Raw genomic sequence first — 121,896 nt, 5'->3', positions numbered from 1 at the left:
CGCCAGGAGGCGACATTCTCACACTTTGTCACGCATAAAAATCTGATTTATTGGTAGTCAGCATGGCAAATACTGGCTGCCATGTGCAAGACTGCAATGAGTTCAAAGTAATGTTAGGGCCTCGTCTGCTCTTTTTGATGAAGCCATCCCTTACACAAGTGAGATTTTTATTTTGCAAACAATGGAGTATGAATCTGCTGGTTTTGGTTTGGATAAGGCCTTAACCACGTAAACCTAGCCGCTGTACCTCAAAAACTTTATCACATGACCACAAAAAAGCAACTATATTACATTTTACATTCAACTTGTAATAAAAATTTACCTTAACATGAATTTTAAAAGTACAACTTTATTCTTGATATATTATGCTTTATACTGGAAAGATGCCTTTATTTTCTCAGGATATTGAACAATACCATGTTCCCCAGCATTTTAAGTAATTTACTCATTTTTTTTGCAGACTCCCAGGGGTCAGTTTTAAAACTTCTCTACTATTATATGGTATATATTTTATGTGTCAGTCCTGTGTTCAACATTTGACAGTGGGCCTGCACAAGCCCACTACCGCACCCTTCCTCTTCTTCTTCTGCTCATTATGCTCACTCTACTCCTCCGCCCCTTCATGTACTTTCTCCTTGTGATGATAGTGGAGAATACCAATGCAATGAGAATAACACCTGTGAGCATAAGGCAGCAGCTGAAGACAGTCAGTGCCTTATTCTTGGAGACCCATGCGCATAAGGAACACACTGGGCGGACCTCACTGGAGCGGCATGCGTGCGTAGTGGCGTCTTTGGGGAAACCGCTCTGAGTGATGATTTGTCTGTAGAAGTCAATGGAGGCCTTTGCTTTGGATTGGCGGTGGGTTGAGCTAAAAAGACCATACTGAGGTATATTATCATCCTGCAGCTTCCACACGTAAAAACCCTGCAGATTGACTCCATCCAACTGGCGCGCTAAAGAAACATGAAGAGAAACATATATTAATTTATCATCATTTTCCTCCTGCATCTAGTTTGTCTTTATGTAAAGCTACTATGATTTGCTGGTGCAATGTAGGCGGACAAATGGCTATAAAGGGCAAGGAATGAAAACTATCTAATTCATCTCGGCATTGTTTCTCTGCCCTCCTACTTTTTATCATCTTTATTGTTCCTTGGGAGTTTATAGGAGGCGGCAATATAGCCATAAAATCTATATTGCTTGTCGAGCTTTGCCTGGGCGGTGTCAACATCATTCTAATCCATGCTGAAAAGTACATTACACAGGAGTGAGAATGAACATTACTCCTTGCAACAGAAAACATTTCGTAAAGCAATCGTTCCAAAACTTGTTATCTCCACTAAGCGCCGCCATACTTAGTTCTCCACCATTAGGACAGTTTGGTATCAAATATGCTTTTTTCTTTTAAAATAATTACTAGTACTAATAATTACCTCCAAAGATCCCCATATAGTAAGGTGTATCTGTGGTGCTCAGAGGGAAAATTACCTATGGTTTATCAAGAAAAACTTAATCTAAAAGTGTTTTAAATACTCAAGCTATTATAACCTCGCTTAATACAACAGGTGAAACCAAAAACACTTTTACATGCAATTTTTCTTGATAAACCATGCATATTTTTCCTTCTTAGACTCGCTAGTACAGTTAAAATCATATTTTGTGGCAAGGCAAAAAAAGAGAAAGCTGTTCAAGTATACAGTACATATTTCTGCAAGACACCAAAGTCCAAGGCGCTACAAGGTTCAAAGATTTATTTCAACCTGCCTGCTGGGTGGGAGGCATAGTCCTAATGCCTGTGAAAATATTACTGAAAGTATGCTAGCTAAATTCTCAATACTTTGACTTGAAAAGTGTCAATACGTAGTCTCTGGAAAACTGAGAGACTGACTCATATTCCCCAGAATCTGATGAACGTGAGAAAATGCTACAGTTTGAATGGGCAACATTGGAAGGAAAACTCTTGTTCTGTCAATGATGCTGTGTCTCTTGCCTGCCCCTGCTGGCAAGGATGATTCTGCTCATGCTGTCTTTCCAAGAAATAACCATACAAACTTGCTTTAATTCAACTAGCAAAACCACAGGTACACTTTAACTCAACATTATGGTCTGTTTTACAGTAATGTTTACCTGAGAGTGGCAAATAACTCAAGGCAAGCATGTTTTGGTCTTATTTTTGAGTCAGAGCTTCTGAAGAAAGTTCTACTCATAGTTAATTTTGCGAATTTTACCAAAGGATCACTTGTAATAATGTATGTTGGAGGGGTATAAGTTCTTTTTTTCAGTTTTCTATGGCAGTTGATCACCCATCATAAAGGGGGTTTGTGTGAAAAACAAAATCTGACCTTTAAGAGCTTCCTGCAGGTAACTTTTTAGATAGTGTTGCCTCATTTTATCCTGAACCGGAGCCTGGTCATCAATGCCACTCGCTGTGATAATGATAGGTCGTGCCCGTCCATATCGTTCAGTCACCCAGCTCAGGATCTTTCGCAGCCCCCAAGGAACAAGAGCTTGGCCCAGACTGGAGGAGGGCCAGGTGGGATCGGAGAGGATGAGACACTCATGACTTCCAGGTTGGTTTTGCTGTGCATTATTTGGAAAGGGTGACACCAGGCGGGTGGTGAAATGATTCAGTGCGATGAAACTTAATGCACCTTTGAGCTCCTCCTTTTCAGTTTTGCTAAATGTTGGAAGAGGGGATCCCTCTTTGCCCAGAAGTCGGGCTCGCTCCTTCAGGTAAGCCTTCATTTGTGGTGGGTAGTCTCCTCTACCAGTCTTCTCCTCATCTCCGGTCATCAGCAATGGGTCCAGGAAGCGAGCGAGTTCAAAAAGAAGGAATCTCTCTACCGCTGCTGCATGTGACTCGAGGTGGAAGGGGTTCGCAGGTTCAGCCCAGTCAGCGTGTAGCGCCAGTGATACCATAGCTCCCCGCTGATGAGAGAAGTTCCTCTCATGGAGCCGCCAGGCTTTCGCGTGAGCCAAAAGGAGGTTATGGGCAGCCCGGTGCTGCTGATTCGCATCGGAATAAATATCTGTCAGTCTATTAGGTTCATTCACCGTGATCCAGTAACGGACCCAAGGGCCGAGCTCCTGGTAGCAAAGTGATGCATATTCCTGGAAGGCCTCCACTGTGCTGTAGTTGAGCCACCCCCCAGCGGCGTGCAGAGCGCCGGGCAAGCCCAGATGTGGAGCTTTGTGCGTCGGGTAATAGAGGATTACAAGAGCCTCCAGATCCAGTTTCTTTAGCTCAGTGAGGATGCAGCGGTAGTACCTTTCAAACATATGTTACAATACAGAGCAAGGTTAGTTTATCTTTTGCATGAAAGCAAGTTATAAACTAGTCTGTTTTTTTTAAAAAATAAACAAATAAAAAGAGAGAGATATGCAACTTTTTGATACATTTTTTGCATGAATTATAAACATTACAGCTGCACTCAATTTGACCTCTGGTTTTGAAACTCACATGTTCAACATTTAGTTAGGTAGTTAATTAGTGAACTCAACCTGAACCAAAGATGGAAAATAGTCTCCAATCGACTCAAAACATCTCAGTCATAGCTGTCAAAGTGGGCTAGTTCCAGAACTGGCTGTTCTCTGGCATTGTATCCCAAACAAAAGACAAAGACTGGTACACATATTTCTGGGTTGTGCTATTGTTGTCACAGGTACAATATGGTCCAGAATAGAGAGGTGCCTATGTAGTGGCCATGTTGGCAGGGGCGACTTTCTCATCAATGTAAATGCCATGTCAGCAGAGGCAAAAAGTCATGGAAAGCGTTGACATTAGCTTAGTATTTTTATAGCAGTTTTAAACGAAGCATATCATATCTACCTATTCATATCAATTTAATTCCGGTTGTGATGGAGGTGAAAAAAGGAAGTACACTAACATAAGCAACCAGCTGCATGCTAGTCCCCCATCCCAAGCGCCAATGAGGTACAGTATGTACATTTGAAAATAATATAAATAATAATATATAAATAAAATAACACTAAAAGAGAATTTGTGATCCAATTGTATTTATTTTTTCTGTATTTTTACCTCAGTGCTTCGAAATTCACACTCGACCGGTCCCCATGTGGTAAAATCATAGACCAGTTCAGAGCAAAGCGGTAGTGAGTTGCCCCAGTAGATGCAAACAGGTAAAGATGACTACGGATGGCCAGATAGTCTGTGCACTGGGAACGATTAGTATGAAGCTTTACTCCTGGGATCACACGCAATGATCCATCACCTGTCCAGTTCCAACTGTACACATTAGGATCTGTGAATTGGGGGGAGAAGGGGTAAAAGCGGGCCTAACAAGGGAAAAGAGAGAGAAAAGATGAAGATGGATAAATGAAAGAAGCTGCATTTGTTTCAATTCATTCTTTCTGAATGCACTTACCTGCAAGGTGGAGTCTGCAATGCCCCAGTGAAAATCACAGGGAAAACGACCGCTAACCTCCCTGGTGGGCGCCGCTTGGGGGAACCCATTTTCGGAAATAACCCGCTTGTAGTATTGAGCGCTGGTTTTGGGCGTTCTGGTTCGATTAGGGTGAGTGAAGTCAATGTAGAAAAGGCCCCGGCGGACTGAATAGTTGTAGTTCCATTCAAAGCCGTCAACTAGCGACCACGCAGTGTAGCCCAGCAACCGAACCCCATCCAAACGAATAGCTGGAAGGCAAAGCATGGTACTCTTAAGATGAAGTTACATGTGTGTAAAAAGTGCAGTTGTTGAAAAAGGTGAGATTGCTGAAATCAGAACTGGCCCTACTCATGCGATGTCCTCAAACCAGATTTTGAGTTGCGCTCTCGTATCTTTGGTATACAGAATATACATTTAGTGGAAGTCAAATTCCATCGATTTTGTCGTTTTCTCCAATTCCATGATGTGTTGCCCAATTAAAAAAATAATGAAGTACCACATTTTTTTAAACAACTTTAATTTGATTTACATGTTGTCTGTTATGTATGTATAATAAACAATTATATACACAAAATATATGTGTGGCAGTGCTAAATTAGCGACTATCGTCATTATTATAAATTTGTCATTGTCATTTAAATACTGTATGTATAAATATATGACTATGTATAGAATGTATTTTAACATTGTTTTTAAAAGAATTAACGTCCTTAGATAGCTGAAATATCTAATACCTGCAAGACAATGATTCACCATTAAAAACAGGGCTAACTTTAGGTAAAAGGCTTTGTTGCTGTGCTACCATTTTAAGCAATATTCATTAGTCATTATATTTAAATGTGTTTTAGCTTTTTATTTTAAGAGTTAAAACTAGTTTTAAGGTAATTATTTTAAAGTTGTGGGTTTTTTTGTACCCTTCACCTATATTGCCTAAAGGGTGATCCAGCCGTGGTTGAACTTGAGACATGCATGACTTTCCTTGAAGGAACACTCAAGAACTCCTACTCTGACTACTACTTAAAATAATAATAACGATAATGATAATTTTTTGCACAGCTTTTTGATATGCAAAGATACACAAGAAATAACTAAAATAGCAACATTGTTCGTAACATCTTGATGAATGGAGAGGATTCAGTTTAAATGTTTACCTTGCAATACATGGTTGATAAACCTCTTCATCAAGTAAATGGCCACTGTGTCCACTTTTCCCACGCTTGCTTCAGAGAACCATCCACCCTCCACCACCAGAACTTGCAAGTCCCCATACTCCAACTTTATCCAGCCCAGGATGCGCCTCAGATCTGGAGACACAGCCTGGCCAAAGTGGGGCAGGTTGCGGCCCAAGCGGAAGTTGTTTGGTCCGAAGGACAGGGCAAAGAAGTCGGCCGTGTTCCGCACCCACAGCTTCTCCTCATTAGAGAATACAGGCAGGAGGATACCGTGCTTGATTTTCAATGACGATGGGTAATCTCCATCACCTAAAATTGGTTTGGCGAACCAGCCAAGAACCGCTTCCATTGACTGCTGGCACAGATCGACACCGGTGGTTGTGGACTGGCCTGTTTGGGATTCAACCCAGTGGGAGCCCAAAACAATAGAAAGCTTACCCTTCTGAGTAGGGCGGTAGTGGGTATTATAGGTGTGCCAGGCTTTGGCGTGTGCCTAGTAATCACAGAAAAAACACAACATGATTTTACCTACATAATCATTCTCAGTTAAATTGCAACGTTGTGAGAAATCATTGCAAATTTTGGAAATGTCCTTTCTTTTATAATGTTCATCCTGTCTTATATGTGAGTCTGTAGTACAGGTTTGTGTGGAAAGCTTATCGCCACAAAATAGCAAAAAAAGTAAGCCACAATACATCAAGGGACGATTGAATATTCAGATTTATTACATATCAATATATTCCAGAGAGAATCTAGTTGTTGTTTTTTCAATGCATCTATGTGCAGGTAGTTTGTAACGATTAGAGAGGTGGGGGGATGGGGGGCTGCATCCCCATGAGCTAGGATCGCCTCTGGCAGAGACCTGAGTAACAGATGGGGTTGTCATACACTCGACCTAACAGGTACACGATAATGATCTGTTTCTCATATAAGTGTCAACACACACCAGCTGTATAGCGTGCAAAACGGCGAAAACATGAGCAATTATTATTGAGGCATATCTCCAAGACTTCCTGTCACACACTGTACAGACATGGTGGACTTTAGACCTCCATGTCTTGTAAAACGTCCTGTTTATTGACAAGAAAATACCAAAAAGATTTGAATAAATATCAACATATTGGTGCTTTTACTGACAAAGAGAAGATGAAAAGAAGTCGTTTGCATCCAAGCACACACGATGACAGACTTACCTTGATCAAATTGTGAGCCACAACGAGAGAGGCAGCGAGACCACCTGTTTCCCCAGGGGCATGCACCCCCGTGCCATACCCTTGTACAGCTACCAGGTATGGGTTATGCATTGTAAGCCAGTATCTAACACGGTCACCAAATGTTTGGAAGCAAAAGGAAGCGTAGTCCTCAAACAATCCAATCAGTGTGTCATTTTTCCACCCTCCATACACATCCTGCAGGACAAGCGGCAGGTCCCAGTGATGGATGGTAACAATGGGCTCTATTTGCTTTTCCACGAGCCTGTTTATGAGGCGGTTGTAGTGCTGCACTGCAGGCTCACTGGGAGGACCTGTGGCATTCCCATCAGGGAATAGTCTGGGCCATGAGAGGGAAAATGAGTAGGAATTCACCCCCAGATATTCAAGCGCCTGTACATCTTCTTCCCAGCGAAGATAGCTATCGCTGGTCACATTGTCCGTCTTAGATTGGGTGAAATGGTCCCAGATGGATGCACCCTTTCCATCCTGGTCCCAGGATCCTTCAGTCTGGAAGGCGGACGTTCCAGACCCCCAGAGGAATCCTGAAGGGAAAGTATCATGAAGAAAGGATTGTTCGAGACTGATAGCGACCGGCTTGGGTTCCTGCCACATCTTTCTGCCATCACCAATGAAGCCGGCCACTTGGTGACAACTGCTCAGCAGCCACAAGGAAAGTAAGAGGCACTGAAAGATGGGATGCAGTGGATAGTTAAGCATGCTGAAGGTTTCTGTTTCTTGTTTCAGAAATCCACATGAAGGCCTAAGTAGTCTCAATAAGAAATAATGCTCTTTTGGGGAGAAGTCGATCCATGTTGTTGTTGGATGAAGGAGAAATGACCACAGCCCAGGAGAGGAATATGTGAAGCGGCGTGATCCTTGCAAACCTGGCAAAACTTCCCTATCTTCCCTCTCAGTGCTTTTGTGCGGCCACTCTGCCCCGCCCTCCCCACCTCATGTTCACACATACAAAGGTTGACTGATAATCAGCCACCTAGCTTGTGTCACCGCGAGGGCTTAACAGCTCACCTAAAAGTGTATCGCCACATCAGGCCGCTCAAAAAATATTAAGGGCAGTTCAGCACTTTGACGTACACTGTTCTCTAGCTATATCGCGGTTCCGTTATTGAGGCTATTCATTTATGACCGTAACTTTTTTCTATTGCAGATTTATAGTGCAATTCGTCTTGCATAATTTCTTCCTTCAGACTACCAGACCAGTAAAAAATATATTTTATTTATTAAAAAAAATCAATGGATTTTTATTTCTATTGTAGCTTTACCTTGCTGTTTTCTTGATATTGTTCCTCATTCTTAGCTAGACGAGGCAAAATCAATTGTATATTTTTTTTGACAAATGATACAAAAAAGGAAAAAAAAAAACAACTAAAAAACGTCAACCTATTTCATGTATTACGTTTACTGCATGTATTTTTTGGAGCATAACCCCGACAATAAAGAAGAGACCACTGTACATCCCTAAAATACAAGTCGTACTTTGAGATACTAGCTTAATTGCTTATGCTCGTAACACAAATATCAATTCACCTTTTCCCTTTGATATAACTGGATATGTCATTAGCAGCGGGATCTACGCTCACTTCAAAAATTGCAATTTATTAATACGTTCATTAATTTGTTGTGGGAGGTTGTAGCAGATTAATGCCATTTTTATTCATTTCCACTGAGAAAGATTATTTGGAACACAAGTCAAGTGATTTAAGAGAGCGGTCCCAGAACGATAACGTTTGTTTCTCAGGGTGTTACTATATGCTATAAAGTGGACTGTTGCATTCTGAACTTTCTTAACTAAACTTTACTGTTATTATGTTAGTGCTATTCGCGGGTCACCAGAAAGTCTTGAGTTAAATCGCAAATATGAGCATCAATCAATTCACACTGTATGTGATGCCTTCAGGGACATTTATTAAGGAAGGCAAGGAGCGTAAATAGGATTTTTACAGCAACTTGATGACAAACTATACTTCATCTGACATCTTATGGCCAGAAGGCACTGAAAAACGCTCGCAGTGTTCTTCCCAGATTCAATAAAAGCATGACGGGTGAGAACAAGGTTAACAGCTCATATAACTTTATTTAATTCTGCTCTATTTTTTCAGTCAGTAACCCAGACTCACATTGCTGGAAAGTGCATGTGTGTTTCAATGTCCGCCTATCTATATTCGTCGCTGTCTTTAATTAAGCCTTCAGGTCAGTGCAGCTTTCTCATTAAGGCAGTGTGTGTAGGTGTGTAGAGCAAACAGTGTCGTTGCTTGGGAAACACTGGGACCGTGCTGTGAGTTGGACAGCTGCCACTATTAGTTCATAAATAGAGCAACAAAGTTAAAATATACACACGCACTTATTACACAGCATTATTTATACATACATACACAATATTTTAATATTGTAAGTACATATGTAGGTATTAAGTATTATATGTATGATACAGAAATGTGTAGGCATTAAATTCATTATTTGCATCCAGATAAGCGTAATACTACTCTTCAGCAGTGTCAGGAAAGCATTAACTTAAAATACGAATGTGTTTTTGGTTGTAGTTGGCTTTGCAATTGTGTTCAACCGCACTGCATCATATGATGCCTTTCCCCCTACCCCACCCCCCTCCAGTCACTACAGCTCTATTGGACGACCTTTCGAACGGCTGCTGCCATCTTTTGCCAAAGAGTGGTATTAATCATGAAGATGACCCATCCATTTGTTTTTAACTTTTTTTAAAACTAACATTGAAATATTTTGATTATGTTTTATGGGGCAATCCAATACTTAAAATGCTATCAGTGTGGGAAATTTTAAGTATTGCCTCTTTTTTTAAGTCAAGATAGACACAGTCGAGTAGAATGAAACCCCATCCATTCTGCTTTTTCAGGACATTATTGATGAAACTGGAAAATATTTAATTCTCTCATTGATGCACTGAAGACATTATCTGCGACACTTAACTCTCCAAGAATAATCTGAAATCCTCTTCCACAGTCAAGTAGTACAAGAAAAAGTAACATGTAAACCAAGTTTACCAAGTTACCTCACTAGTTGTCAGTGGTTCAATCATCCTACCGTTCGTCTTTGTAATACCATACTTTTGAGTATATTTAATTAGGTAGAATGTCTTAAGAGCACAAATGGTAGCTAACCTCAATATTTCCTTGTGTCATGGCCACTTGTTCCCAGATTTTTTGTTCCAATGTCATAAACTTTTAACACGTTGTAAACCAGCTCATCAAATGGGCAGTTTGAACTCAAAGGTTGCCAGTCGCAAGATCTCAGGCAGCAAAAGATAAAACAAACAACAGTGCTACAAAACAAGAACCAAACTTTCATTTATTTAATTAGTCACCCTAACCCCCACCACACATAGGTTGATCATCACATAACTTTCCTCTCGAGCAAAGCAACTGAATTTGGCTAACGGAAAGGCACAAGACAAGTCTGGCGGGCCATTCGAGGTTGACTGCTGTGCAACTGTAATGAGTCTGTTAAAAACGTGCCTTGGTGAAAAGAATGGTTGCATACGTTAAGAAAAATATCCATGTTGAGACATTTTTTAAGCGTAAACTAACATCCATTACATAATTTCCACCAAAATGTAATAGCAGTGCTGGTAAAGTGTGTGTCTCATTCAACAATTCATTTCAATATTGTGTGCATGAAGGGGAGGGGGCATTTTCTGGCATACAGGTTGATGTGCTATAGCTTGCGTGTACATTCAAGTCATTCACCAACAAAACTTTTCATTCTATACAAGAGATTAATCAATTTCTAATATTGTAAAGGGAAGAGAGGTCTGGGAGGGGAGGTGGACATGCAGTCTTGAATCAAATGATGTAAGTTTCATTTGAGATGGCTCGACTTAGTCATTGGAAAAGAAAGAGAAAGAGACAACCAGTGCAGTGCGGAGGTAGCTGGGATGCGCAGGGGCATAAGGTCAATGTTACTTTAGAAGGGCAGAGTGATTAAGAAAAAATAAATAAAAATTGGGAATATTTGGAGGGGCTGAAGCAGAACTTTATACAGACTGGTAACCAGTACGACTCTTCCTTCGGCCAATCAGGTAAGAGAGAAGGACAAGCACGATTAGGAAGCTGAGGGCAACACCCACCGCAATGGGCACCAAAAAGCTCAAATCAGAGTCCAGGAAGCACTCCTCGGCTGAGTGGCACACAAAGAAACACAGGCACACACAAACACACAAGAAAGTAAGGTTAGTGCTGTCGGTTAAAGTTCTGGGAGGGCGTGGAGGAAAGCAGAAATGTTAAGAGTCCTCAAAAATTGTTAGAAGTTGAACATATCTGGGCTTGGATGATCAGATTTCCACAAAGAGAATCAAAAATGTCATCATTCAAAAGCAAGAGAATTAAAATGACATTTCCTTCTACACACACTAATATTTGAGAACTCAAAGAGAACTCATTTGATTTTTTCGGGGGAAAAAAAAATCATTGTGAAAAATGCCATATTGCCTCCAAGCTTATTGTGAAGTGGGAATATGACATTTCAACACGAGTGAAGTACTTAATCAGAAGAAACTGCAAAATTGTTGGAAACCAAGACAGTTTAAGACCCCAAACTCACTCAACGTTCTAATTTTGTTTTCACTGCAACTTAAAGTAAAAAAAATGAAAACTACATTAGCCCCCCACAAAAGTACTAAATATATTTGCTCACAATAACAACCATGTTAATAACCTAAGCAGTTTTGCAGGTTTCAAGAATACTGTAGTAGTTGGGACATCATTTTTAAAGCTAGATTTTTTTTCAGTGCATTTGGCCATAATATGTGGCCAACAGTTAAAAATATATATATACAAGCAATTTTAAGGTATGCATGGAATTCAAAGGCCAAGTCAATCCCTCAAATGATCAGTCATGCTCACACTGTGCATACAACCCTAAGCATTTGTCATTTTGGTATGACGCAAACATACTTAAAATGTGATGGCAGATGTTTATCACGATTCCAACCAGACATTAAAAATTAGGTCAAGATGCTAAAATAAGTCAAACTAAAAATCCTTGTGTCCAACCTTAATGAGTAGTGTTTCCCATAAGTGGTACAATTCCCCAAAACTCAAATGGTCCATCAAAAGCCAAGAAAGAAATGCACAGGCGAAGAGGAAAGGCTAACGTCACGCAGCGACGCCGACTCTAGAAAGACTCGTAACCACTGGCCATGTTTCGCTTTCTTCCGATGAAGTAGGCCAGCAGAACAATTAGAATGAGAACAAGCAGGGCAACCCCGACAGCTACGGGAACAAGGAAGCTCTCCGAGCCCGTCTGGCAATCCTCCGCTAGACGAGAGTGAAAAAGAGAAGAGGTCAACATCTACATGGAATAAAGTACGGATTAAAAAGTGGAGAACGGGTTAGTGTAAAAGGAAGGTTCTGGAAGTCAAAGAAAACATTTACTCAGGAGCCAGGGCAGCAGCACACTTTTATTTATAATAAATCTCTAGAATACTAAAATGATCAAGTTTGACACTGTATAATCCAGTTTGTGAAAGTAAAACAAAGCAAGGATGTCACACACACACACAAAAATTCCCTTTTGTTTAACATGCAAGACGCCGGGCGAGAAATAATAAATCTGTCGTAGGCTTTGTCATGGAAGCCAATACTTGTACTGAGCAAGGCACTATTCTCTAGCAGTTGATGGAGAGCAAAGCTGAAAAATGTAACAATGCTGCAATGTTTAAGCATTTGCACAAATTCTTCTGGAAAGCAAAGTCCAGGAGCAAATTTGAAAATGCTAACAAAATAATAATTGCTGCCCCAGTTGCAATACACAAAGGCATATTCGGGCCATGCCAAAAGATGATTACGATGCAACTAGCCTTTCGGGGGAGTCTTTGAACCTAAAATTATTCATGATATGACAAATGTTCTTCAATAAAAACACTTCTGCTGAATTCCGTGAATGTTACAACTTTTCTCGCAGCATCGTCTCTTACCTTTGACATGGCCCTAATACTCCTTTATATCAACAAGTGTCACACTAGCTTGTTATCGTCGCAGAAAAGGGGGACCACACACACACACTTTAATGTTCTCCTTAGGCTCTGACATGGCTGCAGCGCATGTCCATAAAAATGTCATCTCGCATGGATTCGAGGAGGAGGAGTTGCTGAACGCCTCCCACACTTACATGGCCAAACCCCAAAGTCAAGTAGGAAGTGATGCAAGTGACAATTCAGAACAAGTGGCAGATCGGGAAAACAGACTACTGCCACTTAAGGTGTTCTGTGAATCTGTACCTTCGATAACAATTTGTCATGGGCACATGTTAAACATTAATTTGGGAGCGCCTGCAGCCTTCAGAGCCTGGATCACAAAACATAAATCATGTGACACAATTTCCAAAGACAAAGTGCATTTAGATGAAAACCTCAAATGGAACAATTTCATCCCTTTTCAGAACCTAGTGTCTCAAACAATTGTTGAAGAAAAGACTACTGATTGATTATTCTGACTTGTGCAAAGTGTTACAGACCCTTTGAGCAGAAAACGTTGTGACATGTCTCCGCTTGGGACCGATGAGTGATTGAGTTGGTTGTGCTCGACATGTCACAATGCCTTCTGAGGGGGAATAAAAAAAAAAAAAAAAAAAAAAAAAAAAAAAGTATCTAATGTTTCTCCTGCTCTGCAGGGGCAAACATTGGTTTAAGCTTCCTTTACACGCGTTCCTAAGTGGTGCACACCTTCACACTTTGGTGAATGATTTAGCTCAGCTACCTTCGTTTTTGTCACTTGGGTGAAGGATTGCATCAGGGTCCTGAGAAATTTTCAATTCATTAAATCTATAGCAGGGGTGGGGAAACCTTTTTTGCCTTTTTTTTTCTTATTTAGAAAGTCACTACACTTCGAACATCTGTGGGTTTAATTTTTGGGAGTTTTTTTCCATAAAAAAAAAAAAAAGCAACAACTCCTTTCACGGTTTGTTTGTAGAATTGCATGGCAGGTCATATAGGTTTCCTACTCCTGGAATATTGGGATGAAAATGACAAAATCAAAGTAAATCAAAGTGAAATTACATAATGTGCAAGAGATGGAATCAATGGAGTGTCGGCAGAGCAAATGCAAAATCGAAACGGTGTAGTTGAAGATGGTCATTTTGTTCAAATTGGCACAGTTAAAAATATTTCATGTGTAATGGCTCCATTGAAAATGAACATAACATGAATGTTCTTTTATAGTATTCTAAATTGGGTTAGTGAGATATTTCTCTAGTATGCTCTCTGGCGTGTTTACATTTGTTTGGAGCCAAACAAAGATGGATTTTGCATTTGCTCCTTCAAAAAAAAAAAAAAAAAAGACAAAAGAAAACCCCAAACAAATGGTAAAACTGAAACGCACACACAAACACAGGGAGCAGACAAGTTTGGTCCTTGAAGAAAATATAACTACCACATTATTGTCCCTGCAAACTTTCAGAAATGTTCCGAGTGCACGTTTTAAATTCACATTTCTGATTTTAACACAAAAGATTTGAATTGTCAAGAGTCGATCAAATTCATCGCAAATAAATCCAAGGACCAGACTTGGGTTGTCCCCTGTCATATTTCGCGACTGATTTTCAAAGGGTCTGATATCCAACATAGGACTTTCTTCGACCGATCACGTATGCAATCACTACAATGAGAATCAAGCCGGCCAGAGCAGCGCCAACAATGATTGGAATTAAGATGCTGGTGTCGTCCAACGCACACTCATGGGCTGCAGACGAAAAGAGAGTCAGTCAACAACAAATTTTTGCCCTGTTTGCACTCAACTCATATTATCCGCTTCCTATAAATGTTTTCCCAAGAAGTAACAGGGATTTCTAAACTTGTTTTGTTTTCGTTTGTTTAAAAGAATCATGGCAGTATTACTGGGGGGAATCAGATATTTTCTGATTCCGACCTGAAGCTAACCAGATTGGATGCTTCCTGAAAAAACTATACATTCCTTCCTCCCAAAAAGCAGAATCTTTGTTTTAAATCATGAAGAAGAACAGTGCTGTATTAAAATAAAAACATGATAAAGAGAATGTAAAGAGTTAACTTAAAGTTTAAAGACCTTTTTACCTGTACTAGCTCAGTAGGCGAGTTTTGCATGACAACATTAGGGTTGGGCAGTATTACATGGATATGTATCTAAAAACTATAAATTTCAACATATTGGAAAAAACTGCTTTGTTGTGTTTTACAGTGAAAGCGATAGTATCAAGGTAAGTAAGTGAAAGAGGTTACCTGTACTGAAGACACCCTTCTCCACAGCAAAAGGCTGTACTTGAAGGTTGAAGGTGAAGAGGTTGAGCTGGGTTGTGATGGTGTAGTTTTGCTCCTTGTTGCACATGTACGAGGTGCCTACCGCCGCCTCCCACAGACTTAAGTTGCTATTACCTTCAGCGAAGATCACACCTTGAAACAACCACACAAACCGACATTAGCCTGTTTCTGCTTGGAGAATGGGCTCAGTATGTTTGGGGAAAACAAAACTACTTTGGTTACCAGAACTCAGTTTCGTGGTGACATTCACAGCCTGAAGGCGGAATTTTTTGGTGTCCTATTGGGAAACATGAGAATTCGGCTCAAAAACAAGAAACAACATGCGTCAGCAGGATGAATAATCACCTTGGAATTGCTACATGACAAAACTTATAAACAAACCCTAAAGATATGCAATTTACTGTTGCAAATGCACAACATTTGGAGGGGAACCCTTCAAAAAATGCCTCCTACAAAACAACTATTAACCACCAAGCGCCAATCAAGCGTGAACAAATCAGATGAGCAAAGTCTCTTGACCAACTCTTGTATTGGTAATGCAGGTGTAGGTGGAGCTCATGTTGCGACCCCAGAGATTAGACACAGTATCATAAGAATAGTCAAGGACTCACCTTGATGAAAGTGAGTGCGATGGTCATGCCGTTGGACACCAAAACCAGCTCACTTGTGTTGACTCCACACAATCCAGAAACTTTGGTCACGTTAGGGTCCAAGTTGATCTCCTGATACTTCTAAAAGAAGAACAATAACAAAACTCAAAGTAGTGGCATTCCATTTGCAAAGTTCAGTATTTGACGGGATCACACATACCCCATCTTGCTCTACACCAATCCGCAGGGCAAAGTTCGCCAACAGACAAGCAGTGCTGTTCTCATCCTTTTTGATGACAAACTTCCCAGTGGTGGGTGTGGGCAGGGTGGGCGCAGGGGTGGTTGGAGTGGGCGTGCTGGCGGTTGTATTTGTCACTGGAATCACTGTGGTGGGAGAGACAGTGGGGGTGGTTGGCAGGTCGGCGGAACAGCTGGTCACTGTAAAGAGAGGGAGGCTGTCAGAAGGAGAATGTCATTCGACACCAGGCTGAGACCACCCTTACGGTTTTCGCTCTGAGTGCCATTGCTGATGAACGCCTGGATGAGCACGTTCCAAAGGGTTTGGTTAACAGAGTCGGACTTGATGGTCTCTTCACTCTTGCAAGAGTAGCAGGTGTCCATGCTGATGTCAGTGATGTGAGTGCTCATGTTCACAGAGACAGTCTCTGAAGGTGGGAAAAAGGACGTTACATCATTGAAGCCTCATGAAATCGTGAGCCTTCTATCCAGTTGGTTACAGAAAGGTTCGTCATTGAAGCTTCCTATTGACACACACGTTTGCTGTTTAAAACTAGGGCTGTAAAAAGTCAAATTAAAGCAATTCTTCATTTTGAAAATTGACTGGAAGTCAATCATGAAACCCAAGTTTTACAAGTGTGAGAATTCTAGTTCGGTGATTTCTTGGAAAAATATAAAATTACCTCATTGTACAAGCTCTCATTCCATCCCTACTGTTTGTGATGCTGAGATTAGAATAGATAACAGTTTGTAAACATTGCAGGAAAAATTACACTATACATCACAGCTGTACACATTTTGTTAAGAGAAGTCCTCAGCTGCAGCAAAAAAAGAAAAAAGCCAACCTCCTTTTGTTTACACTTGCACATTAAATACTTAATTTTGTTGCAATCTGCTCATTAAAAAGATTTTTAAAATTGGGAAATTTATATTAGACATTTATACTACAAATTTTGCAAAAAAAAATCTCTGCTATTTTAACATTGGTGAGTTCACTTGACACATTACCAGATGTTTTTATTTTTTTATTTTCCTCTTAGTGTGTCGTTTGCACTCACCACAGAGCCTTGCCTATCATTAACAAGCCTGCACGACGTGTTGCTAATTTGCCAACACCCTACTGCTGAAGGTTTCTCATACGAATCTTTGTGTATAGTCTTGGAGCCATTACCATTAAATGCGGATTTTGGGAAGATGGTAGCGTCACTGAGGTTGTAGGTAAATGTGATTGAATCCGCTTGATATGTTTTCCCGTTGCCGGTGAAGTTCATGCTCCAGGAGTGTCCCGCTCCGAAGTTGAGCTTCAGAGTAGAGCTTGTGCTGTCGCAATCACTTCCGTCAGACGTGACCTCAGAGGGAAGTTCAAATTCGGCCAGCTCATTCTGAGGAATGAAGAAGCATTGAGAATTAAGATGGGTAAACTTGTACCAAAAATCAGGTAGAATGAGTATCCTCCAACCCAAAATGCCTGAGGTCTACATTGTCAAAAATAGTATCTTGTAGTGTGACGGCGTGCTATTTTTCCTCCTCGAGCAGATCACTCATAAACATTGAACCTGTTCAATGTTTACAGTCACAAATCTCTCTATATATATGCCGTTAACACAGAATTCGGTGAATTACAACGTAAAAAAGGAAGAAGAGCCAAATTGGGAGCAACATGAAGCTGCCGCTGTTGTTGAACAAATTGAGGATCAACTACTTTGCGTTAACTGTCAAGAAAGTTTGATTCACAAGTGAGTCATCACCAATAAAAAGAATAATGAGACAAATTTGCAACAACACTATATCTATTGAGTAAATGAAGAAAGCCTAGCTTGTTTTATTCATTCTACTATTGCGACTTGTCACAATTTTCTTCTCTCTCATTTTCAAGCAGTTTATGGCACCATGCTGCCTCTCAAAGGTCAGTCTTGGATGTTGGTGCCATGGAAGACATCTGGTTTGAGCGAGGAGATGTGTCATGTCAGTGTCAGGTAACAGATTTTAATTTTATTTTGGAGGTTCAACTGTGAAAGCAATCCTATTGTTATTTGAGCTGCAGGCCAACAATTCACCAGTGCATGTGACAGGATGTGCACCAGCAAAACACAAAAGAGAATTGCTGACTAGTACAAATCTTGGGAGCAGCACACCTTATTTTTAGAGTTGCTATGTAACGAGTAGAAAATTGCATATTCATTTAAGATGACAAACTTACCTTGTTGTCTGACGTCATGTACGACACAGAGAAGTTGACCATGACATTGGCATAAAGACATAACTTGTCATCTTTGTCTCTGACATTCACCTCAGCCTCATCTGATTGATGGATCACTGAAAAGACAAATACACACATCACTTTCATTTTTATTGGTGAATTTGCAGCCTCAGTAGTTTAAAACACATCCACACCCACACGAAAACACTTTAAGCCCATGTCCCAGCAACAATAACCTAGTATGCGCAGCCTAGGCTTCAACCACACAGTTGGGCATCAGATGTCATCGAAGAATAATAATATAATTAATGATTTGGCATCAAGTCAGGTTATAGGAAAGCAACATGGACACATTTAGACACTTCACACTCATATGTAAAGTCAGCAAATGGATGCACCACGGTAGTAGAAAGTGTGTCAAGATCAGACGGAAAAGTTGGTGCAGTTCATGGTCTTCTAAGACGGGGTTACCATGTTAAAAGAGCAAAAACAAAACAAAATAAAAAACAAGCCATGAACAGTCAACCCAAACCGTGTGGTGAATCAGCAGCACTCCTGGTGCAAGTCATTGTTGTATATCTGTTAGTAAATTAGTTTTCAGGAGTCACAAAAGTAAAAAAAAAAAAAAAAAAAAATCGCGTCAAAGTTGTTATTCTGCTTGACGTTTTTCATAAAAAGCTTTTCTTTGCTCATTGGTCAGAAACTGGTGTTTTAAGTTTTGACCAAACCATGCTGTACTATTGATTACCTAAGAATAGAAAAGGTCAAGAAGCAAATTATTCTGGTGAAAGACAATCAGGTGAAAGAAGAGTACTCTGATTTGGTGTTTGTGTCACCAATGGAGAATAATCTGCAGGTTTTGCGATGTCACTCCAAGGAGCTGGCAATATGGGGATCTGGTGAACAATACACTCTTATTTGTCATCGTGAGTATTCTGCGGAAAATTTTAAGCTAAAAAACATAAAGGCTAATCGTGGAGAGATTCGGCTTCAACTAGCGAGCCCGAAATAAGCCTATCTTTTTTTTCTGCGTTCGCTTCACCGTTGACGTTTGAAACAACGAGCGCGAACATTTGGAAATCGTTTCGGAGTAAACCGCATCTTTCTGAGAGTCGTTATTGCCAAAATGATTGGAACTTTCTAGTCGGCGCTGCACGAGGTCGCCCCGTTGCAAACGCTCAAACCAGGCTAAGTGCTAACAAGCAAGTGCGGTGTATTGTTTTATTATACCTATAACTAAAAAAAAGAACTGATGACAAGTTTGCATTGTGCCCTCCTAAAGGAACTAACCTAACAACAGAGGACAGACGAGCAGTGGTTTAATAATTAACCCAATTTAAGCTTTCAAAACTAGCGTTAGCCATCCATGGCGCTAATGTGACGCTACAGAAGTCACACGAGCAAAGCTACGTTTCACAATCGCCGTCAAATTATAGTTTGGTTATAAACTAGTGTTGTCTTGTAGGTTAAAAACATACACACACATACACGTTAATACGTCAAAGCGTGTAATTTAAACTTGACGCGTCGTCTGCGATACTCGGGTTGCAACGTTGTTGACGTAGACGGCAATTAGCATTGCGCTAACTACACCAGCTGCGTTGATGTTACATTCGTCACAGATGACCACGGCTTCGGGTTTACCCCCGACAACGTATCAAAAATATGTGTATGACTTAAAAAAAACAACAACTCCACGCATTCTGGCTCATCACAATTTCACTACAGCACCAGGCCGACGCTCCTTCCAGGGGTGAATATAATCATGTTAGGAAATGCACATCAAATTAATTTAACTTACCACATCCAAATCCGAAGAGAATCGCAAACGCAACGTATCGAAACATGGTGCCCTGTTGTTTGGCGTTGAAAAACAGAAAAAAAAACTAACAGGAGTCGAGCAGTCGACTGTACTCGACTGATGAGCTGCTGATATGAGGAAATGTGCGTCACATATGTCACATGACGGGCTCCCGGGTCACAGGAACAGGGGGTGTGGTCTTCCCTCACCCAATCCTCATAACGTGTTTTTAATTGCGCCTTGGACATAATTGAAAGCAAGGATGGGAACGAATAAACTGACGTGGAAATCTAAAAACAAAATCTCAAAAGGACTGTAAAGTCTTCCCAAACACAAAATATTTTTGTCACTGGAATCAATGCAGACTAACGATACAGTTAATGAAAATTACCCACCCCCAATGCGATTTCTTTCAATTTTAAGCAAGGCAATTAACATATTTGTACAAAGAAGTGTTTATTCTTTCGTGTTGTACGCCAATGCACGCTCCTCACTTCCCGCAAGCCCCAAAGAACTAGTGTGTTGGGTGGCATGGGGGGGAGGGTGTGCATCAAAGGAGGATAATGATGTGCTTTTGGCATTTAAATCAAAAACAAATAAAAACAGTTGACTGACTGCATGTTAAAATGTCATTGAACAGATAAGGATTGTACAAAAAAATAGTTTTGATGGAGGAGCAGCTTCAAAAAACAATAATGAATTGCTCCTGTTGCCATTCCCAGTTTTGACAAACTGAACTTGCCACATACCTAGTACTGTAGTTCAGTAGTCTCATATTTGACAAGGGCTAAGTAAACGAGGACATTTTTAATGTTTGGAGTCTTTTTGAAGTTGTGTCGGCATTTACAATGGGCTGAGCAGAAAACAAAACTGGACAAAATATCTTGGTAACAAAGCGCATGTTGTTTCAAAGTGTGGATGTAGAATCATAAGTTTGAAAATAAATACTTTCAATCGTTTGAAAAAACAAAAAAACAGCTAACGTGTGTGTATGTGTGCATCTTTTGTCCAATGAGCTCAGAGGCACTGAGCAGTATGGACAAAACTCTTTCTTTCAATGGAGGCGCAGTCCACAGAATCTTGAGACCCCCAGACAAACATCCTGCGGCGCAGCATCCATTCAGCTTGTCGGTGACGGGGTTGACGGTGACAATGTTAACATCCACTGGGGCCAAAAAGGTTCATTGCGGCAGATCACTCATGACCATCTGTACCTCTTCATCTCCCTCAGTTCGCTTTTGTTGTTCTCTAAGCCACATAGTTGTACTGGTTAGGATTCTCTTTGTCACGCTCCATATAATCTCTGTCAATGAGAGACTCTATCCTCTTCTTTAGGTCAGCAGGCTGTGCGGTAAAGCAGAGAGGAGAAACATTTGAGCCTCACTGTCAATGTACTCCAAATGTGTTTGACACAAACATATATACAATTGCACATAACAATTCAATACAAATGCTAAAAATATATGAAATAGATGCGTATTACTTTTAAAATAACAAGATTTATATATATTATATATGTATAGATACATCCAAAAAGTGTCCTGTAAAGCTGAATGAGCCTGAACTAAACTAAAACACAGTATAAAGGTTGGTTGACTGATAAGGACAACAAAACCTGGAATGTTGGGCATTGACAAACAGAAAGCGACTGATAACTAAACAATCAGTCAATTGTTTTGTACACATGAATCACAAAAGCAATGCGGTTTGCTTTGGAGGATTCTTCCCAATATCAAAAATGGCCCAATCACCTTGACAGGGAACTTGAGCTGGTTGTACACCTCGGACATGAGAAGGTTATGGCTCAGAGTTTTTCTCATCTTCATGATGCGCACGATGGCGGCGTCAATCTGATACTGTCGATCCTGGAAGACCCTCTCTGTGGTGCTGGCCTGCTCCTCCACCTGCAGCGACACAAAAACATCCAAGTTCACCGCCGACGTCACCTGTGCATACTATGAGCGTGAGAATGAAAAGCTGTACCGTCTCTTTCATCTGGATCTGGTTTATTTTGATGCGGAAAAGTCTGTGTTTGAATTCGTCATTGCAGGAGAACTTATCACCGTCCTCTACATCTTTGCTTTTAGGGATTTTGGTGAGGACACGCGCCTTGCCACATGCCAATGACTGCAGAGTGCGACGCAGCTCACTGTCCTCTGTAAACATGGCCAGTGATCGATCAGCCAAGCTCAATGAGGGAGAAGTAGCAGTAGGCGTACCTATTCCTGTGGCCAGTTTAATGTCCTCCAGGGTGAACTCCTCCCCTTCGTTGAACATCAGCAGCACTAGTGTTTGGAAAAGTGACACCTGCAGCTCCTTCTTGCCCTTGTGTGAGAAACAGAAATACAAATATAGTTAATAAAGAGGAAGTTTATCAGAGAAGCGGCAAGTTTGGTATACAGTCCTCCATTTAGTGCAGCAGTAAGTCGCAATCACTAAATTTATTTATCCACAAAAAAAGTCTCAGCCTTTTGTTCAAAGTCCAAACATTGCAGCATTGCAGAAAACAACTCTCAACTCACCTCTTTAAATTCCGCTTTTAAGACACAGTGGCCGAGTGTTGACTGCCATTGCAGCTTCCTGCCGCTGTGTTTGCCCAGGTAGAAGGTCTTGAAGATTTCCTGGAGGCGCACCATCTGGGTGCAGGTAACAGCAGTGTTTCAGTGCAACACATTTAGTACATGTCAGGTTATAAAAGGGCTGTTATTTAAATATTTGCTCACTTCGGGAGGCAGATGCACTTCCATGGGGATGTAAGTGGGCCAGTAGCCCATTGTGAGGATATTCACAGTCAGTTCGATGTTACCGGGAATGTTTTGGCACTGCATATACTGAAAGACAAATGACATGACAGGAGATTAATATGCTTTGGTAAGGCATTCAGTCTTCTTGACCGTTCTCACTCAAAGTCCGCTGGCATAAAATCAGGGATCATCCCTGATCCTAATGAAGACAAAAGCTACAGAAAATGGGAGGATGGCTGACTAGTATCCATATTTTACTGTAATTATATGATATCATGAAAAACATGAGGCCACTTTTCCTTGTCCCCTTTCTTTGCAATGGCGTCTTGTAGCTAATTAGCAGTCCCCCCAGACACGCACACAAACTGCCATTTATGTGCCTTCTCACCTGTTTGAACTGCACCATAATGTCTTTAGAAAGCTCCATATCTTTGAACATCCCCTCCAGTTTGCTGGTGAATGCTGCTCCACATTCTTGGATGAAAATATACAGTCAAACTCCATACAGCACTCCCCTCTAAATTGTTTAATTCACATCTTTTGTTGCTTTTTACCATGTTTTAATTTGGACAACATTGACTTCTCAGCATCCACAGAAGCACTTTTTCCAACCAGTAACCTCTTCGCCAGATCTTTCTTGTAAAAGGCCTCAAAAACATCTTTTCCTAAAAGAAAGCACATGTGATTATGTAATAAGAACGGACCACAGAGGGAAAATGCAACCACAGTTACAGAGTTAATTATTACCATAAATGAATCGAAATATAATCATGATCTTGTCCAGCATCTTCTCCAATTCTTCATCTGTTGCCTCTTTGTTTCCAGCTCGCAGTTTAGAATCCACATGTTTGGCTGGAAATTAAACAGGATTTAGAAGGAAGAGGTGGACGTTCGAGACTTAAACAGTGCGGAAAATCTCACCTATGAGCTCTGCGGGCTTATTTGGCCGCTTGTTGATGAATGTTTCGAAAGCCTCCTTCATGGCATTAACAAACTTCTCGTTCTTCATAAAGCACACGTCAATGATGTGGTCCACCTTGTCTTTGAAATCCAGCAACTCTTGCACCATTGTTTTGTCTTTTTCAGGGTTAATCACAATTGTGCTTCCGAAAGCCTGCAGGATGGATTTGGAGTATATTGTGAAAATCCAACAAAGAACAGAGGGTCCCATCATGTTTATGAAATACAACCACACATGTACCTTAATGTACTCTATCCAGTGTTGCAGGAGAACCTGAACGCCACCTCGCACTCGACTAAAGAGTTGATAGAGGAGAGACAGATCCTGAATCCTATTTTCGTCCAGAAGGTGTGTCAGCCCTGGAACAAACACCCACGTTCAACCAAAAAAAGGGCTCCATTCAGTCTTGAGTCTTGTGATGGAAAATATCGCAATAACAGGGAACAGTAGGACTGGGAAATCAATTGCCCAGTCTTATACGTATAGGGACGTTCACCATATCTAACTAGAACAGTCCTCAAATACTGGAACAAGGCCCCGATGCCCACGAGGCAATTCCAGAGCACTTTTTTTTTCTTTTCTGTTTTAGACAAACATGTAACAAACATGTAATTAACAGTTGTTAAAAGTTGATTTGTTGCTTTTTTTCTTTTGTTAATGTTAAAAAAGACACTTTTGTGAAAGGTTTCCTCCTTCCTATGGGGGGCCGGCGCAAAAAATAATTGAGAAGCACTGAACTTGAATCTGGCGGTGTCTGACAAAGCATGAATATCTATGCAGTGTGTATTTCAGTGCTTTTTAATTTTTTTTTCTGGCACATTTCTGAACATAGTGAGGTATAAAGATTTGTTTTTGAGACCTCCTTTATGCAAAACATTATGGCCTTGCTCCATGATGCAATTGTAACTTGTCGAACCTGATTTTAGAATTACGCATTTGTTGTCAAAATGTTTGTTGACAGTATTCTCTATATTGGACCAAGTAATAGTTTCATCCATCCATTAACCGTTGCTGCTTATCTTTACAAGGGTCGTTGGCTTGCTGGCGCCTATCCCAGCGGACTTCAGGCAGTGGGAGTGGGACACCCTGAGCTAGTTGCCAGCCAATCACAGGGCACACAGGGACAAACAACCATTCACGTACTCAATCATAATTAAGAGTGTCCGATACACCTGCCATGCATGTTTTTGGAATATGGGAGGAAGCCAGAGCCACCCCATTAATACTTTCAGATTTTAGATATTAGATATTTTAGATTTGAGATATTGCTTACCTTTTTGCAGAGTTGCGGTGAGATGCTCACCCAGCAATTGCTTCTCCACTGTGGCAATAAGAGGTTTTCTACAATAGAAAAGAACATTGTTATTTGTTTAGTTTATGCGAATGAACAATCAAAAGTGAAGTGAAACACCCACTGTGTGCTCTGGTCTAGATATGTAATGACTCTGTCCGCTTCCTCTTCCAAGCGTTTGTTGACATGGTGCAAATACTCGGGTACCTGCAAGCATAAAATGGCCAGTACAGTAAAGTACATTTACTGCACAAAAGCTCTTGATAAAGCTTGGAAGCATATTTGGTGACGCAAGTCACAACGAACACGACAAAAGCCTGCTGCATTTATGCAATTTGTTTCAACCAACTCAAAAAGAAAACGAATGATGATGATCGCGACGCGGTTAAATCTAAAAAAAAATGACGTTACTGAATAAACAGCAATTAGAACTTTTAGTAAAAGTGTCTTTGCGATGTACAAGAGTAATTTTCTGTGGTAAAACTCAAAACTTCAAGTGATGTACTTCAATGAGTAAATCCTTTATTTTGTTGTATTTTCGACTTATATCAACTGTAGTATACTCACAAAATGTATTACTATTCAAAAACTTTTCCAAAACCAAGGAATACTCCCCAACAGAGGTACCATGACCCCATTTGTACTGGGATATATCCTTGCAACTAAAAGAGAAAATAAAGTCTCGTCTGATGTTTGTCCAGTTGTTTTTCATACTGATAAAAATACAGTCAAAGAGCTGACCTCTCGCTCCTGCATCAGCCTCTGGCCCTCTGCAGCGTACAGGCGATTTGTCTCCTCCAAAAAGCGCTGCTCAAAGGAGTCTTGATAAATCTGTGGAGGTCAAAGAACTTTACACTGTCCTACATCAATAGGACACTGATAGAAACTGTCAAAAGAGGATGTGAACCATTGGTACTAAAATACTGGATAAGTTGCATCACCTGCAGATCTGAGAGCATGCTCAGCAGGCTCCTCAAAAGACTGCGGTCTATCGCCTCGCCATTGCGCTCCCTCTCAATGAGCAGGAGAATGCCGTCAATGGTTTTACTCTGGACCTTCTGGTCGCTGATAATGTAGAACCTAAAGAGCTCCAGGCCCATGTCCCTGCGCAAGATGAACAAGTTTGTGAGAAGGAATTTCATTGAAAGTTTTTAGCAAAAAATAAAATAAAAAACCTGGATCACTCACCAAATGGATGGCAGCATAGAGTTTTGTAAGACATAGGTGCGGTCCAAAAATAAAAATATACCTCTGATCATGATCTGTGGAGCAAAAAGAAGTTCTGATTGAAGCACATCTGCTTTTTTTTTTTTAATTTGACAATTTCACTTCAATTCTTCAAGTCTTCAATTAACTTGACAGGTATGTTTTTGGTAAGTGTGAAGAAAGCCATAGTACCCAAAGAAAACCCAGAAGCATCCAGAGACCATGCAAACTTCACATACAGGGGAGCTTAATGGCAAGTAAAAAACATGTATTTGAATGCATTAAAATGTACCATTTGTCTGCAGTGATCCTGCCAGCACTTGTCTATTTTCTTCAGAAAGAGCACACTGTCCAGGGCACCCGTGAGAATGGCGTTAAGGCAAACATCCAGTTACTATTATATAAATAATGCACTCATTGAATGGTCCAGCAGTGTGGAAAAAAAATAAAAAAGGATATTCTCTGAACTGATCGATCTGGGCCTTGATGTGATCTTCACACACTGCCCTGAGCTGTTTGTAAAGCTTGGCAGAGATCTTGTGCGAGCACAGGTTCTCAACAGCCTACAGAAGGGGACAAGGACATTATGAGATCATGGCTTAGGAAGAAGAGGAAAAAGCGATTGGTGGTAAAGCAGAAAGTACTACCTGGTACAGCTCCTCCAGGTTGTACTTGATTGACGTGCTATTCTGAATGGCCTCCACTGCCTCCTTGAGCTTCTGCCATGTCTCCTGTGTGTAGTTCTCTGGCAATTTTGGCTTTTCTGGGTGCAGAACCAGACATGTTTGTTTGTATACATATGGCTATTCACTTGCAAATGCTGGCACTGATAAAGGAGCACTGTATGTACTGTACATCTCAATGTATTAAAACAGTAATACAGTGCACATTCACCGAAAGCTAGTTATCTGACCAAATTCTTAAAATACTCATTTTGACAAATGCGTGCATTTTAAAGAAATGAAAAAAGGGAAGCTTATTAGATTTTATATCATCAGAATTTTTGGGGTTGATCACAATCGCGATTTTCAAACTAACCAATAAATAATCACAAGATGGGACAATATGTCTGTTTAACATCATGTTAAAACTAATTTAAATATAGGTCAGGTTTTAATTTTTTTGACAGAGTTGGTATATTTAGGGTTAAAGAAGTTGTTTATTTACAGCTTATACAGTTCCTACATCTATACTGTTGCCATGCACAACTAAAAAAAAAAAAAAAAACAACAACTCAATGACCTCTAGAAAGCATTTGAGAATTGGCTGAACAATGTGAAAGTTCAGTCATCTAAAACAAAACCATCTTGAGAAATACTGGCTGAAACAACTTACTGTAATCAATTTACTGTATTAGATTTTTTTGAACAGCAACAAGTACAGAAGGAACAGATGCTACAGCACGAATTCCTATAACTATGAAGTGAGCAGTTACACTAGTGCAAATATATAGTGTAATGTTGCCCCTTAAAATATTTAGAGAATATGTAATTTGCGGTAACGATCAATGAGATCATTGATCACTAGGTGAATTATGACTGAAAAGATTCAATGACACCAGTGATCGTCAGGCAAATTATTATATCACAATTGATCATATATCATTAATATATCATCCTCAATATTTTAAGTGCATTGCCACCACCTTGTGGTATGAATATACAATTTTACATTCCATTCAAGAAGGCTTAGGGCTTGGTCGCTTTTTTATGTGAAAAGTGGGGGTTCCATATACACGTTTTCCTTTTCTATGTTTGGAAGTACAAAACAGAAGGCATATTAGCTACGAGTTAAGCCTGAAGCACAATGAAAAGCCAGCCCTAGGGCTTTGGGAATTGTTTCGCCCAAATACTTCAGTTGTAACGTTTGGGGTGCTGAAAGCTGAAATGGCGAGTATTGAGACATTATTATGATGGTTTACCTTTAAAATTCTTGATGACTAGCTTCTTGGCAGCGCCGGGCTTGGTGTTGGAGAAGGTCCCGGAGCCCGCCGCGCTCTTGGTCAGCCCGTTGGCATGGTGGCCCCCCACGCCTGCGGCCAAGAGCACGGCTTTGCTTTTGTTGTTGGAGCACGAAGCAGCGGCAGCCTCCTCGGCCATTTTCACATCCAGCCCAATGAAGTCCACCGAGTCCTCGAAGCGCAACTTCTTCTGGATGTGCACCGGCGACGAGGAGGCGGACGAGGAGGAAGTGAGGGTCTTGGGAGGCGAAGGGGAGATGGTGTCGCTGGTTTCTTCCCTCTCGGAGCCGTTTATTTTCCTCTTCTTCGAAGATAAAATGCTGCCGCTATCGTTTTTGACATCAGTAGCCGTTGTTCTTGCCTCCTGGGTTGGCGGTGGTGGGGGGTTAGGGGAAGATAAACCTGTTGGAAACATGAAAGAACGGGGAATACTAATTCTTAGCAGCCAGTCTTCAGATCGGAAACTTCCCAAAGCTAGCGAGGAGAACGAGCTCAACGTTGGCGGCTGTTTCGTGAGCTCCACGCCAAGCCGCCCTCAGCTTGCTTCCTTTATCCCGCGGAAGAGAAAGATAGGATAGTGTAAATAGTCAAAAGTATAAGCTCCACTTGAAGCTAGCCTGTTCTCTTTCTTGTTATTACTGCTGGCATCCAAAAGAAAGATGGTGGCCTATTGCTTCCTCTTCTCGCCCCGCTTGTCTTTAACCGCGTTGTCGAGTCGTCCGGGTAACAACACCTGACAAAAGGAGCTCGTCAAAAATTACACTTACTAAAAGGTTAAAGTTAACATACGAGTTGGTTCGCATGGAAGAGGTCACCGGTAAACACGAGAAAAACCGCTCAGGTAAACTACTGGGTGACCTCACCGGAAGTACTTTGTACAAAAGTACTTTTTGCAGCAACGTGTTTTTTTATGTTGGTTATTTTGGCCACAAGATGGCGCCAAACATTACGTGCAGAGGTTTCTCAGTTTTACTATGGAGTTCCTTTTCTGCGATGGCGACTTGCATTATATCTATTTCATGCGAATGGGAACTGGATGGATGGCGACTTGCATATACCTAATTCATGCAAATGGAAACTGGATGGATGGATGGATGGATGGATGGATGGATGGATGGATGGATGGATGGATGGATGGATGGATGGATGGATCAATCCATCGATACTGTATATAGAGACATTCTGCATCCATATAAAACATACCAAAACAAAGGCACACATGACATTATGCATCTATATAAAAATGAATATGGCCACAACATGAAAAGTCGACTTTTTGGGAGCTTTTATCCATGTTCCAATGTTGATTTTTCACCCAAAACACGCCCAAAGTGTTATTATTCCTTCAATGATACACAAGTGTAGAGCAACGTTTCATTTATTAGCGACAATGATTTAATGTAGAAAATGCTGAGGTGACCAAAAATGTGCATTTGAGAGTACACAGCTAGACAATCAAAGTCACTAGTAAATAATTCAGCCGCAGGCAGAACTATTATTATAAATACTGGCCTCCCACGGGGACTGATTTGATAGGAGTAATGTATGTTATGTTACTTAGAGTGTTGTATTGATACCGTTTTACAGTTTAATACCAGTAAAACCAGAGTGAACGTAAGGTGTTACTGCATCATTAGGTAAATTGTCACGCCAGACGTCACAGTCGATTTTGCAACTGATAAAACTAAGGACGAAGTCGTTGTCTAGCGATTTGTCTTAGGATAATAATAATAATAATAATAATAATAATAATAATAATAATAATAATAATAATAATAATAATAATAATAATCAATAAAAGTTTCCAAGTGCATACGCGGCAGAAACTTTGCATACAAACAATGGGGACATTCTGTAACCCAGAGAAGAGACGCCCCACATAATTGCAGTTTAACACCCATAGATGCATTGATTTGGTAACTAAAGCGAGCTCAGTCTCTCCGAGCACAGCACTCAGAGTAGAGCAGACCCGGGCTTCCACCTGTTAATTACCGAACACAGACTGTGCACGAAACCAATATGGGATCCGTGTTAGAATGTTCGCCCTGGTGCCACTGAATTTCAGAACGGCACATTTCAACATCATTCCGAGTTTCCAAATGGTCGTGGTGAAGCAGTGCGCGTTCGTAGAGCATTTCCGAACTCACCCTTGAATCAATGAAAGCTGTCGTAAAAATAACGTAAGTCGTCGCACTGCTTTACCGCCGTCGCAAAATCAGCGTGAAAGTGCTGAAAGTTGACGAGGTTTTTGTTGCACTGTGTTGTTGCCTACTCGCGTTTTGAATATCACATTTACCGCCGTGACTGCAAAATAAGGGAACGAGACACCCAGGAAAAGCGAGCAACTCCGAACAACGAAGATGTTTAAAAAGTAAGTTGATACCGTGGCTAACGCTAACTGACCTAGCTAATGCTTGGACAGGTGTGTTGAATGTTGTTCGAACGTAGTCGTTCCATGTCTAGTATGTTTCGCACACCTAAGTTAAATTCTAATGTAAGCGTAAAAATTACGTGTTGATGAAGCTGAAAGGGGCTTGCAAGATAAACGATACAGTTTGCTGTTATCCACGAGTGCTGTATTCGTGTCTTGTGCTATTTTGAAACCAAAACTCTTCTTGTGATCCTTTGTTTTAGATTTGACGAGAAGGAGAATGTATCAAACTGTATACAGTTAAAAACATCTGTCATCAAAGGTATAAAGAGTCAGCTACTGGATCAGTTTCCTGACATCGAGTCATGGCTAAATCACATCATGCCAAAAAAGGACCCGGTGAAAATAGTGCGATGGTACGATTTATATCATTATCGTGCGATTTCTGACGCACGATTTCTGACAACCCCTCTCGCTTGTTATTCACCCTTTCAGTCACGAACACATTGAAATCTTGACCGTAAACGGAGAGTTGCTCTTCTTCAGGCAACGAGAAGGACCTTTTTATCCTACCCTCAGACTGTTGCATAAATGTAAGACTATACTCCATTATACTTGTACATTTATTATTTTGTTGTTGATTGAGTTTGGATGCATGTGTCGAAAAAAAATCACCAAGGCTGGGAATATGTTTCAGTCACGTTATTGGTTACATGGTACATGGTACATATGGTTATATGGTTACAATAGCATAAAACTTAATCCAGAAAGTACACGTTACAAACGAATTTCATCCGCAATAAACAAAACATTTATCTCCAGCTCAGAAAAAGATAGCATAAATATAATCAGTTTTCTGTATGAACAAAAAAATGGTGCAAGACCTTTAGTGTAATTTGAAAATTGCTGAAGCTGTGGTGCCAAGCTGCATTTTGCACAAGTAGTGATTTTGCAAACTTAACCTGAGGTGTGTGCAGACAAGACACAAATAATTTGCCGACACCACAATTGGCAAAGGGCACAGAGAAATCAGAGAAATGACTTTTTTTTTTTTTTTTTTTTTTTTATAAAGATACCTTATTTCTCTGAAAGGTCAATTCTCAGGGGTAAAACATGCTGGTAAATGTAAAATTGGTATCAGGAGTAGTCGAATAACTGCCAGAAGGGAAAGAAAAACATAAATCTAATGTCAAAGTCCCTAACTGAGAAAAACACGATTGTTTTGCCTAAATAGAATTATTGTGAAGGAAATACGCTCCCATTTTAGATGTAATAAATGAATTTCTGTTCATCTTTCTTTTCTCCTGTTAGATCCATTCATTCTTCCTCATCAGCAAGTAGACAAAGGTGCCATCAAATATGTCCTAAGTGGCGCCAACATCATGTGTCCTGGACTGACGTCACCAGGCGCTAAACTCTACCCGGCTGAATCGGACACAGTAGTTGTATCCTTATTTATTGTGTTGAAATTAGCCACTTTTCAGCACCTTACATGCTGCATCAATACTTTGCCATAAATATTCTTATGTAGTGACCGGGGCACTTACAGTACTTACCCAACTGCACCTTGTCTCTTATTTGATGAGGGCGTGTAAATTTGTACAAATATTGTTGCAAACTTATCATTCTAATTCCATGAAATACTTCAATATTTGTAAATATCGAATCAGAATATTATTCATTGAGCCTTTATATAAATGGAGACTTGGACTAAGTTGTTAGAAGCAAGCTGATTTTTCTATCCTCAGCATATCAATGTTTACTTCAGTAAAATGCCCCCCATCATGGGTCTCTGGTTTGCATTGTCAGTATTTCGCATTATTTTAATTCAATGTTTTAAAAATTGTATTTTTTCCAACTGTTCGCCTTTTGCAATGTTGAATTTAAATCCTGTTTTCAGACCTTTAAAAAATTTGCTAATAGGCCTTCCTCCTACAAAAAGACCAAGCATTAAAAAATGTACTTCAAAAAGCACATGAAGTGATGTATTGCAGCATGTTGTCCTTAACAAAAATTTGTAGGCCATTATGGCAGAAGGCAAACAACACGCACTGTGTGTCGGCGTCATGAAATTGTCTGCAGAGAGCATGTAAGGTTCAAAGTGCATTTATCAGGTGTATGTCTGACGATGATCGTTATTTTGTTTTTGTTTTTTTACAGAGAAAAAGTCAACAAGGGCATCGGCATTGAAAATGTTCACTATCTGAACGATGGACTGTGGCACATGAAGACATATAAGTAATTAAAAAAATAAATAAATAAAACCCCACAAAACCCAACCTTCCTGCCAAAACATAGACATAGTGCTCGAGTGCATCTGTTTACACCGACTTAAAGCTTTGTACCAATTTACAATTGTGCACCAAATAAAACTATCTCCCTTTGAGCGCTTGGCTCTTTCTTCACACTGCACCTGGTATTAAACAGGATGTTTGCTCAATGACTGAGGTATGATCCAACCCTGCCTAGATACGCAATAGGCTGTCAAATGTAGTTTTGAATAAACATGTGCACGTTTTGAAAACCCTGCAAAATAGATTTGAGAGATTTGTTTCTACGTACATAGTGCATTTGAAAACAACAGCTGAAAACATGCCAGGACAGAGTTTATAGGACTGAATCGTTTTGTTACATCCAGCGTGTTTCATATAGTGAGCTCTGACACAGCATGAAAAAGGCCCACAACGATGTGGCGGAACATTGCTCAGCCCTTGGAGGCTTTAGCTATATTTTCACAGGTCGAACATTCTGTTTGCAAAATAAATGATACAGAACATTTGGTAAGATAGCTGAGCAGTGTAAATTGAGCAGACATGCTTATATCACTTGTGAGAACAGCTGGATTTCTCAAAATGATTTTTTTTTGCTAATTCCTCAAGATTGTTTTTGTTAAATTCACATACATCATTTGGATTTGAGAGATAGCTTCAGCTATTTAAGCATCCGTAATCATGAACACCCTAATAGAGATTCCAAAGTAGTTGGAAGATTGCAAATGGATAGTCTGAATCATAGGCAGGACTTGAAACCCATTTTCACATTATTTATTTCACCCAAATCACATTTTTTGTCAGTGTCAAGTGCAGATTGTGTCACCCAAATTCAGTCTAATCACATTTTTTCCAGAAACTTCAAATTAAAACACTTTTTTTTTTTTTTTACCCCAAATTGCATTGCAGGTTGTATTGAATGTCTCTGGTTGATCAATCCTTACTGAATCATATCTTTCAGCATACCCCTTCTTTTACATTGTAAATCTGGAGCTTTCAAAAATGGCGCAAAATGTGACATGAAACTTGATGTATCTATGTAATGTATCTTCAGATCACACAAAGACAAGATCTCTTATCAAAACGAGCTGTCAAACAAGACTGAAACTTCCAGGTAGTCCGTCCCATGAACGAGCTATCAAACAAGACTGAAACTTCCAGGTAGTCCGTCCCATGAACACAGTTCCCAGGTTTGCCTTCAAATGGTCCGTGACGATCTTCTGTTTTGAATTGATGCCACAGGTGTGCAAAGAGCAAAATGTACAATACACGGAATTTCCAAATCCACTCAGATGCAGCCAGGGGGGTCCTAGTCATTGTCCGACCCTTCGGGTGGGTCAAACATGAGCAAATCACGGAAATCGTGGCCGTACGGACGAAGCCGGTAGACGCCATACATCATCACCTGCATCTGGTTTGGCGTCATGCCATTGAATGTGACAGCCAAGTCAGAACAGCAGCCCTCCACCACGTTTTTGGGGTTATTTTTCATGCTGTCCTTTATTAGCGTTTCCGCGCTCTTATCATTGAACAGGTCCTTGCCGCTTGCGTCCTCGCCATTCTCGGCAAACACGCCCATGTATTTGAGGCATATGCCTAGCTGCTTGCCTTCGCTCAGCTTCCACAAGCGGTTAATCTTAATGGGACACTTGTTCTTGTCGTCCAGCACGCGCACAAACCTTTTCAGCGCCTCGTAGCTAAGGACGATTCCACTCTCGTAAGCGACGTACTCCAGCTCCCCGGACTTAAGGGCGTTGCCCATATAGAAGGGCTCATTGGGGTCTTTGGTGAGCAGCAGGTACTTGAGGTTCTCAATGATGGCAAAGGTCATGGGCTGCGCCACAAAAAACCAGCGCAGGTCCCCAGCGTTCTCGTAGGCGTGCTTTAGAGCTTTACACAACCTCGCCCATTCGTCTCTTTCCTGCAAGTCGATCGCTTCAAGGGCCTTGGATTCCTCCGAGGTGTAAAACGCGGCCTTGTCGCAGTGTTTGCTCCAGGTGCCCACAGCAGCAGCCCAATAGACCAGAATCTTCGGCTGGACTATAATGACGCAATAAACGCGGACTTGATCTTTCAACCCTTGCATCTCGGACTCAGAGAGTTGCTTCAAGTTATCGTTGGTCTGCGCTTGGACGTGATGATGGTGGTGACGTTCCTTTGAGTCAGACTCAGCATTTGGGCTGAACGTACCGAGGAGTGAAAGCAACAGGTAGCAGACACATCCCACAGCCACACCCTTGACAAAAGAGCCTCCTTCGGACCACATGTTGAGAAGGCTGCGGAAAAGCAACAATAATTGTTTAATACGTACAAGATGGACATACGCCCATTACTTTAAGTTGGTCAGAGATAAAGACAAGAAGAATATATCAGTTAGGTGCACATTGTGCGTGGCACCTAAAGAGTTGTCCACACATTTTAAGCGAGACCATAGTAATGTGAAGTTAGCCATAAGAAAACATGCGGTGGATTGCCAGGGGGGATAAAACAAAGTTCTCTCTCTCTGGGATGCCACTTCCACTTTAAGAGATTAGGAGATTTGTGGCGGTGTGTGTGGTACGTTTAAGATATGCTGGCGCTTTCCACAGAGGATTCACCAGCATTTGGAAACCTTGTCAGCAACATCCCTGTCGCATCTAGCAAAAATGACAGGTTAGCGCAAATTTTCACTGTACAATTGCTAATAGCCTAAATATAATAACGATGCTTTAGCCCCCACCAAACCATCTATTTTTGAAATGTCTGTACCTAACCAAGTCGATTAACATTTAAATTGGGAAACGACGAACAGTTTTTTTTCCTAAAGCATACACAATGCACTGTGAAGCCAAGTAAAGGGATTAAAATACATAAAATAATTCTATGTCTTGTCATGTCTTTAAAGGTTTATAATACAAAACAGATCAAATACTGTTTTTATGCTTAAGCCAAACTCCCATAGGATGTGTGACGAGCGTAATGAGCTACATTTAGAATGGCAAATTCATATAACCAGTTATTTTGTGAGAATAATATTAAAGTAATGTAATATTAGTATATTACAATTCAAATACAGTAATGTTGTAATGTAACTAATAATAATGCATTAGTTTTGAAGTAACTTGCCCAACACTGCTAGTCACTAACGGAATATTATAAATAATAGCCATAAAATAAATGTTTGCGAAATGATGTTCACGGATTGAACGTTAAAATGGGAAAATGAAGATCCGAAGTTTCCCTCGTATATGTTTAACGCCAGTGTGTAAGTGGATTTGTCGCGTAGTCCTCTTAAGCGTGGACACATTAGTCATAAAGCGGCTATATATATTGAAAGGAGGAGTTGCTACAAGACCACTGGGACGCCAAACAAACGCAAATATCAAAGGACACTTTCACTTGAGTCGTATAAGGAGGAAAAAAAGTTCTGAAACTTACAAACACCAAGTAGTCGCACGAAGGAGGCTAGTAGTTAGCAGACTGTCACCGTAAACTTGCGATGCATCGAGCGGATGGCGACTCGGTTTTTGCTGGCGCTGCTCCGGCTGACCTAATATCTACATTCGCCTTTCCAGTTTGGCGAGAATAGCAACAACGTCCAGGAATGTTGCGACCACTTCTCGATTTGAACCCGAAACGTGACAGTTCACATTTTATTTACTTCCGCCTCGGGTTCCTGGTTTACCTCGCTGTTAATGACGTCATGGGACGTAAAGCGTTTGCAAGAAATTGAGACAAAAATTGACTTTTGGGTTTTTTTGCATCATTAGTTTTGGTTTTTGATTCTAGTAACCAAGAACAGAATTTGATATACAAAGGTTTTAATCATGTGATTTTCATTTTTGTTTTCATTTTGTATCGATTCTGTCAGCGGCCATCTTGTGTTGCCACCCACTCTGTGGCTAACTCAAGCCGAGACTGACTTGAATTTAAATTTAATTAGGTTACGCGGTTTGAAAAGCTATGTTTTGTAAATTCATATTCTATTTTGTTTTGTTAGTACCGAATACTTCAAGGTTCATACGTGCATTTACAGAACAATTATATTTGGTTTGCTTGTTTCAAAGCGGGTCTGCTTTATATGAGTCCGTGCCCTCCCCATGCTTGGTCTTCTTTGGGCACTCCGGTCTCATACCTCCCTCATTCAAAAAACATGTGTGGTAGGTGTATTGCACACTCCTGTATTGCACACTCCAAATTGACCTTAGGTGTGATTCTGAGAGTGAAAAAAATCGTTTTTACCATGTGAAGTGTTCCAGCACTTTGAGTTGTTTTTTTTTCAGTTTTAGACTAACCTGTAACCTGTATAAATGCTGTGAAAATGTGTTGTTGAAAGTTGATTTATATAGCTCTTTCCTTTAGTCAATGTTAAAAGGCTACAGATTTAGGTATACTTGTGTGTGGGGGGTGTTTTTTACAGCTCACAGTATGACATCTACTGCTCACAGTAGGTCAGCCTACAATGGGCTGTAACATGTCAACAAAAGCCAACTTTTTTAAAAAAGTTAAATCGGCAATGTGACAAATATAATTTATATGCACATATTACATTGTGGAAATAATAAAATATACTAATAAAATATACTAAAATAGGCCCTTGAAGTGTCAAATACTAATGCACTGAATAAACTGTTGATATACACCAAATCATTGAAGCAGACACACAATTATTAAAAAAATAAAAATAAAAAAACTTCAAGGAACAGAAGTTCCTCTGCAGAACTAAACTGTCTGCTTCCAAAAATGACACAGACAACTCCACTGACCAAATCTCTCACTGTGCCATGCTGTGCAACCACACATTAGCTCGATGCAAGTCTGTCAGTTCTGTCACTTGGAATGTAAGCGTTTACATCCCCCATAGTAACCAATTCCAGATGGACACTTGCAAAATAAACAAATGACAGAAATAGATATAAAAGTGGGAGGAGCTCAGAATAGAAATGACAACCTATAACACCTAACGTAACTGTTGGGACTCCATCTGTTTGCAGGGTGGCAACTGGAAAAACAAACCTCGACAAATGAATGAAATACTCAGCATGTTTTGGCAAGTCCATACCACTCACAGTGCTTGGAAGACAGTGGTTTTCAACATTTATTTTTCTAGCCAAGTTCCTCCAACCAAAACAAAGCATTTCTGGATAGTAAAGAAAAATGATTCAAAACAAAGTTCTGTACCATCTTCTTAAACATGCAAACTACATTTTAAGAGGTATCTTCAAATGTATTTTATTCATCAAATCCAGAAGATAAATCGTGTAACATTATCTGTTTTATTTCTGGTTTGTCTGCAGGAAAAATGCATTATCAGATTTGCAGAGCCCTTCAGAAGCCCTATTAAAAATCTTACGTACACCTTTGTAGTGCATACACATACCCCCATTTGAGAACCGCTGCTCTAAGACAGTTTTCTCAAATTTGATTCCAAGAACCACCTCAAAAAATTCTAAGCTCATGAGTAACCCACAGGCCTTTATTACAAATCGCATTTATATTACATATATACACGGGCCAATAGCCGTAATGCTAATATATTGTTATTTTGAAAGTCACGATTATTTGAACCCCCCCACCATAGTCTGACTTAACGGGCAATTGCAGCATGTAGCGGGCGATTGTATTGTAACTCATCCGTGAGTCCTCTTCGGCTGCAGCAGCCGATCACATTGTCCACTTTCTGGTTTGTCGGCTTCAGCACCACTGTAAGTTAGCTTCTGCAGCTAACAAGAGAGCGAGAGAGCGGATATGAAATAAGAGAATGGAATCATTTTAAAATCACACGCACTAAGGTGTTAAAGAAAGAGACCACTTCACAAGCCTGCTACCACTACACTACATTCATGTATAGTTCTTCTTCTTCGGGTAGCCTTAGCTGGAATATGGTGGACAAACATGTCAACCTCCAATGCGACAATTCAACCTGTGTAATAAATTACACATTGATTACGAGACCTACAATTTTATTTAAGAATGTAATGTGATGTGCTAGAACTTTTTTTTTATATTAATACAATTTATAGTTGGATCTTAAAATGAATGATTTTTGTTTCATTTTACCACTAAACTGCAGCTTTTATGATTACAAAATTGCATTTTTTAAAATCGTGATTATATTGCAAATGCAATTAATCGTTCAGCTCTAGTATTAAATTGGTAGCCTTTCATATTAATCAGTACTAAACAAGCAGCTCTCAGTTTATGATCTAATGCAAGAGCTGTATTGAATGGATGAAAAAAAAAAAGATTGACATTGTCAGAGGTGTTAATATGTTTATCATTGCAGTCGTGTTTACAAAATTAATTTTAGATGTATAAAATGTAATATCCTTTTAAATGAATGGGACGTTGTTGTTATTGTAGTTGTTGTCACATACCATACCTCCACTTTTTGCCAATTTCAAGTGTGATATGATGCTAAAACTAAATATCAAATGACTCAAAATTCAAAGTCTGGTTGGACCTTGCAACCCCCCGTATACACCCACATTAATTCTGTTTCATGCCATTCTACAGAGCATCACTATGCTGCTAAAACAATGCAGGATTTTATCTGAATGAGACAAATTCCCCACACACAAGTAAAAAAAAAACAAAAACAAAACACTGAGGGCAACTTTTGTCGGTTTGATTCTCTTTTGGCCAATATGCACACCATGCACAGAATCAAACATTGACCACATCACATTTGTGAGATAAAAGTTTGCACGTGTGAGTGATGGCTACAGAGAGTCAGTGACACATTAATAGAATTAAGACAGATTCTTTGAACATGCCGTGTTTACACCAGTTCAAATGCCAGTGTGCCTGTGAATCACTGTGACACAAGCAGGCGAGTGAGTGTGCATCATTAAAGGAGGGCCGGCTGGTGTGGAGTGTGTAGATACATGCATCTACATGGCACGGCACATACGGTGAACTCACACACTTCCGCCTCCTCTCCGGAGTCTGGTGGGCTTACCCCAAGCCAAGAATATTGGAAAAGAAATGTCACATTCACGCTTCCAAAGATGTTCCACAACCCCTAGGGTGACGACTTGCCTCAGTCTGTACAGTGCGATGCACAGTATGCATCTTCCAATCATCAAAGGCAAGAAACTTAGCTATTGTAAGCATCTTGCGAGAAGCAATTTCAGCTTGGTAAATGTAATTGCTTCGGAACAAATGGCATGTGTCACTAACCTTGACCCATGTGGTGGATGAAGAATCCATTTATGAGTAACCATCCAGTCCTGCCATGTAAACCCACATTCAGACTGCAGTGTTTGAAGAATCACATCCTTACAAGCCACACGCCCTTCGAGAGCGACATAATATGCAACATTAGTAGATTTACTGAAAATTCTGATTCCCTGATTGCGTTTCCACATCCACTCAAATCCCAAATAATGTACACAATACCTTTGGTGACTATTGTTGTTTTCAGACGTTAAATGACGTTAAGGTTTTTCACATTATTTTAAATCATTTCAAAATCTGACTGTCCAAGATTATATAACAAGCAAGTGCTAATTTATTTCTCACATGGATTTTATGCCAATTGGTGATGTTTTGATTGTCTACTGTGATTCATTTTGGCATTTACTCTTGCGGCCTGTTAGAAGAGTTCCCACTCCTCTCTGACAATAAGTTAAAATCCATCTCATGTTTCTGGAACACTCAAATGCAAACCCTGCAGTGAAATCCCGTTCTGGAAACGAGTAATAGTAAAAAGTCTTCAGAAAACTAAATAGTAATTTTCCCCACGACGTTTGCCACCGCAGTGATGCCGTATTGTTGTGTAAGATAAGGAAGAAGCCAAACCTTGTCTGCTGCTCCCTTTCTTGGCTCTTCCTCCGGCAAGTGCCAGCCCTCCTCCTCCCACCCAGGAGGCTGACGTATGACAGCGTCCACCACTCTGCCTACGCTGCCTGGTGGGCGATCAAGCCGCCGCCAAGTATAAACAAGCTTGCGGGGACTCCCGAGTTTCACTTCACTCTCGTGAAGGCACAGCGACTGAGTCCCCGGAGCCGAACGTCAGCAGAGATAGCAGCAAGCAGGCACATCCTCGCCGCGCAGGCTAACTCGCTTTCGGTTTTACTCGCCATGGAGACTCGCCGGAACCTGAGAAACTTCAGAACAGCTCACAACTTCAAGAGTGAGTTGCCGTGTTGTATTGTGATTCTGTGGGTTTGATTGGTTTCCAGCGTGGAAATTCTTGATCATTATAAAGCCTTGATGTACAATATTTTGGTGTATTTACTTGGGTGGGAATTTTAAAAGTTGGAAACGTTGCATCAACATTAACCGGAATACAACAGGAATTGAAAAAAGTCTGACGTTTGATAGCGCAATGTATGCAGTTCGGAAAAATACAATTTTGCATAGTTCTGCCTCCTACTGCATGCATAAACAATATCTTGCACTAAAAATTTTGCACTACATGATATTCTGCACTACATTAGTAGCACCATTGTCTCTGTTTGTTGTTTATTGCTATTTATTTATTGCTCGATTGTGGAATTTAGTCTGCTGCTATAAAAAGTGAAAAGAATATGAATTTCATTATGTGGTACAACTATACACATGACCGTAAAACTTGAATATAAACAGCACGATTTCATAAATATATATAAAATAATATATACTCAATCAAGGGGAAGATTAGCAATGTTACATATTAATGCAATACAGAGAAGAAGAAAAAATTATGGATAGGGTGGAGTTGCATTTTTTTACATTTTGAGCAATGAGCTAGGTGTGAGGCTATGATATTTCAAATTCAGCTCAGCAATAACTTTGTTTATTAAAAGAATTGATTTTTAAATAACATTTAAACTTAATAAAGTTCTACTGACCAATAAATCTGCTAAAATATCCTGCACGTGTCATCTTGTGACATATCAAAAAATACTGTTCTGTGTATATATTTGGGCTTTTTTTTCTTCAAAATTCCCCGTCTTAACCATTCATGGAAATAAAAGTATTTTTTTTTTATGTATTTATCATACATATTTGTTCTTAAGTTTGTTTTGTGGTCACATGGCATGTTTGCACACACATTGAGCTCCAATACAAGATCTGATCAAAACAATGCACAAAGCAAGTAAGGACATTTATAAGTGACCCAAAACTTTTGATCACTAGTCCATGGTATCGCTTGCATTCTGTGGTGCAGGTTTATCTAATGTTATTGCCAGTGAGTTTATTCGTTTTTTTTTTTTTTAGTTTTCTTCAAATTTGTCTTTCATATATCCTTTGCATGCTTATGCAATCATGATACAGAGCTTAATTTGCCATGCGGTAAGTAAGACTAACCAAGATTTCGAAATGGTGTCTTATTCCATTTGAAATCCCAGTCTCGTGTTCTCCAGAAGGTTCAGCGTAGATAACGGTTCAACTTGTTGAGAGGTCAAGGGGTGAGCCACTGGAAAATCTTGCGTACAACGGATGAATGGGATGTTCATCATCATTTAATGAGTCTACTTTTGCCACCGATGGCTTTTTTGTGTATCGTCATCTGAGCTGTGCCAAGAAATGGGAGTAATTGATGGAGGCGTGAAATTGATCTAGGTCCAGTTACTGCTTTTACGTTTGTCCCCTGCTTAGCAAAAGGAAAGGTTCTTTTTCCACGACATACATAGTGTAAAACCTGTCAATTCCTTAACACGAATCTTTCTTTTTATTCATTTCCATATACATGCATGATTTACAAAATACTTTTTGTTGGTAGTTTACATCTTACATGTAGTTATGTAACAATCGTTGTAACCAGGGCATCCTATGTGATGTGATCCTGTTGATATGAACGGCTGAATGATTTCAGCCATATTTAATTATGCACAAGGCTCAGGCAACAACTTTCAAATGAGAGTGCACGGAAAAAAGACTCAGTTGCTACAAAAGGATGCATAGAAAACAGTGGGAAGGAGGCCAAGTTTTTTCCCTCTCTTTATCCTAATCTTATTTTTTAAATAATCACTGAATCCTGCAGCTACCGTCTTGTGTGTTAATCTTATTTTTTTCCATTTGTGTCTTAGGCGGACTGTCTCTATGGTTGATCCTGTGGTTGTTGGTGGTGAAGCCCAGCAGTGTGGGTGCATGCCCCAGGCTTTGTGTGTGTTACCCGACGCCCATGACAGTCAGTTGCCAGTCCCAGAACCTCACCGTCGTTCCAAGCGGTGTGCCCTACGACTCACAACGTGTGTTCCTGCAAAATAATCGCATCACAGAGCTCCGTGCAGATTCTTTTGGCTTTGAGACACAGGTACTAGGTTGTTACTGGTAGTTTTCATTGTATGGGTTGAGGTGTTTAAATTTTCTCGCCTCTTCATCCGACATAGGTGCTTTGGCTCTACGGCAATAACATCACATGGGTTGAGGCGGGGGCCTTCAGTAATCTCAGGGTGCTGGAGGAGTTGGACCTAGGCGACAACCCTACGCTCAGGCGCCTAGAAGGTGGAGCCTTCAGGGGATTGGAGAAATTGCAGAGTCTGCACATGCACCGCTGCAAACTTGCCATGCTACCCCATGATCTCTTCCACAAGTTGTACAGTCTGCAGTTTCTCTACTTGCAGGTGAAGATTGCATTAATACCCTTTGTATGCAATGAATGTCTCAATCTTGTTCACTTTTAGAGGAGATTTTTGTCCCAAAAGTGAATGAATTAAAAGCAAACAAGGATATTTTCTCATAAACACTATGACCCTTTCAAACAGATACCGTAACAGCAGTTGAAGTACTAAACAATTGCTAAGCAGCCGTTACTACCCTTGGCCATGCAACACCTTAGCAATAAAACTCTTTCTTGTGACACTATTTCACATAGAGTACAATAGATGCTAATTGTTTGCCTGTTCTCTTACGGAGTTTCCTCCTGTAAAAATTATGATTTTATTGTTTTTTTTTTCTTTTGAAATAAAAAGATGAATTGATTAAAAATAGAAATTAAATGATAATAATATGAATATGATATGTCCTTACTAATATGTCAAATGATCAGTAATCATTAGTTTAATATTCCAAGTAATATTTTAATTATTGTTAATAAATTGTATTATAATAATTATAATAATAAACTATTTTTATTTTTATATTAATTAGATCTTTTTTTTTTAAAGCAATAAACTGATCATTGCTATACCATTTCACATATAGTAGATGCTAATTATTAAAGGGGAAGTCAACCCCCCCCCCCCCCCCCCCCCCCAAAATTCTTGATTTTCAATATATTCTCGACAGCCCCTCCATTGTAAACATGGCGTTGTGATTAATATTCTATCTGTGGAAATTAATTAAGCATCAAAGCCCTCCTGTTTTTACCAGTCTCCATGATCAGAACATATCAATGTAAAGAAAAAAAAAAAAAAGACCTGTGCTCCTATGGAGTTTTACATTGTAAAAATCCTAAATTTATCATTTCTCATTGAAAAAAGTAATTCATTGATATGATATCTCACAGTAATTATGTATTGAAGAAATTCATAATAATAATTCAAAATGTTTTTTCTTGATAATTAAAAAAAAAAATAAAACTGTCTATTGCTGCATCGTTCTTCCGTAGAGTACAGTCAATGCTCATGTTAGCATGTGTTCTTATTCGCAACGTATGTTAGCATGAGGTAGCACAGGCTATGAGGTGTAGCTCTTGTTTCATGTTGAGTTTGATGATGACCTACAGCTTAGAATGGCATGAGTATATTTTTGATATTTTCTCTCATGTTTGTGCTCACAAGTTGAAACAAAATCTCTTTATCATGATCCCAATCTCAACTGATTTATTTTTCTCTCATATGATTTTTTAACATTGTTTTAGGAGAATCAACTCCACTTTCTGCAAGATGACCTGTTCTCAGATCTGGTCAATCTCACCCACCTATTCCTCCATGGTAACCGCATCCGCGTCCTCTCTGAGAATGTGTTCCGAGGCTTGGTCAATCTGGACCGCCTCCTTCTCCACGACAATCGAATCAGGCAGGTCAACCGTCGCGCTTTTCGCGACCTGGGCCGCCTCTCCATCCTTTACCTGTTCAACAACTCCCTTGCCGAGCTCCCAGGCCAAGCTATGAAAGACACCCAGGGCATTAATTTCCTTCGTCTCAATGGCAACCCTTGGTCCTGTGGTTGTGAGGCCCGTACCTTGTGGGATTGGTTCCGCAAGGCCCGCATATCCTCCTCCGAGCTGATATGCTCGTCACCATCCCAGCGTCGTGGGCAAGATCTCAGATTTCTCCGTGAGCTGGACTTTGCCCTCTGTCCACTCCCCGACCCCGGCTCCCTGGCTGGAACTACCACAACCACCTTTAGCACCAAGACCCGCTGGTGGTTTTCCAAGAACAAACCCGTGTCTTCCTCCAAGATCAATAGCCAGAAGACAACAGAGACAATAAAGGCATTCCCTGCAGGGAAACCACAATATTTCCCCAAAACCAAATTTGACACATTTCCTCCCAAGTATGAACTATCACCTGATGAAGTGGCTCTCCCTAAGCTCGACCCAGAAGAATACTGGTACAACTATGGCAACGAAGATGCTGCCATCCGCTGTTTTGGGCCCGAGTGCCCGCCAGCCTATGACAATCCTGCTTACTCATTCTCATCCCTTGCCAACAGTCCTGCCCTCCTCCACCCCCTCCCCCTCTGCATATTTGGGTTCTTCCTTCATTTATTCATTGGCTGAATCCACAATTCCCTCAACCTTTCTTTCTTCTCTTATTTCTTCTTGCTGCTCTTTTCAACTCAAAACGAAAACCTGGGATCTTAATCCCTCTCGGTCACCTCCTTGAGCCGGAAGTGGGTGGCGATACACAATGAGAGGAAGCAGGTGAAGTAGCTCAAATCTGTTTTCAATAGCAGATACCAGTTGAGGCAGTAGAAAACAAATCGCCATTGTCGACGTGGCTGCTGCTTACTAGCACACGTAGCCTTGAAAATAACGTGGAGATGGATAGAGGGAAAACAGCAATGGTGAACGAACGCCACAAAACCATAAATTGGAGGGGGCTTGCATTTGTTTTGCTGATGTGGCAGCAATCTTTGCAGAAGTTCTATCTTCTTGTCTAGAAGTGTTTCCTACATGAACAACTCACAACATTTACATCATCAACAAAGTCCAAACGTTTTGAGCTCACGGTCCTGACTTTTGCAAAAAGTCCAAATAGAAGAAAATGAATGTTGTTTGGGAGGTGTGTCTCTATAGTTTGTTTTATTGTGTCTTTTTATTAGCAAAAGTTTTGATTCAGATCTGAAAGTCATTAGAGAGTTATCCGACATAAACTACTGTTATCACATCAGAATTATAGAATCATCGATCCTATACTGATGTAAAGCATAGTGTTATCATCTTGATCAGTTTAGAATCCATATTTATATAACAAAATGACAAAAATCTAGAATATTTAAATAAGATATTCTCACTATTATAAGTCAGTGGTTCTCAAATACGTAGGTGTACATGAAGGTACTCGTGGGCACAGGTGTCAAACTCATGGTCGGGGGGCCAGATCCAGCCCACCACATCATTTTACGTGACCCCCAAATGCTGATTTGACTTCAAGGTTCTGGCCGAAATACCGAACTTGCAAGTTGTCTTAAAAAAGAAAAAAAAAAAACATTTTTTTTTTTAATTCCCAATCTGTAGAACAGTTTTTGCGCACCACTGATTTCAAAACTACTGTAGGTAAGTGTGCGACAAACACACTTAACATTTATTCAGCTCTCTGACAGAAACTATAACTACAATATGGCCCACAATAAAAATGAGTTTGGTACGGATATGTTCAACTTGTTGAACATGGCCTGCTCTGATGAACGAATCACATGACAGAATATTGCTTTCCAACAAGGGGCTATAAGTGAATTTTTTAAGTCTGATTGGTTAAAAAAAACTGTGACATTGCTGATAGTTTAACTTTCAGCCCTACTGAATCTGAGGGCCAATCACATGTCAACATGGCAACACATACTGTTGAGGCGGAAATCTGACTGGACAAAAAAATTCCAATATCCAGATATACATTCTGCACAATGTGCAGCCAAGACAAAAATGTTCAAAAATTATGAGAATAGACTGCTGGGTATAAATAAGGATCATTATTAGAACTTGCAAATGGCAAAATTAGCAAGTTGCATAATGGTATCATAGGACAGAGAGATTTTAACAAAATAATTTTATTGCAAAATAAAAATAGAAGCACAGATTTTCAAAGAGAATTAAGGATTTGCTGCCAGGAGTAATTTCTCTGAAAATCTTAGTCTTGTGTCATCCCAGAGATGCCCTTGTCACAACCACCCACACTTGTACATGCAAATTGAAACAACTCAAAGAACTTGAAAGACGTATCACACGACATACGTCAAACATTACGCATTCGAAGGCACTGCTGTTGCCTAGTTTTGTTTTTTTTTGTTTTGCTTTTCTCTCTTTTCACTCAGTAGCCTTTAGGACGTGGACAAAATTTAACTATTAGAAAAGTAAAAGGAATAAAATTATCATTTTTATTGGGTTTGTATGTTTTTTCATTACATTAGCAATGACTTTAATCACAGATGAAAGTAGATTTTTTATGTTGCACACCTGTGTTTGTTTATTTTAAAATGTATCACATTTGGAAAATAATTTACAGATTTGCTGTGGCATTTATTTGTTCATTTGTATTCATCTTTTCTACATATCTATTGTCAGCACTTTATTTAATTAGATACTGTATCTTGTATTTGAATAGTTAAACATAATTGTAAGCAACAGTGGTCACTGAAGTCATTTGTCAAATTGTCAAATTTTTACCAAGCAGTTTTGCATTTGATCTGATAACAGTGTTTTGTTTTGTTTTTTTTAAATAAAGAGAATATCAGACTTATGTGAGTGGGTTTCTTTGTTTCACTGCCTTAAATGGCTGAGTCTGGTTCATAGGTGGCAATGAAGGGATGAAATTAGACATATGGCACACTCATTGGGATCAAATCAAGTGTACAATGAACTAAAAAAGTGAAATGATCATCATTTACAAAAAGAAAATTTAAATAAATCTCAATTATGTAAATGTCACTTGTGAGAGAGAAGTTTTGACGAGTGAGTCACTGTTTGTCCTTCTATGTGTTTGTTGTGCGAGAGTCCATCAGTGGTGAGCTATTCATGTGATCGTGTTAGTGTCCAATAAAGTTGATTAAGAACAATACTACTCATTCTTCACACTTATAGATTGGAGTATATGAGATGTCGAAATGTGTGTGTTTTTTTTAAATGAACCCTTGTTGGAGTGGGTCTGTGGGCAGAGCAGATGTGTGATTCAAAGACAGGGCCGAATGTTATATAGATTGGCGATAGATTAGGCGATAACTTTCCCTGGAGTTCACACACCCCCTCAACAGAATCCTAACTGTGATATTGCTGATTCAAATGTGATGGTGACACACACACAAAGATAAAATCAAAACACTGTCTATGAACAACCACTCACACACTAATGAAGACACGAGTGAAACTTCTGAAGTTGAATGTCCCAAAAGTGGTGCATGATTACTGTCATTCAAAGGGAAAAATGGCAACTCAAATACAAATTTTGTGTGTAGCAAAACATGGAAAATTTTTAAATATGTAGCAAAAGTTTAGAAAAGGTCAAATTAAGTTCATTTGTAAAGGTTATTGTGGGTTTTTGGTTTGTCCTGAATTTTCACCCGAAAGTGTGTGATTTCCTATTTCTTCTTATTATACATGCCCAATTATACACTTGCATCAATATGTATAAAAAGATGTTTATTAAATATCACATTTCCAACTTTATTCCCTCTCTATTATATCTTCCAGGCATTTTCTTTATGATCATTTTAGAAAACTGTTTTGTTTGCGCTGTATCCCCATACAACTTCCGGTGTGCTACTAACAGGGTCTATTGTGGATCTTTTGGATTTTTTTCTTTTTTGGACAACACAACCATGAACATAAAGGCCATTGGTGGAGAGGAGGCCATCACACGCTGATGACGTGCGCACACAGCATCCACTTCCTCCCTTCCAAAACATTTGTGCTATTTTTCCCCTGGCCTTTCTCTCACTGTCTTTTGTGTGTGCTTTATATGCTGTCAGTCACTCTTTGTCTGGACATCAATTCTTTCTCCTTGTCTTTCCCTCTCTCGCTCACGCATATGCAGATCATCCAAACATGTGCGTCTTTCCTTATGAGGGTGTTTCATTGACGTATTTTGGTGACGTTCACTCTTGCACATGTCATATTTGGATGAGACAAACTGACAGCTGGTACATTGGTGCCTATGGCCTCAAAAGAATAGAATAGAATAGAATAGAATAGAATAGAATAGAATAGAATAGAATAGAATAGAATAGAATAGAATAGCCAGACACCTTTAACACACCTAACTGCTCAACTACTGCCTGTATTGACCAACTCGTTTTGTCATGCACCTGGAAACCTGAGTCTTTGGGTCAGTGACTCCTACTGGCTGTCAATCCACCAACAGTGTGAAGAATAAATCATTGAGGCCTTTCAATTAGACCTAATACAAGAGCTTTGGCAGGTGATCCATGGAGTTATGCTGAACTGAGTTATTTTGATGAATGCACTAAGTGAGTGCATATGAAGCACAGTCATTGAGAAGGCTCTATGCAACTTTGTGTTGGTACTTAATACTTGTATGAGACAGGAATCTAAAGTTGGAAGCATGCGTGAAATGTAATTTGTCCAAATGAACATTTGTATATCTGTTTCTGTCTTCTGGATAAATGAAGATTCTTTGCACATCTATGCTTTGAAGCAGAAATCATTGTGAATTAAAGACTTTTGAATCCAAACGTGATTCTGAATTGAATTGTAGACCAAAAAAAATCTGAATCGAATTGAATTCAGTCAAGATTTCCACCCCTAGTGGGCATGGATGAATTATAGAAGAGAAAAACACATAGTCATGTCATCCGTGCAAAAACTGAGGGTGCAAAAAAAACCTAAAACATTTTGGTAGCAAGACACCCTAATTTGAAACCACAATAGATACAGTACATGGTTAACAAATACCATCAGTAATAAGTGTCATTATTACACCGATGTCACAGCCTGAAACACCATCACCAGGCCTCGACTGGGGAAAAGAGAGGAATATTATGAGATAAGAGCATGTGACATGTGATTTAAGCTCACGTGTATAACAATTGCCATGCAAAAACAACTTGACACTGAAACAAGTGTAAAGGTATGAATGTGGAATTGTTGGTTGTGCAAACAAAGAAAGAAGACACAATTTATGAGCATGCCTGAGTCAGACATGACACCTTGCTCCGGGAGATTTGACAGCCTTTGTTTGTTGGCACAGTCACGCCCTCTGATGTCGTCAAACATTCACATTTACAGGGTTTCTATAAATGTCTGCATCACATCCTCTGTAAGACGCGTGCATCCTCTATTATTTTGGTAACCCCATATGGTATTTGCTTTTGGATTTGAAGTACGGTTATGGAGTACTTCCATCTGGTACAGAGCAGATTTTCTCATGGATTCTTGTGTCTTTTGGGTATCATGCTTCAGCTGCTCAACACAAGCTAAAAATAACAATAGAACATCAACCTTGTATTATTCTTTGATACTATCATCTTTACACACAGATTTTCAGTTACAAGTACCAGAAGAGAGATTTAGCAGTATGAAGCGACTTAAGTCAAAGCAAACTAAATGACTGCCAGAATATTAAATGAAATGATTAGCAAACAGAATGAGAGAGTGAAGTCCAATTGTACAGACAGAAATTCATATTAATTCCACCAATACTTTAATCTCTGCTTTTTACCAGCGAGGGCCGATTTGGATGCGCTGGTAAAAATTGGTGGGGCATGCATGGTGTTTAAAAACCTTTAACATTTTAGAGTTTTCATTGGATTCTTTTGCTCTTAAAATGTTTAGGGTAAAACGTAAAATAAGACGTAATTCCCATGACATGTCAGGATTGTGATGCAAGACAAGTTCATTTGTAGCGTGTTTTACAAATGCAAAAAAAAAAAAACATCGAATCAATTAAAAAAAATAGATAAACCTCAATTTAAAGGCAAGGTGTTTAAAATAGAAAAAAATAAAATGAAATGCAAGATGGTGAAAAAAAATAAATTAGATTAATGAAATAGTTGTGAACAATAAAGTTTTCTAAAACAGTTTTAACAGAATGCGATCCCAGTGAATCACGCAAATGTTTTCTTCCATAAAGTATCCTCTAGAACTGGATTCTAGACCTATAAAGTTTGAAACTCTATGTGCAAAGGAAAACTCAATCATTGTTTGTTTTTTGTTTGTTTGTTTTCACGAGTTTGCTGCGATTATTACAAATAGTTTTAAATAAGGTTTTACCTACACCCCTTCAGCCATCGACGTTTTAGTACAGTCCGCTAACCCGCGAAAGTTTCATAACAACAATGGCGTCCAAAGCAGGTTGGTCATGTCCTCGTTTATGTTTTTGTCTCCATATATTAGACTCTGTCTTGCACCATATCACAGAAACAACCGTATTACCGATGTGGGATTATTCTGATTTTTGTTGATGATTTGGTTGCGTTTTGTCGCCATTACATTCTTCAAAGTGGGGAAGAGTATCTTTTGTCCCTCCTCCTATTTTCATAAAACCAACATGTGTTGTTGGTTTCAGCTGTCTGTTGTAATTGATCGAGTGGAGTCTAAATTTTTTGTTATACTTCATTCAGCCGAACCTAAGCTAATGACAAACATGCTAATTATCGATGTAAGTAATATGTTGGATTACGCGATCTCATCTTTAGGCCGCCGGGGAAGGAAACGTAAAACTGTGGATGATGAGAAGATGGATAAACCTGCCAAAGTGACAAAAGAAGAGGAGCCTTTGCCGCAAGACCGAAGAGTGGTTATTGAACACTGGTAAACATTTACGTAACCAAAATACATCATTGGATTGCATGTTCAGATCTGTGTTCATAGCTGAGATTGAAATACATATATTTAATATATAATATATTTTCCTGAAAAGCTTTGTGAATACAGTAATTGACTTAATTTGTGAAAAAAAATTTCTAAACACGTGGAGCATTTTTTCCCTAACCCTAACCTTGGTGCTAGTGTTTTATGATTATTATTATTTTTATATCAAGCAATAATAATGTAAGTCATTATTAACAGTTATTATTACAACTATTTATGTTGTATGCGGGTGCACAGTGTCAGAGTGGTCGAGCAGGCCCGCCTCACATTTCTGAGGTCGCTGTGTGGAGTTTGTATGTTCTCCCCTTGTCAGTGTGGTTTTCTCTTAGTTCTCCGCTTTCCTTTGACAATCCTCAAAACATCCTACTCAATATATTTGGCAGTCCAAATTGCCCTTAGGTCTATTTGTAAGTGTTACTGGACGTTCGTCCCTGTGTGCCCCGTGATTGGCCTGGAACAAGTTCAGGGTGTACCCCACTCAATGCTCTAACGCAGCCGAGGACAAACATTTAAGAGGGAGGATGGACGGATGGATCTTTTATGCATAATTGGCCTTTTTTTTTCGATGTAAGTTTGAAATGTCCAAGTGGATTTGAATGCATCATGATGCTCAAATTTTAAGTCGAAGACACCAATGTTAAACTGCTTATCTTCAAGACTTGCATGCTTGGTATTGGCAAGTACATCAATATGTGTACTTGTACTCATGCTCAGGCTGAGAAAAAAGTTGCATGCCAACTTTCTAAGCAGCACTAACATTCTTTGTGATGTTCTATTCATTTTGGCAGTAAGAGCTGACGAGTGTATGGGCGTAATGCCGAGGGGGTGAAAGCTGCCCTTTTGGCTGCACGCCCTGAACTGACTGTGATCCTTAACCCCGAGAAGCCCCGCAGGAACAGCTTTGAGATCACGCTCGTAGATGGAGGCAAAGGTGAACAGAAGGAATTTAATTAATGGATTGGGCTACATACAAATATGACCATTAAGCAAGTTAAAAAATAAGAACATAGTTTGTCAAATGATTTAATTGGAACTGGGACTACTTTGCCAATGTTACAGTACATTTCCTTTTGAAACATTGACTTGAATTTAGGGCAACGTGGTCAACCCTCATTGTGTTGTACGTCAACAATTCTAAGAATTTTATTGTCATAGCAATGCGCATTTACATTATATGGAACAGAATACAAAATCTGAGGTTCCAGGTTAGCTCAGTCAGTGGTTTTAGAACACTATTTGACAGTATAACAGTCTTAAAATGTTGTTGATATAGGCTTTTCCTTAATCTGCTCTGTATGGTATTTCTCACAACATAATTGCCATTCAAGGTGTGAATAATGTTAATTATCTTATTGTGTCATCTTTCTTGTGTCTCATCAACAGAGACATCTCTCTGGACAGGAATAAAAAAGGGGCCTCCTCGTAAGCTCAAATTTCCAGAACCTGATGTTGTGGTTTCTGCCCTACAAGAGGCTGTTGGCACTGATTAAATGTGAAGGCTTGCCATTTTGAAAGGTACAGTGGTATCCTGTACGAGTGATTGGACTAATCAATTTTTCGTGATGTAAGCCGTTTTTTTTTTTTGTTTATTTACTCGCGTTCTGAAAAGTGCCATTAGCGCTACATTGTTTATTCTCTGTTGAAAAAAAATACTTTTACAGAAGTTAACAGTTGCTCAGCTGTGAAGCCAGTTTGTCAGTGTTTGTAAATATGTGATATAGTGCCACCCCGTGGTCATGCTGCGCACAGCAAAAGGAGCAAAATTGCTGGAAATAATAATGAATGGCAAGTCGGTGATGAAATATTTTATATTCAAGTTTTTACAGTTATCAGTATGCTTACAGGACAAAGTAAACTCGTCAGTCAGGACACAATTGTACCTGTTTTTTTCACGCATAAAAATAAAACTCAGCCTTAAGCAATAAAAAGATTTCAATTTAAAATTTTCATGCTGCAAGTACAACACAATTTACACAAAACAAGTACCCCCCCCCCCCCCCCCCCACACACACACACACACACACACACACACACACACAGGTTGTTGGCCCAAAAAGTCCACCGCTCAAAGTCCTTTATGATAACGTGTAACACTGACGTCTAAAAAGACCCATCTGGTTTCATGCAGGTAATTGCTCATGGGTGTGACTTGTGGAAGCAGAATGACGAGGAGTGACCAAATTGTATGCTCACAGTTTCTCCTCTGATCAACCAAGGCTTTTCGAGCTCGCACATGAACGCTTGGCGACATCTACTGTCAAATGTTAGAGCGACTCTTCCGTTTCCACACTGTTGTGTGTGTGTTCCAAGTTTGATATTTCTGTGTGTGTATTTTTAATAAAGAAACTCTTTCCGATTTTTGCATTTATGTTATTTTGTTGTTTTACAACTTGTGCCTGCACATGACGAGTCTAAGCTTTCTAATGACCCACGGGGTCAAAAGATGATAATTCATTTTGAAAAATTAAAAATTAATTAAAGATCCTATGATACATTAATTCGCCGAATACACCTAAAAACTGCACACATAAGATGCGCAAAACAACAAAGTAGAGGAAAATTGCGTAGCTTGGCGTCACTCACTCCTATTGGGCTTTAGCTGTGACGCAATCAACACGCGACATTTCCAACTGCGAATGTGACTGACGGTAGAATAGACTTTAGTAGTTTGTAAATACGCACGTGAGTATGTTTTTAATATATCCAAGTGGGTTCATATTGATTTTAAGATATCGTTGATGCTCAAACTTGAAATAACCGACAATTTCTAACATTATTGTTGCATATTTTTTTGTTTAGCGGTTAGGTACTGCTTTGAAGTCTGATTCAACTCAAATGCCTCACTAGATGCGTTTTTTTAAATAAATGGTCATGCAATTAAACGTTTAATGCTTTATTAATAAGTTACTACTACATATTTTTTATTGTGTATTCGTTAATATCAGGAAGAGTGACGTTTGGTCACCATCGCCGTTTTATACTATTAATTTCTCAAAATAAGTCATCATCAAATAAGATACGGCGGCGTGTCTTCGTATCAGATCTAAATTACAGTCATTACATATATCTTACTTTTTTGTTCGTTCTTTTAGCATTATCATGGCAACGGAAGTGTTAGAAAAGACAAGTGAAGATTCATTGCAACCAGGTAAAGTCGGCACCAGATATGATCTGGAAAGGGAAACTGAACTTCGGTTTGAGGTGGAAGCAGGCGATTCTGTAGAGCAGGTTGAGTTGGAACTCCTCACAGGAATGGCAGAAGTTTTTGGCTCAGAATTGAACCGGAACAAGAAGTACACCTTTGGAGCAGGCGCCAAGATTGCAGTATTCACCTGGCAAGGCTGCACTGTGAACCTATATGGGAAGCCAGAGGTGAGCTTGGTGCTCGCTGCTTTGCTTTATTCTTGTGGTCTTTCATCATGTTCAGTAATCAGTAATTACTTCTTCAGGTGGCTTACGTGTCTAAAGATACTCCTATGCTGCTGTACCTGAACACACACGCTGCACTGGAACAGATGAGAAAACAGGCAGAACGGGATAATGAGAGAGGGCCAAGAGTAAGTTTGAATATACAGACATAAAAACAACCCTGAAACTGCTTTGTAGTCTGAAATATGGAATACATTGGTGCCCTGAGAGATGAGTGTCCAGACCTATGAATTTTTCAAAATCCTATCCGTCGTTCAGCGCATTTGTCAAATTTATTTGAGTACAAATTCATGATACAAGGTTTAAATGTCATTGTTAAGCTCCTCATTAAGCAGCTTTACGTTTTGTTTTTTTTCCCCGTAGGTGATGGTGGTGGGACCTACAGACGTGGGCAAGTCAACGGTGTGTCGACTCTTACTAAGCTACGCAGTGAGAGTGGGCAGGAGGCCAACACTGGTGGAATTGGATGTCGGCCAGAGTGGGGTATGATGTGATAGACATGCACATTCCTGTAATTAGTTGAAAGATTATAAGATGCTTTAACTGTAATTGTATACTCATCAGTTGTTGTTTTCAATACTGTTGTATTCTCCCCAGTGAAAAACCAAAATGTAATGGATTTGACTTTTTTCCCTCAAGGTATCAGTACCAGGGACGGTATCAGCGCTCTGCATTGAGCGTCCAGCAGATGTGGAGGAGGGCTTCTCAGTCCAGGCTCCTTTGGTTTACCATTTTGGTTCAACTTCTCCTGGTACCAATATCAAACTTTACAATAAGGTGAGAACCAGACCAAACATGTCAGTGTTAATATAATAGCCAAATTCACATTTGCTGTAGTTTGCATTGGCTATAAAAGCCTATGTTCAAATGCCATTAATTAATGACAAAAAAATAAACCAAGATTAATCAGTTCAAAATTTTCCCACCAATCGGTGTGACCTGTTAGGAACAGTTCCAAGTTCCAGTTAGTGTTGCTTAAAAAAAAATAATCTTCAGACGTCTGAAACTGTAGTGTCGTTAATCAGAGGTACTTTAAATTGTGGTTGGTGTATGCTTACTCCCACTTACCATGTTTCAATGTGATTTCTAAATCTGAATGCACACTTGTGACAGTTATAAGACAGTGTGCATGTTAATGCAACCTCATCATATTTTTTACTTTTATTTTTTAGTTACGGTAGAAAATTTTGAAGTGACTTATCTTCTTCTCATTGTTCATATCACAAAAAGCTGCAACAGGGATGTGTTCACCCCGATGACCCAAAATGTTTTTATGTACCACAAGCTGACATCCTGCCTGGCTGAGGTGTTTTCACAACGCTGTGAGGTGAACAGGAAGGCCAGCGTCGGCGGCTGTATCATAAACACATGTGGATGGGTGAAGGGCTCTGGTTACCAGGCTCTGGTCCACTGCGCCTCCGCTTTTGAGGTGGACGTGGTGCTGGTGCTGGACCACGAGAGGTTGTACAACGAACTGAAACGAGATCTTCCTCACTTTGTCCGCATCGTGCTCCTGCCCAAGTCAGGGGGGGTGGTGGAGCGCTCCAAGGAGTGCCGACGCGATGTTCGGGATGAGAAAATCCGGGAATATTTCTACGGCTTCAGGGGGGTGTCCTTCTACCCTTTTTCATTCGAAGTGCGTTTCTCTGATGTCCGCATTTATAAAATCGGGGCACCTTCCATCCCAGACTCATGCCTGCCATTGGGAATGTCTCAGGATGACACTCAACTAAAGCTGGTGCCTGTGACGCCAGGAAGAGATCTCACTTATCATGTACTCAGTGTTAGCAGCGCAGAGGATGGAGAAGAGGGGGCAAGAAAAGGAATAGTGGAAAGTCCGGTGTGTGGCTTTATTGTGGTCACCAATGTGGACACGCAAGCACAGGTGATGAAAGTGTTGTCCCCAGCTCCCCGACCACTACCCAGACACACGCTGCTCATCATGGACATACGTTTCATGGACACCAAATGAGATGATGGCAACCTCTCCTTAATGATGCTATGTTTTCATTATGTTGTTTTTTTTTTAACCAGATTGTGCTATTTTGATAGGTGATAGTTTATAGCCCTCTTTCAAATGTTTTTGTCTTGTTTCAATGGAGAATATTTTTTTTCTCATCTGCTCGGAAATACATTCATTAAGAATAAAAATATGTATCAAACGTCAGTGTATATTATGAATGAACTACTCCCTTGATGTTTGTAAATTGCTGATTTATCTATTCATTTCCAATAATGCTTGTCCTTACTGGGGTAGAAAGTGAGCTGGACCCTGTCCCAGATGACATTGTGCAAGAAGTGGAGTACACCCTAGGCTGGTTGTCAGTCATGTTTCGGCAATAGAAGAAGCAGGGATACCTGAAGAAATCTTATTCAAGCACATGAAAACAGGCAAACTACAAAGGAAGTCTGCCTAGCCCCAACTTCAGAGCTGTTGAGATTAATATAATTGTTATTAAGCATTTACAAATATTCTTTTTTTTGCCTGCTTGACAGAAGAGATTTTAATGCCTGTTTCCAAACTAAATGAATACATGACACATCAGCTGGGAAAGTACACTGAAGTCGTGATAGCTCATTTGTTTGTTCTGCCAATACATGACACCTTTGCAGGTCATATTTAACCTTCCTCAGTTTTATGCCTCGTGTTTCAACTTGTAGATAAAAAAAAAAAATCTTGAGTGTGTCAATATTTTTCTCTTGTTATAAATAATCCTCTAGGTTCAGTGCTGGCTAAGATTGTCCATCTCGCCTTTTTTTTTTTTTTTACACTAGCAGTGTTAAATGCAATTTACACTAGCAGTGTTAAATGCAAATGTAATAAAAGTTGTACGTGTGTGGTGACCACAGTGCAATGAAAAGTTATTTGCCCAGTTCCTGATTTGTGTGGTTCTTGAATATCACCTGCAAATGTTTCATTTCACAAAACCAATTTTGACGTCACACTGAGATCCATCCATTTTCCAATGCCGCTTATCCTCAGTAGGTTCTCTGGCTTACTGGTGCCTATCCCAGCTGTCTTCGGAAGGATAGGCGGGGGAAACTGAACAATTTGCGAGCCAATTGCACGGCACATGACGACAAACAATCATTCACGCACCTCAAACAATTTAGAGTGTCCAATACATTTGCCATTCATTGTTTTTGAGTGTGGGAGGAAGATAACCAATGTGGGCGCGGGCAGAACATGCAAACACCACACGAAAGCCGGTGAATCAAGAAATCACCTCATTAGAATCTGTCAGACAAATTTATGTCGGCTACAAAATCCCAAGGACAATGCATTATGCCAAGAGCCAATGAAATTCCAGGAGAAATGACCAAACAAATGATTTAAATCGATCAGTCTGGAAAATGTTACAAAGCCATCTCCAAGAATCAACACTTAGAAATTTTATTTTGTTCCATATTGCATCATTTATCAAATCTTGGACAACAGAGCATTTCTTGCCTCCATTTCTGGAAGAAGAGTCGGGTCTGCAGCTGGAGCACTAGCTTAAGAATGAGTAACCATGGGGAAAATGGGTTAGGGGTAAGTCAATCATCAAATATCATTTTTATTGGGTTTTATCCATTTTAGAAACTTTTTTTGTGTACCTTTGGGATAACTACTATGTTGTGAATTTCTGCTTGTATTTTGATTGTGAAAAAAGTATTTAAAATTTATTATTATCTTATATTAAAATAAAGCCCAATCTTATAATGGTCACCGTCGTGCAGTTTATTTAACATAAAATGGCATATTAATTATATTTCTGATGAGATCAGTCAGACCACGCCTCCAGCTTCTGATTGGCTATTCGCCCCACCTGGAGGACAAGCACACAATGCTCCTTTTCCGGGATTCCGCTGTCGGCCTAGGCGAGCGATGTCGTCTGCTATCGGCTAACCGAGGTTGGACTGAAATTGCTGTCATCTATGAGCAAAATAGCTCACGGTTTGACTGTTTAGGTACGTGCGACTTTCTTTGTTCAACGATTGCGGTAAATGCTCTTGAATATTTCATAACGTTGGCAGCCAAAGAGGCGTAGTCGAGAGTGTAAAGGTTTCATTTCTCGTCGGCTAACTCCCATTAGCGTTGACTGTCGCAAAACTTTCGAGGCAAGGTAAGCGCAGCAGATCATTGAGCAGGGAGTGTGGGTAAACCCTTTGTTTTTTATTTTTGTCATTTGGAATTACACTTAACATAATCGCTTATTGCATTTATAGTTTGATGTGGTTGATTGCGTTGCTTGACGATGATGCCGAGCACTGCCCTGGCCTGTTCAACGCTAGCCCTCTTATTAAGACAGATCGTTGAAACACGGCGCTATGATCTGTCAAACAGTGTACATTAACACGAAACCTTAAAAAAACGGAGGGTAATTTTGGCATTGTTAGGCATTAAACCAATTAAATTTGGTTCGACTGAATGCCTGGTGACGTGACCGTTAGCTTCAGATGTGAATTGTTGCGGTAACATGACGGGCGACGCGGAGATTTTAGGATTAACATCCATTATAGTGCGGGGTTGGGGGGGGGGGGGTGGATTTGGTGTGGGGCAGATGAGATGATTAACAACAGACACAGTGTCATAGTGTCGGTACGACAGCTCCGCGTTTGTCCCAACTCGGTTGTTTGGAAGAGGGGCGTGTCCAAACGATCAGATTACGCTTGCTTGCTCCTCCAGATCCATTTTCACTGGTTTTCACACCGCACGAACTAGTTTTTCATTTCGCAACGGGGGATGATTCCTAAATCCACAGACTATGACAATTTGAATGACGATTACATTTAAACTCAATGCTTGATAGTTGTTCATCCCTGTAGCGGTTTTAAAGGAATGTAACCCCTATAATGGTCACCAAAACGTATTTTTACGCCCGTCGGTGCTTTTGCAGCAATTAAGGCATTCATACGGCAACGCTGCACGTTGCTTGATGACAGCTCCACTTCCTCAGTCAATGAATTTTAGCGGCTAAATTATCCGTGTTTTGAGTGAAACCAAGATGAAATAAGATGTGACACATATATATTAATGATTTTACATGTAATGTAGAAGCGAATCCATTCTTGAATTGGTTTGAATTGTAAAAGCAAGATATTGTGAATCGAATACCACTGTAGTAGACTTTAGACCAAAAGAGACCGTAGTCGAATACATTTATAGGGTAACAATGGTTAATAAAATGAAAAATCTTATTTTTTTGTGTCTTAACGCTTTAATAACGCGTTCATTATGACAAAATGTTGATTGTGAAACCAAGACTGACTCAGAAACGTCTTTCAGAAGTTAGTCAATCTTCCTGTACAATGCATGTCAAATTTCTGCTTCTGTTAGTCCGAATGAGGTGAATGACTACATAATGTAATATGGAATCTGCAGTTGTATATCGTGGATTGAGTTTGTGCACAGTGCATGTCAAATTTCTGCTTCTGTTAGTCCGACTGCAGTGAATGAATATGTAATGTACAGTAATATGGAATCTCCAGTTGTGTATCGTGGATTGAGTTTGTGCTGTACACTGATTTTCAAGGAATTTGTCTTCTGCAAAATGATTAATTGAAAGCAGTAGACCCAATGCCGTCAAGGTGTTTCAAAAATTGTTCCAACACCAAAACAAAACTACCCATAGGAGATAAAACTACAAAAAAAGTATTAACTGCAAAAGCCATGCTTTGAGTAACATTGAGTCAAATGTTCAAATGTTACCTAAAGGGGAAGTAAAACCAAGAACAATCTTTACAAAAATATTTTCTATACATCCCCACTTGTCAACACGGTATTCTAAATAATAATGCATTAGCGGAGTACGAATGAAGCAGCATAATCCACCCGATCTTATTCAAGTAATTACCTATCATGGCTCACTTTGTGAAAATAACATGACCAAACTCTGAAAACAGAGGTCTAATTTGAGGTTTAACTTCCAGAAAACAGTACAGCGCTATTCACTAATTTCGAGTAGAAACATACTCCTTTTAAAGGTCTCTTTTGTTTGGCCAACATCATGTTACTGTGCAAGATAAATAGGGGTAGCACATTGAGACTGCTAACTATTCATATTCACACTGACATTATTTATTTATTTTTAACAGGGTCTTCCTTCAATCTGCCATCACAAGTTGTGGAGGAGTAATATCACGGGAACAAGTTATAAGGACTAACATGCTTCAGACTATGTAACCGCCATGTTGCAGATGGCTGTTTTTCAAAGCTGCACAATGGGAGAGGAGGTCTATGTGCAGAGAATGTGGAGGTGGGAGAGGTTTCTACATCCAGGCCTGGACAAATGCAGTGACATCACAGTGAAGTGCACGTGGCTTCTTTTTGGAATGAGTTGATTTTTTTTTTCTTTGATTCCGCTCCTGTTACCACATAAAAACTGACAGCAGTGCTCTCAAAGGATCTGGCATGGACTTGGCTTGAGTTTTATAAGGTTATAGGGGTTACTATATTATTTTAGCTAGGAGTTCCATTTGGACTTTTCTTCAGTTCTAAATCTGTGCTGACAGTTCAACAGTGTGGAACCGTCCCGTCTGCAGCCCTCAGCCATCCTTAGCTTCTTCCACCCACCCAGTGCCTAAATAAGCCCCCTCGGGACAATCACACAAGTCATCAGCAGCTACTGCGCTCAATCCCTTGCCTGTTTTCCTCAATGTGCATCTGCTCACCGCCTGCTGGCCCTTCATCCGCTAAATCTTTCATTTTCTGCTCCCTTACTTTGAGATTTACTTTTTAATTTTCTTACCATGCCAGATAATCAGAATTCAAGCACAACGATTGCAATTCATTAAAAAAAAAAAATCGAAGACTGCGCTTTTGTATGCACACGGTGTTAGAGTTACGACTTAATTCTTTCATCAAACACAGTACCATTGAAGCCATACAACAATATATATGAATTGCCTATACATATTTTGTATTACTTTGCACCTGTTTTTTTATGCTTAAATTACAATTCCGCACAGAAAATTTTACATTTGCAAATTATACACATGCAAGTGGAAGTGTACAATATGATTTTAAATAGTGTATGAATGAGTGTCACAGTAGGCGTTGCTGACCCTTCATTCATATGCTGCTTTGCTTCGGTCAACCCATGGCCAATCCCAAACAAACACGTTTTTTTTCAAATTAGCTGGAAGAAGAGCCTTTAAAGTAGGTAGACAGTAGATAGCTACCTCTCCCTTGGTCTTCCTTCCATTGCTCCATCTCTGATGCCGGGCTTCACCAGTGGGGGTGTTGGGGGAGGAGTGGGTGGCCAGGTTTCTGCTCCTCCCCGCCCTTTTAGACCCAGCCGATATGTCCCGGTGTCCGCAGCCACCACCTTCCTTGTTGGATCCACCACCCTCTTCTTCTGCTTCACGTGAGTCTCTGTCAATGTCAATTTAACAATACTGTATATTGTGCCATATTGAGTGGGTTCCAAACATTTTCTCTGGGGTGCCAGTTTGGATTGATCAAGCACACCAAAATCATTAAATAATTTGGATATTGTTTTTACTACATATTAGTGTTTTTGAATATACTGTATATCTGTCGTAAAATTACCTTTATGCTGGTAGAAATGATCTACTTCAGTGTTATTAAGAGAAATGTTACTAGTTTAGTTGTAAAGAGTTCTCTTGGATATTTAGGAAAGCTCTAAAGTACGTTAACATCTTGGTGGCCAATTTCTAGGAGTTTTAAAAGCGGGGACATGTCGAATATAGTAAATGCTCACTCGCACATTTGTAATCATCTCGTAGTTTGCTGCCGCAACCAGTTCTGGGTGTCAAGTTTATTTGTACAGCCCTGAATCACTGCAGTCTCAAAGGGCTTCACAGATTGAAAAAAGAAAAGAAGTCATACTGTACATCTTCAATGCACAACAGTATCCTCTGAACAAGTAGTAAGCTGGTATAGGCACCAGCAAGCCTGCGGTCTTTGTGACGATAAGCAGCTCTCAAATGGGTGGATATTTTGCTGCCTAAAAACTGAAACCAATTAAAAGCCATCATGTCCCCATTGTGTCAAAATGAAGCAATAGCGCAAGTTCACTGATACAATTCTTGCCGCCGATGCCGCTGGTATCTGACTATTTAACAGCAGGAAATCCAGATTTGTACCATGCAAATACAAACATTGCTTCTGAGAACTGCTGTTTTGTTATCGTAACAATGTATTTTTCTTGCTCTTTCTACATCTCATAGCTGCCCTTGGTTGTACGAGTATTTCTCCCCCATCATTCCCATTTATATTGCTGTGATCTTCCTCTTCACGCTGGCCAACTTCTGTATGGCGACGTTCATGGATCCGGGAGTCTTCCCTCGAGGTAAACACAAAAACCAGTTGTTGTGTATTTAGGTTTTAGGTGTCAGGCCGAAAGCGTAATCAACATAAATATATATTTTACAGCATACTGTATTTAATTGAACATGTTTTTTTATTATTATTATTATTATTTTGGTTCAAATAGCTGTTTACTTATCTTTGTGTCTTTCTACTCAATAATCATCTCAAATTATTTTCAATTGGGCTCCATTTTAGAGTTCTGTGACCACCATTCCAGTTTGGGGGTGAACATTTGCAAAGTAGTGCCCATAAACACACACAAATGTTGCACATTTGGGAGTATCATTCATCTAAACTGTGCAATTTGACTTAATTTTTTTGTAATATTTTGGTTTTTCAACACACAACATTTTCTGTGGGGAACAAACATAACACGTTTTTTTTTTAATCCTTTAAAAAGCCACTGAAGTGCGGCCACCAGTTGCCCATCGCTGCACTAGTGTCATTTTAGTGCAAATCAGTGAGAATACAATGACAAAGTGTATGTTCTTTATTGTAACAGAAATAGAAAATGACTTTTCCTTATTTTTTTTCTGTCAGTTTCAGTTTAGGAAGTTTTCAATTGGAATGAGACGTTAATGTGTCTTAAACGTTTTTAGGTTTGTCACACAAGTCTGTCATGTCTTGCCAGTTTTAAATATATTGAAGCGTTACTATTTGTCCCTGCCTTAGCGGAAGAAGATGAAGACAAAGAGGATGATTTCCGTGCTCCACTCTACAAGACAGTAGAGATCAAAGGCATCCAAGTGCGCATGAAATGGTGCTCCACCTGTCGCTTTTACAGACCCCCACGCTGCTCTCATTGCTCAGTGTGTGACAACTGTGTGGAGGTATGTGCACAATATCCGCGTTTGTCTGTCTTGCTTATTTTCAATCCTCCCATCTAATTAATTTGGATCTTGACAAGGAATAACGGCTGAAAGTGCAGGTCGCTATTGTCTGGCATAATTTCTCCATGATTTTTTTGACATGCAAGCAGGATGTTGTTCAAGCACTGGTGAATAAAAAAAGTAAACTGATTAAATTATTGTTTTTAATTGGCTTATGGTATAAATCTCTATGACTACTATGTGATCTATATACACATGCCACAAACAATTGACTTGCTGACAGGATTCAACGGGACATCCAAACGTTTTCTACGTTTTCTATCATGTGGTTAAAATTAGTGATACTATCATGAAAAATGTTTTAATGATATCATGATAATATTGATATTGAGTAATTTTGTGATATATGTGTGTGATTATTTTTTATTGTCCCTTACCATGGTCAGTATTGTTACGTTCCATTTTTATTGCTGGTTTGATCTTTTGATGCTGTGTTAGTTGATCAATTCCCATTAACAAAAACTGTATTCCATTGTATTTCACTCTAAAAATGGATGGAGACTAATACGTCTTATTAGTTTTGATTCAAAAGGTATGTTTATGGTTGTCTTCTTTATGTTGACCATCACCTGAAGTAAATGATAATATTAAATTAATGATATTTTCATGTAATTTCTTCAAGTATTAATAGTGCATGTACATGTTTTCTAGTGTACAATTAGGTAAAGTTTATTTGTGAATGGTTTGTGTTCTGGATTCCTGTTCCTAATACATTTTTGTCTGTGTTCTGTTAGGACTTTGACCACCATTGTCCATGGGTGAACAACTGTATTGGTCGGCGCAACTATCGCTACTTCTTCCTCTTTCTGCTGTCACTCACCACCCACATCGTAGACGTTTTTGGCTTTGGCCTAGTCTACGTTCTGCATCACCGCCAGCAACTTGACACACCACATGCTGCAGTGACGTATCCTTAACTGTGTCCAAGATGCGAATTACAGCAGACTTTTACAATTTTATTTTTCTCGCCTTTTTTGGGGTTAAATGTTACATGTCTCCTTAGCGTCTGACCAAACAGTATGGCTGTGATGTGTGTTGCTGGCCTGTTTTTTGTCCCAGTTGCTGGCCTGACTGGGTTCCATATTGTGCTTGTGGCGAGAGGTCGGACCACAAATGAGCAGGTACGTGCCAAATTACACCATTTGTTGTGTGTTTTTTTTTTTTTTTTTACCGCAGATGATACACCCAATGACCGTATTATTGTGTGTCCCACACTCGTTAGGTGACAGGAAAATTTCGTGGAGGTGTTAACCCTTTCACCAATGGCTGTGTCAGGAACGTTTCACATGTACTTTGCAGCTCACTGGCACCAAGGTCGGTCTACCCTTATTTAAAAACTTCTTGGAGTCATTTCTTCTTTTGACTGCCTCCTTTTCCTTTTTCACCCTTCATCCTTTTTTTCCTTTTTCCTTAAATCGTAATGAATAATGAATGACATCTGACATGACCACGTCTTTTGTTCAGATATACGGGTCGTTCCCGAAAACCTCAGACAGTGGAAATCCAGCCGCCCTTCCTCAGGCCGCCTCTCACCGAGGCACAACTAGAAGCCAAGATCCTGGACAATGGTATCCAGAATGATCGACACAGCACAAGAGTAAGTATGATGAACACCCACAGACCAGCATCCGACCAATTAATCTGCCGATTATGGCCCTTCAAACATTGGATAAATGGCAGAAATCAATTCAACGCTACATTATTCTACTTGCTTTTTCTGGTATCCATTGCATTGTGCTTCCAAAAAAAGTAGCAGGTTAAAAAAAAATTGTTATAAATACTTGGGAGGCCATTGATTTGTCCAAGACAAATTTGAATATGCGACACGGAAAGAGGTACATGCTTCAGCCTCCGTTTCACTCACCCGATTGATGGTTATTCTGTATTTTTTCTGCCAAAAATGATCGGCCTAAAAAAAAAAAAAAAAAAACTGGTCTGGCCCTAATCTTTGACACACTCGAGCTTCATTTTGATATTTGCAGCAGGGCTTTGCCCTGTCACATGCAAATAGCTGGGTTTGTCTGTTCTATGTCTGTGTGTTTATGTTACTCTGATCTATGGACTCAAAAAGACTATGGATTGGTCCTCGCGGTTGTCATTTCAGTCAAAGAGTAGTTTGGATCAAATGGAGAGCCAGTCGGCAGACACAGAACCTCCACCTCCCCCAAAGCCAGAGCTTCGTTACCCTGGGCTGTCTCGTGGTGACACGGAAGGTAAGACATACACCACACGCTCATCGTATCCAAGTTCAAATATTGTTGTCTAATAACATGCTAACCTATTTTCTGAATTCTAGGAAGCAGCTTGTTGACAGAAGGCGTGCCCACACAATCCATGTACAAGTATCGACCTGCGTACAACAGCCCAGGAAGGAACCACAGTGCCCACACGCATGCTGGCAAGGTACTCACATTTTAAATACATGTTGATTGTGTATTTTCAGGGTAGGGAAAATTTTTAATGACCAAAATAAGCCCTAAATGTGTTACTATGCAGCCTATGATTTAACTTAAGCAAGAAGTTAAATCAGAACTTGAAAAATGAGCTCTTATTAGGAAAACCTAGATTCCCTGCATTTACCTTCAACTGATGTATTCCCAATTGCTTTGGAAACTATGACTCCCTCCTCTCTCTGATGTCCTTTGTGGTTAACACCAAGCCCCTCTTTTTTTTTTGTTGTTTTTACTTGAAATTGATCGTTCAGTGGCCATCGGTTGATCAGTAAGTCCTCAGCAAGTGTCATGTGTGTTTCCCTTTGCCAGTCTGTGTGTTGGCGTGGATCTTGCCCTTCCCCTTAAAGTGCATTGACTGGAATGTGTAGTCGACGTACTGTGTATTTCCATTTCTGTCTTTGACATGCAGCGTCAGTGCCTGTTCAAACCAGTCAATGTTTCCAATGCAGTAGTGTGATGATGGAGTAGAGCACAGATCAAGCATCCACACCCCTCCCTTCGTCGAGCACCACTCTTTTATTCCTGTTGGAATCTGTCGAACGAACTGTGTTTCCGTGCTGCCTCTGCAAATTTTCCTGTGGTAACATGGGGACTTCTCGGTCTTTCTTCATCCTCTCCTCACTCGTCATCCTCATCACGTTCCTTCCCCCTCTCTCCTGTGTACTCCTCCCCCTGCTCTCCGTATATCTGTCTCTCCTCCTCTCTGCTCTCTTCAGGTGATCCGCGGGGAGAGTCTCGACTCTCCGTCTCCCTCTATTCTTCACTCCAGCCGCCATCCCAGTTACCGTTCGGAACCGAGCAGCCTGGATGGGACCACAATAGTGGTGGGTGGGGCGGGGGCGTTCAGAGGGGGAGGGGAGAGGGTTGAGGGCCCCGGAGGTTTAGCTAGGACTGCGGGCGGGGTATCGGGGGGTGTGTCGGGTTACTCCCTGACCGGGCGCTCCCACACTTCGTACCCATCCTCCCTGCTTCTGTCCACCGGGGGCTCCCACTCTTCCAGCCTGCGCTCAGCGCACATGGCACACAATCCTCTGGCCACCCTCCAGTCAGAAGGTACTACAGACACCAGCTATAAAAGTCTGGCTAACCAGACCCCTCGGAACGGCAGCCTGTCCTACGACAGCCTCCTCACGCCATCCGATAGCCCCGAGTTTGAATCTGCCGCCCACGAGTTGTCGCCGCAGAAGCCTCGTGCTCCGTTCCCCTCGGCAACGGGCGCTGCCATCAGAGGCCAGCCCGAAGCGGCGTCCCCCACTTCTCCGCTGCAGGGCTATACTTCGCCCTTCCTCTCAGCTCAGCTCAGCCAGCAGAGAGAGGGCCATCTGCTCCAGGGCTCCGCCACTTTCTCCTCCCCCCACCGAGCCTACCTGCGTGCCGTCAGCCCGCCCCCTCTCTCTGGGCCTCCCGAGACGCTGCACCTGCTACAGCATAACCACGACTCCTCCTCCTCCTCCGCCAGAGTTCCCCGTAACTCTGTGTCGTCGTCCTCCTCCCCGGGGGCTCGCTCGCCAGAGCCTCCTGTCTCCCCGCCACCTCGCGGCCTCTCCCTGGGCAAGTCCCAGTCTTACACTGGGGAAGCGGGGCCCCAGCACAAGCTTCGGGCCGCGGTGCCGCTGGGAGGGGGAGGAGTTGGAGGAGGGCATCAGGCTCCACAGTGAGTAACGCTACGTCGTCATCGCCACGCTTCGCCTGCTCCTCTTCCTTTTCCCTCTCTTCCTAATCTTCCTCTTCTTCCTCCCTACTTTGTGTCAGCCATCCTCTTCCTCCCTGATCTGTGTGAGTCTTCCTTTTCCTCCTCTAGTTTCCAGTTAGACAATTAGCGTAAGGAGCATGCCAGCATGCGGTCGTTTTCATCCAGAAGCCTTTTTCTTTTGTCGTCCCGTTTAAACCTTGTAGGTCTCTGAAGATTAACAGGAGGAAAGCATTAAGCTGTGTTTGGAATCACTCCCTAGCCACTATATGTATGTGCTTTATTACCGAGTTTAACTTCCCCGGGTGTTACTGACATTAAAATACAGGCCAATGCAGTAGAGATGTGCCAAAAACAATCAGGATCTTGATTCTTATTTACTACAATTCAAAATGGCTACACAAAAATAAATCCACTTTGTGCACTGCCAAGGAAGAGGCATCAAACATCTCGTCACACGCCAACGCCATGCTGTGAAGGTAAACTTCAAAATAAACACACCGAATAATGCATGGACCTCAAAGGAAATGCCGCCCCCTCATGTTATTTTTAAGTTGATTTCTGCAATGCTAGTTATTTAGCAGCTAGGTTTACTTTGCTGTGATGGTGGAGCGCTGGTCTCGACTCCTCTGAACTGCATTCTTATTGCCATCACATCTCTACAAACATCAACACATCATTAAAAAAAAAAAAAAAAAAAAAAAATCACTCACTGATTAGGGACGCTAAGAAACCGCTACTCAATTACACTGTCTTGAAATGACACACGTCTCAAACATTAGCGCAAGCCACGAACTATGTGGCACATTCGAATGCGGTCTGACTTCAGGGAAAAAAAAGAGGTGCAGCTTGACTCTCACTGTAATAGCTGTGAATATTTAAACTGTGGGCTTTCTATCCATCCATAAAAGCAGAATGCTTCGGTTTAAACTATTTTATACAACTATTAAAAAAAAATCCATCAAGTCACATGTTTGTTCCTAATAAGAAGGCTTGCCTCTTCCCATAGTGTTTCATAGGTCAATAAATCAGTCAATGGCAGTGGTTTCTTCTTAAAAAGTATTTAATATTTATCTTCAATAAACTATGCAACATTTTACCATTAACCTTCAACTTGATTAATTCTCTGCCATTGATATGAGTGTCCTTGTCAATCAGGGTTCTTTTTTTCCAACGTAGATAGGCGGGGGTGCATTTGATGCTCCTGCACTGTAAATTGTAATCTTGCAAACAACTTTACTGATCCATAATCACCAGTAGATGGCATCAGTGCTCCAATTTCGATTTGAGATCTACACAGTTTGTGAGTCAACTCTTTGATGTCGAAATGCTCTAAATTGGCTGGCGGAGAATGATTAAATATAGGAGCGTATAAGAATTCAGTGAAACCTACTGCATATAAGGTAAATGCAAATACTGGTACTTCTTTGAAAACAAACAGTACAAATATTTTTCAAAAAAAATTCTAAAAGTTTACTGCCACATACATACGTTTAATTCAATGTATTGTTAATACATCTGATCTGTTTTGATTAAATGTATTTTCAATTTGAGCCTTTAACGCTGTCATTCTTTGTTGATCACATTTGGATAATTATTGCACAATATAAAGTAAGTCATCAATTTTGTAATGCTGTTTGAATGTGTAGTGTGTGGTGATTCCCATGTATGTTGAAAAGTACAAATGCTCACTAAAAAGCAGTATACTGTATCCCATGATGCATTGCGGCGATAGCAGAAAAAAACAATCATGCAAAATAACTCGCTTTATTTGTATTTTGTATAAATAAATGACTTGTCTTAAAAGAGTCCAATGTTATTATTTAATCATTTACTTCAAATTAATTACAGACTGTCTTCTTTTTGCTCTAACAGTGATGTAATCAGGGCACACCCGAATAGCGTTCTCAAGAACTGGTTTTCATCTGGCTGAAGAGGGAATTATTTTGTCCGCTATATAAAGATCCCTATATAGTGAGTTAGGGAACAAATGAATGATTCCAAACGCAGCCTTTGCATTGTAATACGCTTGAAGTTGTTTTCAAACCAGCACCTCTCACCTCCATTTGTCTTCCTCTCTCCTCCCGCCGGCTCTCCAATCAGATCGTCCTCCCGCACAATCATGGCCAATCACACCACATCTAAACCAGGAGGCGGAGTGAAAAAGATGACCGGTGTCGGAGGGACCACTTACGAGATATCCGTTTGAGCGACAGAGGAGGCTAGAAAAGCCACTGGACACCTTCCACTCGTCTCGTCTCCTCTCCTCTCCGAGCAGGATATTATTCATGACTGCAGAGCCAAAAGCACCGTTGCGTGCCCGCCCGCCCGCCCGCCCGCCCACCTGCCTGCTAGGTACCGACCGGCCTTTTGGATCTGAACAAAGACTGCACATGGCTCTTGTTTCACAGGCAGACACCATTTGGAGGCCCTTCCTCTGAGGACGGGCCGCGCACGCAAACTGTTTGACGTGCTTATGTTAGGACGCAGTATTTTTGACATTTGACGGCGGCCGATTGAATTTTAAAGAAGATTTTGGAGTGTCGACCAACGAGGACTGTTTTTGTTTATGGACCACGCATCCTGTCGAGTGAAAAGCATTGAGAGCATCCAACCTATAAGACACAGTATCATTTTAGTTTTATAAGTCCTTGTTTTTAAAATATGCTTTTATATAAATGTGTAAGATCTTACAGATAATTAATGGGTCCTGTCGTCAGGTGGTGAAAATGACTTATCCATAAGGGTGGCAATGTATAATGTGTATAATTGTTTATTTTTAATTACAAATGTGTTGCCTGTTTATAATTGACGGCTGCATCAGCCACTCGTGAGCTCTTGCCGAAATTGCCGTGATCCACAGCGTTGACCTCGGACGTGGCAAAACAATTGAGCTTTATTTTCAAAAGCCACAGAAAAATGTGGAGCGCAACGCATCTTCGTTGAATGTACCTGTGTAATGTTTTTGTGCTTGAGGCGTTATGCAAATTCAGTTTTGTAGCTTTAAGATCGTCTGTCTTGTTTACGATGCTAGCCCAATTATTTTTGATCTTTCCATGGATGACCAGCCACTAAGGGGCAGTGAGGGGTGGGCTTATTTATTTCACCAGTCAGAAAAAAAAAAAAAACATTGTAGTTCAGAGCAAGACATGTCAAACCAGTCTTTTTTTTTTTCTTTGTTTGTTTTTTAAATTATGTTTTTAAGAATGCAGTATACTAGGGATGCACCAAAACCTTTGGGACAATATTGGCCCCCAAATTTTCGCTTCTGGTCTAAAGGCGACAAATTGAAGGGTATTGCTACAGTGTAAGTATGAAATGTTGATGGTCGATGTGTCGTGCTATTCTAATTCTTGCGGCTACGTGTTGCTCGTCAGTCATCCCGCTTTGGCAGGCTCCGCCAAGGGCCATAGCTTGTTATTTGGGGGCCCAAGTCAAACAGATGGTTCAGGAAGTGAAGTTGTATTTGTTAGCAATGGGTGACCTTTTTGTTTTCACGCATCACAACAGAACCAAGCACACAAATATTTAGCAAAGGGCGCAATGATACAATAGAGGATCCCCCCTATGTATTACCTGTGATGTTTCAGTGTCTTGCCTCCTTGACATCATTTTCAATCCCTGCCTCGAAATTCCATATGGTGCATTACTAAAATATACAGTGATCTGATCTATCTTCCTTACTTTAGACCATTTATTGTGAAGAAAAACACACTTTTTCTTCACTTTTTTCTGTTGGTATTATAAACTTCTTAATATTTAGGATAGGTCAGATGGTTTTTTAAATTCACAAACAGTTCTCTGTTTAAAGATAAAACGACAGTGCATCGGAAGTTCATTACCTTTCCACTGCGTCTTGAAAGCAAGAGTGCCATCTAGAAGAGTAAAAAAAATATCCAAAGTGGATCATGCAGCTTCATTTACCCAACACTATAAGTGACATCTGAAAACCCACAACCAGAGGTGACACAATTAAACCCCAAACAAAAGCTGAATATGTAAGAAACTCAAATCAGGAAAAACATTTGTATATTTGCATCTGATTAATTGAATGAAGAAATTCTTAAATTTTCTAGTGGCAGCAATGCTGAGGGAAAAAAAAAAAGCAGAGCCATGTAAATTTATCTTCCTGTTGGCCATTACAGATCTTTTTTGGGGGGGGTGGGGGGGGGCTGTTTGACATTTCCAATTCTGCCAGGCTGCGTCATCATGCATGCAATTCTTGTTCATGCTAATTGTTTCCCTGGTGCGCAAACATGACATTTTTGGTACCCACCCCCGGGGATCACAATTGAGTCAACATCAATGGCACAAGTAGCTGAAAAAGAGATTAGCAAACCTGTGTTATTTTCCTCCTCCTCTGGCCGAGGATGGCACCCACTGAAAAATTCAAACCCGTGTGAGTATGTTGACAATGCTTAATTGTGAGAATAAATACTGGTATTGCTCATGTGAGATTGGAACGAGTTTCACCAATATCTGTGACACATTTAAGACTTTTCCAAAATGGCCTTAAGATTTTTTGAAGATGTCTTCTCAGAATAAAAAGGTCAAGTTGATGAAATACAAAGTGTGCTGAAGCATAACTGTGTTTTTTATTTGCTTTTGAATGATAGGACATTAGTAAACAAGTTCCACAACTTTACACAGTAGCGAGATGTTGTGCAGCCAACAAACATTACATACAAAAAAGTTATTTAAATAAGTTGATAAAACTTCCCTTGATCACTAAGATTTTGCCAGTCCCACTTCGGCTACCAACTTTACTCCACAAACAGACTGGTGCACTGACCCATTTTTCCCTTCACTCGGAAAATTGGGAAGCAGTCTACATTCTATGTTATTAGGGATTTTTTTTAACAAATACTGGAAGGCAGGTCATCATTAGAAAAACAAAACATACAGTAGATCTGTGAACCACGCTTTCCAATCTTCACTTGTCTTTCTTGTTCTCTGAGTTTTGCTCCGGAGTGTCCACATCAGGCTCCGCCTCCTCGGGTCGAGAGTTCTGTCGCTCTTCCTTCAAGCCGCGACTCTTGTTCGGCTTCTTGGACTTCTGGAAGCGCTCGTTGAGATCAAACTCTCTAATAATGTTCTCCTAACAACGGAAACAAAATATTAGCGGGGTAAATGATGTCACTACCACGGATGCTCCATTCTGACAAACCTCATTGAAAGTCCAAGAAATAGCTCTGCCTTTACTGTCCACTGCTGGACGCCTCATGACTTCGTGCCCGCCTTGAAATAAAACCAGTGAAGGAAGCTGCTTGGACAGAGGGGATGTGCTCACTTTGTACCTGGCCAAGAAACAATTTCTATTAGATGGAAAAAAAATGTGCTTTGCATTTGTTGTCAACCTGTGTGGGCAGTATATGAAAATGGGAGAAATGGGGTAGGTAGAAAGCACCTCTGTGAAACCTCTCCATAACGTCCAATATCCACCTTCCCAAACCTCAGCCCAGCACAGTTGTACCTGCAAGACACAGATCACGTACACTTTTCAAAGGCATACACTAAGCAGATTTAATTCATGTCATAGATGTACATAGTTATGCAGCATGTGAGCCTAGCATCTCAATGTTTTCTAATTCTGATGGAGTGAAAAGTTATATCTTACTTGAGTGAAAGGTCAGCAAAGACTGGCGCGAAAGACTGGCAGTCAGATGACCAGTTGGCGTAGAATTCAACAATCCAGGTGACACGGCTGTCTTTCTGCAGCTCCTCCTGGAAGGGAGGAAAAAAAAACATTCTTAAAATTGCACAAAAGCGATCCAGAACATTTCCCGAACATAATGAGAATGCAGCTCACGTCAATAGTCTTGTCACTGAAGTACTTGATGTACTCGGGGCCCACGTATAAAGGAGGCTTGCATGTCATGACAAATGCTGGTGAAAAAGTTACGGTGACTTTGTAAAATTTAGTTTATAGTTGGGGGACAATAATCGAGACGGTTCTGATGAAGCCACTGACCGACACATAGTGCGAGGTAGAGGATGCCGAGGCGAATGTCCAACCGGAAAAAGAGGATGACGTTGGCCACTTTGCTAAACAGGAACAAGTTGCCAATGTGCTGCTCCAAGGTGACTGCAGGTAAGGGACAGACAGATGGGAGGGAGAAAAAAAATGATACAAGGTCAAAACACGACCTTCAAGGGTAATGTTTACACAACAACGTGCTGGTTTGCTTGTCGTGGACTTCTTCCTGTATGAGGCAAAGTTTGCCTGGGGTGGCAACTCTGGAATGGTTACACATTAGATCACATATTGACTAAATTGTTACAGGGAAAAAAAAAATCAGTGTGTGCGTGGGGAGGTTTGGCCATATACTTACTTGCCCTTCTGTTTTTCATCATCACTATGGCACTCAGGAACATGAGAATCTCCACTTCTCTCTATTTAAGAAAAGGAACGCGTGAGAATGTACGCTAAGGCACTTGGACTGTAACAAGACGCCGAGATATTTATTTAGCCGCGTTACGCGAGCCGCGGTGCTCACCCAGTCGAAGTCGCACGAGTTGCCGTCCTCACGCTGCGTCGCCAGGTGCTCGCACAAACCGGGAGCCTTTCGGACGACCAAGAAGGCGATAGTCATGAAGAAGGAGGTGATGTAATACGGTTTGAGCAGCCATTTGTAAATCTGGGGCAGGTGGTATAAGAAAGCGCAGACCCCGGTGATTAAACCCATTTTGCCCAAAGGGAGCTATCCAGCTGATCGTGTCAAATGAAGGAAGTGACGCAGCGTTGCTTCCGTATTGCCCCGCGCATGCGCGAAAAAGCGTCTCCACTGTGCTTCGGCCCTCTTCGCTTACCGTAGTTTGGGCGCGTAATGCAAAATGTCAACAGTAGAATAAATTAGGAAGACGACGAAGCAGCAACAGTAACAATGTCGAGTAAGAACTCTGCAACGAAACATCGCTCCGATGAATCCACGGGAGAGGGGTCATCTCAGGGTGTGAAATCGGAAGCAGCTTGTAAAGCATCCAATATTGACGAACCTCAAGGTCATCGCTTTAAGTTGTACAAAAAAGTCGTTGACAAAAGCCTCGAAAAGTTCATGGACTTCGCTAGGTGAGCTATTATTGTTTAATTAGGATAACATTGGGATTAATAGAAATTTCTGGGTTTGTTTGCCTATGTATACAATGGCTGTGGATGTGTGCGAAAGCGTTTGCATGCGATCGCGTCACGCCACAAACGTAAGATGCAGTTAACGCTTGAAAAATAGCGCTCTGACTGATTAAAAATGTTCGCGTTCATATTTAGACATGATGAATGATTCCTTCGCATTGTTTAAGACTTGATTTTTTCATGCAGTATATATAGCGATATACTGTAGTTAATTTTTCACCACCCAAAAAGTGTTGAACGTTAATTGGTGAACGCCCATTCACGTCATTTTACTGATCACGGACATCTCTTCAACTTGGCTGATTTTTATTCCCTTCGTGCCCTATGATGTCGATTGTCAAATCAGAGAATCCGATGTTTCAAACTCCATGCTCAAAGGCCCTTCAAAATGTTGGTGCCACGCCCACTCCAAGCGTTGCACCGTAAATGTGGGGCCTTTTTTTTTCTAGCGAAGTACAGACCTGCAAATTCCCGTTATCTATGCATGCGGCCTCTGTCTGTTAATGTTTCTGCCAGTAAAATCACACCCATGTAATTGAGTTCATATAAAAGAAGCCTAATTGAAAAATACACATTTAAAGGGTCAAAATCTTTAAAAATAGTGCACCTATAATAGCTTTGAGAGCAGAGATATAGCAATTCACATTTGTGTACCTACCTAAATAAATAAAATATGAGGGCAACACAATTAAAGCTGTCAAGCTCCTCTATGAGATTTTGTTTTGTAACTTTTTTTAACAGTTCCGACAGGTTTTCCAACGTGTTCCATCAGCTCTACAAGATGAACCGTCAGAAGATGGAAAACATTCATAGGCAATTTGTAGATGAGTTGCAGACATTCCTACAGGTAAGAGTATACATCGCACACTATATGTATACAACCCTCACTGTTTGCAAAACCCATTCATCCATCCATCCACAAATATTTATAGCCAGTTATCCTCACTGGGGTCACAGGTTTGCTAGTGCCTATCCCAGCTGACTTCGGGGGAGTAGGCGGACCCTGAACTGGTTGCCAGATAATTCCAAGGCACACAGGCATGAACAACCATTCATGCACCCAATCACGTCCAAGGACACTTCACAGTGTTGTTTGTAAATTCGATTTAGAAAACAAACTTCGGCAGTGCCAGGGTGCTGGCTTGTGCAGTGGCCATGCTCATAACTCAAATTTTCCCAATTGAATTAAACATAAATTCCACTAATCCATGTTAGCCTCCTCCTAAAAACAAACAATACATGTGTGATTGCAGGAAAAATAGCACCCTATATTATTGTGAACAGTAATAACATGTTCAGTAAGAGTGTAAAAGATAAACAATTTGTGTCATGATTTCATGTTGCTATTTAATTGTGCTGTACCTTCTGGTGTGCCTCTCTTGGCATTCTCTTATCTGTCTTTGTGATTTAAAGAAGTACGTCAAGTGTAAGCAAACCCAATGCTACTATGCCTAGCCGTGTCCATAGTGTGTTATGTATACTTATTTTGGTGTATTGTTTGTACACATACTTGACTGAGTGTTTCTTTCACTCTGTAGGATGAAATCAGAAGACTGAATGAAGAATCAGGAATAGAGTCCAAACTCAATGAGCTGGACAAATTGGAAAGTGCTTCTAAGAACAATCCAGACGCTGAATGGTTGGTACACAAGAATGGAGATTCCAACTGTCAATTCCTCCTTTTCTTGCAATAGTCATGATACAGTAGTTGTTTTTGAGGCAGATATGATGCCGTCCAACATTTTTGTGTTGCCCACTTCATTGCCTTATTTCTTGGGGCAATGTAATATTGTTGGTCTGTCCAGCAATGTTTACAAAATTCAAAAAAATTCTACCCATCTCTATTCAACTCTTAGGCGCCCCTCAGGGGTTCCAGAACAAGACTTCAGCAGCTTTATAATCCCCATTTATAAAAAGCAGGAGGCTTATTTGCAAAGGGAGCTCAAAAAGATCCAGTCGGAGAATGCTGCCCTTGCACAAAAGGTTCAGGCTGGCAGGGAGAGGATTGCTCAGACCGAACAGCTAATATCAACAGCTGTTGCCGAGCGGGAGGTGAGTGTCAAAATGTTTTATTTGTCACTTTGTCAGTTGTTTTTGCGATGGCAACACAGTTACTGTAGTCTTCCTAATGTTAGTTTTTTAATAAAAATAAAGGAAACAATAAAAATGCTAAGGAGTCTCCTGTTGCATCGTTCTCTAAAATAGAAATAAATAATCGCGACTACTGTATGTGACACGTGTGGAAGTTTTGGGTGTTATTCTGTGCCTTGATGTGTTTTTATTGAGTAGGACTAATTTTTCCAGCATCACAAAAACTTGTACGTACATAATTTCAAATAGATGTGCAGTTGTTGTAGAAAATTGATGGCTGATGAAATAAGATTGGATTACTTTTTATTTAATCAGTAGACGTACACATGATGAGCAAGTCTTTTCCAAATTGTAAGACTATAAAATAAATATTAAAAAAATTGTTGCACGTTTTTGAAAATTATTTTTATTCATGTATCTCCACTTTTAGTTACCATGTTTGTGTGTGTGTGTGTTTCTGTGTTTTACAGGCATCAGTCATCAAAACTAAAAGCCTGGCATCCTCGTTGTCCCCTGCAGATGTGTTTGAATTTTGATCATAATGACTGTCTGATTTAATAGATAAAACCTATATATTTTTTTCGTGATTCTTTTTTTCTTTGGTGGGGGGGTCATCAGTAAAAGAAAACAAAAAGAATGTGCTTTAGTGGTCTCACTCTTTTGTGTATACATTACTATACGGCGTAATCACATACGCACTTTGATCAGGTATTACGGTACGTTGCCAGTTTACTCTTGGTATTACGTCAATACGTCACAAAAGATAATATTTCAATTCGGAAACAGCACGGTTGTCTGTAAACCTACAGATACACATAACTCGTTTACATCTATATTTCTATAACAATAGGGACAAGTATGACGGAAATGTTCTCAACACTATTCGGTCAAAATGAAACTCAGGGACCACCCGGTTCGTCTTCCCTGGGATTCGGACCCGGGAAACCGCCACCGCCTCTCCCGCAAAATCAAGTCTCTGTGGCGGGGCAGATGCCACCACAGCTCGGGGATGAGGGGCCTCCACTGCGAAAGTCTGGAGCCATGAATGAACCATTCTACTTACTACGAGAACTACCTGGTATTCCATCATTAGAATGGACTTTGCTCGATTTAATTGTGTTCTGCGTTTTGCGAGGCATTAACATGACGTGTTTTTAAAAGTAGTGTGTAAACATTGCTAACGTAGCTAACGCTGGTTTAGCAGATTGTCGCTTCTTGGAGCAAGTGCCAACACTCGCATAACAATTTAAAGACTAAATGTCATGTTCGTGGTAACTTTGTTCAGTGTGGTGGTTATTACTGATAATCCACGAAGAATAAATTTGACACGGAGTGTAATGTACGCATATCAATGTGGACTATTTGTGTTTAGTTGGAAACGAGTTAACAGGGAACACCAACCTCATCACGCACTACAACCTGGAACATGCATACAACAAGTTCTGTGGGAAGAAGGTCAAGGAGAAGCTCAGCAACTTCCTACCAGAGTTACCAGGTAGGCCATGCATGTGGAATACATACATTGATCAGTTAAAATCAGGGCTATTCAGCGTTCAGCACGTCCTGGTAGGATTTGGGGTCATCCCTCACATCAATTCTTTTAAGATGAAATGTGTCTTTTTGAATGCGGGATGGGAATCTTCGACTGTCACGCCCCCAATCTGTATACCTCTGATCATATTGGGAGTGTATTGGGTCATAATTCCCAAACCAATGATGGTCAAACCCCATTCATAAGCAACGGAGGGAAACGTTTGCAGACTTGTCGCTTTCATTCATCACAAGAGTTTGCAAAACGTGAAGTGACTGTGTTTACCCTAAATGTCCATTGATCACGGCACTGGGGAGTTTTCTTTCAATCTCGTTTTAAAGCCGTGGTGCAGCTGTATCATTTGAAAAACTTAGTGGACCTTTGCTCTCCTGTCGGCAACTAGTAGATAAACCAGTTTTTTTACACTACTGTAAGGGCATACATAAATCTTTGCATTTAACAAGGATTTTCAAGTTGAATTTCCTCTGTATTTGTGTCCTGCAGCACAAGCTTGACTTCTAGAATGGGCTGCATTATTATGTGGAACATTGTTATATGGAAGCCAACAGGAAGCAGATTGTTTATTTTCTTTCTAATATTGATTTTTGTGACATCTTGAATTGATTTGTAATCGTAGTAAATGAGAATCCAGATTTTATGTAAATTTTGGGCAAACCTTATAATCATTATACTCTTTAGTATTAATGGACCCATTAGGACCAGACCTGCGCAAATCTTTATGCTCATCATGAATGATAACCTGTTTTTTTTCCTTGTTTGTTGCAGGTATGATTGACTGTCCAGGGAATCAAGATGGAAGCTCGCTGCGATCCCTGATTGATAAGCCGCCAGTGTCTGGGAACTCCTTCAGTCCGCTCACCGGCGCTTTGCTTACAGGCTTCAGACTACACACGGGCCCGGTAAAGATCAAGTACTATGTTCTCTTTTGGCATCCCTAGATAGGACTGTTGAGACCCAGCTCTCATCAATCAATACCTTTGATGAGTTTTGGGGTTGACTCTCTAGTTCCTGTTAGAATCTTAAAGCTGAGATCATCCACTCAATACATTTTTACACCAACAATACAATTTGTGTTTTCTCCAATGTGTGTCATCATGCCTTTGAAAAAATACATATCTCTTTCCCAGCTCCCCGAACAGTACCGACTGATGCACATACAGCCGCCGAAGAAAAAGAGCAAGCACAAGCACAAACATCATCGCCCACAGGACCCCTTACCACAAGGTAGGACGATGGCCTAACACGTACTGTCAGTAGTGTTTTTAAGGCACCTTTTCATGCGGAACTGTTGTCACACAGCGGAAACGCCGTCAGATACCGACCCCAAGAAGAAGAAGAAAAAGAGAGATGACGATCCAGATCGGAAAAAGAAAAAGAAAGATAAGAAAAAGAAGAAGGTAAGAAGCCATATTTAGAGGGGGGGGCATAATCTTTTTTTTAAGTTTATAAATAAAATAACATTCCAAAGCCTTATAAGCAAAAGACACATTCCAGACCTCGAGTTTGTGTGTTTGAGAGCAAGGTTGCATTTGATAACATGAAACGTTCTTAAATGATTTTTTTGACACATTAATATATTTGCTTTTTGTTCCTGTGTTAGTTTTTCTTCTTTTTTTTTTTTGGGGGGGGGGGGGGGGGGTAGTATAGCTTTTGTATATTTAATGTATGCCTCTAGTGGCATTCTTTGTCTAGTTGACCCAACTAACAATTTATTTCATATAGGAGAATTATGTGTAAGTGTTTTTTCATGTGAGCTCATCATAGAGCTGGGCAATGAATTGAATTATTTTGATCAATTCATCATTTTAAAAATCAACAATTTTCTAAATTGTTGATTAAATGCCACTTAATTGTGGCATTTACGCAAGTTATCCATATTCTATAAATAACTAGGTTTTTTTTTTTATTAACAAACTATTAGGTTATTACTTCAATTAAAATCATACTCGACAAGAAGACAAAAAAAAAAAGATTTTGGTGCGGTGTTATATCACTCAACCCTAACCTCAGTCCCTATTTTATTATGTTTATTTAATCATGCTCTTTAAAGAGAATAGTGTACATTTCTACATTACCAGACACTACAAAATAAATACAAATCTGAATCAGTAAGAAATTACTGATAGCATGAAACCTTCACATTGCCTCTTCAAATTGCATATATGTTGATGGTTCTCCCTCCCCTCCCTCCTCCCCAAACCTCTTCCAGAACCGCCACAGCCCCGATCATACAGGCCTGACCGGCTCACAACCCAACAGCAACAGCCTCAGATAGGCCTGAGCCCACGTGCGCATGTCTGAGAGTGACTATGGTCTGTTTGTGTGTGTGTTGCACAGATAAGTGTATTATACAAAGTTTGATTGTGTGGAACAACTGTTCAGGAGCAGTGGGCACAAAAACACTCTGGACTCTGTTTGGCAGTAAGCTCTGAGCTCTGTCTCCCACTCTTTGATTTTGTTGTAAAATTGTTCCTCCCTATTTCCAACACAAGCTAGCTTTTGTTACAACCCTTAATGATTGCTTCAAGGTATGCCTCATAGCTTAGACTTCCCAATCAATATGACCAGGTCAAGTCCACAAGGCTTCAGAATCAAGTAAAAAAAAAAAGAATAATCACGGTATGAATGATCTTGCGCTTAGTTGTGCATACAGTTGACACTGAGCCACATTGCTGTAAATTTATAGGCTAAAGTGTGTTGCAGTTATTGTAAATAAAACCTCTTTTACACAATCTTATTTCATCAATGTTTTTAATATGAAATGCACAAACTGGTTAAATGTTCTATCTAGTATTAATTACTTCAAGCAGGATTACATTAGCAACTGTGTTGACTGATGGAATACAGAATAAAGGACAATGTCAGAGGTGTTGATTAAATGTCATGTGCAAAACCAGCTCTTTCCAACTTTCCAGACAACAAGCATCGTATTAGTTTCGATGAGCTGATAATATCCGATTCCACGTTCCGAAAGATCGGACTGCAGGAACGATAAATCAACATCACGAACACTTCAGAAGTACACATGCATGCATTCAGGACCCTGATCACCTCTATACAATTTACGGTCCAAAACACATTCGATTGAATTTGGCACAGTTGTGTTCAAGTCAGCGTTGCCATGGAGCCAAATGTCTGAGAAATGCAGCCACTATAGACAAAAATACACAATGCAATTTCTGCATATATTTAAAAATGGAAAACTAAGTAAATTCACCAAGTAAAGCCATCATTTAAAAGCAGCTATAAAATCAACATGTGAAGACACTGAAATGCAGAGTCAAAACAAATCATCCGTTTACAAAGTGATTGCCTAAGTCTAAACTGTACTGTAGTTGCATTGTACAATGTTACAGCAGACATGAGTTCACTCAATCATTTCATCTGATGAAACTGCACAGAACCTAACTGAGCAAACAACCTCTGGACAATACACCCGCAACCGGACACACACACCATATATGGTAAAGCAAGTAGAATACGCGTCATGAAATACATTACAACTATTTACAGGAAGTAAATTATTCTGGCTGGATTGTTACTCGCGAATCAACACGACAGGAAAAGCAACAGAGCGAAGCCTACACAGGCAATCATCTTGGCACGCTACAAAACATTTGCTGCTCCGACAAATGCTTCCCTTTTGAAGTCTAATGCAACTATCGTATAAAAATACACTTTAAATACATATTTTATACACACACTATCATTTTTGTGCATAAAGCAGTACAAAGTGTTCAACATAGAACACACATTGTGTGTTTAAATTGAATAATCAGTCGAGGCTTCCTATGGTTAAATTGGCTCCATTCGGAGTAAAATGAAAGCACAAGGAGAAAACAATGCACTGACTGAACGTTGTTTTTGTTAGGGGAAATTGATATTTTCGGTAAAAAAAAAAAAAGTAGGTGGACATGTGGTGCAGTCGGCCGCAGAGAGACAGTACGAAATAATGAAATGGAGGAGGTAGATATGGTGTCTCTATAACCAAGCCTATCTGCAAAGTAAATGTAGTTCAGGGGTGTCAAACTCATCGTTATCATGGGCCACATTGAATTTATAGTTTCGGAGGGCCAGTGTGACAGTGAAGTCAAATCAAAGTGTGTTTGTCACACATTTACCTAATTTTGAAATCGGAGGCCGGTCAAAACGGGAACAAAAAAACGCTTGTTTTTTTCTGCATCATAAAATGTAAAAGTTGAATACAACTTGCAATTTTGGCATTTTAGCTAGAAACTTGAAAGTCAAATCGGCATTTCACGGGCCACTTGAAATGATGTGGCGGGCCAGATCTGGCCCACGGGCCTTGAGTTTGACACATGCGACCTAGTTGATCACGTTTCCTCATCAATGTTTTCAAACAAAATGGATCTTGGTGGAAAAGGCACGATTAGTAATAATGCACGAAAAACTTCATTCAGCACACACTGAACAATACTGAAAAAAGAACGTTTCTACTCTTTTCCGAGCTGCTCTTTGGTGTTAGCGAGGATTGCGACGATTCGTCTTTGAAAACTCCATGCAAGCGTTTCAAGTACCGTGATATCCGCGGTGTAATGGCGAGGCCACACTAGGGCGGATGTGCGCGTTGTTGAGGAGAACCCATGTATGGCTTTGAATGGCGCTCGTTTGGCTCTGTGACAACATCAACCCCAATAAATAACAACAACAAATGATGGTGACACGGTTACACTCTCAGTCAATGCAAAGCGCCGGCGGGCGAGCCTGGGGGCCGGGAGGGGCGGCGGGTCCTATCTTAATCTATAACATGGTTTACAGTGACCCAAAAAACATTGGACATATTGCTGCTTATTATGAAGGCACGTACAAAAATAAATCCTATAATTCCTCAAATCCTTGCTTCTGTTGGTGGCTTTTAAGCCTCGACAGCCGCCTGCCCGTTGCCGTGGTGCTTGTAACCGTTGGCCTCCGCGTGGTTGAGCGCTTGCATCTCCTGGCCCGTGGCCCTCTTGTTTCGGGCCTCCTTTTGCTTCACCAAAGATCTGCGGTGAAAGAACAGGTAACCAGGCAACAGGAAGCCGGCCAATGAGAGGATCAGCAGGCCCACGTTGATCTGATTGGATTAGAGAAATGTTTATGTTAGTCCAATGTTTTCCGACCTTTGTAGACCATGAAGGCAAATAATATGATAACATCACCAAAGCGAAGGTGTCAAAAATGGATATGCAGATTGCACTTTCTGACGCTTAGTGAAAGTTTGGGGGCGTAACAGTAAAGAGATTGAAGACCATGGTTTGTTGTACTGCCTTAACTCATTCAATGCCGGGAACGATAGAATCAGCAACTGATTCTATGGTGGATGTGCAAAAAGAGCCTTTTAATGTACGGGGTACATTTGCATTGATGGCTAATGTTTCACAAAAAGTCCAAACATGTCCTCACCCAGTGGGGGTTTCCTTTAAGAGGGCCGACCATGGCGATGAAGAGCGGCTGCTGGAGCAAAGCGACCACGGCACTAATCATGGACTGGAGGCCTGTCAGTGTACCAAAGTGGTTGGATGGATAGCTACGATGGGAGAAATAAATGGTTATCAAAAGTGAAAGAAAAAAGGAAGTAACCCTCAACACATGAGCAATCAATTTCGGAGGCACGTCATCCAACAAGCTCCACTCACACAGCAGCGTAGAGGCCTCCGCAGCAGGAATGGATGAATCCTCGGACCATGGTGTGAAGGATGAAGGTCAGGATCTAGCGGACAGACGAGAAAAGAAATCAACATTGCCGGCTGCCTCCCGACACGCAACTGCGAACGTTGTTTCATTAGTTTCGCGTGTCCACGCCACCTGCAGCGGCAGAGAGTCGATGAGGGAGCAGCAGCCGAAAGCGATGAGCAGCAGGTTGGTGAGGACGAAGGCCCTCATGACGTTGGTCAGCTTCTGGATCATGCGGTCTCGCTTGGTCCCGCCGGTCTGGCTGAGGGGACATGGTTGTGTTAAAACCACCGGCGATAAAACTGGCCACACGCTCAGAGATTTAACCGCCTCTGCACACAGGTCAAAATGCTCGTCTGCGTTAATAAGCTGGAAAGCTCATGGAGAGAATGTCAAAAGAAAGATGTCTAAAACTATCCTTTTTAAAACCACAGAGCTCCTACAGTACACAAAATGTCCTTACACACATTATATTGCTCATAACTGACTTACTTTGTGGAGATCTGGGGGAATCGATCAATGGTTCTCAAGTGGGGTTATGGGTACCCCTGGGGGTACTTGAAGGAACTCCAGGGGGTACTCAAGATTTTAAATAAAACAAACATGCAACAACCCTTTAAAAAGAATTATCGAATTCATTATACGTTTCAGGAAAATATAACTTGTATATATGGACCAATAAAAATTAAGTTTGAAAGGTTCTAAAGTTTAATAAATCAGACACTGTTGGCATATTTTAAGATTTTTGTTTTTTAAACCCAAAAATACTTCGCACTGGTTAAGGGGTACTTTCATAGAGGGGTACATCACAGAAAACTACTGTGAGAACTACTGTAATAGATAGATGAAAAAAACACTGTCTGTCAGTCTACAAGTTCCAGAAAAGAGCAAATGTGCAGAACTGACCAACCAATTATTTATCAAATTATATACTCTCAAATTTCTCGACTTGGTCAAATCTAAAACAGCACAATTAACGTATAAAACATACAATAACCAACTTAACAGTAACAATATTTAAAAGCTGTTCGAAATCAAGAGGGGTTGCTATTAAAATTTAAGGAGCAAATGTAATGAAAATAAGAACCAACATAAGGCAAGTGTGTGTAATTAGGGGTCAATTCACAGAACGTCTATAAAATAAAACTGAAAAGTCGTGAAGCAGAAAAAAAAATGTTTATATAGCTCTTATTATAACTCATTGAAGGAGTGCAAGACTGCAATATCCCCTGGATCTAGTATTTTCTCAAGATCCACTACCTCTTTTCGCTTTCTTGGGAGAGGGGCTTGTCCTCTTCACACTCTTTCATCTTCCAGTCCATGATGTAACCAATCAAAGGGCACGTGACAAGGCACAGCAGCTGCAGCGTGCCGAAGATGGATGAGTAGAAACTCACTGAAAGAGAGTGAGTAAAGTCAAACCAGGACCCCAAATGAGGCATTTGTGTGTTAATGGAGCCACCGTTCACCTTTCTCTGCACTCTCGATCACCAAGTCTTCCGAAGCTGTTAAAAGAAAAAAAGTCATTTTGTCATTGAACTTAACTTGTTTTCTGTTACTGGGAGGAAGCACTGGGACACTCACGGTGTTCTTCTCCATGCGTCACCATGAATTCCAGCATCTTGTTCATGGCACCCATGAAAAAGATGATCCTCAGCTGGGACATCCCCATCGTGACCAGGCTCCACAGGAAAATGGGGGAGAAGACAGAGCGGCGGAAGGGAACAGCATCTTCAGAAAGAACAAAAAAAACTTTGTTTTAAACATAAAATCAATTAGAATCACAGATTAAGTCACTATTAGGAACAACCCGAACAATCGAATGAGATCCAAAACAAAACAGGAATTTTGACCATCTCTATGAAACAATAGTGATTGTGACTGCTTGATTTGTTTTTGACATACTGGGCCCAATATTGCCTCCGTTGGGAAGTTTCTCCAAGGACTGTTGGATATCGCCATTCTTTTCCCTCAGACTCTCTCCAACAACTTTCTGGTCTGATGATGGCGACGCTTGCAATGTGAGAATCTTACTGTCACCCACGAAAATCAAACAAGATCACGTTGGGATGAACTTTGTCATGTTTGGAGATCATCCAGGACACCGCGCTCTCACCTGTAATCGACTTCTTCGGGCGTCGGGAAACCTTCCCTTGGCCAGTTGATGAAGCAGTTAACAAAGACAAATCCGGCAAGGCCTGCCCAGCACCACATGATCACCTCAAAGGACACACCCGCGTCGTAGATGAGCTGGAGAGTAGAAGAAAAAAAAAAAATCTATCACGTCTGTAATTCCTGCTAAAGTCCATTATAGTTAGGAGAAACTATTTGATCAGTTACATATATCAATACATTAAGACTGTGATACAGATTCTCACATTTTATTTATTAAATATTACCTTGACTCCAGGGAAGGTGACAGCAGATGAGGCATAAGAGCCAATCATCAGAGACATGACGGTAGAGCTCAAAGCACCAAACATATTAGGCAGCTGGTAACACAGAAGAAGCATTTCATTTCTTTGATCACCAATCAACCAACCAACCAGCCTGTCTGTCTATCTATCAGGGACGTGCGGTCGGGGAGGCAGATTCTCACCTGTCATCATGACAAGTAAAAATAATAAAGAACGATAACATTAAATTTATATAAATATTTGTCCACTGATTTTTATGTATGGCTGGTTTCAAACATTTTGTATCGTTAAAATCGCTGAATTTGCCTATTTCCTGTTCAAATACAGGGATGAAACGAGAAACAGCGACGAGTCAAGCTTCACTTCTGAATGCGCAATCATCATAAACTGCGTTGATACGTCAACTGGCCCGTGCTGCTTGCCGTATATCTGCATGGAGTCAATATAATTTTTGCAGATACGTTTTTTTGACCTGATTGTCCACAGTCTGGCTAATGTCTTTAACCATTAAGGTTTGATGTTTGTTAGTGACATATTTAGTTTTGCCGATGGGAAATAAAACCGCAGTGAAAAGGCATAGGGTGAGGCAGGTAGTTCTCAGCCGCAAGGAAGAGGGCGTACGTGAGCAAACGGGTACTTGTTGCGCTGTTCTTCTACGCAGAGGCACCAGGCGAGTCAAGTGCTATTGATTTTGTATTTTGTGACGTCAGACAGCCAAAATGGAAGAGGATCATACACCTGAAAGGTTTGCTTCAAACTACGGCACAGAAGATAACGCGCTCTTTTCAAACGGAGTTGTACACCTGAAAAGTATGGCTATGTGGTTATCTTTCGAAAAACCGTCTTTATTGCTTTCCCTGCCGTTTGTTCTCAACTTGTGACAATGTCTGGACTAACACGGGATATTGCGCATGGACTTCATCTACAATTTAAGGTAAGACACAAACAGTTTTCATTGCAATCTTATAAAAAAAAAGACATTAGACTAAGAATAATATAATAGAATATTTAACCCTGGAGAACCCACGGGGTCGTATCTAAATTCTGGCCTTAAATTAAATAGTCTTTGTTTTTCTTTTCATGCTTTTCGTGAAGCAATCTGTATTAAACTGATTTAGGTGTCAGAATAAAAGTTTTAAAAACAACTGAATATTGCACTGGAGGTCAAAATTGAAATCTGTGGTTTTGTACACCACTCTATAATCTCAATTATGATGTATAGATTATAGAATTACGACGGCCAACACATTAGTGATGCGCCGCTGCTTATTATGAACATTATTTCTTACACAACCGGTTCAAATGATTAGCTCATTAGTAAGATCTGAGGTAGCTTGAAAATTATCCTAATCAGGAGTATTTAGGAGAGAAAATCGGAAAACCTGCAGGATACCGACCGGCCCTCGAGGATTGGAGTTCGACACCTGTGGTGTAGAGCAAATGCAGGTATTTTTTTTTTTTTTTTTTTACCTTTACACATTTGTAATATGTACCGTGTGTGTGCGTCCGTGTTTTGTGAAGAATGCTGATGAGATTTGAAATAACCAGTAGCCAAGTGTATAGGCTACCCTTTTTGGTTTATATATTTGTAAATCTGACAATAAAGGAGCCTCACCAACCATGAACCTCACGTCACTGCTATCTATCTATCTATATCTATCTATCTATCTATCTATCTATCTATCTATCTATCTATCTATCTATCTATCTATCTATCTATCTATCTATCTATCTATCTATCTATCTATCTATCTATCAATTTTTCCAATCGTAACCCTAAAAATCGTCGGATAAAGTTTAATTTTAAAAGGGAAACTATTTTTATTTTTGTTGAGAGCGCTCACGCTTTTTTTTTTAAATCTCTTCTTTCATTGTGTAACTCTGACCAGCAGGGGGCAGGCATCTCCCGTCAGTCCTTTTTCTTTTTGCTGGAGAGCACGGTGCCAACATCTTCCATGAGAGTCAGCCAGACCGCACATTTCCAATGCAGTACAATCGGTGTGAACTCAATGACACCTGGAGTGTGTCAGTCATTTTAACACAAGTACATTCGGTGTCATGAGGACTGAAAGCAGCAGACTTCTGACCTGACTGGACGCTGACCTTGTATAACCGAGTCAGACTAAGCTATACTTCCACTCATGTTGCATTTTCCACACATTCTCTGTAACGGCGGATTACAACGCTGATGAACGTTGGCGGGAAAGAAAGGCTGGCACCAGGCACTAAGACATCACATATCAGGTTGACCTGTTTACAGTAATAAGCAGCTTAGCCTCTACAACAAAGCGTCTATTGTGCCACACTCACACTCAGTGTACTTTAATTACAAGTTTTCAGTGGGCCAATGATGATTATGAGATCACATGTGACGGATTGTAAGTATGCTGCCCCACAAGCTCGCTGTTCTAACTAAGTAATAACCTCCATGGAAAACCTAACTACCAGCATGGCAAAAGTTTCCGAACTCTAGACTTAATCAGCTTGTCTCCCTTTTATTCCGCTTCCTTGCAGAAGTAGAGTCGTGAAGTATTGATTATTATTTAAAAGAGCAACTACACTAGTACAGTATGCATCCGGTTTCTGTAGCATTAGTCTTTGTTAAGGTGGGACAATCAGACATTACGTTTTTACTGGGACAATCCAGATTGTGCGCCTTGTGTCCCGAGTCACGACGGATTTCACAAGCGCTATTATTTTGTCCCGATTTCACCTACATAGGTCGTGTCTTGGCGTCTCTCTCTTTTTTTTTTTTTTTTTAGTAGACCAGCAAGCCTTTTGTTTGGGCCACGCATAAGTCACCTGCAGTTTTCATAGCAATTCATATAAGAACAATTAAATAGGAATTCACTCTTTACTCTCACAGACAAGAACCAGAACTGCTTCCTGCTTCTGTGTCAGCAATCATGGGAAATGCAGACAAGTCAAACTTTCTGCATGTTCCCTATATTTTTATGTTTTTTGTCAGCTTTGCCTAATTATCTGGTCTCTTAGCTTCCAGCAACTTGTATTTCCAGGTGATCTAAGATCTGGGATTCAAGCCTCTGTTTCAAAGTGGAGTTTGGATTTTCTCCCTGCGCTGAAGGCCGTCTGCCTTGTGACTTGAAACCAGTCCAGGGGCGTAAACATCTCTCAACAGTTTGACATTATTTTTGTCTTGTTTTGAGAAGAAGTAACGCAAAATAATCGACCAGCCAATCAATCATTCGGGCCCGCCTTAATCCCTCTAAGAGCGAAAGCAAGAGCAGACACAGAGTCATAAGCCTTCCAGGAACTTAAGATACTGAAAAGCAGAAAGACGTGAAAACGTCAATGTTTTCCAAGTCTGTGTGTTCTTGGCTGCTGACTGGCGATGACCTTGGGGGCAAGAGTGAGAGCTGACACGATGATGATGACGGTGGGTAAACAGGAAATTTAAAGCTTTCCTGAGGATGTCGGATGGGCAGAGAACACCCGTCCCCATTCATGACTTCTGAGAATGGACGAGTTGAAGGCCTCCAGAAGTTTAGTGCTGCATTATTTAAGATTTGTTAAAGGCAGGCAAGAGGGCCCTCAGCCAGATATGTGAGTTAACAGCTTACCGATGTATTCTTCGAGATAAAGTCTGTCTGCGCTCTTCCAGCGCATTTGGGTCTGGCATTGACGGTGTTAAGTGCCAAGGCTCACAAGGGGCAGCCGGGGAAGAGAAGTCAGTGTCAAATGGAAAGTTGGCTGCTCACTTGTCACCTACCATCATATCAGGCTCTGCTCCTGGTGGGCTCAATCACCCGAGGCTTGCAGTGACTTTAATCACCGCTAATCACTCAAGACAGTGGGCCAAATTTGAGGTTTAATTATGTAACACCGGACTCAGAGGGGAAGCGGACTCCAGGCAAAAAAAAAAAAAAGGTGCTCGAATTAGGAATAATTAAGGCTGAAAGGAGTGTAAATGAGTAAGGACGGAAATAACCTCATAAAGCGGTGACTCCCCTAAACAATCCGAATTTGGATCAGATCAATGTTTCTGAATGCCCGTTGTTACATACTGAGGTTAGTACAGCTGGCACAGATAATCCTAGATTCCTAAGAATATGGTTGATTGTGATTCAACCAGTAGAAATACTGTGGATTCAAGCAATAGTTCTGTTGCCGAAAGAGTCCCATGATGACATGAGTTTAGAACATTCAGAGAACAATAAAAAATGAATATATGGGGTGTAACAGGTCAGAGAGATATGTACCACAGTTTTAGGGCTAAGCCATATTTTATTTTTCGTTTTCAAGTAAAACTTGAAAATAGAATAAAACTCCACTTTTCTTAAAGCGGCAGTCTGCGTCTTATATTCCAAAATAGTTCTATGGTGAACAAACTGTTACTCATACAAATGTCTGCTAAAAGAAAATCAAAAGAAACACCTCATGTATGAGATGAAAATAATTTGTAATTATTAAAGTATCAGAGCTAGTATCTGCTTAATGCTGTCAAAATCAAAATACTATTTTACCGATTTTTAATATCAGGCTGCGAATTTAAATCTGACTAATGAACGTCAACACACGTCACTAGTGAGAAACAATGTGAAATGGAAAGATACCCTATTTATTACAAAATGGAAAAAAAAATCCTACATCCACATCTTAATCAGCTTCTCAGCTAAAAATAACAAAGTACTATAGCCGGATTTTTTTTTTTTTTGCTTTGACAGCTGCAGTCCTTCTTCAAGAGCTCCCAGCAGGAAACACCAAACGACAACTGATTAGCGCTGAGCATGTTGGAAAACTATCACTTGAACCTCACCCTCGTACAGCTGCTTTACACATGTATAAAAAAGATGAGATGATTGTTGCCCGATCACGTCGTCCTCTAATAACAACGTGAGACTTTTAAACTTCCTTTGTGGTTGACCCTGAGTGACTTTACAGAGGCTCCTCCATTCTTCCCTGCTGTGTTTTATTCTTCGTATTTGCTGAGCGCTGGGTATAGTGACAACTCTCATCATAGAGTGAAAGAACACGTTTTTTTTTCCACCGTAGTGCGATCCAACAGCGCCCTGGAGGGAATTCCACGGCTGTTAAGACGCCGTGCACGAGAGGCTTGTCTTCATTCCTGCAGTGCCAAGCGTAGAAGCCAAACCGAGTGTGATCATTATTAAGATGGGAAGACACGCCTTAAAGGTATGCTGGAAGGTGTGTTCTTATAATGGTTTGGCGGGAAAGCCTACGTCTCTAAGTTGAATAACGTTGAACTTGTTTGAACTTTAACGAGTGAGTTGGCCGATTTTAACAAGTGCAGTACTTCATTTTCTAGTTCCACCCCCCCCCCAAAAAAAATAAATAAATAAATAAATACTTAGTGAAACAAAGCTGTTTTTTATGGCTTAGTTCAGTATGACATAGTTCAAAGTGCAACATAAAAGAAAGCGTGGCCAGTTTACAAAAGCAAAGTCAGCGTTGCCAAAATAGTACAGTGCTTTAGATCATGCATCATCCTTTCTTGGATGATACTTAATAAACTAGTCAATGCACAAATTATGCAACGTATTTTTGCTCAGTCTGGGTGTTATACCAGTGTAGTAGGATTTGTATCCCCCGTTCCTGCAACTTGAGGTGACATGCGACTGTTCCAACTTTGTTTCGTCAAATAAATAATTAAATGTTTCAATAGGCCCTGCGTTGTGCTCACTGATAAGTTGTTGTTTGGTGCATTGAATGAGTTTTTACCTAAAGATCTTTCAGATTTTCTACTGTGTAAGTGATCATTGAACATATATTCAGTCAACCAGCAAGTACACTTCCCTGCTATCTTTTTTTTTCATTTTTTTTTGGGCAAAACCGTAAATTACATTCCTCTCAGTCCCCCATTGGAAACGTGCCACCGGAAATTCTGTGCTCGCTCCAATTTGACAACATTTTCAATAATCCTTAGATGCAGAAACAGTCGAAATTCTAGTTCCAACATGCATCGAACGTGATTGTCTAAGTAAACCGTTATATTCCTTTTTAATTGGTTGACTTATTTATATTCTGACAACTTTATGATTGACATACACTTGGCCCAACCAACTGGCTTGGTGGAGTTAAAAACAAAACAAAACAAACAAAAAACGAGCCATTTGTACGCAACATTCATGATTTGTGAAAAAAAAGAAGAGTAGGGCTGGTAAAATCTGTTGTTATTCAGGGTGCAATGCTCATAACCGGGACTGTCCCGGTTAAACCGTTACGTCGGGTCACCCTGGGCTAGCATGTCATCAGCTTAGAGACAGAAGAGTCTTTTCGCTCCACAGCTGACAGTAGCTGCTTATGCTACTTGCAGGTAGACTGGCTGTTGCATCAGTTACCGTAAGAATCAATATATTTGCACCACTTGTAACATTGTCTGCTCTCACTCGCGGCAGTTTGACGTGTGCATGTGTTTTGCTGTCAGACTAATTGTTTCAGGACCGATGTTAGCTGCGTACACTTGGCTAGTTAGCATGTGAGGAGCTATAAGAAGAGCGGTTTAGCTTCATTGCTAACAAAGATGTTATGCAGTAACACATGTGAAATTGATTTATTTCTCTGTTTGGCAAAGAGAAGCAAAGAAGCAGTTTGTTCGCAGCAGTGAGATGGAATTTCCCTGCCGACGAAAACTGTTTGTTCAAGGAAATCAAACTGTTGGTATTTGGTCAAGATGCCTCCAATCAGGAAAAAGTTGTAGTTGTGAGCCTCCAACTCCTCTAAAAAATCAATACCAACACTGTGAATGTCATTCAGTTCTGGAAGGTGGGGAGGGGAAGGCTCAATTGAGGGTCAAACGAGGACGACTAATATGTGTGTGTGTGTGTGTGTGTGTGTGTGTGTGTGGTCCCGAAACCAAGACCGATCTTGAGGATTACAACCCAACTTTTCACAGTTGTTTGCAACTGCAATACTTGGATATAAACATACTTAAATATTCAGACCACGTTCTTCGAAAACTTGATAATGATTTGATGCCATGATAGATGTTAGCATGATTATAACTTCTAGTTCCTTCAACTATCAGATTTTGTCAGCTATTATTTGCTCACTCCTTTGACCACTAAGTGAATAATTAATGAAAAGCACACAAATATGCATTTCAAAAAGTTGTGCAGGAAAAGAATGCCCGTTTATCACAGGACATGGGTTCACCAGCCAATATCTCCAGTCGTGAAGACATTTAGGGCCTCTTTTTATGAAAACATATAAATAAAAATTGCTTTTTGCTCACACGTTTTAAACAAACATGTCATGATAATGGCATAAACACCAACAACAATGACCCTCGAGATTCCTGTACTTTTTTCTTGTTGAATTTGACAACAAAAATGTATTTTGTGGAACATTTCTTACAAAATTAATCAACATAAGGCAATTGTGAAAAGTTGTTCAGTAAATACAGGCTTAAAGGCAATTCAACAAGGTTAAGAGTTTTAGTTTGTATTTTTATTTATTCATTCATTTATTTATTTTCACATTGACACTGATATTTTTCTTTCAAAAAATCAAAAATAAATATTGGCTTCAAATATCGGCAAATATCGGTGGTAACGGCTCTGGAAAAAAATTTGGTGACACTACTGCTGACTAGCAGATTGGAACGCTTGTAACTGAATGAAACCATACTCTGCAGATTTGAATGCCAGCGATTTTTCAATTAACAAAGCCAAACAAATGATTTCTTTCAACACAAACGGGGAGAATATGCGTGTAGACAAGGCCTTAGTCCACTTGAGTTGGGGTTCAAACTTGCCTCTCGTCCAAAGTCAGCTAGGATAGATTCCAACTCATTTGCAATTGTAAAGATCCCAACTGCTATAGAAAATGGATGGAATTTGTTCCAGTGCCAACTCTTAGTAAAACTTACTTGTATCAAACAAAATTGTTTCACATGCAAATATCTCTCAGCTAAAGTGGGCGGACACCCGTTCAAGTCCAACGTCATCCGCCGATATTCAGCTTTGGATGTCTTTATTTATTTAGCGCTCATTTCATGCGTACCCAAACACGTGGACGCATTACGCAGCCACATGAATCAAGAGGGAATTGATTCGTTGCAGCCTGATGCGCAAAACAGAAAGGGGAAGGGTAGGAGTCACAGGACTAAGAGACCAGAAAGCGTGGCCTTGACTGTTTGAAATAGAGGTGAGTGGGCCGAGAGCTGGCGGGTGGAGGGTGTGTGGCCGATCCAGGGCCGCTATTGGTAGAGGGGAGGGGATGGAAACATACGCTGCTGCGGGGACAGTACGAACCAAAATACTTGCCAGGCCACATGAGGCGCAGCAACAATAAAATGCACTTGATGGCTGTTCTTAGCAGCTGACACATCACACGCGAGAACACGTGTTTGATGTAAATGTAAACACAACACACACTGTTGCCTCAGCTGAAGCAAACAGAGGCTGCGACCACGCTAGCTACCAAAACCTGATAAAAGAGCACAAGGCTGATTTTCTCAGCGTAGCTCTTATGCAATGCGGTCAATTGAGAATCGGGTGGCTTTAACACGAGCGGCTGTCAAAAAGTGCGTTTTGGCGCCACTTCAGACTCACGAGGAAGATGGGCGTGCGCTTAACTCAGAACACGTGTTCCACCCAAATCATATCATGATTCTTATTTGTGTGTGTTTGTGTCCTTCCCATTTAGGACACTTGTCTTGTACTTTGGCACCTCTAAACATAACACTAAATATTTGGAGTGCACTGCATGGTGGACACGGTCAAATCAGCTATCATAAAAAGGGCACGTAGACTCTGTGACATGTCTGTTGACAGGTGAAGGATTATTTATTATTCACCAATGCGAGCTGAAATACCAACTACTGTGGAACATCTGCTGTAACTTGCTTTGTCATAAAACCTCAATCAACTGTAAAGCATGTGGGTCTGGTGTTGTAAAACAAACATATTTTTTGGAGGATCTAAATTGTCACTAAGTGTGAATATACATACTGTAAATGATGTTTATTTCTTTTATACCCTGCAATGGATGGATAGAATTACAGTAACTCACTACAAAATGAGCGATAGTTTAGCAGATAGCAAACAATTCTTAGAGAAAAGAGACATCAATCTGTTTAACTCCGTTGCAATGTAAAAGTTTGCCATCAAACTAAATATCAAACGAAAAGAATAAGGGGTTGTGTGTTTAAAACAACCGCGTAACATTTTGCTAGCATTACGCTAATACGTAATTGGAAACTCCATTAAGAGGGCAAACGAATATTATCTGTATGTAGTGTTGACTTGAAAAACAGCAAGCAAGTCCAAGCACAGTCGCCTTAAAGAACATTTCTTGATTAGAGAGTTGAAAGAACCAATTGGCATCGAGTGGAGGAGACATAAGAAAAGCTCCACTGGAAGCCGAGTAGTAAGCAGTAGCAATGAGGGCGGCATTGAATGACTTATGCCGTTGCGGTAAAACAATTCAACAATTCAAATGTCAGAGGTGTCTCCGTGTCTGGCCATTCCATGCTTAATTTAACGTTTAATGCCGAATGAAACAAAATATTCTTTCTCCTGCACGTCATTTTGAATGTAATAAGGAGGACATACTCGGTTCTGTCGCTGAAGAATGATGTTCACAAAGCAAATCGACCAATTTGATTGCACGGTTTATTTTGAACCTGGCCGAACAGCAGTTGTGAAATGCTTTCCAGACCCACTTTCTTTCGCTCAAGAAGGTGGGCGTGGCTTTCCAGTCAACTTTAAAGATCCCACTAAATACTGGCTGTTCACAAGGACTTACATGGAAACTCAACATGAATGTTTTTTGTTTTTGTTTTGTTCTTTTGGTTCCGTTTCTTACCGTGAGCGAGGTGAAGGTCAGGCAGATGCCCCCGAAGCCGTTCAAGGACAGAGCCAGAAAGATGAGGGCCGACAGTGCTGCGAGTAAAGAGTTAAAAGCCAAAACTGTCATTGCATTTGTCGCCAGATGCTGCTGGAATAGCCACAGAAGTCTCTCATTTCACCGTGTGTAGTATGTGTGTGTTTATGTGCAACCGGAAACCTACAACTCTACGCAATGTGATACCGTGACTACTTTCATGGCAGGCTGCTTTTCGCACAGAGGGGAGAATACATTCAAAGGACATTACACTAGGCAGAGTTGTCGTGAAAAGCCCGTCTAAAATGTGTATTAATGTGTCGTTTGGGTCACAAGCAGCTGTTGTGAATTATGGTGAAGGAAAATTATGCTGAAGGCAAAATATGAGACACTATGTTTACATGCTATTTTTGTGAAGGCAGAATATTTGTGTTGAATCTCGTTGGATTGCGCAGGTGTTCTTAATGAAGTGTTCCAGGGCCCGCATATTTAAAAAGCAGCTGATGTTGTGGTTGATGGCAGAAGAACTATGACTGGCTTGCGATGACATCATTGCATCGCACGCATGTCTTTTTGTTCTGCTCTTGCCAGGGGATGCATTAGTGAACCAAATCATTTTTGAGAACAACGTGTGACAGAGCTGAAGGTTATGACAGTGGATGGTTTCATAGCTGCCATATGTGAGTGTGTAGGTGAGTGTGTTTCTGCACTCACTTGGTGGGTCATAGGCGGATACGGCCATCATGATGCAGGATAAACCAAAACATGAGCTGTAACCAGAGAATGTATATTGAAGCCTCCAACATGTGACATCATCTAATTGCTGTACATGCATACCACTCTCAAAAGTGTGTCAGAGACATCTTACTCATCAAGGTAGGACTAAATGCTGTGTGACGCAGATGTACAGTAGCTATTGTGCAACATGGCCAGCACACACGTGAATTATCAGGGGGAGCAGAAGACATTTGCAATTCATTTTTTACGTTTAATCCTTAAAAATAGCATTTCACCAGCGACTTCTTCCGAATATTTGGAATTTCCATTCTCTGTTTGAATTCCTACAACTGACAGGTTCTGTGAAACGCCCTATAAAATTGTGCTCAACACGCACCCAAGTCTCAGCACACTCATGCCCCACCTGCACTCATTGACTTACAAAGACAACAGTCCCTCCTCCCACTTCGGGAATGCACTCCGTCTACTTTTTACTACTCCAGTTGTATGAAAAGAATCAAATACTTTCACTCAATGTTTTGTGTACCCTACATTCTTATGACTGCTTACTCAGATAAGAAACATTTAAGTCACTCGCAGTCACGGCTCAAAAAAAAAGAAACTTTGGATTTTTTGATTGGATATCATCTCCTATGGAACCACGTTATTTATGCATGTTGGTGGTTAACTGATTGCTTGGATCAGGGATTCTCAAACTAAATTAAATCATTAAAAATACTCAACCAATTGTCCTCCAAAATTGCAGTTAATTAACTCTGTAATTCATTAAGTGTTAAATGAACACGCGAGTTGAAGATTTGAAAAAAAGTTTCTTGAGCGATCAGAGAAGTCGTTACATATATCAAGCCAAATGGCTAAGTTAGCGACACTGCTTTTGGAAACGAGCTTCTCCGTGTTCGCAGCCATGTTAGTGAACGTAATGCACATCAGCGAGAGATGATGGATAAATACTAAAAGTGTTTGAGTTTTCTTTCCATTAATTTGATTTGCATTGCAGGTTCTTTATTATTAGGCCGAATAATATGAATTTAGATCAGCACAAAAACAAATGATCAGTATGCTTATCAAAATGGAAACTTCCTTGGCTGACGCCCATCCTAACAAAAAATTAGGAGGAAATAACCGAAGCGGTTTTTGAGCGGGGCCACCCTAAGTCAAGACTTCCAAAGCATTACCTGCCCATCAGGCGAATAGGGCGTGGCCCAAACTTGTCCATCAGGATCCCAAGGGGCAACGTAGTGGCGCTGAGCAGGAAGGAGCCGATGGTGAAGCCCAGATTCAACATTTCTTCTTGGTCTACACAGCTAAGCCACTCCTCCACCTCTCCGTCGGACGAGTTGCCCAAAGACACCACAACCGAATCGTTCTCTGTGAACGAGACATTACACAATGTCCATTATAAATTATGTGGGACCGCATTTTGCTAAAAGACAGTAAACCTTCCCATGTGATTTCTCACAGCCAATCAGAATATCGTTAAACTTTAGCGTCGTCCTCTTTATGAATACTTACACATCCGGTGCATGCAGCATCATGCTCTGAGGCTATTTTTTTTCCCCCCCAGCTAGAACTGATAAACAATCAGAGGCACTTCAAATGCTGGCAGGTGTGTGCTGAATCCCATTTAACATGTTTGAATGTGAGCCCAATTTTAAGAGGGTGTGCACACTTATGCAACCACATTGTCTCAGTTTTTAATCCACAATATCCACTTTGGGTGTGTGAAATATGAGGAGAGCGTATCAGAATGATCCATAGTTATTATGCTATCGTTTTTTTAGATTCGTTTTCAACTCTCATCCTGTCGTATGGCTAATTTGCACACCTATGTGAGTTACTACATTAGGCATGCATGATTACTGGCATTGTCACAATTTGAAGTCTAAACATTTTTTAGACAATGCAATCAGCACGGCAGGCAACTTTAATGTTATGTATTGTAAATAGCGACACGATGTCCATCAGTACCTGAACAAAGGTGTGAATAGAAGCCCTCCCGTTTCAGCATGATGAGCAGCGAACCCCAACCCAAAAGAACAGCCGAGCACAGCAGATTCTCGATCACTGCTGTCACTGCCATCCACCAGCGCCTCCTGTAGGCCTGGAGGAGAGAGGGTGCCATCTCTGCTCTGCCAAAGGAACACACGAGGCCATATTATTCACTTTTCAAACGACAGATTTAACTTCAAACATTAGGAAAATGGTGCAGTTTGCTTTAAAAGGCAGTCAGAAGAATAACATATTTATTTTGTTTACAATTCCAGAATGACCTCAGCATTCACTGTATGTAGGCGGGTTGCGACAGCCGCTGGCACGGCTTTGCTCGAAAGATAGCTGGAAAGCTAATAGGCTTGGGCCTCATAATAATATCAATAATAATAACTCACAATCTTGCTCAATGCCTTGTACTGTATCTTTACCTTGTTGTTCCCTACAAGTAAACCTCAGAATTCACTCTACAGGGTGTTTAAATGATTTTTGAAATGAAGTGAGGAAGAAAGAGTGAAGAAAATGAATATTGTTGTGCCCTTGTTTCTAAAAATCAAAAAATGACATTCCAAAAGTGAAACAAAAGTGGATACAAATGAATAAGATGGGTCTCATAATATTAGTTATTAAAACTGTTTTAGTTTGGTCACATATTTCTTTTTGTAATATAAATTGAGTTTTTATTTTAAGTTAGGATTGCAAATTAGTTTAAAAAAGGTGGGTTTTTTTTTTTTGGGGGGGGGGTTAGCTGCTATGAATATATAGTCAATTTTACAGTTTGACTGTCCATTGTCTTTAAATGTTATAAGCAGTCATTGCATAGAGGCTTTAAATATGATGTGCTGTGATCTTGTTCCTGTGCAAATGTAAAACACAGGTTCATTAAAAGTTCATTATTTCAAGTACTTCTTTACATATAGAACGACAGCATTTTCGCACCACTTCCCTGACGAGGTCCAATGCGGTGAGCGATTGTTTTGTTCCCGTTTGAGTCCCTTAACACCCGCCGTGTCTCTTTTACAATGCAAGAAAGTCATACGGACGGCATTTGCACGTGAATGCTCCGCCGCGAGGATGAGTGACGTCGCTCTAGCATCACCTTACCACAACACGGGATGGGCCATAATTTAAAGGTGTTCCATACACTGTACAGTGCACACACAGAAATATAACACACCCAGTGACGGATGACGTTACGGAGTAAACAATATCAGGTGGCTGGAGCGAACATTTCTGCACACATAGGACAGGTCACTTCAACCTGGAACATGACTGACCAATACAGTCATGACCACCCTGACATACACACACTCTCTCTCTCTCTCTCTCTCTCTCTCTCTCTCTCTCTGTCAAACACACAAGGCTGGAAAACATTTCAAGAGGAAACATGAGTCCAAATATAACCAGCTATTTTATTTGGTGTTGACCAAGAAGATGCGGACGGGGTCACAGGGAAGGAATTCTTTGGCTGCGAATGAGACAAAATGTAATGAAGTCTGTTATATCAGGAAATTTTTCAGCAATTATTTCTTTTACGTTCACAATATAACGTCATTCTTTGACTTACAAGTGCCCCAATTTAAGATTTCGTTTGATCCACAGGGACCGGATTGAATGGTGCCAGGGGCCGTTCATTTCCCCAACGCAGGCACCAATAGCGCAGATTGGCATGCGTGTGCCACCGATGACCCAAAATGTGATCATGCGGCAAGCGTGTAATGTGATTATTCACAGTCCAGCAGGACTACCATTATGCTGAAAAGAGAATTCCAAAAAGGGGGAGTGGTTGTTGGTAAGTGACACCCCCCCATCTTCACACTACCCTACACACATGCAAACACAGCAGGTAATCTCAAGAGATCAGTATCTTGATCCAGCTATGAATTGTCAGACGTTCAGGAGAAACTGCATGGAAACTGCAATAGGGAAATGCGGGATGTTTAAAAAAATACCGTAAATTAATAAGAAAATCACTCCCTTTACATTACTGTCACACACATGCACCACTTAGTTATGCTGCCATTTACTCACAAGACATTTAAATGTCTTGTGAGCAAATGATTAATTGATCTAGTGTCACATGATTCTGATTCTGCTTGCATTCAAGTAGTTTCCTGAGTAAAAGCATTAGAAGCACTGCAGCTCTAAATGAAGCTCTGCAATACACTTGTACATGGTATCTAGGCACAAAGATATCACTAGGTTCCAAAGAGTATTTTAATGTGATGGCAATACATGATATATGCGGCGCCAAATGCCTTATTTGTGACATTAAAGTAGCTCAAATAGGTTTCAATTATTTTAGCTATTTATCTATGCAAATAGCTATACCTTATTGAGTTGCATTGTGAATGAGACTGCACATTAGTGAATGAAATTCCAGATGCCAAGAAAAATCCCGGCATTAACACATGCACTGCTATTAGACACTCCTAAACCGGGAATGCATAGTATATGCATTAGTGAGGAGACTAGATTAGAACGCCACTGGATTTCACGTCCCTGACATCTACTTTTTCTTTTTCTTTTTCTTTTTTTTGTGCTTGGTGATACGCTGCAACAGACGTGCATCTGTTAACCAAACCAGTATCACACCTGTCCAAAACCGGAGATCATGATACGTTACATATTGTAAGTATGCTACAGAAAAATAATTCATAATTTATTGCATAGGAATGTAGCATGAATAAAACTAAAAATGCAAATTGCACGCCTTTAATTGAATGTGGGTCAATTTCCCTCAAAAAGGTTGCTGTTAATAATTTAGTCAAAAACAGCATCATAAAACGAAATGTCACTTTAGTCCTTGTCACTTTAGCTCTAAATTATTACATTTTTAAAAATATTTGAAAATGGTTGCTTTATTGAAGAGTCATGAATACTTTCACAATTTAATATAAAAAATGAAATTAACACAAATATATATTTTTTTATCACTGTTAACCCAAATTATTTCACAGACCCCACTTTGAAAACCACTGGTCTAAACTCTCATTTTGTTGTATTTAACAAAATAAAAATACATAATTCCTTCATAATTAAGGGGAAAGGTGTGTTTATACAGGAATTGTTTTTCACCAACGAAAAAAAAAAAATTACATCTGCAGCCCTACAGGAGAAATACAGGATGCTCCCATTAATTTAAAGACACCTATGCTGATATTTTGCAAAAATTTTACAGATTTGTAAACAATATTTTTGAAGAGCTCTCATTCAAGCTTAGAGCTTTCGTTTCATCTCATTAAATATGTTGCTCCAACAGTGTGTGGAAGTGAGGTGGGGGTATCCCACAGTCCTTGTCAGATGCGTTTAGGATCAACACACAGCTCGCAACAGCAAAGTTGACAAACGTTTGTCACAGCACTGTGAAGTGTGCATAAGTTAGACGGAAGCCTGCCATATTAGGAAAATGCTTCCTGAAATACATGCGCTCTACCAACCAATGAAGTGAATGATGCAATGTTACATACATAGATAGATAGATCTATTCAACTCACTTCAACATAGTTCCAAGGCACCAAGATTACGGCAAAGCACAACTTTTGTCTAACCGAAACACCTGTTCTCACTTCAATGTTTGTTAATAGGCACCAAGATACCACAAAAGAGCAGCAAAGCACTTTTGTCGAGCCAAAGCTCCAAAATTGACCTCACCATAGTTATGTGGCGCACTGAATCCACAAGATGGTGAATTCATGAAAGCCAAACCCCAAACATGTGTTTGTTTCTGAATGTACATAAAAAGTAAAGATTTGTTAGACAAACAAATGCTTGTGTAATTTACGGACGTTTTGGGATCACTTTGCAACTGTATTTTAATTTTGGTCGTGCAGAGTTAAGTTTTTTTTTTTTGGATGATACTTGCTGAAAAATAAATGAGAATCCGTATTGTCCAGTATACTTTCCATTATTACACAATGATGGCACATTGAACTTTCCCTTTCAAGTCCTTTTGTTGGTGCTCCCATTCGGATTTCTCCACGGGGTGTTCCTGACCTCGACCACTCGTGTTTGTGGACTACTGCGGGACACCCAAAATTGCATAGACGACGCGGGCATACGGGCGATCAAAGTTTGGGACACGCAGGATCTCCGTCCGATGCTGAGCGAACAGCTGTTTCCCCGCGGGTCCGGTTACCGAGTATCGCCGGGCGGCCTTCGGACCCGTCCCGGGACCAGTCTGCTGCCACGTTCACGTGCATGCCCCGAGTTCGTAATTTATGCGACACGCAAAGCAACCCTAGCAGTATATATCGAGGAGTCATCCACTTAATAGTTTCCGCCCAAAAATGCATATACAGTACAAGGCAGAACCACTCCGGGTGAGTCACTTCAGGAAGAAAGTAAAAATGTCAACTGCAAACACGCGGTTTCATCTTTTCAGTACTTGAGTTGAATACGAAATTTTAATGCGCATGACGCACAGTAATTTGAACGAGTGCAACGTGATTGCGGTTTGTAGAACATCACACACGTTAACAGCCGGTTCCCACGAAGTTATTTCCCTAAATTTAATTTTACAATTTACGCGGAGTCAGTGAAGGGAGCGTTTTTTTTTTTTTACTCTGCAAGTCAAACGCGCCTGCGATCATCTTTTTGTATACAAGCATGCTTTTGTGTATATCAATCAAGTAAAAAGTATAGGTGAGCGCTACAAAAAGTGTTTTGCAACGTCTACATTTCTTTACCATAACAAATAAAAACGTTTCAAAATATAGCCTATACAGTGAGTCGAGTTTTCCATTGACATTTCTCCCCTCCCTCATGGTCACTTCCTAAACAAGCAACTTGATCCTCTTTGTTTTTCCTTCCTTCTTTCAAATTCTTGACAAGTTAAATCATCCCCTGATATAACTCGTCTGTGAATTATTCAACAATTGTGCGTAAATATAGTAGTGTAAATGCCACGTGTGGCGAAATTCAGCCGGTTGGTCCAGTTGCGTTCATGGCGCCACTCAACACAATGGACACCACGAGAGAGGAAAAAAAAAACGACTTACTGTAGTTGTGTTGCTTGTCACAGGAAATATTTGTGAAGCTGAGTCGTTTTGGGCTTTTCTTTAGTTTAAATAAAAATTGTATGTATTTTTAAAGTACATATACGTATAAAGTAATGTCTGAGTCTCACAGCAAGTAGAAAAAAAAGTTATATGAAAACCAAGTTTCTTCCCAGTCTGCCAGCTTTCTTTCCTGTTTTAATTCCAGAGAGTCCACGCTTCTTTTGTCTCGTAGGTTTCATTTCAAGCGCCCCCTCTTTTGCCTAATTTGACTTCTAATCTCCTCCCAGTCCCTCTCTTCGAGGCTTTACTGCCGTTAAAGGGGTGGAGAGAAGTCGCCACCCTACAGCCGTCATTCCACTTTTTTCACTCTCTTTTTTTTTCGAGGCGAATGTCAGCAAAGCGAGCTGAAAAGAAGCCATTCATCCAACAAACCAGACTGACTGTTAGGTCTTTATTACATTGCTGTAATATGCTTTCTGACTATTATAATCTGTAAAGTACTGTGGGCCATTTCAGAATTGGAGGACAGCTCCTGAAAGTTTCATATTATCCGGATAAATATGCGCAGAGGTGATTAGTTAGATCTTGTGCAAACTTAACATTATAACCTAAAAAAAAAAAAAACTGAAAACAAAGAATTCTTAAAGATTAAATTCAAACTATTCTACAAAAAAGTTAAATACAACTGAACTGTACTGTTTAGGCGGAAATGATTTGCTGTACCACCAGAGGGAGCCAGCATAACACAACTTTGAGGATCACTAATCAATAGCAGAAGAGAAGAAAACGAGATACATGACTCAGCAGAGATGACATCATCCATTCATTTTCTAAACCACTTGTCCTCACTATGCTTGCAGGCATGCTGGAACATAACCCAGCAGTCTTTGGGCACAAGGTGGAGAATACTCTAGGCAAAATTGCATGCCCCAAATAGAAAACAGACATTTACCCTCACATTTACACCTACTCATGCATGTTTTTGAGAAGTAAGCAAAGAATGGAGGAGACAAGTGAAATCGTTAGCAAAATAATGGCACCTTCTGCACTGATAACCGTCGCAGCTCCCTCAGCCATATTATCAGAAAGCGACATTCAATTTTTTTGTTTTTAAACTAAGAATGATCGTTACTAGTTTATACAATTTCATAGATTCACTTTCTTAAAACTGTGTGACACACTATTCGTCAGTAGCAATGGTGTTATGTGTGACATTGGGAGTCACCAAACATATCATTATGGTTTCTTAATAACTTTACTACATTACTTTACTCCTTAAGTGATGGGAAAAGTTCATTATCTATTTTGTGGGGTGTTGCAACTTGGAATGTCATTAATATACGAAGTGAGACTTCTTCGTAAAATGAATAATACATGCCTCCAAAGTTCAGGCTTGTCTGTCGGTACTCATATAATGGCAGGGCCAGAAGATACCCTGCGTGTGTCTGTGTCTCATGTGGGAATACTATTGGGAAACACATGACAGGTTGCAGCCCACCAAAGTCAATATGTTTAGTCACACGTCCCACAGAAGGCCTCTTGCGCAATCTTTTCACTGAACTAATGCTACTTTGTTCTTCACTGTTTTATTTTCAGCGCTAAGCTCATGAGTAACACAAAAAGTCTTACTGTGAAATTGATGTCATTGTCATTAACAGCCCTGATACATTTACATGATTCAAAAGCTTTGCAGAATTGGGTCTTGTCAATTACTCAGGTTTCTCCGGTATTGCTGATATTTGAAGCCTTCTCTGTCATGAGACAACACCCCGGTGTTAAAAAGGTCATGGATTTGAAAGTGCACGCCATCGGCTCACCGTTCCTCTAATCACATGTTATTACTGTCCTGGATTGACTTCAGGTCTGAGATGGAAGCCTAATTCTCCTGGAAAGGTCTTAGCAATTCCTGCATTGGAAATTGACATCCTGCTGGGAAGTATCCACATTGCAGTTATTCAACGTATAGCAGTTTGCCCGAGTTCGAGTCGTGTCATCTTTTTTCTTTTTCCAGGGTCAGCCTAGGAACTCAGGGGCCCCAGATTCTTAATAAAATAATCCCACCGGAATTTGTGTGAGCCCTCTCCAGCTGTGGACACCTGGAAATGTCCCTTTTGACCCCACCTGCATTCTGCACTCCCCAATTGAGTCAGGACACGTCAGCTCAGTTTACACTCAAGCTCACTGTGCTAATTTTCTCAAGCTATAAGAAAGAGTGGGCCGGTTGCACGAATGCTCCAAAATTTTTGGCGGCTCGTAAAACAACTAAGCAATGATTATTTCGAGTAAAAGTTTTTAAAGCACGGGTCACCAATCTTTTTGAAAATGACAGCTATTTCTTGTACATCTATATTTTGGCCCGTTTTACTGCCCCCTATTCCCCCTCCCTAACTGTGCCAAGAACTGAAGAGAACTACCACCCTAGACTCGTCGACTGTACCTGTGACATTTCCTTTCACTAGATGGACATTGATGCTCAGAACCAGAATCTGTTTAAATTAATGTTATTTAGCTGTTGACTGTGAGCCTTGGAAGATCTCTGAGGAACACCATAAAAGGTGGCCGCCATCTTTGTGAAATGTTCTAAAACACATCGACTGAGCACTTCAAATGTTTCTATAGTACTCCATAATGAAAAAAAATACCCCCAAAACAATTGATTAGTTTCGTACATGACCTAATCTGTTGCTCGCACTCCTTTTCTCACCAATAATCATCCATCTGCTTGAGTTAAGTAAGGTTGTTGAGCGAGTGCCAGCTTTTGAAACATGATACTACTTTTGGCATGGTGACGTCTCGGAATTTTGTCATGCCCGGAAGAACTGGTGGATAATTTTAACTGAAACTTGTCAGCTAATTGAAGACGAGGGTTTCCTGAGTAGTAGACGGTATGGCAGAAGGGAAAAGAACATTGAGAAAAAAAATGAACTGATACCCATTTACGCTAATTCACTTGTTTTTTTTTTTTACCAGATTTCAATAGACAATATAATATAAAAGCCTTTCCCTCGAATTACACAAAAGGCTCAATTTCTTCAGAATGCTTAATACGATTTACAAAATATTTCTTTAAGTTTAATTTGAAACCGATCTATCTATCTATCTATCTATCTATCTATCTATCTATCTATCTATCTATCTATCTATCTATCTATCTATCTATCTATCTATCTATCTATCTATCTATCTATCTATCTATCTATCTATCTATCTATCTATCTATCTATCTATCTATCTATCTATCTGACATCTTCTGTGTATTTATTTATTTGTGCAGGAGTGCACATTTTTTTGTAGGTTACTCACATGAGAACCAGGTGTTTGGTCATTCATATGTGTCTGATGAATAATGATTGATTTAAAAAAAAAAAATGCCCCCATATACGCACCTGTTGTGTTTGCTAGCTGAGGACCGTGCAAGACACGGCACATCTTGGAGCCACTTTCCAAAAAAAAAAAAATTTTTTTTAATTATATATACAAAAATACCATTTGTATTAGTAATTGTCAAGCAGAAGTGACATTGTGGTAGTGGGTGGGCGACCAAATCAAATTGCACCGAAAGGCCACAGAAATGGTTGTGCCAGCTTAAGCACTATTACAAATGCAATGATAATACCCATAATGATTTTTTTTAAATGCCTCTGCCAGATAGATCGCAATCCTGAGTGTCCGGAGTTCGCTGCACATTCCAGGACGCAAACTGCCTTTCAATGGCGCCATCTTTTGTAAAGAAAGCAGCAGTACACCTTTTAGGTACCTAATTGGTTGAAACAATATAGTAGACCAGAGGCTATAGACTCGTTGGGCATAGTGTCCCCGTTTACAATAAATAAATAAATAAACGAACTGTTTACTTACCTCATCCAGCTCAAAGTGACGTTCAAAAGATTGAGTAAGTCTCAGAATCAGGCAGTTTTAGTAATACCACAACCCTTAGGTAAAATGGGTACGAATTAGCAACACCGTGTGGTGAACTAAGAGAATGAACGTTTTTGAAGCAAGTGCGCTGCTGTGTTTCAGAAAGCCCCTTAAACGTTCACGTAGTTCTGCGCAATTCATTATCGATTACTTGACGTACGGTCATAATAAAAAAGTACGTTGATGTGTGAGAACATATGCTTTTGCATATTGCTTTTAAAATGAATACATTTTGTATCGTTTTAAATCTTACATATTGTACTTTAACAAGTGTCATTAATAAAAACGAGGTTCATCCATTTCTGACGTATTTTTTTGGTGTTCATTGGATTGTGCATAGCTGATGTTGTTTAAAGTTTATATCATCAATCATAGCTGAACTCTGGGCCTTTCCTGCTGCTGTTGTGATGGTCGTGTGATTGTGACAGGGTGAGGGCAGAACACAGAATCCCCACATCAGTCTCTGATATCTATTTACAGTTAGTATTTAGAGAAGAGAAAGAGCAATTGTATGTTTTGTTGAGGTTGCATAAAGCACAGAGCTGCACGGTGGGTAAGTGGTGCATGTGTCTGCATCACAGTTCAGGAGTGGCGGTTTGAATTTATTCTCTGGCCTTTTCTGTGTGAATCTTTAAATGCTGACTTACCTCCCTCTAAATGATTGTTTATGTTCATCCTCATAGTTTTTTCTTTTTTTTGTGGTTCAAGTTCTTTCACACAAAACTTACCCACATCTACCTTTTTTGACCTTGCTTTGTGCATGTGGGGCACAGCCATGCTGGAACAGAAAAGGGCTTTCACCCAAAAAGCAGTTAGCAAATTTACAAATAACATTTGCAGGCAACTGGTGTTCATTTACTCACAGTGTGTGTTCACTTTTCTCCGAGAACATGCAGTGAGTGATCTCAGTGGGTGTGCTTGTTCTCTAACAACAGCTTGATTGTAAACACTTGTGCTGTATTTTATTGTGCAGGATTGTTTTCCTGTTTTGGTTGCTACCTATCATCACAAACATCCTGCAGCTAATAGAGTGAACAGATGCGGTGATTATTGTTATTGGCTTATTACATAGTGTATCGTTCCATTAATATACAGTACATAGCTATGCTATTATGCTCAAGAGGGGTATTAATGTAACATTAATCATTGTTGTAGTTTGGAGCAGTGTGGGATTGCAATGCACCTCAAAAAGGCCTCCGACTGGAGATGGGTGGGGCTTGAGTGTGATGGACACACACCATTGGGTGAGATCCTCGCAAGCAGAAGCTGGCTTTGGAGATGTGAAACATTATGTCTCTAGCAGGGCATGTACACGTACAGCCTTTTACAATTGTGTCTGTTTGTATCTGCCACTTGTGAGAAAGAAACACTTCATTTAATTTAATTCCGGGTAGGTGGTGGACTACAAGCTGTTTAAGCATGAAAATCAAATGGATGATCCACTTGTCTTTCTCCCATTCATACGGTTATTCTTTTATGACTGTGTGGTGGCAGCAAACTTAACTCACTTCACAACAACCAGAACCATGACAAATAATGACCAGTTCTTCAAAAACGGGCTTTAAATAGTTTCCTGAAAATCCAAGTTGGAGTCACACTAAAGACAATTACCATTGTGTATTTGCTACACTTAGACAAGTTAAGAAATGGGGCAGCAATTGGTATTCAAACACATATAGACAGATAATATACTAATACTAACAAGCATACTATTTATTATTTATTCTCTCTCACGCTATTATTTTTTGGGGCTTTTTATCCTCACTGGGGTCTCAGCTGTCTCCATGAAGTAGGTAGGATACACCCTGATCTGGTTGCCAGCCAATCGCAGGGCCCACAGAAAAAAACAACCATTCACACTCACAAACACACCTAAGGGCTATTTAGTGCGTCCAATGTGAGGATTACGTGCTAACCATTCAGCCACTGTGCTGCTCTGTTTGTATACATACTGTGTACACATACCAGTATATGTATAGAGAGCAAAAAAAGTATTTGTTTTCCCTTAAAATACAAAATTTGATATTTAATATATATCTTTTCTTATTCTAGACACATTACACAGAGCTACTCCTCACTTGTGCAATTAGTTCCAAGCCTGCAATTTATACAAAGTAAAATCATGACAAGACATGTAAAGACTAGTTATGACTCTGACTGGACATTATGGCATTAGATCCTTTTTGGCATCTTCTCAAACATTCATCTTCCTTCTTCTTGAGCTGTCTTGAGATGTTGCCAAAGGCCTCATTCTTCATCATAGTCATCTCAATGGGGGCCTCTTGATCCTGATTGAAGCCTGCACGTCCACGGATGACGAAAGAGTTGTTGGGCTTTCTGGATTTAGCTCGTGAAGCTCTTTGGCACGGCACATGCTCAGTTGGAAGTATTCAGCCTGGTCATGATTCAATTCTTTTGCATGTAAACGGACAGGCTTGAATGAAGCCTCTGCGCTTTCTGCGTGACCTTGGCTGCATGTCCAGACTGACGGGCGGCACCGCCGTCCCTCTGGAGGACAGCGGGGATTGATCAGGACATGACGTGTAGTCCATCCCTGTCAGATGTGTGAGGTCTGGTCCTAATCAAACCGCGAGGCTTCCAATTTCCTAATGCACCATGTTACGCTGTGCTGCTACATGGCCCGCAGCAACTCTCATTCTAAGTCACACATGGACACTAATGTTGTCACTTTTCAATATATCAACAAATTGTCTCATAAATTCAGGGGTGATGTTCCACTTGGAAAAAGTAGAACCACACCCAAGATGTCCCAAGCCCAGATAAAAAAATGTTGAAGTTTGTGTCAAGGAGCGCAAATATCTGCTAATAGTTGAACTTGTAATTTGTAAGATTTAGTTTGATTCCTGTAAATTTACATTAATTTTAGTTCCCTTAAAGACATGAGAGCGTTATCCCGGGAGGCTTGACTGCTGATTTGTACAAGATTCTGGCTCACATATTGAATAAACATAAGGGTGCATTTTTTTCTTTCTTTTTAATTTTATGTATCCACTAACGCTGCTGAAAAAGTGCAAATCTCCCCATTGTGATATTAATAAAGGTCATATGACCTAATATGGTCTGATCTGAGCCTATCCTATCATATCTTAAGATAACCTGACCTTACCTTAACTTACTTAACCTACCATAACCTTATCTAACCTGACCTAACCCAACCAACTCAACACAATGCAGTCCAATTCAGTCTTAATGTCAGTTACCTCATTCTTAACCTATATCTTTTAACCTATGTTTTGTCGTGGCTTCAACGTTTCTTGGTGTTGTCAACATACAGTATGAGGAGTGAATTAAAAAAAAAAAGTAAAACAAAAATAAAATATCATTGAACATGTATTTTGCAACATAGCTCCCCCTCAAAAGCTGAACCCTTGCTCAAACGGCGCTGAAGCGGCTTTTATCCCAGAACTTTTGTTTGGGACATGCATCAACACATCTTACACACGATGCTTAAAACTTTTCATACACCTCTCCTATGGAAAACACACCAATCTAGAAATTGTAATCATGAATATTTTATTATGATGTGGAGTCATTACAGAACTTTTTCATTACTTTTGGAAAATTTGCCAGTGAGTGTGCATGTGTGCTTTCAATTGATCTAAAGCCCCTGCAGCAGCAGCAGCAGCAGCTCTGCGATGCTGCTGTTTGACACAGTTCTACAAATTCCATCCTATTAGACGCAATTATCATTCTTGAATCTGTTTCTACTTAAATGAGATCCAATCAGTTCACACACACGTGCACACACATACATACACACACACAAAGCCAATGTGGTCTTAATTTTCATTAATGTAAGTATGCTGCGCGGCTTGGCAGAGAAGCGGGTGAGTCTTGGGGTACCTGAAACATACAAACATACAGTATCTATCCACATGAGCAGAAGATAATCACACGTCATTTTTTCCATTGTGAAAACTACACACAGGTGTTTCAAAACGAGTCGGGGAAGAGTTCCTATCGTTCACCACAGGAGGGCAGTAAAGGCCTGTAAAGTTTCCCCGAGAAAGTTTCTTGAAAGATTTGTGGCCAGTTTCTCATTACAGCACGTGTGTGTTGAAAAAGAGCAGTCTCTATTGGTGTGATTCACCCCATAGAAACATTTGGAGCGGATACTGAATGTCCTTGATATAAAAATGTCTGTCTATTTTCACTGCTTCTCATTCGTTCCAGTTCGTTCTTGAATTCTGTCGGGTCTCGCTCCTATTGTGTAACATGCACTTGGAACATCCTCTACGGATATCAGCCAAGACAAAAGTCGTACCCCCCCCCCCCCCCCCCCACCTTTTTTTTAACCTGTCAGAAAGTTACAATGTATTTTTTTTAATGAGCAGTTTGTAGGCCTGCACTGGATCATACATCATCACATCCTTCCATTTTGTGTAGCTGCTTGGCCTCACAAGGGTCGCAGCTAGGCTCGCCGGTGTCTATCCCAGCTGACTTCGGGCAGTAGGCGGGGGACACCCTGAACTGGTTGCTAGCCAATTGCAGGACACACCAGGACGAACAACTATTCACACACCCAATCACACCTAAGGACAATTTAGTGTGTCCAATACACCTGCCATGCATGTTTTTGGAGTGTGCGAAGAAGTGCCCAGAGAGAAGCCACGCGGGCTTGGGGAGAATATGCAAACTCCACAAAGGAAGGTGGATTTGATCTCCGGCCCCTGAACTTTGAGGCGGACGTGGTGACATCTCTTCCACTGAGCTGCTGCACCATACATATTGAGTTTAAAGTGCTCAATAATTTATACAATGCATGACAGAAGCATTAAAAAAAAAATGTATACATTCATTTGGTAAAAGCTGATTTGAAGGGAGGGGTGTCTAATAATGGCATGGTAATAGACAATAGACACGGATAAAATGAAAATAGGCTCAACATTGCATTATATATGTTAAAAAAAACAAATGTTTGTATTGCTATCTTATATGCATAATGACAAACAATTATACAATAAGATGTAATTTTATTTGGCTTCAGTGACAGTGTTACCTAACCACGTATAATGGTCATAATGTGTTCCCTTTCAAGTGCAAAATAAACAGCTTAAATTCATTAACGTGTTCAAACAAATATGATCCCAGTAACAGTACTAACAGAAATGTTTTGTTCACGATATAAAGGGATTTTTTTTCTCCCCCCCTGTGGTGATCGTTAATTCTATGATTATCTGAGCAGATTCTTGCTCAGCCTTGGTTGCAAAATCTTTGACACAGCGAGTACCGAGTGACATGTGGTGGCCATTTTTTTGTTTTTGTTATAATTGTGCTACAACAATGTGTTGACAAGCAGTCCGGGGCTCTATGAGACTTTATTTGTAAGAAGTACTGAGTTCACAGACACAAAGCCTTACTTTGCCTCATCCCTCAGTCTGTGCGCATTCTCATTTGCAGCTGGAATCTTTTGCAATTTCACTTAAATATGGCCTTTTAATCAAATGCAGCTCATGTGCAAGCCCCACTGAAGGGTGCAACACATGCTGTGATCCATAATGGGTATTTATCATTTCTGTCTAGTGCATTTGTCTCTCTAATAGAAATCAGTCTGTGAACTGTAGCCTTTTGACAAGATGTTATATAGAAATGTTATTGATTCCTTACAGACAGCTTCATTGGGTAAGCCCTGGCTGCAGCTTGCAGATAAGAGTATTGGCTCAACCTGGGGTGGAGCCAAATGTTTGACTCCACCCACAAAATGTTTGACTCTCCCCACACATATTCTCAACATTTTAGCACCTTTTTTTGTGGTTAAGATATTTCTGTGGTGGCTGTGTCTTGTGACATAATGCTTATGATTTTTCAACACTTGGAGAAAAAAAATCAACTGCCCTTACCCAAAAATAGTGGTACGTTGATATGAAAGTCATTGTTTACGATAAACTCAAAATACAAAACAATATACATCCCAAGAATGTTATGCCATAGTACGAAAAACACTCAAGATCCGAAAAATTGAAAAATTACCGGCGCCAACCGTATCTTCATTTCTGTTCTCTTTTGTTGATTAGCTTCTGCCATGACGCTAGTTGTTTAGCTTCCAGTGATGAATCAACCTGTATTTCAGGCCTTCCACCCCAACCCCCCTCACAAGAGCTTCGAAAAGGTGAATATATTTTTCTCTATTTTGTCTCTCAGGTACCATTGCACCCTGAATGTAGCAGTAAGGTGGCGCGCCCTCTGCTGGGGATACAGGATATTGCACCCATTCTGTATTTCTATGCAGAGCATCTAATGAACCACCTGAACACTTTTGATTAGAGTTAAATTCAGTCCCCGATCATACGACCCTTTACTCACCCAGAATGGACGTCAAAATAGCCATTTCAACCAAGCCTGTCAAATATTACAGTTTGCTCCACGTCATAAGCCAGTGTATCATTAAAACAGCCAAGAAATACTTTAATTTTAAGCTGTTAGAAAGCTTCAGTAAACTGAAAATTTTCTTCAATTCACACTTTGATAATTAATGATTGTGAAGGGCCACATGAATAAGTTTGCCTTGGTGCAACGTTTCAATAAGCCCATTCCAATAAGGACCCTCATAGTTGAACTTGTTGTTACATGGTCACACTCTCTTCGAATCGCTGAATTTGACTGTGATCTCTTAAGGGTCCCTAACGTCACAACATACGCAAAAAGAGGAATCCAACAATGGGCTGGAAAAAGATTGTTGAGACAGCAGCTGGAGTGGGAGGATAAACAGAGCTAAAAAAAAAAAGTTTACTATGATGATCTATTTTCATAACCTGCATGGAAACCATTTGTGGTTGGAGTTTCATTAAAGTATGCTTTTAACTTAATGCATGATCTTATCGCACATCTCATCTTCCTGCGCTGCTCCCTCTTTTCTTCTTTTGTTTTCCCTCCTAATCTTCCTTCCACTGTATCCCACAATCTTCCGCGCTCACCTTTTCCCGCCACCTCATTCCACAATGTGACGAAATGCCTTAAAAGGTAAAAATAGATGAAAGAGCGAGGGGAAAGGTCAGAGGCGGCCCAAGGCAAAAGTGAATCAAGCACCTGTTTGAGGACTACGGCCACTAGAGGGCGTTCACAGGCACTTGAAGCAAAAGTAGTATTCTGTCATTTTATTTTTAGGGTATTGAAGAACATAAATGTTCGAATGGGGGTAGTTCATTTATTCGGTTTTATTTATTTCTATCAAAACCTTTTGAAATTTCACATTGTTGAAAAACTGATAATTCAACTTTTTTCTTAAAGATTTTAATCACTTTGTTTCAGGCCCCTCAGTTCAGTTGCAAGTACAGTTTTTGGTTAACAATTTATTTGATTGAACTTACTCATGCTACTTTACTCGACTTTCTTTAGATAGCTTACACTTCTTACCTGTTCTACTTACTTATGTGAATTGCTACTTACATAAATTGCTTAAAAATTTAAGTTAGCTACTTACTCACATAACTTATGTAACTTGCTTGCAGTACTTATGTTACATACAATATTTGTGTACCAACTTGCCGACTTACATAGTTTAGATTACTTAGTTACTTATGCTACTTAAACGACATCATATTTAGTGCTACTTATTCATGCTACTGACATCTTTTACATGAGATATTTTTGCTACTTGCTTATTACTGGCGTTGGACATAATACTTGTGATTTCAAAGTCATCATTTTTCAGGACACCGCAAAAATTGTAAATGTGGATTGACAGAGAGAGACCCAAGTTAATTTTTACGTTTAGAGAGAGCCTCACTGAGACTTGGGCCTGTTCTGGGAAAGGGCCGTTACCGGAGGCCCGAGACACGAAAAACTCTGTTGCGCTCTCTCCCCCCTTCCATTCATCTTTTGTTTAGCCTTCCACTCCCAACCTTCCATCCGCAGTTTGTGTTACAGCGGTAGCTCTCTCTCTTTGTCTTTCCCTGCCTCATCCATCATGTCCTGTCGCCGCTGGTTGTCACCCAGTCTTGTAATTATCTCATATTTATCCAAATACATTTCCCATTCTCAACGAACTAACCGGCAACTTGTGATCCTCAATGTCATAACTCAAGCCGGCGGGCCCAAAAACATTATGGGATATCTTTGATTGTACCCCCTACTTAGTGGTGGCATTCTCAGAACGCAGCATCAAATGTGCTGATGAATCTTTACACACCTCCTTCCCTCCATCCTGTGTCTTTGCTCTCTTTAACTGCACTGCACGCATACAATTTCAAGTCGGGGGAGTCACAGCGGGAGTCGAACCCGTGACCACAACCCGCCTGGTGCCAAGCTCGAGTCACTGCGCTGCAAAGCGGGAGCGTGCAGAGGAGCAGTAGGGATGCTAATCACTCAATGCCCCGAAGGTCCAAATGGGCCTTGAAAGCATAACTCAGGCCACATTAAACTGCGCTCTCACATCTTCTTTCAATTGAGACTGAAGTTTCATTTGCTTGGAATACATCTTGGCACATCATACCCGTCAGCATGCCTGAAGGCCCCTGAATCCAAAGAAAATGATGTAAAAGCAATTTTTCTCGAAATTTGATTAGAAATTTGATGTTTTAGCAAAGCTCGAGGTATAATGTCAAAGAATGATGCATCAACCGCAAACAATTTAAGTCAGCATTTACAGCACAAAATGTTTCATATCTATTTCAAATTGGTGCTCAAAGACAATTGTTATTGACTGCATGTTGTCTGGCTGGAAATGTGACGAGAAAGTGCCAAAAGAATGTGGAAATTGTTCTAGGCTATGCAGTATACTATGCATAAAACAAAATATGCACTTGGTCATACTTTGATATTTTTTTCAGGTCTTTAATTTTTCAGGAGCTTCTGAATCCAAATTTGCTTAAATGCAACCAATTGCAAGCAGCTAGATCTGTGGATTTTTCTACAATGTTTTTCTGAAACGTTCTTTTTAATGACTTTTTCCTTTTTTTTTTTTTTAGTTTCACGCACTTTGATGCACTTGGTTATTTTTTTCTGTTTTAGACTGAGTTGTACCTGTATTTATAAATAATAATCTTATTTAGTCAGCACAATGAGTGTAGGGGGGCATGAAATCTTTTTTCTTTTCTAGAGGGGGGCTTGGCAAAATATAATTGAGAAGCACTGCTGTAAGATGAGGTTTCAAAATTATGAAAAATCAAGTAATTCTCTCCGCTTTCGAATACAGTGGGCGTGTTCACTTAATGCACTGAAGCCACACCCCTCTCAACTGTCAATCAAACATTCTCCCGCAACCAGGAAAATGGATGCTATTTCAGTTAGGTTTTTTCTATGTTTCCACAAAAAAACATTTGAAGGAATATTTTGTCTTCTGATCTCTGGTGGCTGAAATATATCTGAAATGACCTCTTTCACTGTTGTGTTTTTTTAAGCTCTATCAACAACAACAACCACGAAATAATTAGAGATAGAGCATCCCTGTGTTACTTGAAAAAAATAGGAAAAACCATTAACTAAAAAGATGCCCGATAAAAGGCTCGAAAAAAATGTTAAAATGATTATAAAGAGAGCTTTTCATTCTATTTTAGCTTTTAAACAATTTAGCGCTGTCGGCCTACGTTAAAACTCTTTGTGTTCTTGTAGCTTTCTGTTTAGCTGTGCGCATGGCTCATGTGTTCCAGTTTAGAACGTTCCTGAGCAATCAACAAATGAAACAAATAAGCTTCAAATGAGGTCCTGCGGTGACATTGAAGAAAGCGTCTCCATCTCCCTGGAACTTCCCCATTCCTTCCTTCTGTGTGCCGAAACCACAATAGTTGTGGGAAATCACTCCCAGCTGTCTTTGCTTTGATTTGATTCGAGAATGTGTCAATCAAGTCGGGGCACGTAACAGCAAATCACATTCTTGTCACTTTTTATTAGATCGCCCGGCCGACTCTTTGATGAGGATTCATGTTGACTGTCACGCGCGCACGAGCGGGGCGGCAAAGTGACCTGCGCGTGTCATCTTTGCTCTGTCGACCAAACTACACGGAACTTGATGACATTTATTGGAAACAACTTGTGCTGGTACAGCTTGAACATTCCTGCTTGTTCCTTTAGTAGTAAACATAACTTATCCTTACACAGTGTATGTGTGTGCTCGCGGGTGTGTGTGTATCTGTGTGCATGTCTGTAGTCAGTGCACATAACTCCAGGTGACATAAACTTGTTTTTTTTTTTCTCTTTGCAACTGTTTTTTATGTTTTTTGTGTGAACCAGACTCCAGTTATGTTCCCACAATAACTTACAAGAAATGCACAAATTACAACACTATGTTAGTACTAGAATTATACTATTTTCAGCAAAACGAGAATTGCTTCACATATGTAATGTTCACATGCGTGACCCCCGAAGCACAAACAATTTTGTCAAGAAAATGCGTTGTAAACCTGTTATAAATCACTCTGGGCTGTTGTGAATCTTATAATCTAATATTTGTGGTTCAACAAATCCGTTGTATTATGCCCTTCCAAGTTGGTAGCCAAGTTGAACACACCGCAAGAAGCCACAATGTGTAAAGTATGATGCACAAGCTGTTTAATTCTTTAAATTCATGTTTATTTTTTAACTCACTCTGTGTTGTAGTAAAGTGCAATACTGGAAAATAATATTTTACTATACAAAAAAAAAAGACATTTTTTTGTGTGACACTGGAACAGATAAACAGCATTTCTAAACATTTCAAGGCGAGAAAACGATTTCAGATGCTAACAAGATCATATAACAAAACAGAATATATTCAAATCTTATTTCAAGACACCTCTATATTCAGAAAGTGGTGTGAATCTAAAAATATTTGCGTTGTTTGTCGTTACTTGTGGATTTTTGCTATTGGTTATAGCGCTCGATCCCCCACTGTAAACTTGTTTGTCTGAAAATAAAATAATTGCCTTAAATTGCTTTGTGCGAGCATAATTCTTGGAAGAACATCTATTTAAATGTCAGAAAAAAAGGCTGTTTTTCAAAGAATACAATAATACCTGATTTACCAAGGCCTCTAAAGTCACGATTGAATGTGTTTATCCCTATGTGTTTTACTCCAAATACTACAGTATGTTTACATTTACAATTTAGTGTATCTAAAGGCCAAGCAAACAAGTGTGTGTGGCCACTGCCATAGTTATGGTCTGCGTTGTCTATCCTCTCCAGTCTTTGTGTGTCACATAGACAGTTTAAAAGCTTTTTATTTACCTTTCGCACCATTCTTCCTGCGCGTATGCGGCACGTAAGAGAGACTGCGATGTATGTCGAGTTGGCTCGGCTTGACAGCTGGCCCGCAACGCGCTTTTTTTTTTTTTCCCACTGACAAACGTGTACCGTCGACCACGTATTAAACACTTCATTGACTCAGTCAAAGCCTTGAGGCAAGACACCATTAATCATACACAAATGAGTGTGGTGGAGGAATATTTATAATTGCAGTAAAATGATCAAAACAAATGTGTTGAGGCAATTTATTACATGATGACTTCTATGATGTCAGGCATTTTTGTGCCTTGAAAGTAAGGTGTTGACATGCCCCCAAATTTGGGTGAACATCAGAATATTTTATTTTCCTAGAGCCAACTTCTCGGCTTTTATTTTTGTGTCATTCATCACCGTAATCACGTTCAATCAGATGCGTATGGTCATTTTTTGAGCGTCATCTGGCACTTCCCTAGCTTCAAAAGAGTTCTCGCATGTCTCCTTTCATCACGTCCTCCACAAAAGCACAAACCGACATTAGGAGCACTGAGAGAAAGCTGACGCGAAGGCACACAAATGTGCATTAAACACATCAAACATGTTCAGTACGGTAGAAAACATATGCCCCATTTAAAAGGAAGAGAGGGTGTTTTTTTTTGCACCGTGTTTATGAAGTTTACTGTATTTTTGAGCAACTGTTGTGAATCACTTAAATCAACATCCATTTGCAATTTTTGTATCAGATTAGCTCTTGAACATGTCATCTTGTGTTTCCTTAACCATCCATTTCCCGAACTCGACTCTTAACCCAAACGCAAACACCAAACCTGACCCCAACCCCAAAACCAAAGAAACATGCTTATCTTATTTTAGCCTCCGGCGTGGATTGAAATCAAGGCTGTTTTGGGGGATGAATCCCCCCTAAAGCCCACGTAAAGACTCTCAAGACAAACATCCTGTTCACAAGTTTCACAAGTTGATTTGATTTTACTGGCCAGGCTGAGCTCACTTCTGGGTTTACAGACGAAAAGCCACATTTAACAAATGAAGTGAAAACATTTCTTATCATCCATCACAATAAAGTGAGATGTTGACTGACAATTTTTTCAAATCAGTCATTGTTCAGCTGAGGTTTTTTTTTTAAATAAAAAAAAAAGAGTTATATTATTGAGTTAAATGTTGGCAACAAACTACAACAAGGAGAAGCATTCATAGTTTAAATTTGAACATAAAAAAGAGAATAACACTTAACTGTAATTTAACCAAATGCTAGCACATAATTGAACACATTGCAGTGAGGCTAACAAAACTAGAAATAAAGTTGCTGTACTGAGAAGCCCTTTAAGCAATGGGATTAGGGCTGAGCAATAAATCAAATCTATTCAATTAATTTGTCATTTGAAAAACAGTTAATTCAAAAATTAGTTAAATCTTTAAATTTAGGTTTTGCATGGATTGCAGAATGCTGGATTGGTGTTTACAAGACATTTTCACAATTGTTACTATCTAGTTAATTGTAGCATTTAAGCAAGTTATGCAGAAGCTATGATTGTGAAGTTTATGTTCAAACTGATTTAAAATGGTTATACATTTTTTTTGCTTGAATATTTTGCATCGGATCTAGTTTTGAATAAATGAAACATTTAAGTAAAAGTTGGTTAGGTTTACTTTATTGATTGAAATTAAAATCACAACTGTCCAGAATAAATGATTATTTTTTTTTTTTGCCACATCGCCCCATATTGCCCAACTAGTTTAATTTAAAAATATCCACCAATTTCAAGTGTCAAAATTAGTGTCATGTATCTAATGCCCAAACAAACTTGATTTACCTAATCCAGATGGAATATTATTGGTGAGAAAAGCAGTGTATGAAACAGAGTAGATCGTGTTCTATGAAAGCCCTCAATTGTTTTATTTTTATTGTATATTATGGGGTGTTAGAGAAGCATTTAAAATGCTCATTACATGTTTCTCCTTTTTTATTTAAATTTCACAGTGTAAGTGACCACTTGTCACGTTGCTTCTGGTATCCAAGGTC

General features: G+C 40.2%; 13 protein-coding genes and 2 long non-coding RNA genes across 18 annotated transcripts; 9 read left to right on the top strand and 6 right to left on the bottom strand.

The window, feature by feature from the left end:
* Positions 1–381: 381 nt before the first annotated feature.
* On the bottom strand, positions 382–7,512 carry klb (klotho beta). Its single transcript, XM_088431286.1, has 6 exons — positions 6,775–7,512; positions 5,561–6,074; positions 4,389–4,657; positions 4,043–4,299; positions 2,346–3,271; positions 382–956 (listed from the first exon to the last, which is right to left on the bottom strand). The coding sequence occupies exons 1-6, from the start codon at positions 7,510–7,512 to the stop codon at positions 562–564; spliced, it is 3,099 nt and encodes a 1,032-aa protein (XP_088287412.1). The 3' UTR covers positions 382–561.
* Positions 1,938–4,251, top strand: LOC148413744 (uncharacterized). The gene is made up of 3 exons (XR_015867588.1): positions 1,938–2,573; positions 2,676–2,736; positions 2,800–4,251. It is a non-coding gene; the product is annotated as an uncharacterized LOC148413744 (long non-coding RNA).
* Positions 7,513–10,116: 2,604 nt separating the features above from the next.
* lamp2 (lysosomal-associated membrane protein 2) lies at positions 10,117–20,052 on the bottom strand. 3 transcript variants are annotated; one of them, XM_088431705.1, is made up of 9 exons: positions 19,905–20,052; positions 18,104–18,219; positions 17,075–17,285; positions 16,170–16,331; positions 15,887–16,104; positions 15,688–15,807; positions 15,299–15,353; positions 15,038–15,208; positions 10,117–12,101 (listed from the first exon to the last, which is right to left on the bottom strand). In XM_088431705.1, exons 1-9 carry the CDS (start codon positions 19,948–19,950, stop codon positions 11,959–11,961), a joined length of 1,242 nt encoding a protein of 413 aa, XP_088287831.1. In that variant the 5' UTR covers positions 19,951–20,052; the 3' UTR covers positions 10,117–11,958. The 3 variants fall into 3 exon arrangements, with proteins under 3 accessions (XP_088287831.1, XP_088287832.1, XP_088287833.1); XM_088431706.1 differs by having other exon boundaries at positions 10,117–10,962; XM_088431707.1 differs by lacking the exon at positions 10,117–12,101 and adding an exon at positions 12,225–14,522.
* A 289-nt stretch (positions 20,053–20,341) lies between these two features.
* On the bottom strand, positions 20,342–28,924 carry cul4b (cullin 4B). The gene is made up of 20 exons (XM_088432113.1): positions 28,028–28,924; positions 26,754–26,869; positions 26,566–26,669; positions 26,399–26,468; positions 26,089–26,162; positions 25,842–26,004; positions 25,642–25,731; positions 25,025–25,107; positions 24,883–24,950; positions 23,850–23,968; positions 23,570–23,762; positions 23,396–23,500; positions 23,203–23,313; positions 23,037–23,122; positions 22,628–22,735; positions 22,427–22,540; positions 22,124–22,229; positions 21,888–22,060; positions 21,656–21,808; positions 20,342–21,248 (listed from the first exon to the last, which is right to left on the bottom strand). The coding sequence occupies exons 1-20, from the start codon at positions 28,479–28,481 to the stop codon at positions 21,153–21,155; spliced, it is 2,586 nt and encodes an 861-aa protein (XP_088288239.1). The 5' UTR covers positions 28,482–28,924; the 3' UTR covers positions 20,342–21,152.
* Positions 28,925–30,235: 1,311 nt separating this feature from the next.
* On the top strand, positions 30,236–32,823 carry mcts1 (MCTS1 re-initiation and release factor). The gene is made up of 6 exons (XM_088431881.1): positions 30,236–30,437; positions 30,701–30,853; positions 30,933–31,030; positions 31,749–31,882; positions 32,459–32,526; positions 32,598–32,823. The coding sequence occupies exons 1-6, from the start codon at positions 30,427–30,429 to the stop codon at positions 32,677–32,679; spliced, it is 546 nt and encodes a 181-aa protein (XP_088288007.1). The 5' UTR covers positions 30,236–30,426; the 3' UTR covers positions 32,680–32,823.
* A 636-nt stretch (positions 32,824–33,459) lies between these two features.
* On the bottom strand, positions 33,460–36,370 carry c1galt1c1 (C1GALT1 specific chaperone 1). Its single transcript, XM_088431880.1, has 2 exons — positions 36,125–36,370; positions 33,460–34,983 (listed from the first exon to the last, which is right to left on the bottom strand). Exon 2 carries the CDS (start codon positions 34,971–34,973, stop codon positions 34,017–34,019), a length of 957 nt encoding a protein of 318 aa, XP_088288006.1. The 5' UTR covers positions 34,974–34,983; positions 36,125–36,370; the 3' UTR covers positions 33,460–34,016.
* A 4,307-nt stretch (positions 36,371–40,677) lies between these two features.
* Positions 40,678–47,523, top strand: LOC148413738 (reticulon-4 receptor-like 2). The gene is made up of 4 exons (XM_088432279.1): positions 40,678–40,823; positions 42,706–42,932; positions 43,009–43,242; positions 44,481–47,523. The coding sequence occupies exons 1-4, from the start codon at positions 40,772–40,774 to the stop codon at positions 45,342–45,344; spliced, it is 1,377 nt and encodes a 458-aa protein (XP_088288405.1). The 5' UTR covers positions 40,678–40,771; the 3' UTR covers positions 45,345–47,523.
* Positions 47,524–50,989: 3,466 nt separating this feature from the next.
* selenoh (selenoprotein H) lies at positions 50,990–53,964 on the top strand. The gene is made up of 5 exons (XM_088431694.1): positions 50,990–51,089; positions 51,434–51,548; positions 52,397–52,539; positions 52,992–53,123; positions 53,737–53,964. Exons 1-4 carry the CDS (start codon positions 51,074–51,076, stop codon positions 53,096–53,098), a joined length of 381 nt encoding a protein of 126 aa, XP_088287820.1. The 5' UTR covers positions 50,990–51,073; the 3' UTR covers positions 53,099–53,123; positions 53,737–53,964.
* A 239-nt stretch (positions 53,965–54,203) lies between these two features.
* clp1 (cleavage factor polyribonucleotide kinase subunit 1) lies at positions 54,204–57,913 on the top strand. Its single transcript, XM_088430561.1, has 6 exons — positions 54,204–54,290; positions 54,701–54,980; positions 55,058–55,165; positions 55,401–55,520; positions 55,677–55,814; positions 56,323–57,913. The coding sequence occupies exons 2-6, from the start codon at positions 54,708–54,710 to the stop codon at positions 57,007–57,009; spliced, it is 1,326 nt and encodes a 441-aa protein (XP_088286687.1). The 5' UTR covers positions 54,204–54,290; positions 54,701–54,707; the 3' UTR covers positions 57,010–57,913.
* A 947-nt stretch (positions 57,914–58,860) lies between these two features.
* Positions 58,861–72,957, top strand: zdhhc5b (zDHHC palmitoyltransferase 5b). 2 transcript variants are annotated; one of them, XM_088431358.1, is made up of 13 exons: positions 58,861–58,988; positions 61,116–62,386; positions 63,213–63,334; positions 64,027–64,184; positions 64,979–65,151; positions 65,263–65,365; positions 65,467–65,558; positions 65,709–65,841; positions 66,349–66,457; positions 66,541–66,647; positions 67,414–68,351; positions 68,450–68,473; positions 70,491–72,957. In XM_088431358.1, the coding sequence occupies exons 2-12, from the start codon at positions 62,238–62,240 to the stop codon at positions 68,466–68,468; spliced, it is 2,103 nt and encodes a 700-aa protein (XP_088287484.1). In that variant the 5' UTR covers positions 58,861–58,988; positions 61,116–62,237; the 3' UTR covers positions 68,469–68,473; positions 70,491–72,957. The 2 variants fall into 2 exon arrangements, with proteins under 2 accessions (XP_088287484.1, XP_088287482.1); XM_088431356.1 differs by lacking the exon at positions 68,450–68,473.
* A 6-nt stretch (positions 72,958–72,963) lies between these two features.
* tmx2a (thioredoxin-related transmembrane protein 2a) lies at positions 72,964–75,132 on the bottom strand. The gene is made up of 8 exons (XM_088431359.1): positions 74,885–75,132; positions 74,720–74,780; positions 74,359–74,472; positions 74,197–74,273; positions 74,005–74,111; positions 73,795–73,860; positions 73,555–73,684; positions 72,964–73,485 (listed from the first exon to the last, which is right to left on the bottom strand). Exons 1-8 carry the CDS (start codon positions 75,071–75,073, stop codon positions 73,321–73,323), a joined length of 909 nt encoding a protein of 302 aa, XP_088287485.1. The 5' UTR covers positions 75,074–75,132; the 3' UTR covers positions 72,964–73,320.
* Positions 74,901–78,217, top strand: pmf1 (polyamine modulated factor 1). Its single transcript, XM_088431360.1, has 5 exons — positions 74,901–75,456; positions 76,258–76,363; positions 77,055–77,155; positions 77,373–77,568; positions 78,078–78,217. The coding sequence occupies exons 1-5, from the start codon at positions 75,272–75,274 to the stop codon at positions 78,141–78,143; spliced, it is 654 nt and encodes a 217-aa protein (XP_088287486.1). The 5' UTR covers positions 74,901–75,271; the 3' UTR covers positions 78,144–78,217.
* Positions 78,218–78,358: 141 nt separating this feature from the next.
* On the top strand, positions 78,359–81,891 carry med19a (mediator complex subunit 19a). The gene is made up of 6 exons (XM_088431277.1): positions 78,359–78,685; positions 78,980–79,102; positions 79,925–80,058; positions 80,287–80,383; positions 80,459–80,556; positions 81,369–81,891. The coding sequence occupies exons 1-6, from the start codon at positions 78,466–78,468 to the stop codon at positions 81,432–81,434; spliced, it is 738 nt and encodes a 245-aa protein (XP_088287403.1). The 5' UTR covers positions 78,359–78,465; the 3' UTR covers positions 81,435–81,891.
* Positions 81,892–81,893: 2 nt separating this feature from the next.
* Positions 81,894–105,004, bottom strand: slc43a1a (solute carrier family 43 member 1a). Its single transcript, XM_088431276.1, has 15 exons — positions 104,784–105,004; positions 99,763–99,923; positions 98,970–99,162; positions 97,771–97,826; positions 97,039–97,115; positions 87,232–87,324; positions 86,949–87,082; positions 86,738–86,865; positions 86,417–86,563; positions 86,302–86,337; positions 86,093–86,228; positions 84,965–85,094; positions 84,796–84,869; positions 84,563–84,686; positions 81,894–84,233 (listed from the first exon to the last, which is right to left on the bottom strand). Exons 2-15 carry the CDS (start codon positions 99,914–99,916, stop codon positions 84,036–84,038), a joined length of 1,680 nt encoding a protein of 559 aa, XP_088287402.1. The 5' UTR covers positions 99,917–99,923; positions 104,784–105,004; the 3' UTR covers positions 81,894–84,035.
* On the top strand, positions 87,983–92,683 carry LOC148413731 (uncharacterized). The gene is made up of 3 exons (XR_015867587.1): positions 87,983–88,183; positions 91,935–92,103; positions 92,263–92,683. It is a non-coding gene; the product is annotated as an uncharacterized LOC148413731 (long non-coding RNA).
* Positions 105,005–121,896: the final 16,892 nt, after the last annotated feature.

This window comes from Hippichthys cyanospilos, chromosome 13 (genome assembly GCF_059441005.1).
Source record: "Hippichthys cyanospilos isolate Australia breed blue-spotted pipefish chromosome 13, RoL_Hcya_1.0, whole genome shotgun sequence".
Classification (NCBI taxonomy): Eukaryota; Metazoa; Chordata; class Actinopteri; order Syngnathiformes; family Syngnathidae; genus Hippichthys; species Hippichthys cyanospilos.
The sequence above is the reverse complement of the archived record's forward strand: the minus strand, read 5'-3'. Positions and strand labels throughout refer to the sequence as shown.

What these genes read in the sequence shown, in the direction of transcription:
- mcts1 (XM_088431881.1), top strand. An exon ending in CCTCAGACTGTTGCATAAAT is followed by an intron (nt 31,031 to 31,748) that starts GTAAGACTATAC and finishes TTCTCCTGTTAG; the next exon opens with ATCCATTCATTCTTCCTCAT. An exon ending in AAATTGTCTGCAGAGAGCAT is followed by an intron (nt 32,527 to 32,597) that starts GTAAGGTTCAAA and finishes GTTTTTTTACAG; the next exon opens with AGAAAAAGTCAACAAGGGCA.
- clp1 (XM_088430561.1), top strand. Translation starts at nt 54,708, where the DNA reads ATGGCAACGGAAGTGTTAGAAAAGACAAGTGAAGATTCATTGCAACCA. An exon ending in ACCTATATGGGAAGCCAGAG is followed by an intron (nt 54,981 to 55,057) that starts GTGAGCTTGGTG and finishes TTACTTCTTCAG; the next exon opens with GTGGCTTACGTGTCTAAAGA. An exon ending in ATAATGAGAGAGGGCCAAGA is followed by an intron (nt 55,166 to 55,400) that starts GTAAGTTTGAAT and finishes TTTTCCCCGTAG; the next exon opens with GTGATGGTGGTGGGACCTAC.
- med19a (XM_088431277.1), top strand. Translation starts at nt 78,466, where the DNA reads ATGACGGAAATGTTCTCAACACTATTCGGTCAAAATGAAACTCAGGGA. An exon ending in CTTACTACGAGAACTACCTG is followed by an intron (nt 78,686 to 78,979) that starts GTATTCCATCAT and finishes ATTTGTGTTTAG; the next exon opens with TTGGAAACGAGTTAACAGGG. An exon ending in ACAGGACCCCTTACCACAAG is followed by an intron (nt 80,384 to 80,458) that starts GTAGGACGATGG and finishes GTTGTCACACAG; the next exon opens with CGGAAACGCCGTCAGATACC.
- LOC148413738 (XM_088432279.1), top strand. Translation starts at nt 40,772, where the DNA reads ATGGAGACTCGCCGGAACCTGAGAAACTTCAGAACAGCTCACAACTTC. An exon ending in AACAGCTCACAACTTCAAGA is followed by an intron (nt 40,824 to 42,705) that starts GTGAGTTGCCGT and finishes TTTGTGTCTTAG; the next exon opens with GCGGACTGTCTCTATGGTTG. An exon ending in CTTTTGGCTTTGAGACACAG is followed by an intron (nt 42,933 to 43,008) that starts GTACTAGGTTGT and finishes CATCCGACATAG; the next exon opens with GTGCTTTGGCTCTACGGCAA.
- c1galt1c1 (XM_088431880.1), bottom strand. Translation starts at nt 34,973, where the DNA reads ATGTGGTCCGAAGGAGGCTCTTTTGTCAAGGGTGTGGCTGTGGGATGT.
- tmx2a (XM_088431359.1), bottom strand. Translation starts at nt 75,073, where the DNA reads ATGGGTTTAATCACCGGGGTCTGCGCTTTCTTATACCACCTGCCCCAG. An exon ending in TATGGAGAGGTTTCACAGAG is followed by an intron (nt 73,685 to 73,794) that starts GTGCTTTCTACC and finishes TTTCTTGGCCAG; the next exon opens with GTACAAAGTGAGCACATCCC. An exon ending in TTTCTTGGACTTTCAATGAG is followed by an intron (nt 73,486 to 73,554) that starts GTTTGTCAGAAT and finishes TTCCGTTGTTAG; the next exon opens with GAGAACATTATTAGAGAGTT.
- zdhhc5b (XM_088431356.1), top strand. Translation starts at nt 62,238, where the DNA reads ATGCCGGGCTTCACCAGTGGGGGTGTTGGGGGAGGAGTGGGTGGCCAG. An exon ending in TCCGGGAGTCTTCCCTCGAG is followed by an intron (nt 63,335 to 64,026) that starts GTAAACACAAAA and finishes TCCCTGCCTTAG; the next exon opens with CGGAAGAAGATGAAGACAAA. An exon ending in TGTGTGACAACTGTGTGGAG is followed by an intron (nt 64,185 to 64,978) that starts GTATGTGCACAA and finishes GTGTTCTGTTAG; the next exon opens with GACTTTGACCACCATTGTCC.
- cul4b (XM_088432113.1), bottom strand. Translation starts at nt 28,481, where the DNA reads ATGTTTCCAACAGGTTTATCTTCCCCTAACCCCCCACCACCGCCAACC. An exon ending in AGGATCACTGCAGACAAATG is followed by an intron (nt 26,163 to 26,398) that starts GTACATTTTAAT and finishes TTTGCTCCACAG; the next exon opens with ATCATGATCAGAGGTATATT. An exon ending in GCATGCTCTCAGATCTGCAG is followed by an intron (nt 25,732 to 25,841) that starts GTGATGCAACTT and finishes TGACCTCCACAG; the next exon opens with ATTTATCAAGACTCCTTTGA.
- pmf1 (XM_088431360.1), top strand. Translation starts at nt 75,272, where the DNA reads ATGTCGAGTAAGAACTCTGCAACGAAACATCGCTCCGATGAATCCACG. An exon ending in AACAATCCAGACGCTGAATG is followed by an intron (nt 77,156 to 77,372) that starts GTTGGTACACAA and finishes TTCAACTCTTAG; the next exon opens with GCGCCCCTCAGGGGTTCCAG. An exon ending in CAGCTGTTGCCGAGCGGGAG is followed by an intron (nt 77,569 to 78,077) that starts GTGAGTGTCAAA and finishes TGTGTTTTACAG; the next exon opens with GCATCAGTCATCAAAACTAA.
- klb (XM_088431286.1), bottom strand. Translation starts at nt 7,512, where the DNA reads ATGCTTAACTATCCACTGCATCCCATCTTTCAGTGCCTCTTACTTTCC. An exon ending in GTGAATTTCGAAGCACTGAG is followed by an intron (nt 3,272 to 4,042) that starts GTAAAAATACAG and finishes TATGTTTGAAAG; the next exon opens with GTACTACCGCTGCATCCTCA. An exon ending in CCTGCAGGAAGCTCTTAAAG is followed by an intron (nt 957 to 2,345) that starts GTCAGATTTTGT and finishes ATGTTTCTTTAG; the next exon opens with CGCGCCAGTTGGATGGAGTC.
- lamp2 (XM_088431705.1), bottom strand. Translation starts at nt 19,950, where the DNA reads ATGTTTCGATACGTTGCGTTTGCGATTCTCTTCGGATTTGGATGTG. An exon ending in CCCAAAATCCGCATTTAATG is followed by an intron (nt 16,332 to 17,074) that starts GTAATGGCTCCA and finishes TCCCACCTTCAG; the next exon opens with AGACTGTCTCTGTGAACATG. An exon ending in TGGCACTCAGAGCGAAAACC is followed by an intron (nt 16,105 to 16,169) that starts GTAAGGGTGGTC and finishes CTCTCTTTACAG; the next exon opens with TGACCAGCTGTTCCGCCGAC.
- slc43a1a (XM_088431276.1), bottom strand. Translation starts at nt 99,916, where the DNA reads ATGGCACCCTCTCTCCTCCAGGCCTACAGGAGGCGCTGGTGGATGGCA. An exon ending in CTATTCACACCTTTGTTCAG is followed by an intron (nt 99,163 to 99,762) that starts GTACTGATGGAC and finishes TCTCGTTCACAG; the next exon opens with AGAACGATTCGGTTGTGGTG. An exon ending in TCGACTCTCTGCCGCTGCAG is followed by an intron (nt 84,870 to 84,964) that starts GTGGCGTGGACA and finishes TCTGTCCGCTAG; the next exon opens with ATCCTGACCTTCATCCTTCA.